General features: G+C 45.7%; 6 protein-coding genes across 12 annotated transcripts in view; 5 read left to right on the forward strand and 1 right to left on the reverse strand.

The window, feature by feature from the left end:
- Positions 1 to 6,122: 6,122 nt before the first annotated feature.
- Positions 6,123 to 20,275, forward strand: LOC115151600 (sterile alpha motif domain-containing protein 9). The gene is made up of 4 exons (XM_029695665.1): positions 6,123 to 6,192; positions 11,202 to 11,919; positions 12,170 to 12,443; positions 12,642 to 20,275. Exons 2-4 carry the CDS (start codon positions 11,218 to 11,220, stop codon positions 16,247 to 16,249), a joined length of 4,584 nt encoding a protein of 1,527 aa, XP_029551525.1. The 5' UTR covers positions 6,123 to 6,192; positions 11,202 to 11,217; the 3' UTR covers positions 16,250 to 20,275.
- A 1,056-nt stretch (positions 20,276 to 21,331) lies between these two features.
- LOC115151601 (zinc finger protein 287) lies at positions 21,332 to 24,355 on the reverse strand. Its single transcript, XM_029695666.1, has 4 exons — positions 23,894 to 24,355; positions 23,617 to 23,741; positions 22,789 to 22,891; positions 21,332 to 22,611 (listed from the first exon to the last, which is right to left on the reverse strand). The coding sequence occupies exons 1-4, from the start codon at positions 24,165 to 24,167 to the stop codon at positions 21,638 to 21,640; spliced, it is 1,476 nt and encodes a 491-aa protein (XP_029551526.1). The 5' UTR covers positions 24,168 to 24,355; the 3' UTR covers positions 21,332 to 21,637.
- A 2,185-nt stretch (positions 24,356 to 26,540) lies between these two features.
- Positions 26,541 to 49,167, forward strand: axdnd1 (axonemal dynein light chain domain containing 1). 2 transcript variants are annotated; one of them, XM_029695667.1, is made up of 25 exons: positions 26,541 to 27,073; positions 27,447 to 27,631; positions 27,844 to 27,947; positions 28,115 to 28,217; positions 28,503 to 28,588; positions 28,685 to 28,741; positions 29,080 to 29,188; positions 29,677 to 29,798; positions 30,481 to 30,621; positions 30,785 to 30,889; positions 31,211 to 31,331; positions 33,697 to 33,798; positions 33,998 to 34,164; positions 34,290 to 34,359; positions 40,816 to 41,050; positions 41,369 to 41,585; positions 41,728 to 41,821; positions 42,109 to 42,311; positions 44,045 to 44,135; positions 44,295 to 44,441; positions 46,300 to 46,395; positions 46,980 to 47,105; positions 47,222 to 47,313; positions 47,488 to 47,618; positions 48,661 to 49,167. In XM_029695667.1, exons 1-25 carry the CDS (start codon positions 26,962 to 26,964, stop codon positions 48,774 to 48,776), a joined length of 3,132 nt encoding a protein of 1,043 aa, XP_029551527.1. In that variant the 5' UTR covers positions 26,541 to 26,961; the 3' UTR covers positions 48,777 to 49,167. The 2 variants fall into 2 exon arrangements, with proteins under 2 accessions (XP_029551527.1, XP_029551528.1); XM_029695668.1 differs by lacking the exons at positions 47,488 to 47,618; positions 48,661 to 49,167 and having other exon boundaries at positions 46,980 to 47,055; positions 47,222 to 47,293.
- A 4,397-nt stretch (positions 49,168 to 53,564) lies between these two features.
- Positions 53,565 to 88,296, forward strand: tdrd5 (tudor domain containing 5). Of its 4 annotated transcripts, none has more exons than XM_029695669.1 (18): positions 53,565 to 53,611; positions 54,316 to 54,372; positions 54,768 to 55,005; positions 55,520 to 56,002; positions 56,135 to 56,343; positions 56,666 to 56,749; positions 56,994 to 57,050; positions 57,230 to 57,404; positions 57,737 to 57,906; positions 58,184 to 58,404; positions 58,684 to 58,893; positions 61,568 to 61,634; positions 62,179 to 62,379; positions 62,496 to 62,672; positions 73,859 to 73,960; positions 74,385 to 74,540; positions 85,356 to 85,560; positions 87,433 to 88,296. In XM_029695669.1, exons 3-18 carry the CDS (start codon positions 54,777 to 54,779, stop codon positions 87,567 to 87,569), a joined length of 2,883 nt encoding a protein of 960 aa, XP_029551529.1. In that variant the 5' UTR covers positions 53,565 to 53,611; positions 54,316 to 54,372; positions 54,768 to 54,776; the 3' UTR covers positions 87,570 to 88,296. The 4 variants fall into 4 exon arrangements, with proteins under 4 accessions (XP_029551529.1, XP_029551530.1, XP_029551533.1 ...); XM_029695670.1 differs by having other exon boundaries at positions 54,776 to 55,005; XM_029695673.1 differs by lacking the exons at positions 85,356 to 85,560; positions 87,433 to 88,296 and adding an exon at positions 75,105 to 75,239.
- Positions 88,297 to 102,204: 13,908 nt separating this feature from the next.
- On the forward strand, positions 102,205 to 129,597 carry LOC115151604 (protein FAM163A). The gene is made up of 3 exons (XM_029695674.1): positions 102,205 to 102,408; positions 128,763 to 128,877; positions 128,997 to 129,597. The coding sequence occupies exons 2-3, from the start codon at positions 128,785 to 128,787 to the stop codon at positions 129,390 to 129,392; spliced, it is 489 nt and encodes a 162-aa protein (XP_029551534.1). The 5' UTR covers positions 102,205 to 102,408; positions 128,763 to 128,784; the 3' UTR covers positions 129,393 to 129,597.
- A 3,166-nt stretch (positions 129,598 to 132,763) lies between these two features.
- LOC115151605 (rab GTPase-activating protein 1-like) overlaps positions 132,764 to 143,155 on the forward strand; it is a 146,543-nt gene continuing 136,151 nt past the window's right edge. For all 3 annotated transcript variants that reach the window (XM_029695676.1, XM_029695675.1, XM_029695677.1), the window contains exon 1: positions 132,764 to 132,870. The gene's annotated coding sequence lies outside the window, so the exon portion shown is untranslated. The remainder of the gene's footprint in view (positions 132,871 to 143,155) is intronic.

Below are 143,155 nucleotides of genomic sequence, written 5' to 3' on the forward strand. Positions count from 1 at the left end.
TACCAACAGTTATCAGCCAGACTAGCTAGCCCTATGATATGTTAATAGACATTTTGTAACTGTTCTTTGTCCAACAGGAGAAAATTGAGTTTCTGCAGTATTTTCTTAAGTATCCTCGCTCTCTTTCTGCCCAATTTTCTGTCTTCTCTTTCTTAACACTCTCAAAAAACTTTTATATTTTTAATCTCCTGTTTTCGGCACCATTAAAAACAGAGCCTGAGTACACGAAAAGCACTCTCCAAATGAAGTTATTACTATCAACAAATGCAGTACTTGCAATGATTGATATTTGTGGTTGTTATTATCTAATTTAGTGAATGTACTGATTGTAAATCACTCTGTATAAGAGTGTCAGCCAAATGACATAACGTTATCGATTATCGATATTGTTCCGGTTATTGCACTCTGGGTCTGCGTCAATCCGGGGGTATGGAGGCTCAGGGTTTTCAGAGTGGAGGGCTGGGGGGGCACAGCAGGTATGAGGGACACTGGGGGCACAGCAGGTATTAGGGATACTGGGGGCACAGCAGGTATGAGGGACACTGGGGGCACAGCAGGTATGAGGGACTGAGATTTACTGTCAGGGCCCAGGTCTGGCAGAATCTGTGCATAATATCTAGGTGCTGCTGTAGGCCCTCCTTGGTTGGTGACAGAAGCACCAGATCATCAGCAAACAGTAGACATTTGACTTCAGATTCTAGTAGGGTGAGGCCGGGTGCTGCAGACTTTTCTAGTGCCCGGGCCAATTTGTTGATATATATGTTGAAGAGGGTGGAGCTTAAGCTGCATCCCTGTCTCACCCCACGGCCCTGTGGGAAGAAATGTGTGTGTTTTTTGCCTATTTTAACCGCACACTTGTTTGTGTTCATGGTTTTTTGAAATCAACAAAGCATGAGAAGACTTTGTCTTTGTTTATTTGTTTGTCAATTAGGGTGTGCAGGGTGAATACGTGGTCTGTTGTACGGTAATTTGGTAAAAAGCCAATTTGACATTTGCTCAGTACATTGTTTTCACTGAGGAAATGTACGAGTCTGCTGTTAATGATAATGCAGAGGATTTTCCCAAGGTTGCTGTTGACGCATATCCCACGGTAGTTATTGGGGTTAAGTTTGTCTCCACTTTTGTGGATTGGGGTGATCAGTCCTTGGTTCCAAATATTGGGGAAGATGCCAGAGCTAAGGATGATGTTCAAGAGTTTTAGTATAGCCAATTGAAATTTGTTTTCCAATTTTCCCAGAAGTGGTTAGAGTTTATGGATTCTTCCATTACATTGAGCTGATTTCTGACGTGCTGTTCCTTCTTTTTCCGTAGTGTATTTCTGTATTGTTTTAGTGATTCACCATAGTGAAGACGTAGACTCAGGTTTTCCGGGTCTCTATGTTTTTGGTTGGACAGGTTTCTCAATTTCTTTCTTCGATTTTTGCATTCTTTATCAAACCATTTGTCATTGTTGTTCATTTTCTTCGGTTTTCTATTTGAGATTTTTAGATTTGATAGGGAAGCTGAGAGGTCAAATATACTGTTAACATTTTCTACTGCCAAGTTCACACCTTCACTATTACAGTGGAACGTTTTACCCAGGAAGTTGTCTAAAAGGGATTGAATTTGTTGTTGCCTAATTGTTTTTTGGTAGGTTTCCAAACTGCATTCCTTCCATCTATAGCATTTCTTAATGTTACTCAGTTCCTTTGGCTTTGATGCCTCATGATTGAGTATTGCTCTGTTCAAGTAGACTGTGATTTTGCTGTGGTCTGATAGGGGTGTCAGTGGGCTGACTGTGAACGCTCTGAGAGACTCTGGGTTGAGGTCAGTGATAAAGTAGTCTACAGTACTACTGCCAAGAGATGAGCTATAGGTGTACCTACCATAGGAGTCCCATCAAAGCCTACCATTGACTATGTATATACCCAGCGTGCGACAGAGCTGCAGGAGTTGTGACCCATTTTGTTGGTTATGTTGTCATAGTTGTGTCTAGGTGGGCATATGGGGGAGGGAATGCTGTAACCTCCAGGCAGGTGTTTGTCCCCCTGTGTGCTGAGTGTGTCAGGTTCTTGTCCATTTCTGGCATTTAGGTCGCCACAGACTAGTACATGTCCCTGGGCCCGGAAATGATTGATTTCCCCCTCCAGGATGGAGAAGCTGTCTTCATTAAAGTATGGGGATTCTAGTGGGGGGATATAGGTAGCACACAGGAGGACATTTTTCTCTGTTGAGATCATTTTCTTTTGAATTTCTAGCCAAATGTAAAATGTTCCTGTTTTGATAGTTAGGTCTGCTCTATACCAAATTAGCATACCCCCTGAGTCCCTTCCCTGTTTCACACCTGATAGTTTGGTGGATGGGACTACCAGTTCTCTGTAACCTAGAGGGCAAGCAGTGGGTCCGTCTCTCTCTCTCTGTCTTGCTCCGTGTCTGTGTCTCTCTCTCGCTCTCTCTCTGCCTCGCTCTGTGTCTATCTCTCTCTGTCTCTGTCTCTGTGTTTCTGTCTCTCTCTTTCTGTCTCTCGGTCTCTCTCTGTCTCTCTATCTGTGTCTCTCTCTGTGTCTCTCTGTCTCTCTCTCTGTCTCTCTCTGTCTCTCTGTGTCTCTCTCTCTGTCTCTCTTTCTCTCTGTCTCTCTCTGTGTGTGTCTCTCTCTCTCTCTGTCTGTCTTTCTCTCTGTGTCTCTCTCTGTGTCTCTTGCTCTCTGTGTCTCTTGCTCTCTGTGTGTCTCTCTCTCTCTGTGTCTCTCTCTCTGTCTCTCTCTGTATCTCTGTCTCTCTCTCTCTGTCTCTCTCTCTCTGTGTCTCTGTGTCTCTCTGTGTCTCTCTGTGTCTCTCTGTGTCTGTCTCTCTCTCGCTCTCTCTCTGTCTCTCTGTCTCTCTCTGTGCCTGTGTCTTCTCTGCCTCTCTCTCTGTGTGTGTGTGTGTGTGTGTGTGTGTGTGTGTGTGTGTGTGTGTGTGTGTGTGTGTGTGTGTGTGTGTGTGTGTGTGTGTGTGTCAAATATCATTGGCAGTAGCAGGCACTAGTACTAATAATTGCATTCACCCCTAGTCAGCTACACCAAAGCACTGTTAAGGAAACAAAATTGGCCGAGGGCTCATCAATTTGTCCTTTTGTTCTCCCCAGTCCCTGATTGATTTAATATTAGGAACCATCTTTGCTGTGAATGGTAGTTGTAAAGACTCAGGGTTTGGCTGGCAGGAGGGCAGACAGAGAGGGTGGAAAAGAGGACACAGATTCAATCATGTCATATCTTCATTATTTTTATTTTGACTTTTTCATATCACAGACACACCTCATCGCTAACATGGAAAAAGGATTGTGTGTATTTTAACAATGGACATCAGGGTTAACATTTCACATGTTCATACTGTCAGATTTAGTTGATAATAAAAATGAAGTGTTTGTCATAATGGTAAGATGAGGAGCCTGATACATGGTCAGTATGTTATCATAATGGTAAGATGAGCCTGATACATGGTCAGTATGTTGTCATAATGGTAAGATGAGGAGCCTGATACATGGTCAGTATGTTGTCATAATGGTTAGATGAGGAGCCTGATACATGGTCAGTACGTTATCATAATGGTAAGATAAGGAGCCTGATACATGGTCAGTATGTTATCATAATGGTAAGATGAGGAGCTTGATACATGGTCAGTATGTTATCATAATGGTAAGATAAGGAGCCTGATACATGGTCAGTATGTTATCATAATGGTAAGATGAGGAGCCTGATACATGGTCAGTATGTTATCATAATGGTAAGATAAGGAGCCTGATACATGGTCAGTATGTTATCATAATGGTAAGATGAGGAGCCTGATACATGGTCAGTATGTTGTCATAATGGTAAGATGAGGAGCCTGGTACATGGTCAGTATGTTATCATAATGGTAAGATGAGGAGCCTGATACATGGTCAGTATGTTATCATAATGGTAAGATGAGGAGCCTGATACATGGTCAGTATGTTATCATAATGGTAAGATAAGGAGCCTGATACATGGTCAGTACGTTATCATAATGGTAAGATGAGGAGCCTGATACATGGTCAGCATGTTATCATAATGGTAAGATAAGGAGCCTGATACTTGGTCAGTATGTTATCATAATGTAACGCCCTGGCCATAGAGAGGGTTTTTTGTTCTCTATTTTTGGTTAGGCCAGGGTGTGACATGGGTGGGCGTTCTAGGTTTATTTTTCTATGTTGGTGGTTTTCTTTGTTTCAGCCGTGTATGGCTCTCAATCAGGAACAGGTGTAGATCGTTGTTGCTGATTGGGAGTCATACATAGGCAGCCTGTTTTTCCTTTGGGGTTTGTGGGTGAATGTTTTCTGTTTAGAGTTTGTTCCTGACAGAACTGTTGCTGGTCGTTCTTTTGGTTTCTTTTTTGTATAGTGTTCATTCGGTCATTAAAACCTTTCAAGATGAACACATCCTCCGCTGCACCTTGGTCTCATTTCAACGACAGCCGTTACACATAATGGTAAGATAAGGAGCCTGATACATGGTCAGTATGTTATCATAATGATAAGATAAGGAGCCTGATACATGGTCAGTATATTATCATAATGGTAAGATAAGGAGCCTGATACATGGTCAGTATGTGACAGTTTCTGATTTGTTTCCAAGGTATTGTTTCAGCTTTGATTCTGTTGTAGAGAGGCTAAAGGGAAAACTGTAGGCATAACATTTAATAACTGCTGTCACGGTTGTCGTCGGTGAATGAGGACCAAAATGCAGCAGGTACGTGTATGCTCATTTCGACTTTTATTAACTACAAAAAATGAACACTCCAAAACAAACAAACCACGAAAACGAATGAACAACAAACAGTCTGGCAAAGCCTAGGGCTGAACACAGTACAATCACCCACAAATTCCAAACACAAACACACCCTACTATATGAGACTCTCAATCAAAGGCAGATAGACAACACCTGCCTTCAACTGAGAGTCCCAACCCCAATTAACCAAACATAGACATACATTCACTAGACTCCCCATAGAAATACCTAAACATAAACCAACACCTGGAATTACTAAAACAAACACCCTTTTAACAAAACACACCACCCTGAACCACATAAAACAAATACCCTCTGTCACGCCCTGACCAAACTACAAAACAATTAACCTTATATACTGGCCAGGACGTGACAACTGCCTTTTAAAACTACTGGACGACTGGGATGTTTCCATCTCTAGCCTGCGGTCATCTTTAAATGTCATTATTAAAAGTGAATGTAGGATATTGCATTTGTTTTTGGTCTTCTCTTCAATATAATACATTGTTGAAGACCTATTTTAAATACCCATTTACAGGTGGGTGCTAAAACATTGTTGGTAGATGAGGTTAGTTATCCAGGTCATGTCACATCCTGACCAGTAAAGGGGTCATTTTGTTATTGTAGTTGGTCAGGACGTGGCAGGGGTGTGTTTGTTTTGTTTTTTTGGGGGTTATGTTATATGTTAATATATTTCTATGTTTGTTCTAGTTCTTCTATTTCTATGTTTAGTTTATTGGGTTGACCTTCAATTGGAGGCAGCTGTTCCTCGTTGCCTCTAATTGAAGGTCCTATTTAGTAGGGGTGTTTTTCCATGGGTTTTGTGGGTAGTTGTTCCGTGTGTAGCCTTACAGGACTGTTTTTCGTCGTTGTTTTTGTGTAAGTGTTTTGTTTTTTTTCTTCTAATAAAAGAAGATGAGTATTTATATACCCGCTGCGTTTTGGTCCACCTTTTACGACGCATCTGACAGGTCAAGAGCTTTGAGATCTTGTGAAAATGACTATAATTCTAATGCATTATTATTATCTGTTTATTTGGCTGTTGCACCTTGGGGAGAATGCTTTAAGTAATCACAGCTATTTAAATTATTGCTTAACACAACGGAGGAATGTATGCTAGGGCATACTTGCCATGTACTGTGTGTGAAATAGGCCTACCTGTAAATCACTAGGATTAATACCAATGTACCACACCCTAGTTTGTGACCTGCTTTTCGTGTTGCCGTTGTTACGAGTTGACTCATCTCAAACGTCTGCTTCCTATGAGGATGATCTATGCCCAAGTATGGTAAACAATAATTTGATTGGTTCAGTGATCAAACTCTGATCTAGACACAACAAAACGCCTTGTTTTAAGGAAGTAGCCTACAGACAAGAAAAGTAGAGGGGCAATGATGTGATGGAATCTCTATGCAGCTGGAATGGGTAAGGCATATTAGTTGCTTGACTTGGACTAAAATAGGTGCTGTTACTCATTTTGGGTGCTTGTACTGTTTATATGTAAGTGCAGGAGCTCCACAGGAGCTCAAACAGTAGAAAATCTGAGGTGCCGGTCTTGTGCCAAAAATCCTAATATGTTAACATTGCCAAAGCAAGTGAGGTAGATAATATACAAAAGTGAAATAAACAATACAAATTAACAGTAAACATTACTCTCACAGAAGTTTCAAAAGAATGAAGACATTACAAATGTCATATGTATATATACAGTGTTGTAACGATGTACAAAAGGGAAAATAAATAATCATAAATATGGGTGGTATTTACAATGGTGTTTGTTCTTGTAAAGGGATTTGTTTGAATGTAATGATTAAATAATTCTACCCTGAAACTTAACTAATAGGGATATGGTCTATTTAGCATGTAGAATGAGTAACTAAAGGATTAAGCATAAGTCTAACAAGGTTGGACTGGGATAAGAGAGGAATGTGTGTTTAAGTAAACACCAATAACAGTTGACCTGACCTAGCTTGAACTCTGAGGGTTTATGATATGAGAGGGAGGACCCCTCAAGGTTTCCCTAATCTCAGAGGAATGAAACTGTCTGCTGGGTAATGATCTACAGTGTTAAGAGATCTGGGGCCTTAGTGTGTGTGTGTGTGTGTGTGTGGGTGTGTGTGTAAGTAAGGAGTGAACAATAAAAATGATGTCTCTGTACAATGGACTTCAGAACGTTCTCGTGAATAAACATTCTGCCTCTTGTAAGCTGGGACTCTGTCTGCGACTTACTTGCTCGTTGAGATTTCTGCTTTTCCCTCCGTTGTCAGTTTAGCCTACATTTCACTGATCTTAGTAGCAGAAATATATCTTTATTTGTGTCCTTCAAGGCAGCTGTCAGTGATCACGTTAGGTTTCGTTTCATTTTATTTTTTATGGCGGTTTGATCATGGGGGAGGCACTAGTAATGTCTGCAGTTTTCAGTTTGGCTATTTGTTTAAAGTGTATTCGTCTATAAATAAGCTAAGTTTGTTCTATAGAAAGTATTTGACTCTAGTGACAAAATTAAGGAAATTAGAAGAGGTGAGGATTTCGGCAGGGCCATTTTCTTGCCTCCGAAATCCCCCCCCCCCTTCTAATTTCCTTAAATTTGTGGCTAGTCAAATACTTTCTGCAGCACCCATCAGAGTCAAATATTTTCTATAGAACATACTTCATGTCAGGATCGGCAACCAAAATGAATAATGAATCTATGTGTTATATTAAACAGAGGGAGTAAAATGTAGGCAAGCAATAAACATTTCAGAACAACTACTAGTCCAATAAGACATAGGAGAGATGACGAATTTTGTCAAAGAGATTTATTTATAGACTAATACAGTTGAAACAAATAGAAAATCTGTAGACAGTAGGGGAGAGCGAGGTACGTTGTCAAACTGTTCATACCTACAACACTATCTCACTAGGCGCTATCTAAAAAATCATATAGCTACTTTGCATGACTACATATTCTATGGTCAACTTGGTCAAGGTCACTCTAATCTGAGGTGAGCACAAGTTTCTTATTTTTCCCTTCAAAAGTAAAAAATTGGCACTTGACATTTTATGCAATAAAACTTTGTTAGGTATGAATGTTTAAAATTATTATTTTACACTGATTGGAGGAGACAATGTGTATTTTGAGACTTTAGCTGCAGTACTATGTTGAGCTTGAGATTTAGTCAACATTAGCACGTCAGTTTGGGCAAGTCTTCACATGTGACAACTTGTCCCAGTATACATAGACACACAGAACAATAATGGTATTAAATATTACTGTAAATGGATTATTATATATACGTTTAGAGTAGCAGACATATCCCTGAACTACACAAGACAGGCTCTGACTCGGTATTGTCAAAAGGCTACCAGAGAAGAAGTTGAGCCAGACAGCCATGCTAACCACTGGTTGGCTATACAAAGCCACGGCAGGTTTTTTTCACCTGATTTGGAGATGCAGCTTGTTCAGTATATTACTAGGTCAGCTGACATATATTTACAGGCTTCTTAAAGCGGCCCCCAACGCTCTCGCTGAGAAAGCCAGAGGCAACTAGCCTTTTCTTCGACAGTGTAGCAGAAGTGCTACAGAGATATCAATTTGGACCAGGAGACACATGTAAAGTCGATGAAACTGGGGTGACCACTGTACATAAACCTGACAAGCATTTCGCTACACTCGCATTAACATCTGCTAACCATGTGTATGTGACACATAACATTTGATTTGATCTGACCAAGTGGTGAGCAGACGTGGATTCAAACAAGTACGGTCGGGCCAGCACAATTTCAGCCCTGCCAGGTCCCAGCACCAACCTGCCAGTCCCCAGAACCATTCCAGCCCTGCCTAGCACGAGCTCAGACACAGACCTGCCCAGTTCTTATGCTAGCACCAGCTTGCCATTGCTGACAGCGGACTACCAACTCCAGAGGACATCCGGCCATATCCAAAAGCTGGCCCCCGAAAACCAGCTTGCAAAGAAAGATTGCAAATTGCAAAACAGCAATTCTAACTGACACACCAGTGAAGCAGGCACTAGAAATGGAAAAGAATTAGACACAATCTAGCAAAAGGCTGTTTCCAAAGATAGGGAAGCAAGCCATTTTCAAACAGCCTTCCAAAGGAGACTTGGGTGACGTGTGTGAGATGCAACAAATGGGCCCATGATGCACCTCAGGCCAGGCAATTTATGTGTGCCAGAACTGTGACTCTGAAGATGAGTCAGATATGGATGGCAGGTTTATTTGAACAGTGAGAGACAGAATAACAACAAAGAAATCCAGAAAAACGCATGTCAAAAATGTTATAAATTGATTTGCGTTTTAATGAGGGAAATAAGTATTTGACCCCCTCTCAATCAGAAAGATTTCTGGCTCCCAGGTGTCTTTTATACAGGTAACGAGCTGAGATCAGGAGCACACTCTTAAAGGGAGTGTGTATATATATATATATATATATATATATATAAATCGTCCGATTAATCGGTAGCGGGGTTTTTGGTCCTCCAATACTCGGTATCGGCGGTGAAAAATCATAATCGGTCAACCTCTAGTACAGGCAGGCATAAGCGACTTATAATCTTATTAAATACTTTTTTCATTACATAGTTGAATGTGCTGACAACAAAATCACACAAAAATAATCAATGGAAATCCAATTTGTCAACCCATGGAGGTCTGGATTTGGAGTCACACTCAAAATTAAAGTGGAAAACCACACTACAGGCTGATCCAACTTTGATGTAATGTCCTTAAAACAAGTCAAAATGAGGCTCAGTAGTGTGTGTGGTCTCCACGTGCCTGTATGACCTCCCTACAACGCCTGGGCATGCTCCTGATGAGGTGGCGGATGGTCTCCTGAGGGATCTCCTCCCAGACCTGGACTAAAGCATCCGCCAACTCCTGGACAGTCTGTGGTGCAACGTGGCGTTGGTGGATGGAGCGAGACATGATGTCCCAGATGTGCTCAATTGGATTCAGGTCTGGGGAACGGGCGGGCCAGTCCATAGCATCAATGTCTTCCTCTTGCAGGAACTGCTGACACACTCCAGCCACATGAGGTCTAGCATTGTCTTGCATTAGGAGGAACCCAGGGCCAACCGCACCAGCATATGGTCTCACAAGTGGTCTGAGGATCTTATCTCGGTACCTAATGGCAGTCAGGCTACCTCTGGCGAGCACATGGAGGGCTGTGCGGCCCCCCAAAGAAATGCCACCCCACACCATGACTGACCCACCGCCAAACCGGTCATGCTGGAGGATGTTGCAGGCAGCAGAACGTTCTCCACAGCGTCTCCAGACTCTGTCACGTCTGTCACATGCTCAGTGTGAACCTGCTTTCATCTGTGAAGAGCACAGGGCGCCAGTGGCGAATTTGCCAATCTTGGTGTTCTCTAGCAAATGCCAAACGTCCTGCACGGTGTTGGGCTGTAAGCACAACCCCCACCTGCGGACGTTGGGCCCTCATACCACCCTCATGGAGTCTGTTTCTGACCGTTTGAGCAGACACATGCACATTTGTGGCCTGCTGGAGGTCATTTTGCAGGGCTCTGGCAGTGCTCCTCCTGCTCCTCCTTGCACAAAGGCGGAGGTAGCGGTCCTGCTGCTGGGTTGTTGCCCTCCTACGGCCTCCTCCACGTCTCCTGATGTACTGGCCTGTCTCCTGGTAGCGCCTCCATGCTCTGGACACTACGCTGACAGACACAGCAAACCTTCTTGCCACAGCTCGCATTGATGTGCCATCCTGGATGAGCTGCACTACCTGAGCCACATGTGTGGGTTGTAGACTCCGTCTCATGCTACCACTAGAGTGAAAGCACCGCCAGCATTCAAAAGTGACCAAAACATCAGCCAGGAAGCATAGGAACTGAGAAGTGGTCTGTGGTCTCCACCTGCAGAACCACTCCTTTATTGGGGGTGTCTTGCTTATTGCTTATAATTTCCACCTGTTGTCTATTCCATTTGCACAACAGCATGTGAAATGTATTGTCAATCAGTGTTGCTTCCTAAGTGGACAGTTTGATTTCACAGAAGTGTGATTGACTTGGAGTTACATTGTGTTGTTTAAGTGTTCCCTTTATTTTTTTGAGCAGTATATAACCTAACTCAGTAAAGTCATTGAAATTGTTGCATTTTATATTTTTGTTGAGTGTAGTTTCTCTACTGAAAAACTATCAAATGTACCTCTTATTATTGTCAGCCATCATTCACGTCCCCTTCCAGCTCTTTGGTCAAAAATCCAATTGAGAACGGTCAAGCCGTGATTGGTCCACAACCCTGACCAATTGCGTTTCAATGGGTATGAATAATTTCTGAAGGCACTATATATATTTTAAATATAGGCTACCTTAAATAACAAGGTTTTCATGAATTTGATTATATAATAAAGTATAGGCAAAAAAAATCCAAAGAAAGCTTACAGCTAAAACTCAACAATATGGTTTCTCTCTTCTCTATTTCAGTAATATTTGATTCACAATGAGCCATTCAATGGAGTCTGCAACTCAGATCAAAAAGTGGACAAAGGAAGAAGTTCATCAGTGGTTGACGACGCAGGTTAACATTCACCACATATATGCAAACAAGTTGCTAGAAGAGGAGGTATCAGGGGAAGACCTAGAATACTTCCAAAAGACGGATCTTCTGGATCTGAACATAAAACATGGTCCGGCTGTTAGAATTGTGTCTATGCTTGAGGATTTGAAGAGTGGATTACAGCATAAATCCCAATTTCCTGCATACATCAAGAAATGGACACAAGAACAAGTTTGTCAGTGGTTAAGGGAAGAGGCGAAGGTATACCACCAATATCTAGAGCGGATTGTGGAAGAGGAAGTGTCAGGCGATTGCCTGTTTTGCTTCAAAAAGAATGATCTTGTGGAACTAGGCATTAAACATGGTCCTGCTGTTAAAATAATTGGCATGCTAGAAAAGTTAAACAATGGACCAGAGCCTATATTACAACCCCCCACACACATCAACGTTGACCAAAGAAATCTACCAAAGAAAACTGAGAAGCAAGTAGAACTATGTCAAGCTCTACTAGTTCAGACCGTATCCCCCATGAAGAGAGAACCAAGCACAGAAGAGCTCAAAATAGTGGAACCATCAGGGAAAACGGTTACACGAAAAAAAGAACCAAAACCACAGGCCATGGTTGCAGAAATGTTACCGTCCAAGGTAAGGGTTGTGTAGCATCTTGTTTATTTAATGAGGTATGCTTCACACACACACACACACACACACACACACACACACACACACACACACACACACACACAACATACTGTAAGTCCTTGCTTAGTAAAGCAGGTTATATTTGCAAATTAAACACAACAATACAGGTGTGTGGCGGCAAACTATTACCATTTTGATTGACTTCTTGGCCCCAAAAAAACAATTTCAAACTAACCCTATTTCATTCTCACAGATCTCAAGCACGCCAAGTTCACTTACCTTGCTCCAGAATACCCTTGACGACTTACAGCAGGATGAGTTTAAACGCTTTAAGTCTTCTCTGAAAGACCTAAAACTGAACGGATATAGACCGATTGCACGGAGTCACTTGGAAGACAGCAAGACCCGCACAGACGTAGCAGACTCGATGACAAAGCACTATGAGGAAGAGGCATTAAATGTCACTCTTCAGATTCTAGGGAGAATTGGACACAATGAACTGGCTACCCGTCTGAAAAGGGATATGGGTAAGTGAAACAATATTGCATTCAGTCAAATGAGTCTTTCAATCTCAATCCCAGCCAATTAACATTGGACCTGTATTAATACATTATAACTGTTTTTAGGTTAAAAAGTCATAATTGTCAGTTTGTCACAAACAAGACCATCAGTAATATTTGTTAGGATCACCAGTAATTGATTTAGTTTTGAAATTATTTCTTCAGGTCCACAAATGATGACTGCACAGGACCCCAAAAAAGATTTGAGGAGAGAGACCAATCAGGGTGATAAATTGAAAAACTTGTTAACTTGTGGAGGAAATATGATGGACTACTATGATCGATTCGTTATTGTTGTGAACAAGTGTCACAGTGAGCAAATAGAACATCTACAGTTTCTGAGCAAGTTGAAATTGTTCTGTGTACTGGACTTTGATCCTGACTCTGCAGCTCCTGGTGGCGTATGCAGTTCATACAGAGAATCAAGAGTGGCAAATCTCCATCTCCCAGCCCAATTCCAAGGCGAACCAAATGTTGTGATAAAAAATCTCAACCTGTATAAGCAGACCAGCTGGGTGTTTTGTAATGGGAGGCATGACCTTGACAGGGAATCGGATAGACAGCTGGACTACAAAGACTGGTTCAGGGGAAAACGCAGAGAGATAGAGCATATGGTTTCATTCATTTGCAAACCTGAAGTTCTTCCAAATGGAAGAACTCTTGTCATATTTCTTCTACTGTCACCTGTAACTGATAGAGATCCTGTCTTTGATACTTTCCTGGCATTCTACTCACATGCTGAGGAAAGCATTGTGAGTATTTGTGAATCTAGGAGCACATTTGAGAAATGGAAAGACTTGATACAGGAGAAATGTGAGTCTGACATCACCAGGCAATCAATATTTGAATTAACACTCGGTGAAGTCAATGGTACTATAATGTCACTTGGGCCACACAATCAGCCATCAGGAAGACTCCTTCCATCTTCTGACTCCAGCACTGTTGTTCTCCAACAAAAGGATGAAGACCGCATGACAGCTCTAGACATTTTGTGTCAGAATGAATGTGAAAAAGTCTATGATGAAAATTGCAAAGAGTTTCAAGACTTCAAAATTAAAGTTGAAGAGGAATTCTACAGAGGGGGTAAAGTCAACTGGTGGAACTTCTATTTTTGTGAGAAACCCAAAGCAAAGCCTTTCATTAGAAGAGACAAATATGACAACCTGAAAAAGATTGTGAAATATCAAGAGCCCAAAGCCACATGTGTTTTGCTGAATTTGTTTCACCACCCAGGTTGCGGAGGCACCACCTTAGCCATGCATGTTATGTGGGATTTACGTAAAGAGTTCAGATGTGCTGTGTTGAAGGACAATACATTACCAAAAGCTGAAGTTGCTTTTCAAGTCAAAAACCTAATGAGGCTCGGGAGCCAGAAATCCACACCAGTTCTGCTGTTAGTAGACGACTCAAAGGAAACAGAGAACACACAAGCTCTCCAGAACTGCATTCGCCAAGCTTTTGAAGAGGAAAACACAAGCAGAACTGTAGAAGATTCATCAAACTCAAAAGTCATAATTGTGAGTTGTGTTCGTTGCCATAACCCTGAGGACCAGTTCAAACACTGCTCAACAAACCGACTGCAGATAACTGCTAAACTGACCAAAAAGGAACAAGATGATTTTGAGGAAAAACTGGTGGAACTTAAAGAAAGTCATGAAAAACCTGAAAACTTCTACAGTTTTATGATCATGAAGAGTAACTTTGACAAGAAGTACATAGCTGATGTTGTGAGCAACACTCTGAAGGACTTGGACATGAGCACAAAGAAAGCTCAACTCCTTGCCTTCTTAGCACTGTTGAACTCATATGATGCAGAATCAGACATATCTATGTCTCTCTGTGAGGAATTCTTGGGGTTGAAAAGTTTGCGAATGGCTTACTGGGGTGAAGATCGTGTACTTGACAGAATGGAGCCTTACTCCAATTTGCTAAAACAATTAAATGTTGAGGAACGTGGAGGATACAAAGCAATTCGAATCCTTCATCATGATATAGCCTCTGCATGTCTTGAAGAGTTGGACAGACGCTACAACATTAAACGGAGTGAAATAACCTTGGACATGCTGCACTGTGATATATTGTTCAAACCCTGTGTAGTAAAAGACACCCTCATGCTAACAATTCAACGTGTGCTAGTTGAAAGGCAGCGCAAAAAAGTTGGGGCGACTAATTTTTCTCCATTGATAGAAAAAATTCACAGTCAAGAGGGAGGACAAACCATCCGAGACATCTTTGTGAAAGCATCTTCCCGGTTTGTTACAAGGGCATCTATTCCTCAAGCTCTTGCAAGGTATCTCTACCTCTATGAGCAAGATTTTCCCCAAGCACTCATTTGGGCAGTAAAGGCCATGGGCGTCAAAGAAAACTCATACACAGCTGATACAGTTGGACAGGTTTACAAAAGTAATCTTAAACATAATATTCAGAGTGAAAAGCTAAAGACTCCACTCAAGCCAGAGGACTTTGAGACTAATCTAAAGATAGCACAAAAAGCCTCAAAGGCCTTTCAAATGGCTCAAAAGCTGGCCATGAAGAATGAAACGGAAGAGCAAACTGATGAAAATCTCACAAAAACACCCTACAACACCTCTGGTTATGTGGGAGAGATGGAAACTACACTGACAGTCTTTGAAATGATAAGCAACCTGCCATTCTTTGAAGGTACTGATAAAGTGAAAAGGATGTACATGCAGAGCTTTCTGAAAGGAACATTACCCATCAAACATGTGCCTAAAGAAGATAACGAAATCAACAGTAGATATGTTGATATTATCAAAGAACATACACAATTTCTCATTGCTTTGAAACCTAAGGTCAAGGAAGTTTTTGAATTCTTCAATGGTTACTTCACATACATAAAAGGCAACAATACAGGAGAGCTTGAATCATTGAATCAGAAGAAAATCTCAGATCATTTCACCAGATACATAACACTGGTCTGCTCTTCCCCAGCGGAAATATTTAAAGAACGAGCGGACAAACCTGAACTCAGATTAAACGTGGATATTGAAGAGCGTAGGATGTTTCTGGAGGAAAAGAATGCAGACACCTTTGCAGGGATACTTGCAAAGTTGCATCAAAAGATAGACAAGACTGCAGAGGAAGTGGAAAAAATCACAGAATGCTACACATTCCTGCGCCAGAATTCTGTGCAAAATAGAAAAGTTGAAACAAATTTCATCTTGGTAAATATAATTCTCCACACACTGAAGCCAAGATCTAAACACGTGAAGAGACACAATGAACTCAGTGATATTCTTATGAAAACATTGCAAGACATAGGAATGCAACATCCCTTCCCAGAGCCATACTATCTGGCTTTGTTGTTGCTTTGGCCAAGTTCAAATGCAGAAGACACCAATATAAGGGCATATGTGAACTCACTTGGGAAGTCATCCCACAGGCAAATGTCTTATTTGTTGAGAAAGAGCAGCACCATTGCTCACTTCTACTTGGGTCCAAATAAAGGATTACAAAGACTTGTAACTAAACCCAAACTTGATGAGTGTTTTGCACGCCTATCACGTGCTGATTTGGCCCAACTTTGGCGGAGTGGAGGCATTTTTAAGGAGAGGGAAATCGTTGACCGTCTCTATAGGGTCAATGGAACCGTTGAGCAATCAGAACTTTATGCCAATTATGGCAAACTCAAAATCCCAGTGCGGCCAGCCTATCTGGGTGGAATAAGAAGTGGTTACAGTACAGAAAAGGTGTCCTTCTTCTTAGGATTTGCCATAGATGGACCACTTGCATACGATATCAAGTATGAATAGGCTATGAGAAGCCCAAGTTATAAAAGCCTCAATGATGAACTGCATGCTTTGGTCCAAGAGTGTGGACAATGGGGGAAGTATAGATAAACCAGAACCTGACAATCGAAAACAAGACAACCATTTACAAAACACATGCTCTTAATGAAGGCATGGATAATCAAAGCTATGAAAGGAAACACAAATCTTCAGCCTAGTTTTTTTGACACACTGTCAAGAAACCCTCTGAAAGAAAACATATCAGACTCAGAAGATGTCCAAGCATATGGTGGAAAGCAGACCAGTGTCTACAGTCTACACACAGGCTGGATGACATCAGAGCGGTGACATGCAGCGACCGAGAGCCCCAAATGGTTATCAGCCACATCCGAAAGGCTGGCCTCAGAGAATGAAGTGGCTACTCTACTCGCTACAGGGATACCACACAGCGAGAGCACATCTATCGGAGCTGGATAGACTAGTGCTGTATCAAGACAGGATCGTCATTCCAGCTTCACAGGAAGAAGATGTTCTACAACAAATACACAAAGGTCACATGGGGCTGACAAAGTGCCAGAGAAAGACCCAAGATGTCAATGTGGTTGCCGGGCATCAGCGCCTACAAAGCAAGAAAAGTGACAATGCAAGTTCTGTACAGAGAATAAACCAACTCAAAAGACAGAACCACTTGTCACGACACCTTTATCTAAAGGATCTTTGGCAGAAGATCGCAGTTGACCTGTGTGAGCTTGAAGGCAACAAATACCTTGTAGCGGTGGACTACTTCTCCAGAGACAGACCATCTACCAACTACCACAAGCCTCAAAAGCATGGTTGTGAGATGGGGGATTCCTACAAAGCTCGTTAGCGACAACGCTACCCAGTTTGTCTGTACTGAGTTAGACAAGTTCAGAAAGAAGCATGGTTTCAGCCATATACCACCTCCAGCCTCTATTACCTGCAGGCAAATGACGCTGCAGAAAAAGCTGTTCAAACAGCTAAATGAATTCTCAAACAACCAGACCCACACATTGCTTTGATGTGCTACCGAGCCACACCTATCAGTGCAACAGGAGAAAACCAGAGCAACTCATGACAGGATGTCTGATCTGGATGACCATCCCCTCGCTGAAAAACTACAGCCAAAGCACATCAGCCACGAAAGTGTGAAAACCATAGAGACCAGAAAGTCAAACAAGCTTCTACAGCAGGAGGCATTCAGTGCGCCCCTTTTCTGAACTATACCCTTGACAGAGTGTAAGGGAACTAATCTTTGGGGCGGCAGGTAGCCTAGTGGTTAGAGAGTTGGGCCAGTAACTGAAAGGTTGCTAGATTGAATCCCCGAGCTGACAAGGTAAAAAAATCTGTCGTTCTGCCCCTGATCAAGGTAGTTAAACCACTGTTCCTAGGCTGTCATTGTAATTAACAATTTGTTCTTAACTGACTTGCCTTGTTAAATAAAGGTTAATTAAAAAAAATAAGAGTCAAGCTGGACGGAGAGAAGGGATGGAAAACGCCAGCAGTGGTCATTAGCAAATCTCCAGAGCCGAGATCCTATGTTGTTTAAACCGAACACGGCACCGTCGCTCATAGAAACAGGCGACACCTTCAGACTGTACCAGGGTCACCTACTCCAGGCAGACAGCACCAGAACAACAAAGGAGTCACCCAGTCTACCAGTGAGGACATCGAACAGGCCCTGCCTGTGAGCCAGCCATCTCCTACACCCTCACTCAGACCACCAACAAGCCAGTCACCCAGTCTACCAGTGAGGACATCGCACAGGCCCTGCCTGTGAACCAGCCATCTCCTACACCCTCACTCAGACCACCAACAAGCCAGTCACCCAGTCTACCAGTGAGGAGATCGCACAGGCCCTGCCTGTGAACCAGCCATCTCCTACACCCTCACTCAGACCACCAACAAGCCAGTCACCCAGTCTACCAGTGAGGACATCGCACAGGCCCTGCCTGTGAGCCAGCCATCTCCTACACCCTCACTCAGACCACCAACAAGCCAGTCACCCAGTCTACCAGTGAGGACATCACACAGGCCCTGCCTGTGAGCCAGCCATCTCCTACACCCTCACTCAGACCACCAACAAGCCAGTCACCCAGTCTACCAGTGAGGACATCGCACAGGCCCTGCCTGTGAACCAGCCATCTCCTACACCCTCACTCAGACCACCAACAAGCCAGTCACCCAGTCTACCAGTGAGGAGATCGCACAGGCCCTGCCTGTGAACCAGCCATCTCCTACACCCTCACTCTGACCACCAACAAGCCAGCCACCCAGTCTACCAGTGAGGACATCGCACAGGCCCTGCCTGTGAACCAGCCATCTCCTACACCCTCACTCAGACCACCAACAAGCCAGCCTCAGCACAACCGGTGAGAATGAGCTCCAAAGGTTGAGAGGTAAAACTACCCCTGAGGTTTAGAGACACTTGAGAAAATAACATTGAGACAAAATACTCTTTTAGTTCTGAAAAGAGCAAGAAAATACTTTGATTAAACAACTTAAAAGAATAGAGACAGCAGCTGTTGCAGGGCAGAATCATCCCTATGTTGCTGCGGACAAACGGCTGTCTACCGCAATGTCCTAGTTGACACAGTTATGACAATTGTTCATGTGAAGAGCAAAACAAAACAAGGGGGAAAAAATACATGCTACTCTGAAATACTAATTGTTTGTACTGAAACAGTCCACAATCGTGATTATTTGTACTAGCAAATGGAGAATGTTATTAACTTTTGATTTCTTTCAGAAACCGTAGTGATGCCTGATCTATCTGGGATATATTAGTTAGGCACAGCATCATTAACTGGGTGTTACTAACTAGCAGTGTATGCTAATATGACAAACCTAGCCATGAGTACTAGCAGATAGTAGCTCTGTGGACTGCATTTTAAGTTTCCTGCCTTATGAGTTATTACACCTAACTAAACTGGATTGCTGCCTGCATGGTCTCCATTAGGATACTTGTAGTATAGGCTACTTTTTTATGTTAAACAGCCACCAGATTACCATGAAGGAAGATGTTTTACTCTTCCAATCCTCTGGGTTATATTTGGTAGACACTGTGATTTAGTAATACTGTTCAATACTCCTCTCTTACTCATTGAGACAGGAATGAGAATGATGTGTTTTACTCAATGTGCATAGGTGCCAGCACCAAACAACAAGTTTTCTTACTGGGGAGAGTGACGACTAATGAGGTTACTGCCCGTGTTCGACCTCAGAACTGTATATACTTTGAGTCTCTAGTGTTTGGAGAAACATCCAGTGAGATTGGAAATGCTGATGCAATGAGAAGATTAAATGCTGATGCAATGAGGAGATTAAATAATATATATATATATATATATATATAGTCCTTTCAATCTGGATATTCAAGAATGTAAAATATCTGTGAAGTTAAAATTCTGCCATCCTAGGAGAAACTAGGGAAGTAACTGCTGGAATGACAAAAGACTGTCAAGACAAGACATTCTAAGTGTGCCTGGATAATTTCCAGAAATGCAGGAAAATACATGTGATGTCTAATAAGTAGATTTGAGAATGGAGAGTAATGAAGCATTGTGTGTGTGTATTGTGATTTTTGGCATATTAAGCCGAAAAAATGAATATGAAACGTTTTGTATCAAGGTGACACTTATCTTCATGTTGCAGCAGGACTGTGAATACAAAATCTATTGTAAATATCTCAATTTCACAGATATTGTACATGTTGTAAAATGGTGCTAATCAATGTAAATAACTGTAGGACCAATTCTACAATTATGTAATGAGCATATTGTATTATGAGAGAAACTCATATGAACAACAAGTACAGTGGTTCAGGTAGAGAGATATTCTGCAGATACAAAGGCCTGAAAATGTAAATATATTATACTGTATGTGTTATTCTTTAATATTGTTGAGTTACTTTCTTGTTTATTTTGATGGATTATAACAATTTCAATCTGAGTAAGTTATCCAATACATTCTCTATCTAAATGAAATAGCCCTGCTGATATTTCACATGCAATAAAACCCATAAAAGTCAAACGTTTGTCCCATTGACAATGCTTATTTTTAACTGTGCAAGCTCTGTATAATATTTAGAAATACTTAAGTATTGAGTACACATAAATGCAGAGGTATTTACAAATGATATATTGATAGTTCTATCACAGAGTCAGTCTGGCTGAAACCAGCTCTGAAGTCCAACTGACTTTTGTGTCCAATAGGAAAAACTACAGCATTTTAGATGATTGGCCACTCTTTAAGGGCCGCAAAATGACCAGCGACACTCCTCTGGGTGTAAACTCTGTGGTTTTGGAAACTAGAGTTGCTTCTGAGTAGAATGGACTCCCTTTTGCTGCGACACAACATACAAGCAATTATGTACTGTGCAATATGCATGTCCCACAATGAAAAATGCACTGGACATCGAGCAATACAAATGGGCTAAATAACAATGTGTTTAAAATGTGTTTTCTAAAGTTTATAATTATATGATTAATAATATTGTTATTACTATTAAGAGTAGCATTATGTTTTATTTGTATTACTGTTATTACCATAATCACGATCTAGTAATCACTACTTTTAATGCTGTTAACAATATTATCAATGCTATAATATGATTTGTGTTATAAAGGGGCAATCAGCAGTTGTTACATCCATTTTTGGACTTATAAAAAATATGTATTCATTGATTCTTGAAGAATTTAACTTATAAATGCTTCATGAGCTTTGTTCAACTGTCATACCCCATCAGAACCCAAAATATAAGCTTGTTTTACTCCAATGTTTGTAAACGTAGAAAATGTGAACAATATAGCCTCAAAACATGGTTCAAACTATAATTTTGATATCATGGATGGTCAGTCATCCATAGTTCTGTCTATGAATTTGAGAGTGGTTACATATGTATAACCTGAGTGCCGCATCCCTCAGGTTTTTACTGAATCAAGGACAGTCTGCTTTGTTATCGTTTCTACTGCTGATGGCCGCTTTTTCCTTTTTTTTAATATTGTTAAACAAAATTCTAAGTCTTACAAATTTCGACCATTTGTAAAAATATATATATTTTTAAATGTAAAAAAATTACCGTCTTCATTTGCAGGACTTTTATTTGCAGGGAAATTGCAGAGGTCACGGCCTTATTCTTCAAATTGTTTACTTCACAAAAACATACATTTTCAAGGGCAATTCTGAAAAAAGTTTATTGCACCTTTCATATATTGCTTGCAGCACTTTTAAAATATGAATATTAATGGAGGCACACATTAAAAATTATTTGTTTTATAATTCCATTCATTTTGTTACAAAACTAATCCTCAACTGTAAATGTCAAATAGCCCACAGACAAAACGAGTTCAGTCAAAAATGTTAAAATACAGAATTATTCATGACTAATCGTGTTCATGGTATACTCGGTGACATAACATCTCCAGCACTTGAGCAACCAGAATGGTTTCTCTCTAGGTGAATTCTAAGGTTGTCTTTTGCAGCAAACCTCTCCCCACACTGTATGCAGATGAAGGGTCTTTCTCCTGTGTGAACACTCTTGTGTCTGATCAGATTACTAGAGTCCGCAAACCGCTTTCCACACAGTGGGCAAACAAATGGTTTCTCTCCCGTGTGGACGTTCTGATGTTTCTTCAGATAACCAGCTTGGCCGAACCTCTTCCCACACTGAGAACAGCTGAAGGGTTTCTCTCCTGTGTGAACCCGCTGGTGAGACTGAAGATACTTTGGACAAGTGAAACTTTTTCTGCAGAAGCCACAAACAAACCGTTTTTCTCGCTTGCCAACCCTGTGCTGAATTGTATGTCCTGCCATGTAGCGTTGGACTATGCCCACCTTTGACCTTGCTGTGTTCTCTCTCATATTTTCTTGACTGTTAGAGAAAATATTTCCAAAGTTTTCACTAGCCTCGGAAGAGATGCTGTTTTGCGGATGCAAATCATTACTGCTGTCATTATCATAATAATTATCATTACTGCTAGATTGATATTTTTCTTCATAGGGTCCAGAATCAAGCATTGCAGCCTCTGGTTTCACATTGTGAGATTCAACAGCGAACAAAGTTTCCTCAGCCACGGAAGTCTGTCGTTGTTGCTTTGTGTGAGCTGTGACACGAGTGGGGCTCATTTCCGCAGCATAAGAGCAAGCTGGATCCTCAGAATCGGTTTCAGTGCTTCTTGGTGTCCACAAGCCTGAGTATCCCTGCCTCTGTACGTGGTGTGCAACGTTCATATGCTGAAGCTTCTGGAAAGTGCTCTCGCTTTCTTGGTCTGCGTTGATGTGAGAATCATAGTCCTCAAAGAGACTGTCGGTCTGAGTGTGCCCAATCACATCTCTTTTGTCTTCATCAGCACCTGATTCAACACTGCCTATAGAGAGGAAAAAAATTATTAAATATAACTGAACAGTGAATCGTAGTGTATAATTGCCTTTCCTTGAATTTTGGAGAAATCATTCTAAGATGGGGTTGGTATTTTCTAGCATAGATAATTCCATTCCATATGACTGGCATTTTACATTTTATTATAGGCTTCCATTCCACTTACTCTCCCCTTTTATCATTGGGTAATTCTGTAGGCTTATGGTGCCCTCCAGTCTTTCCTCTTTGATTTGGATGCACCCAGGCTTACGCATCTCCTTCACCATAGACTGTAAGGGAACCAGATTCATCCTTTCTTAAAAGTTTTCAATAATATGACGTCTCATAGATCATTATGTAACTATGGTCTGTATTGTTGTATGTATTGAATATACACTTTTTTATGACCAATGCCAGTAAAAACAAATGTCAATAACATATCAAGAAGATCATGTCACTCCAATTAAGTAAAGAAAGTAATAATGTAATAATCCATTGAGAAGAACTCCTAGACCTCCCATACTCAACTGGTGGACTGCGGACCGGACCCGTACCCAGAACGCGGTCAATTCGGACCGCGGGTTCCGCAAAAATTAAATACAAGGTTGGGGCTTCGACCCCTGGTATCATATAAACATACATAATAAATGGGAGAATGCGTAGAATTGCAGGAAATTCGCTTTAAAACAGTAACAAAAAAATCTCTGCCCCATGCAAAATGTGCAGAATTGTGTGAAATCTGCTTAAAAAAAAAATCTAAATTTTCTCTCCGCAAACAAGAGGGTGTGAACAGTTTGGGGTTACATGGGTTGCTAGGTGAGGATTTGTTACATTATCCAATCGGATCTTAACCAACTAGGAAATGTGTGTGACCGTACCTTCTCAAATAGTACTTGAGTATCCCTGTCCTAGACTATCATACCAGTACTGCATTTTCAACTAGGGTGCCTGAAACCGTAGTTAACATTCTCCTGTAAGAGATATTTGACATTTTGTCACATTATTAGTCATCTACCTTCATTACAGCACAAGACTGTTTTACAGAATCTTCATTTTCTTTGCTTGAATGCTCCTCATCGCTGCAAAGGTGGTTCAACTCTTTCCCCATGGGACTCTCGTTATATCGATTTTCACCAGTCTCTAAATACACAAAAATGAGTTATAAACGGACCTGGCACAACAGAAATGAGGAGAAAACACATGAAAACTATAGAATTGTCTACGGTGGCTAGTAAAATAGTGGTGGTATCAAAAACATTGGTTAAATCCCTGCAATTGTAAACAAAAGTTACCCAAGTTGAGGACTGGTCTCACTGGGAGGTTATTTCTGATGGAGCGCTCGTTAGCTAGGCCTACTGACTTCTTTCCATGTCCATGCGCATTACGCGTCTCCATTATCTGTAACCTCTCCCTCAAAACGTCATTTTCTTTTTGACTTCGAGATATTTCCAAGTGTAAAACGGCGTATCCATCGTCCACAAGTTCGCATATTTCTGACACGGCCGCGTTCATCAAGACCTCCATAATGGAGGTGAGCTGTGTGTGAAAAGGAACGGAAGACGACATTGTGTCCCACAAATGGACTAACAATCTTGTTATAGCAAGGTACCTCAAATTATTTTGTACCCTAATCTACACAGACACACGGCATTTGTCTATGAGTCAGTTGATGTTGTTAGAGGGTTAATAACGTTACAGTTGTAACAGAGACTCCAACCTACTGTAAACGAAGAAGCATTCCGGACTACAAGACTGCGTGAGAGTAATACGTCAATCACGTTTCCAAATTCTTAGCCAATGGAGTTGCTTGTTGGAAATCATTGCACACAATGCGCACGCGCCTGTCCAGCATGGACTACAGACATAAACCAGAGATGAAGGGGGTTATTCGAATCTTTACATAATCCATTTAGAAACCAATTAAAAATATAGTACATTTAGTCCCTACAATTGTCGGATATGTCTGAGTGTCATTAGAAATGTGAGAATAGAGGATATAGAGATATAGATAGAGGACACAGATACGAAGACAATTAATTAACGCCATTTATTTAACAAATCTTGGACACAAAAAAACGACACTGTTACAAAAAAGTATTTATTTTAAGTCAATAGAGAAACATTACAGTACTGTTCTATATATAATTATGTGGATGGACCTACACATAAACATAGCATTGGCCTACGTTTGAATCATTTTAACATGTTTTAAACTCAAAACCAAAGTACCCAATTTTCATATTTGAGTAAAAGTAAAGATACCTTAAAATAAAATGACTAAAGTAAAAGTAAAAGTCACCCAGTAAAATACTACTTGAGTAAAAGTCTAAAAGTATTTGGTTTTAAATGTACTTAAGCATCAAAAGTAAAAGTATAAATAATTTAAAATGTCTTATATTAAGCAAACCAGACAACACGATTTTCTTGTTTTTTAATTTTACGGATAGCCAGGGTCACAGTTCAGCACGCAGACTTAATTTACAAACGAAGCATTTGTGTTTAGTGAGTCTGCCAGATCAGAGGCAGTAGGGATGATCAGGGATGTTCGCTTGATAAGTGCGCGAATTGGACAATTTTCCTGTCCTGCTAAGCATTCAAAATGTAACGAGTACTTTTGGGTGTCAGGGAAAATGTAAGGAGTAACAAGTACATTATTTTCTTTAGGAATGTAGTGGAGTAAAAGTTGTCAAAAATATAAATAGTAAAGTGAAGTACAGATACCCCCAAAACTATTTAAGTAGTACTTAAAAGTATTTTTACTTAAGTACTTTACACCACTGCTCAAAACGTTACAAAATTTGCTTAAACCTAAGATCGATGTGGCTAAATGTGCAAAACAACACTAAAGTGATAACAAGCATTGGCCCTCCCCAGGAAACATTCCCATGCCTTGACACCTGATTAACTATTGTCTACTAACATTGATTTACTTGCTATTGTGATTAGTAGCATGTTTTTTTTTCATTCATAAATTGTTTGTATTTGATTATACAGCAAATAGTTAGAATAGTCAGCATTAGACAATAACAATGTCATTGTCAGCGCACGTCCAACACATTTGTACATAAACTGAGTGTAAAAACATTAAGAACACCTGCTCTTTCCATGACATAGACTGACCAGGTGAATGCAGGTGAAAGCTATGATCCCTTATTGATGTCACTTGTTTAATCCACTTCAATATAACGCGAATGTCTAGCTACCCAAAGGTTGCGAGTTCAAATTTTAGCTAATTAGCACCTTTTCAACTACTTAATTTTTTTTAGCTAACCTTTCCCCTAATCCTTTTAGCTAACCCTCTCATCGCCTAGCCCTAACATTAACTATTTTAGCTAACCCTTTCCCCAACCTTTTAACTTAACTCCTAAAAGTAATCATAACCTAAACCCCAGCTTAGCTAACGTTAACCAGCTAGAATTCGTAAGATATCATGTTTTGCAAATTCGTATCATATTTTACGTTTTGCAAATTCGTAACATTTAATACGATTTGTAGTTCGTAACATATCATAGTGTCTGATTTTACATATAATATAACACGAAATGCTCTGAGACCAATGCTTAAAAATAAAATAAAAATTGTCCGGGTGGCCATTTGATTAATTGTTCAGCAGTCTTATGGCTTGGGGGTAGAAGCTGTTGAGGAGCCTTTTGGACCTAGACTTGGTGCTCCGGTACCGCTTGACGTGCAGTAGCAGAGAGAACAGTCTATGACTTAGGTGACTGGAGTCTGTGACAATTATTTTGGCCTGTCATCTGACACCTCCTAGTATATAGGGCCTGAATGGCAGGAAGCTTGGCCCCAGTGATGTACTGGGCCATATGCATTACCCTCTGTAGAGCCTTACCGTCAGATGCCGAGCAGTTTCCATACCAGGCGGTGATACAACCGGTCAGGATGCTCTCGATGTATTTCATACCATTCCACTGATACAGCCAGTCCTCCCCAATTAAGGTGCCACCAACCTCCTGGGACTGGGTTTATGAAATGTTGAGTCCTCATGGGAACGAGGGATTTCCTCCCTCCGACACTCCTGGTCTCCAGACACCGCCATCTGCTGCAGTTGAGCGTCCATAGCAACAACTCCACGGGGGGGAAGTGACCGACAGGAGTTTTGAAATAATTACAGTGACACTAAAGTTCTTCAGTGAGGTTTTAGCAAGATACTTTGTTCACTTATGGACGCTAATATTTATAACAACGCTATGCAGAACAAAGTTGCTTAGAAGTGGCGAGTTATCGACTACATGCGAACATGCTAACGTTAATTGGGCAAATTTTTTTGGCGAACGTTAGTTAGCTCGCTATAATTAGTATTATTGTTTACATTTTGTAGCTAGCTAGCTAATGTTAGTTGAGGATGTCTGCATCCATAAAATCAAGCCCGTCACCTCCTGTCTTACCGAAACCAGAGGGCCGGAGGATAAAGTCAAGTCATTCTCTTGTATCACCTGTGGAAGATCATGACAGAGGTAAACTATGGACAGACGGGTGGTATGCGTGGTCTTCTATATTGCTTGTTAAGCTAGCTAGCTAGCTACTAGCTACACGGTCCGTGCTATCCGGAATCCTTCAGACGTCCCTGAAGTTGACATTTAAAATGGTTAAGGTTTAGGGTAGGGACGCCCCAAGGATCTCGGATAGCACTGACCCTAGTTACACATGGCTTGCAACAGCAGCGGTGGCATAACGTGCTCTCTCTCTATCATGTACCTATGAATTCCAATATTTCAGCTTTCAGACATTTTCCCTTACAATACAATACTTTGCAGAACACCTTTATAAATACGTTTGATTGATTGACTCAATTGAGCATTATTTTGAATGTCTGTGTACTGTCTTCAGCCCTTTCAGAACTCCCTGAGCTGAAAGAGAAACAGGTACCAGTGACAGATCGATCAAAGATGCAGCTTGTCCCAATGCAGAATGACTTGATCCCAGATGAGCTCCTGGCCACCCTCACCTCAACCGTCTGTCCCCATGATAGGTTGGGACCCCCAAAGCTAACCAAGACCCCCAAAGACTTCAAGGTATGGTTTATGTATGGTAACTCTGGTCCAGGGCTTTAGTGCGGTTTGGTCCAGCATAGATGACAAATGTCAGAGTCAAGTCTAACCAGATTCCTGCCACATTCTCTATGCGTGGTCCCAGGAAGTCACTACAGTGTCACTACATTGTTTGTAAGTAAATAGTTTTTTGTTTGTCTATGGTTGTTTATTGTTGGTTTAACTGCCTCCCTTAGGTCTATGGAATACGACACACGGACGCGATTTGGCATCACCCAGTCGGACGCAAGAAATACCAATACTTTCTCGACCAACCGACGTCATTGACAGGAGCGGGCAGGTTTAACCAATAAGAATCCATGTTGGGAATTTGCAATGCAAAAACCATGGGGGACGGGGAGGGGGGACATGAGCTGCCATATCAGTGTATCTACATGTTTATAGAGAAATACATGACTCATTTTCTGTCTGTGATTGTTTTGTGTTGTTTTCTGTGTGTTGGCTCAGGGACATCTCCTTTTTGTGTGATTCCATGGCCTCGCAGAGGGAGAGGATTCCCCTGCCACCCATGGCTGACAGGGGCACCACCCACACACAGGGCATTCAAAAGGCAAGCAGAGCCCGGACATACATATAAAAACACAAATGGGTGCTTACATTTTGCAATGTCCGGTGCCCCAGATTGGCGGAGGCTGCACATTTTAGACCATTACATTGGTCCTAAAGTGAAATCTCCACGCACCGGGGCACCAGGAGATGCAAACGAGTGCACCCAAATGCCATTGCCTTTAAATGTGTGGCCATGGTCAATGAATTGATCTGATTCCAGACACGGTCATTACCAGACACAGTCTGTTCTGTGTGGTTTAACAGGACCTTGTGTTGTTCTCCCCAGGACATGAGCCTTATGGAGAGCCTCATCCCAGAGGAATACCACATTGTGAAAAACAAAGGGGTTCAAGGGCTGGAGTGCTATGACGAGTGAGTGAGGAGGATTCTACTGTGTGTTGTATTTTCCCCCTCCGCTTAATGATAATGTCCTCATCTTCTGACTTCTATTCCTCTCTCCCGTTTTAGTAAATTCACAGTACTGTTGGAGGACGACGAAAGGATGCTCAAAGTCTTTCCATCAATGTGAGTGAAAAAGTGATCATGTCAACATGCAGTGTTCTGAATGACTATGGATCATTATGGGTGTAACAACATGTCAAACGTCACACACTGTAGCTCTCACGACCAGGGTTGGTGACCACTTATGTGTGTGTTTCTGTGCGTGTGTGTGTGTGTTTGTACGTGTGTGTGTTTGTACGTGTGTGTGTTTGTACGTGTGTGTTTGTGCGTGTGTTTGTGCGTGTGTGTGTTTATACGTGCATGTGTGTGTCTGTGCATGTCTTTGTGTGTGTCTGTGCGTGTGTTTGTGTGTGTGTTTGTACTTGTGTGGATACGTGTGTCTGTGTGTGTGCATGCCACAGGAGGCCCAGCGGGCGGCTGGAGGCAGTGCAGCTGATGAAGGTGATGGATGAGATGTTGGACAGAGCAGGGGTTAACCAGGAGTACAGAGCGCTGACTGGACTGTCACAGGTAAACCAGGACACAGAGTCAATCCCAAATAGCACCCTATTCCCTAGGTAGTGCACTACTTTTGACCAGGACATATTTGGGATGCAAACAGTATCATGTTTATTCTATAGCTTTCTGTCTTTGACATTTTATCACATTTGTTGTCATGTTTATGACAAGATTATGACACTGTAATGACGTTCAAATCAAGTGTGACCGAATTGGCATAGGTAACATATATGTACGTTTCCTGAAGTGACATAATGTAGGTAACTGGATTGGACAGGACATTACCTTTGACTTAATTCAACCATTTTAGCTAATTTTGTTCTCTGTGCCTTGTCCACTAAATATGTCTGATGATATTGTTTACGTTCCAAATGGCACCCTATTCCCTATAGTGTAATACTTTTGACCAGAGCCCTATGCGTCCCGGGTCAAAGTATTACCCGATGTAGTGAATAGTGTGCCATTTAATACACACATCATCTCTGTGACCCGCTTCCCAGATGCAAGGCCTTCTAGAGCTGGTGCGTGTGGAACAGAACATCTACAACATAGTGTTCCATGAGCTGATCAGACAGGTCAGTGTGGAGTGTGCTGAGAGAGGACAGCTCCTGGCTAAGCTCAGGTAAGTACAGGGGGGAGGAGACTCCATGAACTCCATGAACCTTTTTCTCTAGTGTGCCCTTATGAATGCTATCCAGGATCCAGTTCATACAATGAGTGTACAAAACATTAAGAACACCTGCTCTTTCCATGACATAGACTGACCAGGGGAATCCAGGTGAAAGCTATGATCCCTTATTGATGTCACTTCTTAAATCCACTTCAATCAGTGACGATGAAGCGGAGGAGACAGGTTAAAGAAGGATTTTGAAGCCTTGAGAAAATTGAGACATGGATTGTGTATGTGTGCCATTCAGAGGGTGAATGGGCAAGACAAAATATTTAAGTGCCTTTGAATTGAGTACGGTAGTAGGTGCCAGGTGCACCGGTTTGTGTCAAGAACTGCAACACTGCTGGGTTTTTCACAGTCAACAGTTTCCCGTGTGTATTAAAAATGGTCCACCACCCAAAGGACATCAAGCCAACTTGACAAAACTGTGGGAAGCATTGGAGTCAACATGGGCCAACATCCCTGTGGAACACTTTCAACACCTTGTAGAGTCTATGCCCTGACGAATTGAGGCTGTTCTGAGTGCCAAAAGGAAGGGAGGGGGTGCAACTCAATATTAGGAAGGTATTCCTAATGTTTGGTATACTCAGTGTAGGTCTAACTGTGTCCCTCCCTGTGTGCTCCTGTGGTCCAGACAGAGGTATGTGGCTCTGTTGGACCGTATCCCCAGGCAGCTGAAAGGTCTCCACACAGAGACACTGGCCCAGAGAGCTCTGGACCGCAGGCTCACAGAGGAGATCATCTGCTTCAGGAGCTCCATCTCTAAGCTCAACACGTGAGCCTGGGACTGTGTGTGTTGGGTGGAGGGGGGGTGGGGGTGTGTGTGTCTGCAATTACAGAATCTATATTGATGTATACAGTACATAATCTATACGATTTTTTTCCCTTAGCTATGTATATGATTTTTGTCTGTGTATTCTTGTGTGTGTGCACTTCAGAGAGCTGTGTAAGATGAGGGAGCATGACGAGTATGTGTCCAAGCAGGCTGAGAGAGCACAGGAGGAGCTGGCCAAGGCTCTGGAACAATCACAGAAGAACTCTGAGTAAGTGACTGATTGGCCATCATCATACCTGCTGCTGTGCATACTGTACACAGACGCTATTTACTAAGCTTAATGATTTTAGCTTTGCTTCTTGTCTTCTATCCCCTATCTGAATATGCTTTATGTCTCCTATCCTTCTACCCCCTATCTAAATTGTGCAAACTTTGCAAAGATGAAATCTCTGAAAATAATCTGGGATAATATGTACATAATATGTACACAAATGGCTAGATATGAAAAAGTAGGAACAACTCTTATCTACTGTACTGTAAATTGTACTTGGATGTATGACCTATGACCTCTATGTACCTGTGTCCTCAGTGTGGTGGGAGAGTACCATGGCCTGTATGAGATGCAGAGGAGGAGATTGGAGGGACAGGTGGCCAGACTGACGGACGAGAGGGACCTGTGGAGCAGAGTCACTTACAACCTGGCCCTCAAGGTCAGTCTCTGTCTGTCTGTCCGCCCGTCCGTTCCTCTGTCCTTCTCTCTTTATTCCTCTGTCTGTCTGTCTCTGTCAGTCTGTCCACCCGTCCATTCCTACCACCTACAACCTGTCACTCAAGGTCTGTCTGTCTGTCTGTCTGTCTGTCTGTCTGTCTGTCTGTCTGTCTGTCTGTCTGTCTGTCTGTCTTGTCTGTCGGCCTGCTGTCCTTCTGTCAGTATTTCTGTCTGTCTGTCTGTCTTTCCATCTATCTTGTCTGTCTGTCCGTCCGTCAGTCCTTGTCAGCCATCTTGTCGTAGCATTAGCAACATTAGGACATGTTGAAATACAATAGAATGCATAGCTAGGTTAGGGCATACAGTACCAGTCAAAAGTTTGGACACACCTACTCCTTTACTCGAATAATAGTGAAGACATCAAACCTATTAAATAACATATATGGAATCATGTAGTAACCAAAAAAGTGTTAAACAAATCAAAATATATTTTAGATTCATCAAAGTAGTCACCCTTTGCCTTGATGACAGCTTTGCACACTCTTGGCATTCTCTCAACCAGCTTCATGAGGAAGGCTTTTCCAACAGCCTTGAAGGAGTTCCTACATATGCTGAGCACTTATCGACTGCTTTTCCTTCACTATGCAGTCCAACTCATCCCCAACCATCTCCATTGGGTTGAGGTCGGGTGATTGTGGAGGCAAGGTCATCTGATGCAGCACCATCACTCTCCTTCTTGGTCAAATAGCCCTTACACAGCCTGGAGGTGTGTTTTGGGTCATTGTCCTGTTGAAAAAAAATGATAGTCCCACTAAGCGCAAACCAGATGGTATGGCGTATTGCTGCAGAATTCTGTGGTAGCCATGCTGGTTAAGTGTGCCTTGAATTCAAAATAAATCATTGACAGTGTCACCAGCAAAGCACCATCACACCTCCTCCTCCATGCTTCACGGTGGGAACCACACTTGCGGAGTTCATCCATTCACCTACTCTACGTCTCACAAAAACACGGCGGTTGGAACCAAAAATCTCACATTTGGACTGATCAGACCAAAGGACAGCTTTCCACCGGTCTAATGTCCATTGCTCGTGTTTCTTGGCCCAATCAAGTCTCTTCTTTTTATTTGTGTCCTTTAGTAGTGGTTTCTTTGCAGCAATTTGACCATGAAGGACCTGATTGACGCAATCTCTGAATAGTTGATGTTGAGATCTGTCTGTTACTTGAACTCTGTGAAGCATTTATATGGGCTGCAATCTGAGGTGCTCTAATGAACTTATCCACTGCAGCAGAGGTAACTCAGGGTCTTCCTTTCCTGTGGCGGTTGTCATGAGAGCCAGTTTCTTCATAGCGCTTGAAGAAACTTTCAAAGTTCTTGAAATTTTCCGCATTGACTGACCTTCGTGTCTTAAAGTAATGATGGACTGTCGTTTCTCTTTGCTTATTTGAACTGTTCTTGCCACAATATGTACTTGGTATTTTACCAAATATGTTCTATCTTCTGTATACCACCCCTACCTTGTCACAACACAACTGATTGGCTCAAACGCATTAGGGAGGAAATAAATTCCCCAAATTAACTTTTAAGAAGGCACACCTGTTAATTGAAATGCATTCCAGGTGACTACCTTCCCTGTGGCTCAGTTGGTAGAGCATGGTGTTTGCAACGCCAGCATGGTGTGTGCAACGCCAGGGTTGTGGGTTTGATTCCCACGGGGGGCCAGTACAATTTTTTTATTTTTTATTATGAAATGTATGCATTCACTACTGTAAGTCGCTCTGGATAAGAGCGTCTGCTAAATGACTAAAATGTAAAATGTACCTCATGCAGCTGGTTGAGAGAATGCCAAGATTGTGCAAAGCTGTCATCAAGGGAATTTAAAATCTAAAATATATTTTGATTTGTTTAACACTTTTTTTGGTTACTACATGATTCCATATGTGTTATTTCATAGTTTGATGTCTTCACTGTTATCTTGGCCAGGACGCTCTTGAAAAATAGATTTTAAATCTCAATGAGCCCTTCCTGGTTAAATAAAGGTTAAATAAAAATGTAGAAAATAGTCAAAATGAAGAAAAACCCTTGAATGAGTAGGTGTGTCCAAACTTTTGACTGGTACTGTAGATCTCAAAGTGAAGGGGAGGAGAGAAGGCGAGGAGAGAAGGGAGCAGAACCGCAGACTTCTCTCATCCTGAGCCTAGTGTTAACTGGGGTTTATTCTTTTGGCACCAAACAGAAGAAACAGGGAGGAGCTACCAGGACATTTTAGTTTTCCGTTACAAAATGTTTTGCTACGAAGTACCGTTATGAATACAACCCTATTTGCATATGTATCAGAGTTGTTGATATTGATTTGTTTCCTCCCAGGTGATCAAGTTGAACAACCTCCAGCTGGCCAGCAGGCTTCACGTCAGTGAGCAGACCTGGACCAAGACTGCCGAGCACTTTACACTGTTCCTGACCTCCAAGGTAAACTCCACACTGTCAAAGACCCTTCACCGGGATGGGAATTCCTGCTTTTCTGAAATCATCTATTATTAATATGGTATCCTATTTTTCTTTGTTGTCCTGGTCTCGTCCCTCATATACTGCCAAATTGACTGAATTGGAATAAAACAACTTCATACTGATGAAAATAATAATGAAACATAAACCTTGTATCTCGTAGGACACAGAAGACCTGAACCATATCATGCAGCTGACAGAGCAGTGGAAGGAGCAGCTGACGTCCTTCGTGCAGAGTCTGAGAGAGGCTGAGCACGGCCACTGTGATGGGATAAGTAGCATACAGGCCGACATCGTCAAATGGCACACCTTCGTTGGCGCCAACATCAGGTAGCGTAGACATGCCCACTGGCACCCACTCATAGAAATGACTGTCAGCCTGTCACGAGAGCAGTGGTCATTGTTTTGTCTTCATGTCATTGTGATGTTTGTTTGTTTGTTTGTTTGTTTTGTAGGAGACCGGATGCGAAATTTGAGAAAGTTTCAGAAGAACAGCTTTATTCAGATTTGAAACAGTGGTCCAATGTAAGAATGTTTCTTCTGTTCCTGTTTTAATGTTGAGGTTTTTAACGCTTTCATATGTGTATCGCTGGATATATTTTAGTACTAGACTGGAACAAAACCTTGCACACTCTGTGAGTCCTCAGGACCAGGATTGCAGAATACTGCTCCACTGTATGTCACTAGTGTAGCACCACTATAATACCCTTTTCACACTACTGAGTCAAACCGTGCTGAGCCAAGCTTAGCTGTACTGAGCTGGCCTGTTTATTTTATTGAACCTTTATTTAACTAGGCAAGTCAGTTCTTCTTAATCCAAGATGGCGTAGCAGTCAGACGTCTTTGTCCTCGTCTTTGTCGTGTCCCATGTATACAGTGAGGGGAAAAAAGTATTTGATCCCCTGCTGATTTTGTACGTTTGCCCACTGACAAAGAAATGATCAGTCTATAATTTTAATGGTAGGTTTATTTGAACAGTGAGAGACAGAATAACAACAAAAAAATCCAGAAAAACTAATGTAAAAAATGTTATAAATTGATTTGCATTTTAATGAGGGAAATAAGTATTTGACCCCCTCTCAATCAGAAAGATTTCTGGCTCCCAGGTGTCTTTTATTCAGGTAACGAGCTGAGATTAGGAGCACACTCTTAAAGGGAGAACCTTGTAGACCTACACAAGGCTGGAATGGGCTACAAGACCATCGCCAAGCAGCTTGGTGAGAAGGTGACAACAGTTGGTGCGATTATTTGCAAATGGAAGAAACACAAAAGAACTGTCAATATCCCTCGGCCTGGGGCTCCATGCAAGATCTCACCTTGTGGAGTTGCAATGATCATGAGAACGGTGAGGAATCAGCCCAGAACTACACGGAAGGATCTTGTCAATGATCTCAAGGCAGCTGGGACCATAGTCACCAAGAAAACAATTGGTAACACACTATGCCGGGAAGGACTGAAATCCTGCAGCGCCCACAAGGCCCTCCTGCTCAAGAAAGCACATATACATGCCCGTCTGAAGTTTGCCAATGAACATCTGAATGATTCAGAGGACAACTGGGTGAAAGTGTTGTGGTCAGATGAGACCAAAATGGAGCTCTTTGGCATCAATTCAACTCGCCGTGTTTGGAGGAGGAGGAATGCTGCCTATGACCCCAAGAACACCATCCCCACTGTCAAACATGGAGGTGGAAACATTATGCTTTGGGGGTGTTTTTCTGCTAAGGGGACAGGACAACTTCACCGCATCAAAGGGACGATGGACGGGGCCATGTACCGTCAAATCTTGGGTGAGAACCTCCTTCCCTCAGCCAGGGCATTGAAAATGGGTTGTGGATGGGTATTCCAGCATGACAATGACCCAAAACACACGGCCAAGGCAACAAAGGAGTGGCTCAAGAAGAAGCACATTAAGGTCCTGGAGTGGCCTAGCCAGTCTCCAGACCTTAATCCCATAGAAAATCTGTGGAGGGAGCTGAAGGTTCGAGTTGCCAAACGTCAGCCTCGAAACCTTAATGACTTGGAGAAGATCTTCAAAGAGGAGCGGGACAAATCCCTCCTGAGATGTGTGCAAACCTGGTGGCCAAATACAAGAAACCTCTGACCTTTTTACCCTCACTGTATATCTTTTATATATTTTTTCTTCGCATATTTTTCTAAACCTCAACTTCAAAATACTCTCCTGCAACCCGCCTCACCCAATGTAGTGTGGATCTGCTTTTTTCTAAAGTATTTTTCCTTACTTCTGAATCGGAACCCCCCAACAGAAGCTAGCCAGCTAATTAGCTAGTAGTCAGCTAACCACTGCTAGCGGTCATCAGCTAACCTTTAGCTCGGAAAACTATCCCCTGTTTGCACAACGCGATTCAAACCAGAGCATACCGGACCTATTTTTCTCTCCATATCCCCGGATTCCCTCCGCAAGCTCTGAACCTTTTCACCTGGATCATCGGAGCTAGCTAGCTGCAATCCAAGTGTCTACTCCTGGCTAATGTCTCTGTCCCGAAGCAAGCATCAATTAGCCTGGAGCTAGCCCATGCTAGGCCCATCTCCCGGCTAGCTGAAGAGGTCCATCAGCCACTCCTGGGCTACAATACCTATACCTGGACCCCTTTTACTGACGTTACGAAGCCCCGCCGATCCTTCACGACTGGACTACCGACGTAATCTGCCCGAGGGGGGGTTATTCAACTGGCCCCTCCGTTGCAACGTCCCCTGAATGCCCATCTGCTAGCCTGCTTGCTGCGGCCTGCTAGCTGTCTAGAGCATATCAGACTGTTAGCTGAATTTCTTGGGCCACTATACCTATTTTGCCAATTGGTCTGGACCCCTTTACCACACTGAACCCGACTAATCCATCACAACTGACGAAGAGGCTCCGCACGAGGAGGCTATAACAGACTTCCTCCGTTGCGACGTCCCTCTAAGGCCCTTCTGCTAGCTTGCTAGCCCTGGACCGCTAGCTGTCTGAATCGCAGTGTCTCCAGCCAGCCTCACTACTCACTGGACTCCTATGAACACTCGGCTATGCATGCCTCTCCTTAATGTCAGTATGCCTTGTCCATTGCTGTTCTGGTTAGTGATTATTGTCTTATTTCACTGTAGAGCCTCTAGCCCTGCTCAATATGCCTTAGCCAACCCTTTAGTTCCACCTCCCACACATGCAGTGACCTCCCCTGGTTTAAATGATGTTTCTAGTGACAATATCTCTCTCATCGTCACTCGATACATAAGTTTACCTCCACTGAATCCACATCCTACCATACCTTTGTCTGTACATTATGCCTTGAATCTATTCTATCACGCCCAGAAACCTGCCCCTTTTACTCTCTGTTCTGAACGTACTAGATGACCAGTTCTTATAGCCTTTAGCCGTACCCTTATTCTACTCCTCCTCTGTTCCTCTGGTGATGTAGAGGTTAATCCAGGCCCTGCAGTGCCTAGCTCCACTCCTATTCCCCAGGTGCTCTCATTTGTTGACTTCTGTAACCGTAAAAGCCTTGGTTTCATGCATGTTAACAGTAGAAGCCTCCTCCCTAAGTTTGTTTTATTCACTGCTTTAGCACACTCTGCCAACCCGGATGTCCTAGCCGTGTCTGAATCCTGGCTTAGGAAGACCACCAAAAACCCAGAAATTTCCATCCCTAACTATTAACATTTTCCGACAAGATAGAACTGCCAAAGGGGGCGGTGTTGCAATCTACTGCAGAGATAGCCTGCAGAGTTCTGTCTTACTATCCAGGTCTGTACCCAAACAATTCGAGCTTCTACTTTTAAAAATCCACCTTTCCAGAAAAAGTCTCTCACCGTTGCCGCTTGCTATAGACCAGCCTCTGCCCCGAGCTGTGCCCTGGAAACCATATGTGAATTGATTTCCCCCCATCTATCTTCAGAGCTTGTGCTGCTAGGTGACCTAAACTGGCACATGCTTAACACCCCGGCCATCCCACAATCTAAGCTTGATGCCCTCAATCTCACACAAATTGCCAATGAACCCACCAGGTACAACCCCAAATCCGTAAACACGGGCACCCTCATAGATATCATCCTAACCAACTTGCCCTCCAAATACACCTCTGCTGTTTTCAACCAAGATTTCAGTGATCATTGCCTGCATCCGTAATGGGTCTGCGGTCAAACGACCACCCCTCATCACTGTCAAACGCTCCATAAAACACTTCAGCGAGCAGGCCTTTCTAATCGACCTGGCCCGGGTATCCTAGAAGGATATTGACCTCATCCCGTCCGTAGAGGATGCCTGGTTATTCTTTAAAAGTGCCTTTCTCACCATATTAAACAAGCATGCCCCTTTCAAAAAATTTAGAACCCGGAACAGATATAGTCCTTGGTTCTCTCCAGACCTGACTGCCCTTGACCAGCACAAAAACATCCTGTGGCATTCTGCATTAGCATCGAATAGCCCCCGTGATATGCAACTTATCAGGGAAGTTAGGAACAAATATACACAGGCAGTTAGAAAAGCTAAGGCTAGCTTTTTCAAACAGAAATTTGCATCCTGTAGTACTAACTCAAAAAAGTTCTGGGACACTGTAAAGTCCATGGAGAATAAGAGCACCTCCTCCCAGCTGCCCGCTGCACTGAGGCTAGGAAACACTGTCACCACCGATCCACCACCAATCCACTATAATTGATCCACCACCAATCCACTATAATTGAGAATTTCAATAAGCATTTTTCTACGGCTGGTCATGCTTTCCACCTGGCTACCCCTACCCCGGTCAACAGCCCTGCTCACCCCCACAGCAACTTGCCCAAGCCTCCCCCATTTCTCCTTCACCCAAATCCAGATAGCTGATGTCCTGAAAGTGCTGCAAAGTCTGGACCGCTACAAATCAGCCGGGCTAGACAATCTGGACCCTCTCTTTCTAAAATTATCTGCCAAAATTGTTGCAACCGCTATTACTACCCTGTTCAACGTCTCTTTCGTATCGTCTGAGATTCCCAAAGATTGGAAAGCTGCCGCGGTCATCCCCCTCTTCAAGGGGGAGACCCTCTAGACCCAATCTGCTACAGACTTATATCTATCCTACCCTGCCTTTCTAAAGTCTTCGAAAGCCAAGTTAACAAACAGATTACCAACCATTTCGAATCCAACCGTACCTTCTCCGCTATGCAATCTGGTTTCAGAGCTGGTCATGGGTGCACCTCAGCCACGCTCAAGGTCCTAAACGATATCATAACCTCCATCGATAAGAGACATTACTGTGCAGCCGTATTCATCGACCTGGCCAAGGCTTTCGACTCTGTCAATCACCACATTCTTATTGGCAGACTCAACAGCCTTGGTTTCTCAAATGATTGCCTCGCCTGGTTTACTAACTACTTCTCTGATAGAGTTCAGTGTGTCAAATCGGAGGGCCTGTTGTCCGGACCTCTGGCAGTCTCTATGGGGGTGCCACAGGGTTCAATTCTCGGGCCGACTCTCTTCTCTGTATACATCAATGATGTCACTCTTGTGCTGGTGATTCTCTTATCTACCTCTACGCAGACGACACCATGCTGTATACTTCTGGCCCTTCTTTGGACACTGTGTTAACTAACCTCCAGACGAGCTTCAATGCCATACAACTCTCCTTCCGTGGCCTCCAACTGCTCTTAAATGCAAGTAAAACTAAATGCATGCTCTTCAACCGATCACTGCCCGCACCTGCCCGCCCGTCTGTCCAGCATCATTACTCTGGACGGTTCTGACTTAGAATATGTGGACAACTACAAATACCTAGGTGTCTGGTTAGACTGTAAACTCTCCTTCCAGAGTCACATTAAGCATCTCCAATCCAAAATTAAATCTAGAATCAGCTTCCTATTTCGCAACAAAGCATCCTTCACTCATGCTGCCAAACATACCCTCGTAAAACTGACCATCCTACCGATCCTCGACTTTGGCGATGTCATTTACAAAATAGCCTCCAACACTCTACTCAACAAATTGGATGCAGTCTATCACAGTGCCATCCGTTTTGTCACCAAAGTCCCATATACTACCCACCACTGCAACCTGTACGCTCTCGTTGGCTGGCCCTTGCTTCATACTCGTCACTCCAGTTCATCTGGCTCCAGGTCATCTATAAGTCTTTGCTAGGTAAATCCCCGCCTTATCTCAGCTCACTGGTCACCATAGCAGCACCCGCCCGTAGCACACGCTCCAGCAGGTATATCTCACTGGTCACCCCCAAATCCAATTCCTCCTTTCCTTCCAGTTCTCTGCTGCCAATGACTGGAACGAACTGCAAAAATCACTGAAGCTGGAGACTCATATCTCCTTCACTAGATTTAAGCACCAGCTGTCAGAGCAGCTCACAGATCACTGCACCTGTACATAGCCCATCTGTAAACAGCCCATCTATCTACCTCATCCCCATACTGTATTTATTTATTTATATATCGTGCTCCTTTGCACTCCAGTATCTCTACTTGCACATTCATCTTCTGCACATCTACCATTCCAGTGTTTAATTGCTATATTGTAATTACTTCGCCACCATGGCCTATTTATTGTCTTACCTCCCTTATCTTACCTCATTTGCACACGCTGTATATATACTTTTTTTCCTACTGTATTATTGACTGTATGTTTGTTTATTCCATGTGTAACTGTGTTGCTGTATGTGTCGAACTGCTTTGCTTTATCTTGGCCAGGTCGCAGTTGGAAATGAGAACTTGTTCTCAACTAGCCTACCTGGTTAAATAGAGTTGAAAAAAAAAAAAAGTTAAGAACAGATATTTACATTGACGGCCTACCCAGGCCAAACCCAGACCACGCTAGGCCAATTGTGCTCCGCCCTATGGGACTCCCAATCACGGCCGGTTGTGATACAGCCTGTAATTGAACCAGGGTCTATAGTGACGCCTCTAGCACTGAGATGCAGTGCCTTAGCCGCTGCGCCACTCGGGAGCTGCTGCTGTGAGTCAGGTATAACGGACAGTCCCACTGACATCTCCATCTTCTACCCCATCCTCCAGGCGTTGACCATTCAGTGTGAGCGCTACGGGGGCGAAGACCTCCTCTCCTGCCAGGAGACCCTCAACATGCTAGGCCAGCTGCAGGAGGCCTGGGAGGAGGTGGGCCTCCGGCTCTTCAGGAGACACCCGGCCCCAGACGGAGAGCCCCCCAGGGGCCAGGAGGCCATGAAGGAGCTGGGCCTGGCCGTGTCAGAGCTCCACAAGCAGCTGGGCACACGCATCAACGGCGAGAGTGGTGAGCTTAGAAATGGAATGACCCACCTTCACAGAAAAGTTTATTAGAATTGGGATGCATGTTCTATAGATTGTATTTCTATGGCGGTGAGAGAGTGTGAGAGACGGACGCAGTCTGGAGGGAATATACAGCAGAACCCAGGAAACCGGAGCACGAGGGTAGAATTCTGGAGAGCTACGTACTGGGTGTGCAGGGTTTTTTTCATCCCATCACAAACCCCCCCTGATTCAACAAATGTTGGCCCATACTGAAGAACCCTGATAATCCCATACATACCTGAATGTATCCCTTACCAACTGGTCTGTGTGGCCCTTTCAGGAATCCACAAGCAACTGATGTGCCTGGTCGGGGTGATGGAACTCTGGGCCACCCGACTGAAGGCCCTTGTTGGCCGCACCGAGAGGCTGCCCCACTGTGATTGGCTGAAGCTGGAGAAGGCCCTGTGTAGCTGGATGTTGCTGGCGGAGGAGTCCTTGAAGCACGTCCACAGCACCCAGCCTGAGAATGAGAGGGTCCAGCACAAACCACACGTCCAGTGAGTTCTCCTGGCCCCTCTTTGTATGCTATTTGTTTGTCCCAAATGACACAATATTCCCTGTATAGTACACTACTTTTGACCAGAGCCTGTTTGTTGCGATTTTTAACATTTTTTTTGTCAAACAATTTGTCTATTCCAGGATCGAGATCAATGATGTCTTCAACACTCTCCGGGAGTTCATCTTGACCCAAGCCAACTTCTTTGACTGTGAGAACCGAAGGCTATGTGAGGAGGTACTGGAGACGGGCATCGCTGTCCCTGGATAGCAATTCCTTTACCTGTTATTGGAATGTGTGTACGTTTGATTTTATGGAGGCATTCCAAATTGCACTCTATTCCCTTTATAGTGCACTGGTTTTGACCAGAGACCTTCTGGGAAGATATTGGATGCGTCCCAAATGACACCCTATTCCCTATATAGTGCACTACTGTTAGTGCATTATCAAGGGAATAGGGTCACTATAAAAGGAATCGAGTACCCCTCCAGCCCCTACGTATTGTCTCTGGCCTGTGTTTCCAGGTGAACTCCATCCACACGGCTCTGACTCGCTGGATGGTGGACATGCTCCTCCAGATGGTCCCAGACCACTGTGATGACCAGGAGCAAGACGCCCTGCCGGGACTGAACACCACCGCCATCATGGAGGTCTCCCTGGAGCAACTAGAGGAAGACGCCAAGAACCTCTCAGAAAAACTGGACTACTTCTCCAAATACATCACCAGGTAAATATCAAATCAAACTTTATTTGTCACATGCGCAAAATAAGTGTAGACCTTACTGTGAAATGCTTACTTACAAGCCCTTAACCAACAGCGGAGTTCAAGAAGAGTTAAGAAAATATTTACCAAATAAACTAAAGTAAAAAAATATAAATAATAATACATTTAAAAAGAATAATAATAATACAAAGTAACATAACAATAACGAGGCTATATACAGGGGGTACTGGTACCGAGTCAATGTGCGGGGGTACAGGTTAGTTGAGATAATTTGTACATGTAGGTAGGGGTAGTGACTATACATAGATAATAAACAGCAAGTCGCAGCTGTGTACAAACAAATGGAGGGGGTACCAGTGGCCATTTGTTTAATTGTTCAGCAGTCTAATGGCTTGGGGGTAGAAGCTGTTAAGGTGAATTTTGGTCCTAGACTTGGCGCTCCGGTACAGCTTGCCGTGTGGTAGCAGAGAAAACAGTCTAACTTGGGTGACTGGAGTCTTTGACAATTTTATGGGCTTTCCTCTGACACCGCCTATTATATAGGTCCTGGATGGCAGGGAGCTTGGCCCCAGTGATGTACTGGGCCATATGCACTACCATCTGTAGCACCTTACCGTCAGATGCCGAGCAGTTGCCATACGGTGATGCAACCGATCAGAATGCTCTCGGTGGTGCAGCTGTAGAACATTTTGAGGATCTGAGGACCCATGTCTTTTCAGTCTCCTGAGGGGGAAAAGGTTTTGTCGTGCCCTCTTCACCACTGTCTTGGTGTGTTTGGACCATGATAGTTCGTTGGTGATGTGGACACCAAGGAACTTGAAAATCTCGACCCGCTCCACAACAGCCCCGTTGATGTTTATGGGGGCCTGTTCGGCCTGCCTTTTCCTGTAGTCCACGATCAGCTCCTTTGTCTTGCTCACATTGAGGGAGAGGTTGTTGTCCTGGCACCACACTGCCAGTTCTCTGACCTCCTCCCTATAGGCTGTCTCATCGTTGTCGGTCACTGTTGTGTAGTCCGCATTCTTAATGATGGTCAGCAGCGTACCACCCTGCATCCCACTGCTGGCTTGCTTCTGAAGCTAAGCAGGGTTGGTCCTGGTCAGTCCCTGGATGGGAGATCAGATGCTGCTGGAAGTGGTGTTGGAGGGCCAGTAGGAGGCACTATTTCCTCTGGTCTAAAAAATATCCCAATGCCCCAGGGCTGTGATTGGGGACACTACCCTGTGTAGGGTGCTGTCTTTCGGATGGGTTGTTAAACAGGTGTCTTGACTCTCTGAGGTCATTAAAAATCCCATGTCACTTATCGCAAGAGTGTTAACCCCCGGTGTCCTGGCTAAATTCCCAATCTGGCCCTCATACCATCACGGCCACCTAATCATCCCCAGCTTACAATTGGCTCATTCATCCCCCTCCTCTCCCCTGAAACTATTCCCCAGGTCGTTGCTGTAAATGAGAATGTGTTCTCAGTCAACTTACCTGGTAAAATAATGGTTAAAAAAAAATGGTGTTGGAGTTATGTTTGGGCACGCAGTCGTGGGTGAACAGGGAGTACAGGAGGGGACTAAGTACACACCCCTGAGGGGCCCCAGTGTTGAGGATCAGCGTGGCAGATGTGTTGTTGCCTACCCTCACCACCTGAAGTTTGTAAACCTAGCGATGAGTGGATCATGGGGATTTCGGGTGTAAGAAGATTGTTCACACTAACTCAGAGCTTTTTTTTCTCTCTCTCTCTGCAGCTCTTGCCGGGCCATTGTGGAGGAGGAGATTCAGAGGAGCATGGCTCGGGATGACTCAGAGAATGAGCTTTCTGAGCTCAACAAACTGCAGGTACTCACTGACCCACACAAATGCTTGCTGTGTAGAGCCTGCTAACATTCTCAATGTTTTGCACTCAAGGATGGGAATGCTAAACTTTGTGTGTTTTTGCGTGTGTGTGCATGGATGTATGCATTTGTGTGTGTATGTGTGTGCGTTCACGCTGGTCAGAGGGAATGTGGCGAGTGGATGGAGTCCTGTCGGATCCTGCTGTCCGACAAGAAGGGCAGTCCCGTGGAGCTGCGCGTCACACTGAATTTGGTCCACCGTTCTTTGACGGAACTCCTTCCCTCTGCGATGCCCAGCATGGAATCTCTGGTGAGTCTGTCATAATCCTTCACTGTGATCCCTCCCTACCTTGCAGTTAGCCACCTGATGTGTGAACACCATCCCACTGGGCACTGACGTCAGTTTAACGTCTAGTTTTGATTTACATTTCATTGAGATGTCAACTAACGTAAATTCAAAGTGAATGGATTTTTTTGCCATATCATTGTAGGTATAAATATATAGATGTAGGTAAAAAAAGAATAACCCCAAATTCCTTCACGTTGATGACGTTTGATGATCCCTCAGTAGGAAAAATATAGCCTAAATTGTTGTTGTTGAAATGACGTAGAAACAACATTTATTCAACTAGCTTGATGGCTGGTGGGATGTCATTTTTAACATGTTTAAAAAATCAAGTGCTTTGTTTTTGATATAAACTCAGCAAAAAAGAAACGTCCTCTCACTGTCAACTGCATTTATTTTCAGCAAACTTAACATGTGTAAATATTTGTATGAACATAACAAGATTCAACAACTGAGACATAAACTGAACAAGTTCCAAAGACATGTGACTAACAGAAATGTAATAATGTGTCCCTGAACCAAGGGGGGGGGGTCAAAATCAAAAGTAACAGTCAGTATCTGGTGTGGCCACCAGCTGCATTAGGTACTGCAGTGCATCTCCTCCTCATGGACTGCACCAGATTTGCCAGTTCTTGCTGTGAGATGTTACCCCACTCTTCCACCAAGGCACCTGTAAGTTCCCAGACATTTCTGGGGAGAATGGCCCTAGCTCTTACCCTCCGATCCAACAGGTCCCAGACGTGCTCAATGGGATTGAGATCTGGGCTCTTTGCTGGCCATGGCAGAACACTGACATTCCTGTCTTGCAGGAAATCACGCGCAGAATGAGCAGTATGGCTGGTGGCATTGTCATGCTGGAGGGTCATGTCAGGAGGAGCCTGCAGGAAGGGTACCACATGAGGGAGGAGGATGTCTTCCCTGTAACGCACAGCGTTGAGATTGCCTGCAATGATGATGCTGTGACACACCGCCCCAGACCATGACGGACTCTCCACCTCCAAATCGATTCGACGATAAACGCAAATCCGACCATCACACCTGGTGAGACAAAACCGCGACTTGTCAGTAAAGAGCACTTTTTGCCAGTCCTGCCTGGTCCAGCGACGGTGGGTTTTTGCCCATAGGCGACGTTGTTTCTGGTGATGTCTGGTGAGGACCTGCCGTACAATAGGCCTACAAGCCCTCAGTCCAGCCTCTCTCAGCCTATTGCGGACAGTCTGAGCACTGATGGAGGGATTGTGCGTTCCTGGTGTAACTCGGGCAGTTGTTGTTGCCATCCTGTACCTGTCCCGCAGGTGTGATGTTCAGATGTACCGATCCTGTGCAGGTGTTGTTACATATGGTCTGCCACTGCGAGGATGATCAGTTGTCCGTCCTGTCTCCCTGTATCGCTGTCTTAGGCGTCTCACAGTACGGACATTGCAATTTAATGCCCTGGCCACATCTGCAGTCCTCATGCCTCCTTGCAGCATGCCTAAGGCACGTTTACGCAGATGAGCAGGGACCCTGGGCATCTTTCTTTGGGTGCTTTTCAGAGTCAGTAGAAAGGCCTCTTTAGTGTCCTAAGTTTTCATAACTGTGACCTTAATTGCCTACCGTCTGTAAGCTGTTAGTGTCTTAACGACCGTTCCACAGGTGCATGTTCATTAATTGTTTATGGTTCATTGAACAAGCATGAGAAACAGTGTTTAAACCCTTTATTTACAATGAAGATCTGTGAAGTTATTTTGATTTTTACGAATTATCTTTGAAAGACAGGGTCCTGAAAAAGGGACGTTTCTTTTATCGCTGAGTTTATAATTACGTCACCTACTTTCCTTAGATGAACCTACCTGCAGTTGTTCCAGTAGAGGCTTTAGATGAAGAAGAGGAGCCGAACAAGAAGAGTCCAATGGAATTCATTAAGGTCGTACACATGGTGAGCTAACACCTGCAGTAGCTACACCAAAAAATACTACTAAAACACATTTTGAAACAAAACTGATCATGTCCTATTCCAGTTCCTGAGAGGTGTTCAACAAGGAATCCTATTCCAAATCAATGAAATTACCTGACTCGGTACCGGTACCCCCTGTATATAGCCTCGTTATTGTTATTTTATTGTGTTACTTTTTATTTAATTGTTTTACTTTAGTTTATTTAGTAAATATTTTCTTAACTCTATTTCTTGAACTGCATTGTTGGTTAAGGGCTTGTAAGTAAACATTTCACGGTAAGGTCTACACCTGTTATATTTGTCTATGTGATAAATAACATTTGATTTGACTTGCAAGTGACTTGTTTTTCTACAGCTCCGGGGTGAGATCTAGAATGAGCTTCCCATCCCCCAATCCTAAACTTTACCATTAATGGGGAAATGATAAACGGACCCTAGTTCTATTAGCAACTTCACCCTTCACATATTTTCACTCACGATTTAATATTGTCCAGAGAGCCAGAGGTTAGATGTCTCATCGGCTGCAGTTTTGGAATTGTTCTGCAATACTTATTTTTGACCTGCAGGTGGAGGCAGAGTACCCAGAAGAGGCCATGGAGTGCTCACTGGCCGGCTCTATTATGAAGCTGATAGGCCATGATGGTAATATCATTGAGCGAACCCTGGGGGAGGATACTATTCTGCTGGATGGGGTCAGTACATGGTGCTGTGTGTTTTACCAGTATATCATTTCATTATGAAAACATTGTTGTAGAAAGGCAGACATTCAGATCCAATGTCCAAATCTTCTTTGTTTGGCCCTCGGCAGACTGAAGACATGGTTGCCCGTCCACACACACCTAACGGTCAGAGAGCCTTTGATGCCCTGGCCACAGTAGGGGTTCTGCAGCATGAGTTACTGTAAGTTATTTGTCATTCATGAGCGGCCACACTATCTAAAGTGCTTCACTTTATTTTTCTGTCCTACAAGGGCCATCTTGCCTGTGTGCTTTTTTGATTTTGTGTGCCTGTTTGTCTCTGTCTGTCTGTACCTGCCTGTCTGTACCTGTCTGTCTGTGCCTGTCTGTCTGTCAGTGGGGTTGAGGCTCGTGTCCAGCGAGCAGAGGAGCGGGCCCTAAAGGCAGAGGAGGCCCTCCAGGCTGCGCTGGAGAAGATTCAAGATCTGGAGAGACAGCTACAGGGCAGGCCCAGTCTGGAGGCCAAAGGTAGGTCAACACCGTAACACACCTCTGTGATAGGTCAACGCCATAACACACCTCTGTGATAGGTCACCACACTGCTGTGATAGGTCAACACACCTCTGTGATAGGTCAACACCGTAACACACCTCTGTGATAGGTCAACACCGTAACACACCTCTGTGATAGGTCAACAGCGTAACACACCTCTGTGATAGGTCAACACACCTCTGTGATAGGTCAACACACCTCTGTGATAGGTCAACACACCTCTGTGATAGGTCAATACCGTAACACACCTCTGTGATTGGTCAGTACCGTAACACACCTCTGTGATAGGTCAACGCACCTCTGTGATAGGTCAACACCATAACACACCTCTATGATAGGTCAACACCATAACACACCTCTGTGATAGGTCAACACCATAACACACCTCTGTGATAGGTCACCACACTGCTGTGATAGGTCAACACACCTCAGTGATAGGTCAACACACCTCTGTGATAGGTCAACACACCTCTGTGATAGGTCAACACACCTCTGTGATAGGTCAACACACCTCTGTGATAAGTCAAAACACTGCTGTGATAGGTCAACACACCTCTGTGATAGGTCAAAACACTGCTGTGATAGGTCAACACACCTCTGTGATAGGTCAACACTGTAACACACCTCTGTAATGGGTCAACACACCTCTGTGATAGGTCAACACCGTAACACACCTCTGTGATGGGTCAACACACCTCTGTGATAGGTCAACATCATAACACACCTCTGTGATAGGTCAACACACCTCTGTGATAGGTCAACACCATAACACACCTCTGTGATATGTCAACACACTGCTGTGATAGGTCAACAGCATAACACACCTCTGTGATAGGTCAACACACCTCTGTAATAGATCAACACCATAACACCTCTGTGATAGGTCAACACACTGCTGGGATAGGTCAACAGCGTAACGCACCTCAGTCATAGGTCATCACCGTAACACCCCTTCAGTGATAGGTCAAAACTGTTGGATTTGGGTTTTGGACACTCATCCATACAATTTGCATTGCAGTGAGCAAGCAGTCTGTGGCAGCATCTCCCAAGTCAAAGGTGTCCAGCCCTGAACCCAAACCAGTGAGTCAGAAGCCTGAGCCTAGCCCCAGACAAACCAAGCCCAAGAAACGCTGAATCCTGAAAACAGTACTGTAGCTTCAGATGTAATGTGAAACTCTGCTCCTCTGAGGACCCAACGACTTTGTATTTGACAAATGAATAAACGCAACGTGAAGTCTAAGTATTGTATGACTCGGCGTTCAACAGTGTTTAATCAGTTGCATTTTTTTGGGTTGTTCTGTAATTTGCATGCTATTTGTTAAGCAATCATGTCCTTACAACAAGGTTATGTGACATATGGTTCCCTCTATAGTCATGCTTATATGGTTCCTTTTCAATAATATTATCATTATCATTTATTTCTTATGGACTCTATTTACCCTCATATTACCCTGTCTGATTTAGCTGGTTTGCAGTGTGTCATCAGTATGTTGAATGAATCATACAATAAAACCATTTCTACTGATTTATATTTATTTACAGAGAACCCCCCCCCAAAACAGTTAGATTTTCACACTTCTTCAATCTGATATGAAGGGTGTATCTCAATAATCTTAAATGGTGTCCTCTCCTTGCTTCCTTCCCTTCATCAGCACTGATATGAAAGAACTGGAGTGGCAAAATCAGGTTCCCTGGGACCCACCACGCATCTCTTGCATCCGAATGAAGACGCTTCCCTTTGTCTCTGTCTACTTACTACATCATGGGCCATCTCTTTCTCTTTGGTCTCTCCTGTCAGAATGGGATTGGCTGGAGCTGGGGTGGTTAAGCATCAGGGGGCAGGTCAGAGGGAGTGGTGAGGGTGTGTAGCAGGAGGTGAACGGTGGCGGCGGGGGGAACCAGAGAGTGAGTCCAGGGAAGATTTCAGTCTCACAGGCTGCCTTCTCTCCCACTGCAACAATCACCTACAGGACAGGGAGGAGGGGAGGCTAGGGTTGGCAAGGCCTGCAAGTTGGCAATGCTTGCTGTTTGGCTTTTTATGTTTATCATTCCTCCATTCTGACATACGTTGATGCCTGGACACACACACCTCTTTCATTACGTACTTTTATTTGGGCTTGTCTCAGCCTCTACAGCTAGACTATGCTGCAGCTCAATGGGGAAACAAAGGTCCTCTCTGAAATGAACACTGTAGTGGTGGGGGGCTGGCCAGCACGTGACTAGAGTGTGAAGTAACACAAGCGTAGACCAAAATTGACCTTTCTCCTGGGAAACGGCACAGCGCCGGATAACAATAAAACCAAAACCTTGCTCTTCTTTGAGCCTTTCTACACGGGTCTTCCGGTCCCTCTCTGCTACCGGACAGCTAAGCTGTTTACCGGCGTATCCAACAAAAGAAAACAGAAATCCAACAGGCTTATCCTTACTGGGGTCAGGTCTAGGGCCAGATAACATCCAATAGCCACATGTAGATATAAAAGGCAGCATGATTCACTCTAGTGTTGAGAATATATACCACCACCTATTCACTCAGTCAAGTTCTTGGACACTCCATGTGATTCACACATCAGTGAGCCTGCTCACTACCAAATTCCATGATCAACCAAGGTCAATATCAAATGTCAATATCACACATAGGATTAAATACTATTTTAAATAATTTAAAATACATTATCTGTGCACGATTGAGCTTGCCTGGCTTTATGGACCAATTGGATAGTTCAAACTGTAAACCCCACCTATCTGGCACTCTAGGTAGGTTAGACTGAGCAAACAGTATTTGAACAATTTTAAATAGTATCTGATCTCAGGTCTGGATAATATACAGACCAGTAACAAAGAGTGAACTGTAGGTTAGGTACCAGGATCTCCTGGGCGATCCTCTTCCTGTCCAGAAGGATGTGGGTGAAGTTGTGGTGGGCTAGAATGGGGCGGCAGGTAGCCTAGCGGTTAAGAGTGTTAGGCCATTAACTGATAGGTCGCTGGTTTGAATTCCCCGAGCAGACTAGGTGATGGTGCCCTTGAGCAAAGGCACTTAAATGTAAACATCTCTGTCACGTGCAGCATGGCACTCACACTTGACAGGGCAGTCCAGCATAGAGCCATGTTCTCTATTCAGTAATTATAACATTCCATGCTCACCAGGTCCTTGGTTACCACCTGGAAAAGATTCATGCCCAGAGAAAATTATATTTGAATATTTGATGTAGTTTGTGTTTCTCTGTAGAGCTGTCAGAGGAATTACAGTACTGTGACCAATTAGATAACAATTGAGCATTTTTGGACGGATGTCCACTTTCTAAAAAACATAGAGGAGTGGGAGGTAGAAAAGTAGGCCTTGGTCCCAGAAGCAGTAGATAGAGATTGGAGAGGTACTGACATACTGTGTAGTGTACAGTATAATGAACATATGGACAATGGAGGTTGTTCACAAGACTTGTGCTGTGGTAAATCTTACCAGTTGCCTTTTCAAATCCATTTTAAACCCATTTGAGAAATTCAGAGAGATTTGTTTGATGCATGTCTCATCTAGCCTAAGACAATTCTTCCATGTTTGAAATAAATTTTGTCATTGCGTTTTCCTGTGTCACCATTTTACGAGTAACCCGCAAGGTGTGTCCCTAAGACAATCCAATTATTTGTAGAAACTATGAATGACTCGTTCAATGAGTCATCAAATAATATTATAATAACAAGTCCCCTGGGTCTCCCTCGCAGTAAGTGACCCTATCTGAAGATCACAGCTTTCTCATGCTCCCTCACAACCTGTCAATCAACACAGTGGCTAACTGTCAATCAATACTTTGCCGTATCGGAATGACACACAGAGAAAGACAGCCCACTGTGTTTGTCCATGAAATATACAAAGAACCAAACACCTTCTTACTCCAAAGTTTATATTATTCTTAAAATATACATGGGGTTCTGAATCCTTGTAAATGTAGTCATTCACAAAATATTACATTTCAATGATGTGTGCTTACATAATACAATAAGGAAATCTACCATTTGATGAGTGCTGTTCAACTCAATGTGGAAACTAGTCAAACCCAGAAATATTTGAAGCTGAACTATTGCCTGAAACATTTTTACACAGTCAACGTCAAGGTTTGTACTGTACATCCTGTGTGTAATACGTGTCGTCTGTCTACAGTAAGGGAAGGTGGAAAAAGCTTACCTTCACACAGAACCAGTTGCAGATGACATCATGAGTAGCGACTCACACACTCCAAGACTCCACGACTTCAAGCCTGGTGGAGACAAATAACAACATTCAAACTTACAGTACATTGACTTAATGCACAGTATATTCAGGCATACTGCACAGTACATTCAGATTTACTGCACAGTACATTGACTTACAGTACACTGCATTCAGACGTACTGTACAGTAACAGTAAACTAAGGTCCTTTCAAATAAATTATCATTTAAACGAAAAAAATACGGCCCGTATTCACAAAGTGTCTCAGAGTAGGAGTGCTCATTTAGGATCAGCTCCTCCCTCTTATTCATTATGATTTCTAAACTGATCCTAGTCAGCACTCCCACTCTGGCACACTTTGTGAATAAGGGCCCATTATATTTAAGCAATAAGGCCTGAATGGGTGTGGTTTATGGCCAATATACCACGGCTAATGGCTGTTCCTTTGTACGACGCAACGCGGAGTGCCTGGATACACCACAAACCCCCGAGGTGCCTAATTGTTATTATAAACTGGTTATCAACATAATTAGAGCAGTATAAATACATGTTTTGTCATACCTGTGGTATACGGTCTGATATACCATGGCTGTCAGCCAATCAGCATTCAGCACTTGAACCAACCAGTTTATAATGACATTTAAGATATTGATAATATGTCTGACCTTCCTCCTCCTGCCATTCACTCTCTATTAAGGCCATAAACTCTTTGTTCTCCTCTCCGCTCACGTTCTCTCTCACACAATGCACGTCCACAACAGTTGAGGTGGACTTGACTGGCCTGTCTTCTATCTCTTCCTCTCCCTTGGTCTCCTGGGTAATCCCTCTTTGGCACTACTTTCCTCATGTTCCTCAGGGAGCCTCACTGTTTTGCTGCCCCTGTGACGGCGGCCCCTGAAAGTCGGGGACCCAGAATGTTCTCTCTTCACCATCTTCCATGCTTGCGGCGAGGGGAAGCTGACTCCAGGTGCTTCGCCATCCCTCTTGGCATGTTTGTGGCTGGTGAGAAGCGTGCAACCCAATGCTTGTTGCTAGTTGGTTTGCTGTTTGAGTGGCTGTCTTGGTTTCAACGGCCCTTGCTTCCTCAGTTGCGATCACCTATAGGACAGGGAGGAGGCCTTTGTCAAGGGCTGCTAGTTTGAAATATAAGTTGTAATTTTTGTTTTGTTTACATGATCATACCCAGTCATGTGAGGAATATCATTGGAAAAAAGGGCTACTTTGCAGATCTTTGTGCTTGGGTCGGGGAGTCACTGTCTTGGAATGTGCAAACTCAGATGTTTGTCTTTTCCAAAAAGGTGTTGGTTTTTAGTACAGGAAAGACACACATCCTCCCAGACACAATTCTGTTAAACTGTAAATTAAGTATTTGACCTACATTTCCTCTGCTGTAATGAATTCTCATCAAGGCCCTCACCTAGGCCAAGAAATAAAGTATTTTAGTTGATTAGAAATGATTAGATTTGATTAACAAATTATTGAATTGTCTGTCATTCATATGTCTAATTATTGTTCATTAATATTAGGCTATTAATTATGGCTCCATTGTTTCACCTTTTGAAATAATTAAGTTTTAATATAATAATTGTATTGTATTCATAATTGTAGTAACTTTTGTAGATGTATGTAATAACTTTTGATAACGTTAAGCAACTTGCCATGGCAATAACAAGGTTAATCATGATTTTGGAAGCGATTTTGTCTGTATTTGCTCGCCATACTTGCACGCCTGATTTTCGCTGCCTGATTCCAGAAAATGTGTCTTAAGTGAGTAAACCATTCAATTTTCCTATATATTGCACAGCTTTGGAAGAAAACATGTGTTCTGAGACTACTAGATGTGAATAAACCAAATGCATTTTTTTGGCTAAATAAATCTTTAAGTAGTTATCTTGTAACTGTATGGCTCGTGACGTGCACTGATTTTGTCTCGCTAGTGTGGTGGAATGTATCTCTGGTCCAGCACGTTACTAACGCCCTGCACCAGAGCTAAGTGGAATGTATCTCTGGTCCAGCACGTTACTAACGCCCTGCACCAGAGCTAAGTGGAATGTATCTCTGGTCCAGCACGTTACTAACGCCCTGCACCAGAGCTAAGTGGAATGTATCTCTGGTCCAGCACGTTACTAACGCCCTGCACCAGAGCTAAGTGGAATGTATCTCTGGTCCAGCACGTTACTAACGCCCTGCACCAGAGCTAAGTGGAATGTATCTCTGGTCCAGCACGTTACTAACGCCCTGCACCAGAGCTAAGTGGAATGTATCTCTGGTCCAGCACGTTACTAACGCCCTGCACCAGAGCTAAGTGGAATGTATCTCTGGTCCAGCACGTTACTAACGCCCTGCACCAGAGCTAAGTGGAATGGGACACCGCTAACCACCTGTTTCAGCTGTGCTAATTGATGCTATTTGGACAGTGTTGGCTACATGCTGTTAACGAATTGAATCCATTCATTTATCTGCACCTGCAGACTTCAGACGAGTACCTTGGAATAAATTGACAGACTGATTGACTTCCTGTAGGAAAGGTTGGTCTTACATTTACATTTACGTCATTTAGCAGACGCTCTTATCCAGAGCGACTTACAAATTGGTGCATTCACCTTATGATATCCAGTGGAACAACCACTTTACAATAGTGCATCTAAATCTTTTGGGGGGTTCACGAGTTGCTAGTGTAAGTTAGCTCAAATATGGAAACTGAATGCTTGTTGAAATAGGCTAGCCAGTCTATCTTTTTTTTGTGAGCGACCTACAGTAGCTAACGTTAGTACTTTGATGAAATACTTTTCACATTGTGACAGCTTATAACCGTCGTTAGCCTAATTAGCTAGTTGGTCCAATGGGGTGTGGATTCTTTGCACATTTCAGTGTTTATTGTTCAGAAAATGCATTAGTTAGCTAAACTGTAGCCTCTGTCAAGTCTCACAGAATGACCCAGGAGCAGTTGCTCTCGAGCCTGAAGAAGGATGTGCGCTCCCTGCTCATCTCAGCCAAGCAGGGCCTGACCCCAGATCAGCTGAAGAGAGACTACATCAACATGCTGGGCCACCCCATGCCCCTGAGGATCCTTGGCTTCCGCAATGTACTGGACATGATCCGCGAGATGCCCGATGTGGTGTATGTTCTCTATCTGGGAGATGGCAGCATAGTGTTGAAGGGTAAGTACTGAGTACTAGTCCCACTGTTGATTTGCTGACTGTTGTGTCAAAGCAAGTTTGTTTTGTCGTTAACACGTGACATTATAGGCAGAACATGCTATCATTTTCATATTTGTTGAAGAGTTACATTTTGCCTCGTGCTTGAGTATAGTATGCACAGTATCATGAGAGGAAGAATATACCAGAACACAGATATCAATTAAACTCCAGCATACCAACCCATCTCTCCAGTGGCATACCGCAGTTTCACGGAGCTCCGCAAGGTCTGAGCAAGGCTTTTTGCAATGAGACTGAGCGAAAATATTTTACAGCAAATGTTCTGTAATTCTAAACATTTTTGCCATGGCTTATGACCTGTTCATATGCTGTCTGGGAAGGGGGGGTGACCTCCAGTGGGCCCCCAACACAACATTATTCACATTTTTTGGGGGGGGTCCCCAGAGCCTGTGGGCCCTCCTGCCTTGCGGGTGGGTGTCGTACTCCAATGCATCTTCTTTCTTTCCCCATTCTGCAGCGGTGGCTGATGACGCCACCAGAGGCATCGTGGAGTTGGTGGCTAAGCAGCGCAGTGCCAAGAAGGCCCCTGCTCAGCGTGGTGGTGTGGGCTTCTTCTCCCCACGCTACCAGCATCACAACCCCATGGTCCTGCCGCGGCGTGGCCACGCACCCCCGGCCCTGCCAGCTCAGCTCCGGGCCCAGCTCCACCAGCTGCTCTCCCATGGGGCCGTGGGTCTATCGGAGCTGGAGACAGCCTTCGCCCGCCGCTTTGGCTTCCCTTTACGTGTCAACAACTACGGCTTCTATTCCATCGCCGAGATGCTGGCAGCGGCCGCCGACCTGGTGGCAGTCACACAAAGCAGGATGGGCTCCCAGCTGTCCCTCAGGGGGGCAGTGGTGGCATCACGGATGAGGACCGGACCCATAAAGCCGTTATTCCCATTGAAGCAGACCATCCAAACTGTTCCTATCGTAAGGCAGATGACCCAGACAAACTCAGGTTGGTTGGTCCCACAGTGAAAGATATAACTCAATTTCAAGCAGATAATGTTGAATTTAATTGATTGCTGCTCATGTACAGTACACATTGCACACATTGAACAAAAAAAATATTTCAGTTTTATATATCCAGTCCCAGTAGAAAGACACACTACAGAGTCCAGTACTCCGAATCCAGTGTCCAGTACCCAGAATCTTGTGGTACCAGCGCCACTCCCTGAGGCTGCAGTCCTTAACAGCCCAGAGGCGGACCAGGGCTCTCTGCCAATGGATTACACAACACCACAGCCAGAACCTGAACCCACGCAGGATGGACAACTGTTTCAGAAGTGTGTCATCAAGGTGTGTATCCTGCTGTCTTTCCTGCTGTCTTTACCTCTGTGGTGTGTGTTCAGCCACGTAAAAATAGTTTCCCCCATGATCTTGTTTTTGATTGGGTGCAAAGCCTGCCAACGTAACATTCAGATGTGCCAACATCAGGCTTACAGCCACGTTACTGTGCTGTATCTTGGGTCTGTGCTTGTGAAGCTTTAGAGGGCGAAAGTCTTGATTTTTAGAGAAGGGAATCGAATGTGCTTCTGAATAGCAGTAGTGAAAAGTAGAACAAATGCCTTGTAGCCCCTCCCCCTTGTCATGTTTTGCTTGTGTTGATTGGCATCTGCAGCTGGAGGAGGAGCTTAGGCAGCGTATTCTGGAGAACGGGCATGCGGGCACAGTCAGTCCAGAACTAAAGGCCAAGCTTCGCCAGGTCAGTCCACTGGCTGCATCCCAATGAGCACCCTATTCCCTTTATAGTACACTACATTTGACCAGGGCACATATAGTTCACTACTATTGACCAGGGCCCATTTTTACCAGGGCTCATATAGTACACTACTATTGACCAGGGCACTATATAAGGAATAGGGTGCCATTTGGGACACATCCTGTCTCTACCCAAATACCAAATCCATCTAATGACAGTAGAGATTATAACACGACGAACCTTCCAGGTTGTAGCCCAAAACGGTGAGGGACTATCCGTCCACGATCTCCCTGCAGAATTCAAGGTAATTTATCATTTATACTGACAAATCAAATACATTCCCTTTGGAATGCCTACATACTAACCGATGCCTAATGAAGCCTAATCATTTGGAGTTTTTTAAATCCCAAAGTATTACTTCTTGTTAGTGTCTTGTATGTTGCGCTGACCTTTGTTGCCCTTATGACCCACGGTTGACCCCAGAGGGTGTTTGGGGAGGAGCTGCCGGTGGTCCAGAGTGGCTTCCTGAGTACCACGGAGATGGTGGGCGCCCTGAGCGACACGCTCTACCTGCGGCCCGTGGCGGGCGACGAGGGCAACCACTGGGTGGTCATGGACACCCAGAATGCCCCTGGACACACAACGCTTCAACAACCAGGTCTGCTACGCTCCTCTGGCTTTAACCTAGGATCAGATTACACCACTACCAATCCTCAAATGAACCATCAGGGGGGTAAACAAATATCTGACCTTAGATCAGTGGTTAGGGGAAATCTCTGGCACACACACACAACACCTATCTACTTTATTCCTAGCCATATGTTAGTTCAGGACAATCACATTTTGATTGATTACTAACTCATTGTTATAACCAAAAAGTATAACTTTTGTTGCCCATTTAAGATTCAACAAAACAGGTATTTTGGGTCTAAGTGTGTCATGACTGATCTCATTCAATATGTCACTTTGGTATTATTTGTGCTGTGGTAGGAACGGCGGAGCCCGACGGCCCCGATGAGGGTGTCAAGGCTCTGAACCCGTCAGGTACGGGCTACTACTTCAGCTGTGGGGAGTCTCCCTGGGAGGGAGAGGGAGGCGAGACCAAGCCCAACTTGGAGGAAGACATGGAGCTCCGCATCACCACCAAGACCTTCTACCAGGTGAGCTGGAGCCTGGGGAAAGGCATCTGCCATTGGCTTGAGACAAAGGGCAGCCAGCTCTGCTCCTGGAGGGACACAACGCTCAAAGTCCTGATCAAATACATGAAGTGTGTAAGTGCTGGGCACAAATGAAATCCTGCACCCATTGCTGCAGTTTTGCAGACAGGAAAATCTGTGTCACTATGGTCCATATCTGTGTAGAATGTGTTTATGTATACTTGTTCACATGCATAACAAGAGTGTACACACATATTCTGTTTATGGCTGCTTCCCTCAGATGGTGGATATGTACGGCTCGTTGCCGGTGCGTTGTCAGCGTGGGGCGGTGATTCCCCCGGACGCCATGCGGGGCCAGAGGCTGAGGGCCCCCACGTGCAGGGGCCCTCGGGAGCTGGTGGCCGTGCTGGTGGAGCATGTGGAGTCACCCTCGAACTTCTACATCCGCTTTGATGAGAGCCAGGAGGCCCGCGCCCTGGAGAACATGATGATTGAGATGAGGTGAACAACAGCCCTCTGCTGGAGGGATAGGGACGAGAGGCTTCCCTGCCTCAGTGGCTGGGATTTGACATGTAGTCCAATGGGCTTATTTGGTATGAATGTGCAGTAACTGTTCATATCTAGTAGTCGTCCACCCCGTTACCCTCAACTATGTAGTGTGTTTTTAGGTCAATGCACATGAAGGAGAAGAGACTAGGGGTGGATGCAACTGAATGCTATGTTTTGGTGCTCTCTCTTCCTCCCACTATCCCACCTTCTCTTTTCCCTCCCTCCCTCCAGGAGCTGCTACACCTGTCCCGAGGTGTCGGAGCGTTACCGTCTGCCGGGGCGCTACGTGCGTACGGGCCAGGTGTGCTGCGTGGCGCCCCAGAGCATCTGGTTCTACCGTGTGGTGGTTCACCGTGTCCTCAACGACACCCATGCAGAGGTCTACTACGTGGACTTTGGAGACCTCACCACTGTCCAGAGGAGCAGCCTCAACTTCCTCAAGTAGGACCCCGACTGTGACCAAATGACACCATATTTCCTATATACAGGGTTTGTAAGGTCATGAAAATCCTGGAAAAGTCATACAATTTTAAAATGATGTTTTCCAGGCCTGGAAAAGTTTTGGGAATTGATCAAATCTGAAACGATTTTGAAAAGTAATGGTAATTAATTGTCTGTTAATGTAATTTATTTAGGCACGTTATCATATCAGCCAGGATCTTTAGTGCGTTTGTGTTAGAGAGACAGTCGGACATTGCAGTAGCAGGTAGGCCTAGCCTTAAAAATCTGATGGAGAACAGACTTATAACTAGGTAGCCAATTCAAAACATATCTTGTACCCGCTAGGTAACTGTTAACCTATTATTAGCGTGTATTCATTTTTTCGTCATGTCCCAAAAAAAAATCCAACGACAATTGCGAATAAGGACATAGAAAGTTAATTAACCTTTTCTAATGATTTAAATGATTATTTTTGACGAAACAAACAATTCACGCCGTTGTATTAGTTGGGATTCGGTTAAATTGCGGTGAATCGAATCATGCGAATCAAAATAATAATTTGTGAATCGCAAACAGTAATTTTATGAAAACATTTGTAGCCTTTCTTTTGAATTATGTGGCTTCAAAACTAGTTTTGTAGATACTTCCAGTTGATTTGGACATCCAATGTAGGGAACATTGCAACTCAATAGATGCTTGTCAGCCTGCAAAGTAAACATTTCTGAGGTAGCTAAGATGCATAGCGAAGTTACATTTCCTGTCGTCCATTTTTGGTCTGGTTGAATATAAAGATTTGTAGCCTACCATAGCCATTTGATCTTTGATATATTGAATCTGCGAATTATTTCAAAAGGCATAATACGTATTTCATTGTAATGTTGCAATGTTATACATGAAGAGTGGTCAACCATCCTCCAGGAGAGCTAATGGTGTCCAGGCTTTTATTCCAGTCACCCTCTAACAAACCACATTTTTATAAAATTAGTAGCTCAACTGGACCTTGATAAACTGTGTTTGAGCAGGGCTTGATCAAAAGCCTGCACACCCAGTAGCTCTCCAGACTGAGGGTTGACCACATGTTTCATACAGTTGTCAAACAGGTATTCTACTTGGGGGGGGTTAAGGGCCTTGCACAACGACAGAAGATGGTACATGGGATCAGAGAGCAGCCTCCCAGTGTTGAGACGACATTACACTTCATTTTTTATATATACACCACCGTTCAAATGTTTGGGGTCACTTAGAAATGTCTTTGTTTTTGAAAGAAAAGCAAGGTTTTATTTTGTAGTTTTTTTTGTCCATTAAAATAACATCAAATTACAGCGGCCCATTATCAGCAACCGTCACTACTGTGTTCAAATGGCTGAGTATCTGGAGCATCAGCATTTGTGGGTTCAATTATAGGCTCAAAATGGTCAGAAACAAATACCTGCCTAGAAGGCCAGCATCCCGGAGTCGCCTCTTCACTGTTGATGTTGAGACTGATGTTTTGCAGGTACTATTTAATGAAGCTGCCAGTTGAGGACTTGTGAGGCGTCTGTTTCTCAAACTATACACTCTAATGCGTTTGTCCTCTTGCTCAGTTGTGCACCAGGGCCTCCCACTCCTCTTTCTATTCTGGTTAGAGCCAGTTTGTGCTGTTCTGTGAAGGGAGTAGTACCCAGCGTTGTACAAGATCTTCAGTTTCTTGGCAATTTCTCGCATGGAATAGCCTTAATTTCTCAGAACAAGAATAGACTGACGAGTTTCAGAAGAAAGGTCTTTGTTTCTAGCCATTTTGAGCCTGTAATCAAACCGACAAATACTGATGCTCCTTTATCTGAAGCTTCTTTAATCAGCACAACAGTTTTCAGCTTTGCTAACATAATTGCAAAAGGGTTTTCTAATGATCAATTAGCGTTTTAAAATGATAAACTTGGATTAGCTAACACAATGTGCCATTGGAACACAGGAGTGATGGTTGCTGATAATGGGCCTCTGTACGCCTATGTAGATATTCCATTAAAAAACAAAATCAGCCATTTCCAGCTACAATAGCCATTTACAACATTAACAATGTCTACACTGTATTTCTGATCAATTTTATGTTATTTTAATGGACAAAACGTGATTTTCTTTCAAAAACAAGGACATTTCTAAGTGACCCCAAACTTTTGAATGGTGGTGGACAAAGAAGCGGTGCCAATTGTTGGTCATGGAAATTTGGTGAAAAGTCATGAAATTCCATCTGTCAAAATGTGTATGGACCCTGTATATCGTGCACTACTATTGACCAGCCATTTGGGACGAATCCCCTGTCCACAACCAACCCTTTTCCCCTTGCCCGTGGCATAGATCTGAAAGGACTGGATAGGTAGTGTACTTAAAAGGGAATAGTGTGTAATTTGGGACGTTACCTGTGGTCATGTCCAGAACCCTAGACCTCTACTCCCTAGGCACTTGTCTAGATCTGAGAGGACTGGATAGGTAGTGCACTGAAAAGGGAATAGGGTGTCATTTGGGATGAAGACAATGTTTTCCTTTCTTTTGCCAACTAATCATTAGCTGTAGAATTGAGAAGGAAAGGTATTGGAAGTGACTGTTTGTATCCCTAGTATCTGATGTCACCATGTGTTGATCGATGTGTTGCTCTGTGCAAGGTGGTAACAGAAAGAGTTTTGTCTATCCCCCTCAGGTCTTGTTACTCAGAGCTCCCAGCACAAGCAGTCCCGTCATCGCTGGCTGGAATCAAGCCTTTCGGTGTAAGACCTTCTACGCTACTGTTTACACAATCTACCTTCCGTGGACCCAGATTCATGAATTAATAAAGTGTCTTGAGTATGATTACTGATCTAGGATCAGATCCCCCACCCCGCTGTCCATATAATATCAAACAAATCCTATATCAGTACTACTTCTCTGAGACGCTTAATACATATAGTCTCTGGTCTGAGAAGAACTGAAACCTGCCCTCTCAATACATACAGTCTCTGGTCTGAGAAGAACTGAAACCTGCCCTCTCAATACATACAGTCTCTGGTCTGAGAAGAACTGAAACCTGCCCTCTCAATACATACAGTCTCTGGTCTGAGAAGAACTGAAACCTGTCCTCTCAATACATACAGTCTCTGGTCTGAGAAGAACTGAAACCTGTCCTCTCAATACATACAGTCTCTGGTCTGAGAAGAACTGAAACCTGCCCTCTCAATACATACAGTCTCTGGTCTGAGAAGAACTGAAACCTGCCCTCTCAATACATACAGTCTCTGGTCTGAACTGAAACCCACCGTATTTTTCTCCTCCCAGGGCAGCTGGAGTGCCAACGCCAAGACCTCCTTCCAGAAGCTATGTTGTGACCGTACCCTGGTGGCAGCCCTGCATGGCTACCACGCCGACTTCCTGCAGCTCTTTCTGTGCGACACGCACACCGAGGAGGACGTGTACATCCACAGCGCCCTGCAGGCCCAGGGCCATGGGCTCTGCTGCGCCCCCGCCGTCAGCGCAGCGGTCAGTCAAGTGCTGAACATACAAACCTATCAAATGTCAAGGCATTTCCCATTTAGTTATTCAATGATCCAATGCAATCTCCCATAACCTTCTCCTCATCCCATCTGTCCTCTCAGTTGTGTAACCAGTTCAACCCAGTGAGCCTCTATCTGGGCGAAGGCGTGTTTGGCGTGGGAATGGAAATGGAGGACGAGGACCCCACCCTGGAGCCTTGCCACGAAGCCACCACCATCACTTCCCAGCACAACACCACCCAACCCCTGCCCAAGAGCTCCCCTTGCCCCACTCACACGGTACAGAATATCCTCTGACATGCACGCATATTCACGCACACACACACAGAGACGACACCCTGTCTCTCTCTCTCTATAGCATTCTCTCCTCCACTAACACTGTCCACATAACAGCCCTTATCAGAGTACAGAAGGCCTGGCAGAGCAGTCCCAGCGTGAGTAGTAGCAGTCCCAGCGTGAGTAGTAGCAGTCCCAGCGTGAGTAGTAGCAGTCCCAGCGTGAGTAGTAGCAGTCCCAGCGTGAGTAGTAGCAGTCCCAGCGTGAGTAGTAGCAGTCCCAGCGTGAGTAGTAGCAGTCCCAGCGTGAGTAGTAGCAGTCCCAGCGTGAGTAGTAGCAGTCCCAGCGTGAGTAGTAGCAGTCCCAGCGTGAGTAGTAGCAGTCCCAGCGTGAGTAGTAGTAGTAGCAGTCCCAGCGTGAGTAGTAGTAGTAGTAGCCCCAGCGTGAGTAGTAGTAGTAGTAGCAGCAGCCCCAGTGTTAGTAGCAGTAGTAGTAGTAGTAGTAGCAGCCCCAGCGTTAGTAGCAGTAGTAGTAGTAGTAGTAGCAGCCCCAGCGGTAGTAGTAGTAGTAGTAGCAGCCCCAGCGTTAGTAGTAGTAGCAGCCCCAGCGTTAGTAGTAGTAGCAGCCCCAGCGTTAGTAGTAGTAGCAGCCCCAGCGTTAGTAGTAGTAGCAGCCCCAGCGTTAGTAGTAGTAGTAGTAGCCCCAGCGTTAGTAGTAGTAGTAGTAGCAGCCCCAGCGTGAGTAGTAGTAGTAGTAGCAGCAGCCCCAGTGTTAGTAGCAGTAGTAGTAGTAGTAGTAGCAGCCCCAGCGTTAGTAGCAGTAGTAGTAGTAGTAGTAGCAGCCCCAGCGGTAGTAGTAGTAGTAGTAGTAGCAGCCCCAGCGTTAGTAGTAGTAGCAGCCCCAGCGTTAGTAGTAGTAGCAGCCCCAGCGTTAGTAGTAGTAGCAGCCCCAGCGTTAGTAGTAGTAGCAGCCCCAGCGTTAGTAGTAGTAGTAGTAGCCCCAGCGTTAGTAGTAGTAGTAGTAGCAGCCCCAGTGTTAGTAGTAGTAGTAGTAGCCCCAGCAGTAGTAGTAGTAGTAGTAGCAGCCCCAGCGTTAGTAGTAGTAGTAGTAGTAGTAGCAGCCCCAGTGTTAGTAGCAGCCCCAGCGTTAGCAGCAGTAGTAGCAGCCCCAGCGTTAGTAGTAGTAGTAGCCCCAGCGTTAGTAGTAGTAGTAGTAGTAGTAGTAGTAGTGGTAGTAGTAGCAGCCCCAGTGTTAGTAGTAGTAGTAGTAGTAGCCCCAGCGTTAGTAGTAGTAGTAGCCCCAGCGTTAGTAGTAGTAGTAGTAGTAGCCCCAGCGTTAGTAGTAGTAGTAGTAGTAGTAGCCCCAGCGTTAGTAGTAGTAGTAGTAGTAGCCCCAGCGTTAGTAGTAGTAGTAGTAGTAGTAGCCCCAGCGTTAGTAGTAGTAGTAGTAGCCCCAGCGTTAGTAGTAGTAGTAGTAGTAGTAGCCCCAGCGTTAGTAGTAGTAGTAGTAGTAGTAGCCCCAGCGTTAGTAGTAGTAGTAGTAGTAGCAGCCCCAGCGTTAGTAGTAGTAGTAGTAGTAGTAGCAGCCCCAGCGTTAGTAGTAGTAGCAGCCCCAGCGTTAGTAGTAGTAGTAGTAGCAGCCCCAGCGTTAGTAGTAGTAGCAGCCCCAGCGTTAGTAGTAGTAGCAGCCCCAGCGTTAGTAGTAGTAGCAGCCCCAGCGTTAGTAGTAGTAGCAGCCCCAGCGTTAGTAGTAGTAGCAGCCCCAGCGTTAGTAGTAGTAGCAGCCCCAGCGTTAGTAGTAGTAGTAGTAGTAGCAGCCCCAGCGTTAGTAGTAGTAGCAGCCCCAGCGTTAGTAGTAGTAGCAGCCCCAGCGTTAGTAGTAGTAGCAGCCCCAGCGTTAGTAGTAGTAGCAGCCCCAGCGTTAGTAGTAGTAGTAGCAGCAGCCCCAGCGTTAGTAGTAGTAGTAGCAGCAGCCCCAGCGTTAGTAGTAGCAGCAGTAGTAGCAGCCCCAGTGTTAGTAGTAGTAGTAGTAGTAGTAGTAGTAGCAGCTCCAGCGTTAGTAGCAGCAGTAGTAGCAGCCCCAGCGTTAGTAGTAGTAGTAGTAGCAGCGTTAGTAGCAGCAGTAGTAGCAGCCCCAGCGTTAGTAGTAGTAGTAGCAGCGTTAGTAGCAGCAGTAGTAGCAGCCCCAGCGTTAGTAGTAGCAGTAGCAGCGTTAGTAGCAGCGTTAGTAGCAGCGTTAGTAGCAGCGGCCCCAGCGTTAGTAGCGGCCCCAGCGTTAGTAGCGGCCCCAGCGTTAGTAGCGGCCCCAGCAGCATTAGTAGCGGCAGTAGCAGCGTTAGTAGCGGCCCCAGCGTTAGTAGCGGCCCCAGCGTTAGTAGCGGCCCCAGCGTTAGTAGCAGCAGTAGCAGCGTTAGTAGCGGCCCCAGCGTTAGTAGCAGCAGTAGTAGTAGTAGTAGCAGCGTTAGTAGCAGCGTTGGTAGCGGCCCCAGTGTTAGTAGCGTTAGTAGCAGCAGTAGCAGCGTTAGTAGCGGCCCCAGCGTTAGTAGCAGCAGTAGCAGCGTTAGTAGCAGCAGTAGCAGCGTTAGTAGCGGCCCCAGTGTTAGTAGCAGCAGTAGCAGCGTTAGTAGCAGCAGTAGCAGCGTTAGTAGCAGCAGTAGCAGCGTTAGTAGCGGCCCCAGTGTTAGTAGCAGCAGTAGCAGCGTTAGTAGCGGCCCCAGCGTTAGTAGCGGCCCCAGCGTTAGTAGCGGCCCCAGCGTTAGTAGTAGTAGTAGTAGTAGCAGCGTTAGTAGCAGCCCCAGTGTTAGTAGCAGCAGTAGTAGTAGTAGTAGCAGCGTTAGTAGCAGCGTTAGTAGCGGCCCCAGTGTTAGTAGCGTTAGTAGCAGCAGTAGCAGCGTTTGTAGCGGCCCCAGCGTTAGTAGCGGCCCCAGCGTTAGTAGCGGCCCCAGCGTTAGTAGCGGCCCCTGCGTTAGTAGCGGCCCCTGCGTTAGTAGCGGCCCCTGCGTTAGTAGCGGCCCCTGCGTTAGTAGCGGCCCCAGCGGTAGTAGCGGCCCCAGCGTTAGTAGCAGCAGTAGCAGCGTTAGTAGCGGCCCCAGTGTTAGTAGCAGCAGTAGTAGTAGTAGTAGTAGCAGCGTTAGTAGCAGCGTTAGTAGCGGCCCCAGTGTTAGTAGTAGTAGTAGTAGTAGCAGCGTTAGTAGCAGCGTTAGTAGCGGCCCCAGTGTTAGTAGCGTTAGTAGCAGCAGTAGCAGCGTTAGTAGCGGCCCCAGTGTTAGTAGCGTTAGTAGCAGCAGTAGCAGCGTTAGTAGCGGCCCCAGCGTTAGTAGCGGCCCCAGCGTTAGTAGCAGCAGTAGCAGCGTTAGTAGCAGCAGTAGCAGCGTTAGTAGCGGCCCCAGTGTTAGTAGCAGCAGTAGCAGCGTTAGTAGCAGCAGTAGCAGCGTTAGTAGCAGCAGTAGCAGCGTTAGTAGCGGCCCCAGTGTTAGTAGCAGCAGTAGCAGCGTTAGTAGCGGCCCCAGCGTTAGTAGCGGCCCCAGCGTTAGTAGCGGCCCCAGCGTTAGTAGTAGTAGTAGTAGTAGCAGCGTTAGTAGCAGCCCCAGTGTTAGTAGCAGCAGTAGTAGTAGTAGTAGTAGCAGCGTTAGTAGCAGCGTTAGTAGCGGCCCCAGTGTTAGTAGCGTTAGTAGCAGCAGTAGCAGCGTTAGTAGCGGCCCCAGCGTTAGTAGCGGCCCCAGCGTTAGTAGCGGCCCCAGCGTTAGTAGCGGCCCCAGCGTTAGTAGCGGCCCCTGCGTTAGTAGCGGCCCCTGCGTTAGTAGCGGCCCCTGCGTTAGTAGCGGCCCCAGCGGTAGTAGCGGCCCCAGCGTTAGTAGCAGCAGTAGCAGCGTTAGTAGCGGCCCCAGTGTTAGTAGCAGCAGTAGTAGTAGTAGTAGTAGCAGCGTTAGTAGCAGCGTTAGTAGCGGCCCCAGTGTTAGTAGTAGTAGTAGTAGTAGTAGTAGCAGCGTTAGTAGCAGCGTTAGTAGCGGCCCCAGTGTTAGTAGCGTTAGTAGCAGCAGTAGCAGCGTTAGTAGCGGCCCCAGTGTTAGTAGCGTTAGTAGCAGCAGTAGCAGCGTTAGTAGCGGCCCCTGCGTTAGTAGCGGCCCCAGCGTTAGTAGTAGTAGTAGTAGTAGTAGTAGCAGCGTTAGTAGCAGCCCCAGTGTTAGTAGCAGCAGTAGTAGTAGTAGTAGTAGCAGCGTTAGTAGCAGCGTTAGTAGCGGCCCCAGTGTTAGTAGCGTTAGTAGCAGCAGTAGCAGCGTTAGTAGCGGCCCCAGCGTTAGTAGCAGCCCCAGTGTTAGTAGCGTTAGTAGCAGCAGTAGCAGCGTTAGTAGCGGCCCCTGCGTTAGTAGCGGCCCCTGCGTTAGTAGCGGCCCCTGCGTTAGTAGCGGCCCCAGCGTTAGTAGCGGCCCCAGCGGTAGTAGCGGCCCCAGCGTTAGTAGCAGCAGTAGCAGCGTTAGTAGCGGCCCCAGTGTTAGTAGCAGCAGTAGTAGTAGTAGTAGTAGCAGCGTTAGTAGCAGCGTTAGTAGCGGCCCCAGTGTTAGTAGTAGTAGTAGTAGTAGTAGCAGCGTTAGTAGCAGCGTTAGTAGCGGCCCCAGTGTTAGTAGCAGCAGTAGCAGCGTTAGTAGCGGCCCCAGTGTTAGTAGCGTTAGTAGCAGCAGTAGCAGCGTTAGTAGCGGCCCCAGTGTTAGTAGCGTTAGTAGCAGCAGTAGCAGCGTTAGTAGCGGCCCCAGTGTTAGTAGCGTTAGTAGCAGCAGTAGCAGCGTTAGTAGCGGCCCCTGCGTTAGTAGCGGCCCCAGCGTTAGTAGCGGCCCCAGCGTTAGTAGTAGTAGTAGTAGTAGTAGTAGTAGTAGCAGCCCCAGTGTTAGTAGCAGCAGTAGTAGTAGTAGTAGTAGTAGCAGCGTTAGTAGCAGCGTTAGTAGCGGCCCCAGTGTTAGTAGCGTTAGTAGCAGCAGTAGCAGCGTTAGTAGCGGCCCCAGCGTTAGTAGCGGCCCCAGCGGTAGTAGCGGCCCCAGCGGTAGTAGCGGCCCCAGCGTTAGTAGCGGCCCCAGCGTTAGTAGCGGCCCCAGCGTTAGTAGCGGCCCCTGCGTTAGTAGCGGCCCCAGCGTTAGTAGCGGCCCCAGCGTTAGTAGCGGCCCCAGCGTTAGTAGCGGCCCCTGCGTTAGTAGCGGCCCCTGCGTTAGTAGCGGCCCCTGCGTTAGTAGCGGCCCCAGCGTTAGTAGCGGCTCCAGCGGTAGTAGCGGCCCCAGCGTTAGTAGTAGTAGTAGTAGCAGCGTTAGTAGCAGCCCCAGTGTTAGTAGCAGCAGTAGTAGTAGTAGTAGTAGTAGCAGCGTTAGTAGCAGCGTTAGTAGCGGCCCCAGTGTTAGTAGTAGTAGTAGTAGCAGCGTTAGTAGCAGCGTTAGTAGCGGCCCCAGTGTTAGTAGCGTTAGTAGCAGCAGTAGCAGCGTTAGTAGCGGCCCCTGCGTTAGTAGCGGCCCCTGCGTTAGTAGCGGCCCCTGCGTTAGTAGCGGCCCCAGCGTTAGTAGCGGCCCCTGCGTTAGTAGCGGCCCCTGCGTTAGTAGCAGCAGTAGTAGTAGTAGTAGCAGCGTTAGTAGCAGCGTTAGTAGCGGCCCCAGTGTTAGTAGCGGCCCCAGCGTTAGTAGCGGCCCCTGCGTTAGTAGCGGCCCCTGCGTTAGTAGCGGCCCCTGCGTTAGTAGCGGCCCCAGCGTTAGTAGCAGCAGTAGTAGTAGTAGTAGTAGTAGTAGTAGCGTTAGTAGCAGCAGTAGCAGCGTTAGTAGCGGCCCCAGCGTTAGTAGCGGCCCCAGCGGTAGTAGCGGCCCCAGCGTTAGTAGCAGCAGTAGCAGCGTTAGTAGCGGCCCCAGTGTTAGTAGCAGCAGTAGTAGTAGTAGGAGTAGCAGCGTTAGTAGCAGCGTTAGTAGCGGCCCCAGTGTTAGTAGTAGTAGTAGTAGTAGTAGTAGTAGCAGCGTTAGTAGCAGCGTTAGTAGCGGCCCCAGTGTTAGTAGCGTTAGTAGCAGCAGTAGCAGCGTTAGTAGCGGCCCCAGTGTTAGTAGCGTTAGTAGCAGCAGTAGCAGCGTTAGTAGCGGCCCCAGCGTTAGTAGCGGCCCCAGCGTTAGTAGTAGTAGTAGTAGTAGTAGCAGCGTTAGTAGCAGCCCCAGTGTTAGTAGCAGCAGTAGTAGTAGTAGTAGTAGTAGCAGCGTTAGTAGCAGCGTTAGTAGCAGCGTTAGTAGCGGCCCCAGCGTTAGTAGCAGCAGTAGCAGCGTTAGTAGCGGCCCCAGCGTTAGTAGCGGCCCCAGCGGTAGTAGCGGCCCCAGCGTTAGTAGCGGCCCCAGCGGTAGTAGCAGCAGTAGCAGCGTTAGTAGCAGCAGTAGCAGTGTTAGTAGCGGCCCCAGCGTTAGTAGTAGTAGTAGTAGCAGCGTTAGTAGCAGCCCCAGTGTTAGTAGCAGCAGTAGTAGTAGTAGTAGTAGTAGCAGCGTTAGTAGCAGCGTTAGTAGCGGCCCCAGTGTTAGTAGTAGTAGTAGTAGTAGTAGCAGCGTTAGTAGCAGCGTTAGTAGCGGCCCCAGTGTTAGTAGCGTTAGTAGCAGCAGTAGCAGCGTTAGTAGCGGCCCCAGTGTTAGTAGCGTTAGTAGCAGCAGTAGCAGCGTTAGTAGCGGCCCCTGCGTTAGTAGCGGCCCCAGCGTTAGTAGCGGCCCCAGCGTTAGTAGTAGTAGTAGTAGTAGCGGCCCCAGTGTTAGTAGCAGCAGTAGTAGTAGTAGTAGCAGCGTTAGTAGCAGCGTTAGTAGCGGCCCCAGTGTTAGTAGCGTTAGTAGCAGCAGTAGCAGCGTTAGTAGCGGCCCCTGCGTTAGTAGCGGCCCCTGCGTTAGTAGCGGCCCCAGCGTTAGTAGTAGCGGCCCCAGCGTTAGTAGGAGCGGCCCCAGCGTTAGTAGTTAGTAGCGGCGGCCCCAGCGTTAGTAGTTAGTAGCGGCGGCCCCAGCGATAGTAGGAGCGGCCCCAGCGTTAGTAGTTAGTAGCGGCGGCCCCAGCGTTTAGTAGCGGCGGCCCCATCGTTAGTAGGAGCCCCAGCGTTAGTAGTTAGTAGCGGCGGCCCCAGCGTTAGTAGTTAGTAGGAGCGGCCCCAGCGTTAGTAGTTAGTAGGGGCGGCCCCAGCGTTAGTAGGGGCGGCCCCAGCGTTAGTAGGGGCGGCCCCAGCGTTAGTAGTTAGTAGGGGCGGCCCCAGCGTTAGTAGTTAGTAGGGGCGGCCCCAGCGTTAGTAGTTAGTAGGGGCGGCCCCAGCGTTTGTAGCGGCGGCCCCAGCGTTAGTAGTTAGTAGCGGCGGCCCCAGCGTTAGTAGTTAGTAGCGGCGGCCCCAGCGTTAGTAGTTAGTAGCGGCGGCCCCAGCGTTAGTAGTTAGTAGCGGCGGCCCCAGCGTTAGTAGTTAGTAGCGGCGGCCCCAGCGTTAGTAGTTAGTAGCGGCGGCCCCAGCGTTAGTAGTTAGTAGCGGCGGCCCCAGCGTTAGTAGTGGCGGCCCCATCGTTAGTAGCGGCGGCCCCAGCGTTAGTAGCGGCGGCCCCATCGTTAGTAGCGGCGGCCCCAGCGTTAGTAGTGGCGGCCCCAGCGTTAGGGAGAGGGGGGGAGAGAGAGAGAACCAAGGAGGCCCTTGAATCAGTTATAGAACCCATTGCCCTTTATGGTTGTCACCAACCAAGAATTCACAAAATGGGACAAATACCAAATTGAGATTCTGCAAAAATATCCTCAGTGTATAACATAAAACACCAAATAATGCATGCAGAGCAGAATTAGGCCGATACCCGCTAATTATCAAAATCCAGAAAAGAGCCGTTAAATTCTACAACCACCTAAAAGGAAGCGATTCCCAAACCTTCCATAAGAAAGGCATCACCTACAGAGAAATGAACCTGGAGAAGAGTCCCCTAAGCAAGCTGGTCCTGGGGCTCTGTTCACAAACAGACCCCACAGAGTCATCACCTACAGAGAAATGAACCTGGAGAAGAGTCCCCTAAGCAAGCTGGTCCTGGGGCTCTGTTCACAAACAGACCCCACAGAGCCCCAGGACAGAAACACAATTGGACCCAACCAAATCATGAGAAAACAAAAAGATAATTACTTTACACATTGGAAAGAATTAACAAAAAAACAGAGCAAACTAGAATGCTATTTGGCCCTAAACAGAGAGTACACAGTGGCAGAATACCTGACCACTGTGGCTGACCCAAACTTAAGGAAAGCTTTGACTATGTACAGACTCAGTGAGCATAGCCTTGCTATTGAGAAAGGCCACCGTAGGCAGACCTGGCTCTGAAGAGAAGACAGGCTGTGTGCACACTGCCCACAAAATGAGGTGGAAACTGAGCTGCACTTCCTAACCTCCTGCCAAATGTATGACCATATTGGAGACACATATTTCCCTCAGATTACACAGACCCACAACGAATTAGAAACAAATCCAATTTTGATAAACTCCCATATCTATTGGTTGAAATACCACAGTGTGCCATCACAGCAACAGATTTGTGACTTGTTGCCACAAGAAAAGGTCAACCAGTGAAGAACAAACACCATTGTAAATACAACCCATATTTGTTTATTTATTTTCCTGTTTGTACTTTAACCATTTGCACATCGTTACAACACTGTATATATACATATGACTTTTCAAATGTCTTTATTCTTTTGGAACTTCTGTGAGTGTGATGTTTACTGTTCATTTTTGTTTATTTCACTTCTGTTTATTATCTATTTCACTTGCTTTGGCAATGTAAACATATGTTTCCCATGCCAATAAAGCCCTTAAACTGAATTGAGAGGGGGAAGCAGGGAGAGGGAGGGAGGGAGGGAGGAAAGGAGGGAGGGGGGGCAGGGAAGGAGGGAGGGGGGGCAGGGAAGGAGGGAGGGGGGGCAGGGAAGGAAGGAGGGAGGGAGGGGGGCAGGGAAGGAGGGGGAGAAGCAGTTAAAGTCGTTCTGCTGAAACGGGAAAGAGATTAATTACAGTGTTCAGTCAGGACTGTGTTATGTGGGGATGCAAGAGGGAGCGAGAGTATCATCCACCCGTTATGGACACTACTGTGGAGGTCTGAGACCTTGGCTAGAGGCTTCTTAATTAACAGCCTTGTGCTGTGTGGAGGTCAGAGGCCTGACTGGTCTGAGGCCTGGCTGGTTAACACCCATGCACTGTGTGGAGGTATGAGGCCTGGCTTGTTAACACCCATGCACTGTGTGGAGGTCTGAGACCTGGAGGTCTGAGACCTGGAGGTCTGAGACCTGGAGGTCTGAGACCTGGAGCTCTGAGACCTGGAGGTATGAGACCTGGAGGTATGAGACCTGGAGGTATGAGACCTGGAGGTATGAGACCTGGAGGTCTGAGACCTGACTGGTTAACACCCATGCACTGTGTGGAGGTCTGAGACCTGACTGGTTAACACCCATGCACTGTGTGGAGGTCTGAGGCCTGACTGGTTAACACCCATGCACTGTGTGGAGGTCTGAGACCTGACTGGTTAACACCCATGCACTGTGTGGAGGTCTGAGACCTGACTGGTTAACACCCATGCACTGTGTGGAGGTCTGAGGCCTGACTGGTCTGAGACCTGGTGGAGGTCTGAGACCTGACTGGTTAACACCCATGCACTGTGTGGAGGTCTGAGACCTGACTGGTTAACACCCATGCACTGTGTGGAGGTCTGAGACCTGACTGGTTTACTCCCATGCACTGTGTGGAGGTCTGAGACCTGACTGGTTAACACCCATGCACTGTGTGGAGGTCTGAGGCCTGGTGGAGGTCTGAGGCCTGGTGGAGGTCTGAGGCCTGGTGGAGGTCTGAGACCTGGTGGAGGTCTGAGACCTGGTGGAGGTCTGAGACCTGGTGGAGGTCTGAGACCTGGTGGAGGTCTGAGACCTGGTGGAGGTCTGAGACCTGGTGGAGGTCTGAGACCTGGTGGAGGTCTGGCTGGAGTCTGGTAGACAGCCATGGATTTTGTCACACATTACTGTTTTCCATTCAAGTCATAGGGAGGCATTTTCAGCTTCAGACCTGTTCGATTTTTCGCATTGATGGAGATCGTCTTGTCCTGGTACATTTAGAAGAGTTGATAGTGTTGAGTCCACAGCCTCACGACATGCAAGGAGAGAATGATTCAACAATGTGGTAGAAGTAAGCAACCCTTTTTAAATACTATATAATGAATGCATCCTTCCTCCTTTCCTTGAACAGATCACTGATCTGACACAACAGGGTTCAGAAAAAGCCTTTTAATAGAACCCTTGTTTACACTCAGTTTACCAAACATTAGGAACACCTTCCTAATATTGAGTTACACCCCCCTTTTGCCCTCAGAACAGCCTCAGTTCGTCAGGGCATGGACTCTACAAGGTGTCAAAAGCATTCCACAGGGATGCTGTTCCTTGTGGACTACAATGTTTCCCACAGTTGTGTCAAGTTGGCTTGATGTCCTTTGGGTGATGGACCATTCTTGATGCACACGGGAAACTGTTGACTGTGAAAAACCCAGCAGCGTTGCAGTTCTTGACACAAACCGGTGCACCTGGCACCTACTACCGTACTCCGTTCAAAGGCACTTAAATATTTTGTCTTGCCCATTCACCAGCTTTATGGCACACATTCTCAATTGTCTCAAGGCTTAGAAATCCTTCTTTAACTTGTCTCCTCCCCTTCATCTACACTGATTGAAGTGGATTTAACAAGTGACATCAATAAGGGATCATAGCTTTCACCTGGATTCACCTAGTCAGTCTGTCGTTGAAAGAGCAGGTATTCTTAATGTTTTGTGCACTGTCTCTCTCTATATCCCATCGTGTTATCTCTCTCTGTATATATCCCAATGTTATATCTCTCTCTCTATTTCCCACTGTGTTTTATATCTCTCTCTCTATATTCCACTGCGTTATATCTCTCTCTGAATATATCCCATTGTGATATCTCTCTCTGTATATATCCCACTGTGTTATCTCTCTCTCTCTATTTCCCACTGTGTTATATATATCCCATTGTGTTATATCTCTTTGTGATATATATCCCATTGTGTTATATCTCTCTCTGTATATATCCCATTGTGTTATATCTCTCTTTGTATATATCCCATTGTGTTATATTAGTGACTTCTTCAAGGATAGGAGGGAAGAAGGATGCATTGTTAAGTAATGGATGTGTGTTTTTAGACCCCTAACCTCGTGGGCGGGAACAAAACCAACAAAGAAGTTCTGCCTGACCTCCCGGCACTGGAGTTCATCGAGGTCACAGAGGTCAACTCCACAGCCCAGGTATGACCTTTGACCCCACAATTATCAGAACATAATTCTAGCATAGCCGAAAGAGGAAGCGAGACACCCCACTCGCTGTTTTTTTCCTTCTGTTTTTTCCTGGTTCAATGAACTAAGTAGACCAGACCCAGCTGCTATCTCATTGATGACTATTGGAGACCCACCCAGTTAAGTAGACCAGAACTGACCATTTCTTTCTCAATGTAAATGGCCTGAGTGAACTATCTTTGGTTCTAGAACATGGTGACGTTATAAGACCTTGTTATAATGTGTGTAATTAGACTGGTCCTATATGTGTGCTGTCTCTCCAACTCCTATGGTCAATCATGATGAGACCGCTCAAACAGACCTGGAACGAGGCTAATGTACAATGGAACTGGGATTACAAAAGGAATGATCTAAAGTTGTGTGTTTGTTTCTCCAGGGGGGCCTGAATGCCAACCCGTTTGCAGCTCTGCAGACTAAGGACCCGCTGCTGCTGTGCTGTAGTGACTGGGACCAGGGCTGGACACCCAACGCCCCTGCCCCAGAGGTGATACAGCCCAAGGCAGACCTGGGTAACCATGGAGACACAGCTAAGGTAAGGACAGAGGTCAGACTTTTGGCCTTAGAAAATACTGCATACTTTTTTGGGGGTTGTCAGAGTGAAAAGAGCAGTCCCAACCAGACTGTATTATATTCTACCTGAGGTCCAGTTGTTTGCCTCGTTATCTGGCAACCTGCCTAACACCACTAAGCAGCTGGTAAGAACTAATTTAATTGGAAAGCAATTGCAGTCTGCAGTCTGACCTCCTGTTGTGGTGTTTGTTAGGCATTAGACCTCTGCCCCTGCACATCCTCCCTGGACGCACTGCTGCTTAATTATTTGTTAATTGGAAGAAAATGAGAACAATTCCTCTCCCCAATGTTCTCATTTCTGAATTCATTAACCAAAATAAAAAGCCTGTTTGTGCCAAATTCCTGCATGAGGAACAAAATAAAACACAAATTAAGAACTTTGAGATAGTGCCAGGCGATATCGAGTTTTTTCGATATATTCAAGTTTGTTTCAGCGCGATGTGGAAAATGCCTGTATCGCAAGAATGGAGGATCTGTTATGTTGTAACTTTTTACAAATGCAGCATCTCACTGTCTCTTCTGTCAGCCCAACACGTGCACAGAGGTTATCCACCAATCACAACCCTAAACAGCCTTTCACAAATTGTAATCACGCCGGAGGAGTGTAGCAGCGGTAAGAGTTCCACCAACATGGAGAGTGAGGAAGCCAGCGCAGCCTCTCGTGAGGATGAAATCATCCCCAAAAAGGGTAACAATGTTTTTCAGTAATATGGAAGTGGTTTGGGTTTAAGAGGTCTGATGTTCAGCAAACAAATGTCCTGTGTAAAATGTGTGGAAAGACAATTGCTTTGAAAAGCAGCAGCACAACCAACCTCCATCACCTGTAACTGAAACACGAGATGGAATGGGAGGAAAGCGTGAGTCTACACAATGCCGATTCCAGTCGCCCAATTCCCAAAACGTCTGCTAAAAGACAAACTACCATACTTTTCAAACGTAATCCCTTATGACAAGAAAAGTTTGAGGTGGAAGTTGATAATGGATGCAGTGACCTATTACATAGTGAAGGATATGGTTCCGATCTTTACAGTAGAAAAGCCAGGCTTTAAAAAGCTGCTAGGTACAGTTGACCACAAATATCAGCTGCTAAGCCGCAAGTATTTCACGGAAGAGGCCCTGCCGTGATTATACACTGCTACCCGCGAAAGAGTGGCAGAGAAGCTGGCTAGTGTCTTATTTTTCCACCGCAGCCGATCTATGGTCGAGCAGAACGTTAGAGCCATACCTAAGTTTGACAGTCCACTACATAAATCAAGACTGGAAATTGCTAAATGTCTGCCTCCAGATGTCGTACTTCCCTGATGATCATACAGGTGAAGTAATAGCCCAGGGTCTCAGACTCTCTGGCATGGTGGATGATGATCATACAGGTGAAGTAATAGCCCAGGGTCTCAGAGACTCTCTGGCATCGTGGAAGATGATCATACAGGTGAAGTAATAGCCCAGGGTCTCAGAGACTCTCTGGCATCGTGGAAGATGATCATACAGGTGAAGTAATAGCCCAGGGTCTCAGACTCTCTGGCATCGTGGAAGATGATCATACAGGTGAAGTAATAGCCCAGGGTCTCAGAGACTCTCTGGCATCGTGGAAGATGATCGTACAGGTGAAGTAATAGCCCAGGGTCTCAGAGACTCTCTGGCATGGTGGAAGGATCATACAGGTGAAGTAATAGCCCAGTGTCTCAGAGACTCTCTGGCATCGTGGAAGATGATCATACAGGTGAAGTAATAGCCCAGGGTCTCAGACTCTCTGGCATCGTGGAAGATGATCGTACAGGTGAAGTAATAGCCCAGGGTCTCAGAGACTCTCTGGCATCGTGGAAGATGATCATACAGGTGAAGTAATAGCCCAGGGTCTCAGACTCTCTGGCATCGTGGAAGATGATCGTACAGGTGAAGTAATAGCCCAGGGTCTCAGAGACTCTCTGGCATTGTGGAAGGATCATACAGGTGAAGTAATAGCCCAGGGTCTCAGAGACTCTCTGGCATCGTGGAAGATGATCATACAGGTGAAGTAATAGCCCAGGGTCTCAGAGACTCTCTGGCATCGTGGAAGATGAGTGAAGACTGACAGGTGTGCATGACAACTGACAGCAGGAGCAACATGATAAAAGCATTGTGCTTGAACAACTGGACCCGCCTGCAGTGCTTTGGGCACAGGCTTCACCTCGCCATCGGTAAGTGTGATGTTGGATAATTAAAGTGCATTCTAAAAAGTGATGTTCGGGCCAGCTGTAGGCTAATGTGTTAGTAGTTGTCATTCTGCCAATCCAATAGCAAATAACCACAGGCTGTTTTAATTATAACAACAAATGAACTAAATTCATCCATTTCCAATCAAAATGATTAGATATATGACATATTGAAATAGCTAGTGGTCAAACATTCCTAAACAATAGAATAGACGTGTGGGTGTGTTTATTTGTGGTGTTCATTTGTTTTGCACGAATAGGCAATGAGGCCTCGTATTTTTTTAAATAAAGAAAATTCAGTTAAGAATTGTCTTGGCCTTTTTTAATTTGTTTAGAGAGAAACAGGAAATGGAGATGTATATCATCCAAACCTCTGACGAAAAGTGATATTACTTTTAGCCTGTATCCCCCCCGGCTCTAGCCTGTATCCCCCCCGGCTCTGGCCTGTATTTCCCCCCCCCCCCCCCCCGGGCTCTGGCCTGTATTACCCCCCCCCGGGCTCTGGCCTGTCTCCCCCCGGGCTCTGGCCTGTCTCTCCCCCGGGCTCTGGCCTGTCTCCCCCCCGGGCTCTGGCCTGTATCCCCCCCCCCCCCCCCCCGGCTCTGGCCTGTATTTCCCCCCCCCCCCCCGGCTCTTGCCTGTATTCCCCCCCCCCCCCCGGCTCTTGCCTGTATCCCCCCCCCCCGGCTCTTGCCTGTATCCCCCCCCCCCGGCTCTTGCCTGTATCCCCCCCCCCCGGCTCTTGCCTGTATCCCCCCCCCCCGGCTCTGGCCTGTATCCCCCCCCCCCCCCGGCTCTGGCCTGTCCCCCCCCCCGGCTCTGGCCTGTCTTCCCCCCCGCTCTGGCCTGTATCCCCCCCCGGCTCTGGCCGGAATTCCCCCCCCCCCCCCCCCCGGCTCTGGCCTGTATCACCCCCTGGGCTCTGGCCTGTCTTCCCCCCCCCCGGCTCTAGCCTGTATCCCCCCCCGGTGTTCATTTGTTTTGCACGAATAGGCAATGAGGCCTCGTATTTTTTTAAATAAAGAAAATTCAGTTAAGAATTGTCTTGGCCTTTTTTAATTTGTTTAGAGAGAAACAGGAAATGGAGATGTATATCATCCAAACCTCTGACGAAAAGTGATATTACTTTTAGCCTGTATCCCCCCGGCTCTAGCCTGTATCCCCCCCGGGCTCTGGCCTGTATCTCCCCCCCCCGGGCTCTGGCCTGTATCCCCCCCCCCGGGCTCTGGCCTGTATCCCCCCCCCCCCGGCTCTTGCCTGTATCCCCCCCGGCTCTTGCCTGTATTCTCCCCCCTCCCCCCGGCTCTTGCCTGTATTCTCCCCCTCCCCCCGGCTCTGGCCTGTATTACCCCCCCCCCCCCCGGCTCTTGCCTGTATTCTCCCCCTCCCCCCGGCTCTGGCCTGTATTACCTTACCCCCCCCCCCCCCGGCTCTGGCCTGTATTACCCCCCCCCCCCCCCCCCGGCTCTGGCCTGTATTACCCCCCCCCCCGGCTCTGGCCTGTATCTCCCCCCCCGGCTCTGGCCTGTATTACCCCCCCCCCCCCCCCCGGCTCTGGCCTGTATTACCCCCCCCCCCCCCGGCTCTGGCCTGTATCTCTCCCCCGGGCTCTGGCCTGTATCTCCCTCCCCCCCCCCGGTTCTGGCCTGTGTCTCCCCCCCCCCCGGGCTCTGGCCTGTCTTCCTCCCCGCCGGGCTCTAGCCTGTCTCCCCCCCTGGCTCTAGCCTGTCTCCCCCCTGGCTCTAGCCTGTCTCCCCCCCTGGCTCTAGCCTGTCTCCCCCCCTGGCTCTAGCCTGTCTCCCCCCCCTGGCTCTAGCCTGTCTCCCCCCCCTGGCTCTAGCCTGTCTCCCCCCCCTGGCTCTAGCCTGTCTCCCCCCCCTGGCTCTAGCCTGTCTCCCCCCCCTGGCTCTAGCCTGTCTCCCCCCCCTGGCTCTAGCCTGTCTCCCCCCCCTGGCTCTAGCCTGTCTCCCCCCCCTGGCTCTAGCCTGTCTCCCCCCCCCTGGCTCTAGCCTGTCTCCCCCCCCCTGGCTCTAGCCTGTCTCCCCCCCCTGGCTCTAGCCTGTCTCCCCCCCCTGGCTCTAGCCTGTCTCCCCCCCTGGCTCTAGCCTGTCTCCCCCCCCTGGCTCTAGCCTGTCTCCCCCCCCTGGCTCTAGCCTGTCTCCCCCCCCTGGCTCTAGCCTGTCTCCCCCCCCTGGCTCTAGCCTGTCTCCCCCCCCTGGCTCTAGCCTGTCTCCCCCCCCTGGCTCTAGCCTGTCTCCCCCCCCTGGCTCTAGCCTGTCTCCCCCCCCTGGCTCTAGCCTGTCTCCCCCCCCTGGCTCTAGCCTGTCTCCCCCCCCTGGCTCTAGCCTGTCTCCCCCCTCTCCTTCTCCCCCCCTGGCTCTAGCCTGTCTCCCCCCCCTGGCTCTAGCCTGTCTCCCCCCCCTGGCTCTAGCCTGTCTCCCCCCCCTGGCTCTAGCCTGTCTCCCCCCCTGGCTCTAGCCTGTCTCCCCCCCCTGGCTCTAGCCTGTCTCCCCCCCTGGCTCTAGCCTGTCTCCCCCCCCTGGCTCTAGCCTGTCTCCCCCCCTGGCTCTAGCCTGTCTCCCCCCCCTGGCTCTAGCCTGTCTCCCCCCCCTGGCTCTAGCCTGTCTCCCCCCCTGGCTCTAGCCTGTCTCCCCCCCCTGGCTCTGGCCTGTCTCCCCCCCCCCCCCCCGGGCTCTGGCCTGTATCCCCCCCCCCCGGGCTCTGGCCTGTATCCCCCCCCCGGGCTCTGGCCTGTATCCCCCCCGGCTCTTGCCTGTATTCTCCCCCCTCCCCCCGGCTCTGGCCTGTATTCACCCCCCCCCCCCCGGCTCTGGCCTATATCTCCCCCCCCGGGCTCTGGCCTGTATCTCCCTCCCCGGGCTCTGGCCTGTATTACCCCCCCGCTCTGGCCTGTATTACCCCCCCCCCCCCCCCCCGGCTCTGGCCTGTATCTCTCCCCCGGGCTCTGGCCTGTATCTCCCCCCCCCCCCCCCGGTTCTGGCCTGTGCCCCCCCCCCCCCCCGGGCTCTGGCCTGTCTTCCTCCCCGCCTCTAGCCTGTCTCCCCCCCTGGCTCTAGCCTGTCTCCCCCCCCTGGCTCTAGCCTGTCTCCCCCCCCTGGCTCTAGCCTGTCTCCCCCCCCTGCTCTAGCCTGTCTCCCCCCCCCTGGCTCTAGCCTGTCTCCCCCCCCTGGCTCTAGCCTCTCTCCCCCCCCTGGCTCTAGCCTGTCCCCCCCCCTGGCTCTAGCCTGTCCCCCCCCCCTGGCTCTAGCCTGTCTCCCCCCCCCTGGCTCTAGCCTGTCTCCCCCCCCTGGCTCTAGCCTGTCTCCCCCCCCTGGCTCTAGCCTGTCTCCCCCCCCTGGCTCTAGCCTGTCTCCCCCCCCTGGCTCTAGCCTGTCTCCCCCCCCTGGCTCTAGCCTGTCTCCCCCCCCTGGCTCTAGCCTGTCTCCCCCCCCTGGCTCTAGCCTGTCTCCCCCCCCTGGCTCTAGCCTGTCTCCCCCCCCTGGCTCTAGCCTGTCTCCCCCCCTGGCTCTAGCCTGTCTCCCCCCCTGGCTCTGGCCCGTCTCCCCCCCTGGCTCTGGCCCGTCTCCCCCCCCTGGCTCTGGCCCGTCTCCCCCCCCTGGCTCTGGCCCGTCTCCCCCCCCTGGCTCTGGCCCGTCTCCCCCCCCTGGCTCTGGCCCGTCTCCCCCCCCTGGCTCTGGCCCGTCTCCCCCCCGCCCCCTGGCCCGTCTCCCCCCCGCCCCCGGGCCCGTCTCCCCCCCGCCCCCGGGCCCGTCTCCCCCCCGCCCCCGGGCCCGTCTCCCCCCCGCCCCCGGGCCCGTCTCCCCCCCGCCCCCGGGGCCCGTCTCCCCCCCGCCCCCGGGCCCGTCTCCCCCCCCCCCCCGCCCCCGGGCCCGTCTCCCCCCCGCCCCCGGGGCCCGTCTCCCCTCCCCCCGCCCCCGGGCCCGTCTCCCCTCCCCCCGCCCCCGGGCCCGTCTCCCTCCCCCCGCCCCCGGGCCCGTCTCCCCTCCCCCCGCCCCCGGGCTCTGGCCTGTCTCCCCTCCCCCCGCCCCCGGGCTCTGGCCTGTCTCCCCTCCCCCCGCCCCCGGGCTCTGGCCTGTCTCCCCTCCCCCCGCCCCCGGGCTCTGGCCTGTCCTCCCCTCCCCCCGCCCCCGGGCTCTGGCCTGTCCTCCCCTCCCCCCGCCCCCGGGCTCTGGCCTGTCTCCCCTCCCCCCGCCCCCGGGCTCTGGCCTGTCTCCCCTCCCCCCGCCCCCGGGCTCTGGCCTGTCTCCCCTCCCCCCCGCCCCCGGGCTCTGGCCTGTCTCCCCTCCCCCCCGCCCCCGGGCTCTGGCCTGTCTCCCCTCCCCCCCCCCCGCCCCCGGGCTCTGGCCTTTATCCCCTCCCCCCGCCCCCGGGCTCTGGCCTGTCTCCCCTCCCCCCGCCCCCGGGCTCTGGCCTGTCTCCCCCCCGGGCTCTGGCCTGTCTCCCCCCCGGGCTCTGGCCTGTCTCCCCCCCGGGCTCTGGCCTGTCTCCCCCCCGGGCTCTGGCCTGTCTCCCCCCCGGGCTCTGGCCTGTCTCCCCTCCCCCCACCCCCCCCCGGGCTCTGGCCTGTCTTCCCTCCCCCCACCCCCCCCGGGCTCTGGCCTGTCTTCCCTCCCCCCACCCCCCCCCGGGCTCTGGCCTGTCTTCCCTCCCCCTACCCCCCCCGGGCTCTGGCCTGTCTTCCCTCCCCCCCCCCCCCCCGGGCTCTGGCCTGTCTTCCCTCCGGGCTCTGGCCTGTCTCCCCCCCGGGCTCTGGCCTGTCTTCCCTCCCCCCACCCCCCCCCGGGCTCTGGCCTGTCTTCCCTCCGGGCTCTGGCCTGTCTCCCCCCCGGGCTCTGGCCTGTCTCCCCCCCGGGCTCTGGCCTGTCTTCCCTCCCCCCCGGGCTCTGGCCTGTCTTCCCTCCCCCCCGGGCTCTGGCCTGTCTTCCCTCCCCCCCGGGCTCTGGCCTGTCTTCCCTCCCCCCCGGGCTCTGGCCTGTCTTCCCTCCCCCCCGGGCTCTGGCCTGTCTTCCCTCCCCCCCGGGCTCTGGCCTGTATTTCCCCCCCCCCCCCCCCCCGGTCTCTGGCCTGTCTCCCCCCCGGGCTCTGGCCTGTCCCCCCCCTGGCTCTGGCCTGTTCCCCCCCGGGCTCTGGCCTGTCCCCCCCCCGGGCTCTGGCCTGTCTCCCCCCCGGGCTCTGGCCTGTCCCCCCCCCGGGCTCTGGCCTGTCCCCCCCCCGGGCTCTGGCCTGTCTCCCCCCCCGGGCTCTGGCCTGTCTCCCCCCCCGGGCTCTGGCCTGTCTCCCCCCCCGGGCTCTGGCCTGTCTCCCCCCCCGGGCTCTGGCCTGTCTCCCCCCCGGGCTCTGGCCTGTCTACCCCCCGGGCTCTGGCCTGTCTCCCCTCCCCCCACCCCCCCCGGGCTCTGGACTGTATTCCCTCCCCCCCGGGCTCTGGCCTGTCTTCCCCTCCCCCCCGGGCTCTGGCCTGTATTCCCTCCCCCCCGGCTCTGGCCTGTCTTCCCTCCCCCCCGGGCTCTGGCCTGTCTTCCCCCCCCCCCCGGGCTCTGGCCTGTCTTCCCTCCCCCCCGGGCTCTGGGCCTGTCTTCCCTCCCCCCGGGCTCTGGCCTGTCTTCCCTCCCCCCCGGGCTCTGGCCTGTCTTCCCTCCCCCCCGGGCTCTGGCCTGTCTTCCCCCCCCCCCGGGCTCTGGGCCTGTCTTCCCCCCCCCCCGGGCTCTGGCCTGTCTTCCCTCCCCCCCGGGCTCTGGCCTGTCTTCCCTCCCCCCCGGGCTCTGGCCTGTCTTCCCTCCCCCCCGGGCTCTGGCCTGTCTTCCCTCCCCCCCGGGCTCTGGCCTGTCTTCCCTCCCCCCGGGCTCTGGCCTGTCTTCCCTCCCCCCCGGGCTCTGGCCTGTCTTCCCTCCCCCCCCGGGCTCTGGCCTGTCTTCCCTCCCCCCCGGGCTCTGGCCTGTCTTCCCTCCCCCCCGGGCTCTGGCCTGTCTTCCCTCCCCCCCCGGGCTCTGGCCTGTCTTCCCTCCCCCCCGGGCTCTGGCCTGTCTTCCCTCCCCCCCGGGCTCTGGCCTGTCGTCCCTCCCCCCCGGGCTCTGGCCTGTCTTCCCTCCCCCCCGGGCTCTGGCCTGTCTTCCCTCCCCCCCGGGCTCTGGCCTGTCTTCCCTCCCCCCCGGGCTCTGGCCTGTCTTCCCTCCCCCCCGGGCTCTGGCCTGTCTTCCCTCCCCCCCGGCTCTGGCCTGTCTTCCCTCCCCCCGGGCTCTGGCCTGTCTTCCCTCCCCCCCGGGCTCTGGCCTGTCTTCCCCCCCCCCCGGCTCTGGCCTGTCTTCCCTCCCCCCCGGGCTCTGGCCTGTCTTCCCTCCCCCCCCGGGCTCTGGCCTGTCTTCCCTCCCCCCCGGGCTCTGGCCTGTCTTCCCTCCCCCCCGGGCTCTGGCCTGTCTTCCCTCCCCCCCGGGCTCTGGCCTGTCTTCCCTCCCCCCGGGCTCTGGCCTGTCTTCCCTCCCCCCCGGGCTCTGGCCTGTCTTCCCTCCCCCCCGGGCTCTGGCCTGTCTTCCCTCCCCCCCGGGCTCTGGCCTGTCTTCCCTCCCCCCCGGGCTCTGGCCTGTCTTCCCTCCCCCCCGGGCTCTGGCCTGTCTTCCCTCCCCCCCGGGCTCTGGCCTGTCTTCCCTCCCCCCGGGCTCTGGCCTGTCTTCCCTCCCCCCCGGGCTCTGGCCTGTCTTCCCCCCCCCCCCCGGGCTCTGGCCTGTCTTCCCACCCCCCCCGGGCTCTGGCCTGTCTTCCCCCCCCCCGGGCTCTGGCCTGTCTCCCCCCCCTGGCTCTGGCCTGTCTCCCCCCCTGGCTCTGGCCTGTCTCCCCCCCCCCCTGGCTCTGGCCTGTCTCCCCTCCCCCCCTGGCTCTGGCCTGTCTCCCCTCCCCCCCTGGCTCTGGCCTGTCTCCCCTCCCCCCCTGGCTCTGGCCTGTCTCTCCCTCCCCCCCTGGCTCTGGCCTGTCTCCCCTCCCCCCCGGGCTCTGGCCTGTCTCCCCTCCCCCCCGGGCTCTGGCCTGTCTCCCCTCCCCCCCGGGCTCTGGCCTGTCTCCCCTCCCCCCCGGGCTCTGGCCTGTCTCCCCCCCCCCCCCCGGGCTCTGGCCTGTCTCCCCCCCCCCCGGGCTCTGGCCTGTCTCCCCTCCCCCCCGGGCTCTGGCCTGTCTCCCCCCCGGGCTCTGGCCTGTCTCCCCCCCGGGCTCTGGCCTGTCTCCCCCCCCGGGCTCTGGCCCGTCTCCCCCCCCGGGCTCTGGCCTGTCTCCCCCCCCGGGCTCTGGCCTGTCTCCCCCCCGGGCTCTGGCCTGTCTCCCCCCCGGGCTCTGGCCTGTCTCCCCCCCGGGCTCTGGCCTGTCTCCCCCCCGGGCTCTGGCCTGTCTCCCCCCCGGGCTCTGGCCTGTCTCCCCCCCCGGGCTCTGGCCTGTCTCCCCCCCGGGCTCTGGCCTGTCTCCCCCCCGTGCTCTGGCCTGTCTCCCCCCCGGCTCTGGCCTGTCCTCCCCCCCTGCTCTGGCTGTCTCCCCTCCCCCCACCCCCCCCGGGCTACTGGCCTGTATTCCTCCCCCCCACACCCCCACGGCTCTGGCCTGTCTTTCCCTCCGGGCTCTGCCTGTCTCCCCCCCTGGCTTCTGCCTGTCTCCCAACCTGGCTCTGGCCTGTCTCCCCCCTGGCTCTGGCCTGTCTCCCCCGCCCTGGATCTGTCCTGTCTCCCCCCCCTGCTCTTGGCCTGTCTCCCCCCCCTGGCTCTGGCCTGTCTCCTTCCCCCCCCCTGGCTCTGGCCTGTCTCCCCCCCCCCCCTGGCTCTGGCCTGTACTCCCCTCCCCCCCTGCTCTGGCCTTCATCCTCTCCCCCCAGCCCCCGGGCTATGGCATGTCTCCCTCCCCCCGGTCTCTGGCCTGTCTCCCCCCGCCCCCGGGCTCTGGCCTGTCTCCCCCCCCCCCGGGCTCTGGCCTGTCTCCCCCCCGCCCCCGGGCTCTGGCCTGTCTCCCCCCCGGGCTCTGGCCTGTCTCCCCCCCGCCCCCGGGCTCTGGCCTGTCTCCCCCCCCCGCCCCCGGGCTCTGGCCTGTCTCCCCCCCGCCCCCGGGCTCTGGCCTGTCTCCCCCCCGCCCCCGGGCTCTGGCCTGTCTCCCCCCCGCCCCCGGGCTCTGGCCTGTCTCCCCCCCGCCCCCGGGCTCTGGCCTGTCTCCCCCCCGCCCCCGGGCTCGTCTCCCCTCCCCCCCGGGCTCTCGTCTCCCCCCCTGGCTCTGGCCTGTCTCGTCTCCCCCCCTGGCTCTGGCCTGTCTCGTCTCCCCCCCTGGCTCTGGCCTGACTTCCCTCCCCCCCTGGCTCTGGCCTGTCTCCCCCGGGCTCTGGCCTGTATCACACGGCTCTACTTTGAGATGGGTTTTATTTCCATTGAATGGGTTTTGTTTTCACATTCTTCGAAATGACGTGTTATTAATGCTGAATGCTGTGTGAGTACATTGCTGGTGCCCTAAATATGCATTGGTTTTAGCTGGTTGGGTTTTTATGATTTGGTGCTTTCTGAAGTCCCAGTCAATGCATGATCTTCCTTACCCTTTCTGTCTCCCAGGTGTTTCAGCCCCCCCCTCCTTCGCCTAGTGCCGGTGAGCTGAAGCAGCCATGCTATGTAAATGCAGGGGCGGTGCCCCCGGTGTCCCTCATACCCGCTGTGCCCCCGGTGTCCCTCATACCTGCTGTGCCCCCCCAGCCCTCCACTCTGAGAACCCTGAGCCTCCATACCCCCGGATTAACGCTGACCCAGAGTGCCCCATACGGTACGGTAAACAAATACACACACGGTAAACAAACCATTACACACACGGTAAACAAACCATTACACACACGGTAAACAAACCATTACACACATACACGGTAAACAAACCATTACCCACACAGGGGTTAGCCTGAGCACTAATGATGCTAGAGAAACAATGAAATTCCCCACTAGTGAATGGCCCTGTACAGAGAAACTGACACTGATCCTATTAGACCTGTTACCATAGCTATTTGACCAAATTGTGTTACCTAATTGCATAAGCCTTGATATTGATACACTGTTACAGTGCAGTGGTTTTGGTTAAGCTGTGAACAAAAGACCCGAACAGGCCATGGAAATACAGCAAGCAGGCTGAGCTTTACACTTCATCTAATGTTGTTCGGCAGCAGTGTTGCAGCTAAATGAATCAAATGAAATTGTATTTGTCACATGCGCCAAATACAACAGCAACCTTACAGTGAAATGCTTACTAACAAGCCCTTAACCAACAATACAGTTTTAATAAAAATACCACAATAAAAAAAAGATAAGAGTAACAAATAATTAAAGAGCAGCAGTAAAATAACAATGTGGAGGCTATATACAGGGGGTACCGGTACAGAGTCAATGTGGAGACTATATACAGGGGGTACCGGTACAGAGTCAATGTGGAGACTATATACAGGGGGTACCGGTACAGAGTCAATGTGGAGGCGATATACAGGGGGTAACGGTACAGAGTCAATGTGGAGGCTATGTACAGGTACAGAGTCAATGTGGAGGCTATATACAGGGGGTACAGGTACAGAGTCAATGTGGAGGCTATATACAGGGGGTACAGGTACAGAGTCAATGTGGAGGCTATATACAGGGGGTACAGGTACAGAGTCAATGTGGAGGCTATATACAGGGGGTATCGGTACAGAGTCAATGTGGAGGCTATATACAGGGGGTACCGGTACAGAGTCAATGTGGAGGCTATATACAGGGAGTTACGGTACAGAGTCAATGTGGAGGCGATATACAGGGTGTTACGGTACAGAGTCAATGTGGAGGCGATATACAGGGGGTACTGGTACAGAGTCAATGTGGAGGCTATATACAGGGGGTACCGGTACAGAGTCAATGTGGAGGCTATATACAGGTACAGAGTCAATGTGGAGGCTATATACAGGGTGTACCGGTACAATGTGGAGGCTATATACAGGGTGTTACGGTACAGAGTCAATGTGGAGGCGATATACAGGGGGTACCGGTACAGAGTCAATGTGGAGGCTATATACAGGGTGTTACGGTACAGAGTCAATGTAGAGACTATATACAGGGGGTACCGGTACAGAGTCAATGTGGAGACTATATACAGGGTGTTACGGTACAGAGTCAATGTGGAGACTATATACAGGGGGTACCGGTACAGAGTCAATGTGGAGGCTATATACAAGGTGTTACGGTACAGAGTCACTGTGGAGGCTATATACAGGGGGTACCGGTACAGAGTCAATGTGGAGGCTATATACAGGGGGTACCGGTACAGAGTCAATGTGGAGGCGATATACAGGGGGTTACGGTACAGAGTCAATGTGGAGGCTATATACAGGGTGTTACAGTACAGAGTCAATGTGGAGGCTATATACAGGGTGTTACGGTACAGAGTCAATGTGGAGGCTATATACAGGGTGTTACGGTACAGAGTCAATGTGGAGGCTATATACAGGGTGTTACGGTACAGAGTCAATGTGCGGGTGCACCGGAAAAGTCGTTCATACGAAAATTGTGCATTGACGTCTGTTGGAGACTAATGCAAAGATGCTCTTTTTATCTTAAGTTAGGATTCTGACTCTACTGCCATGGAAGATGTCTACATTAATGAGGTATTTCCTGTGTTGTCTAGGTACATCCATGTTCCCTCTATTTCGGAAAGGGGACATGCTGCGTGTCACCTCGCCCTTTGCCCTGGGCCCGGCCGCCCGTCTGGCTACCGGCACTGGTTCCCACCTCCTCAACTGGTACCCTCACAAAATGGCCTGAACACACACACACACACACTTCCTCAATGCACAGCTGGTCAAACCAGCATGATCCTACTTTGTGCAGACATGATCCTTACCTGTTAGACTGTTAGCTACCTACAGTCAGTCCATGACCCTTACCTGTTAGACTGTTAGCTACCTACAGTCAGTCCATGACCCTTACCTGTTAGACTGTTAGCTACCTACAGTCAGTCCATGACCCTTACCTGTTAGACTGTTAGCTACCTACAGTCAGTCCATGATCCTTACCTGTTAGACTGTTAGCTACCTACAGTCAGTCCATGATCCTTACCTGTTAGACTGTTAGCTACCAACAGTCAGTCCATGATCCTTACCTGTTAGACTGTTAGCTACCTACAGTCAGTCCATGATCCTTACCTGTTAGACTGTTAGCTACCTACAGTCAGTCCATGATCCTTACCTGTTAGACTGTTAGCTACCTACAGTCAGTCCATGATCCTTACCTGTTAGACTGTTAGCTACCAACAGTCAGTCCATGATCCTTACCTGTTAGACTGTTAGCTACCTACAGTCAGTCCATGATCCTTACCTGTTAGACTGTTAGCTACCTACAGTCAGTCCTCTTTTTTTGGTTTGATATTGATGTCATGTAAAGTTCTCCCATGTTTTCTCTAACACTACAAGGAATGTGTGCAGAGTCGATCGCTCCTTCTTCGAAATAGAAAATAATCGGAAAGCTTGTTTTGTAGAACTTTGAGTTGGGTTTTTCCCGGTTAAGTTTTATTTTCTGCCTTTAGCTTTGATCCGTTTTATGTATTTCATATTGTAATGACCAGGTTAGTTTTCTCCTTTTCTACCTGTTGTCTGTTTAACTGCTCAGCAGGTTCGTTTTCTTAGAGGACAGGGGACTTTTCAAATGACACTGTTATGAAACAGAAAGAAATGTCATTTTATTTTTTGAAAATAAACCAAATTGAAAACTTGTGTACCCGTGGAGATCTTGAATTTGATTTCATGTTCACACAGAATAGGAACAGTACAGTGACAATGGCCAAAGTAGAACAAAAAGGTCAAATAAAGTAAAGAATGATAATGCAAATGCTTAAAATCTTGTCCCATCAGATACGCCCACACATCGGGGTCAAGTGGCACACAAATGACAGAAAAGCTTTTGAAATGGAGGAGGTACTGTGGACAGCACTACACAAACCTGTAGCAAAAGATCGGTCTTTTTTGTTTACCATTTTAAAACTTGTTCATTTGTTTGTGCCAAATGAACGGTGACCCCAGGTAGTTATGAGTGTGAAGAGGTGGTCAGCATCTAAGAAAAGAGAGGAGAAAGCAGCCTGTCATCCTCCATCGCTCCGCACCCCTCGCTCTCCTGCCCTCCGGCCGGCCAGGGCTGCCCCGCACCCCTCGCTCTCCTGCCCTCCGGCCGGCCAGGGCTGCCCCGCACCCCTCGCTCTCCTGCCCTCCGGCCTGCCAGGGCTGCCCCGCACCCCTCGCTCTCCTGCCCTCCGGCCGGCCAGGGCTGCCCCTCGCTCTCCTGCCCTCCGGCCTGCCAGGGCTGCCCCCACCCATCACCTCCCTGTGCATCCATCACATCTGATGAAACCTAACCCTCCCACCCCAACCACCAATCCACTGATTCATCCCTTTACTCATTTGCTCCTGTCTTTTTATTCATGCTCTCTGCTTTTTCTGCAGCACGTCACTTCAAATAAGACGTTACATCAGGCCTACAGCGTGTTGAGGTGTACTCAGAGAGAGGATGAATAATCATGGGACATGATGATGGAAAAACAATAAATAAAATAACTCGTCTGCATCAGGCCATGAGTGATCTGAGTTGACGACTTGTTTCCCAATGACTAAACTACTCTCTGCCTCATCAGGAAACACCACCCACTCACCCCTGTGTACTGCTGTATCTAAAAATGTTCCCCCTGTCAAAACGATCACTGTCTGAGGACACAGGACGTTGTCTTCTATTGAGGTGCTGTCAGTGACACGACAAGACCTCCGTCCTTCATTTTGGATCCAGGTGACATGGCGAGCCAGGGGTCCGGATGCGCCTGAACGTGCCTGTGTTGTGTCCTTGGATCCTCACTGGCCCCTGTGCACTGAACTCTGCCAATTAGCCTATTAAATGGTTCCTTAATGAGCCCTGCCCCAGCAGTATTGGAGGAGGCCTGGACATTTAGAAGGCCATAACAGGGAGAATGTATGCTGCCTTCAGGGTAATGCCTCATTGCAGCTCAAAGGGGGGCGGGCAGCACAGAAACTAGAATTAGCAACGGAAAGCATAAGTTATGGTACTGTATAGCAGTGGCTTAAACCTCTGTGGACTAGTCCCTGGCCTGAGATGGTGAGCTGACACCAATTTAGTCAGTTATTAATTGTTAACTTCAATGCAAGTCTTCCTCCAAGGAGGGAGGGCCATATCTTGCTGGTTAAGAAACCATTTAATATCTGCTTTATACTCGGATTTGCGATCTAACTTCACAGGTTGATTAAAAAGAACCTAGAATATACAGTACCTTCAGAAAGTATTCACACCCCTTGACTTACTCCACATTTTGTTACAGCCTGAATTCAAAATTGATTAAATATATAATTTTTCTCACCCATGACTACATGGAACTATTTTCCACATCAAGTAACTGATGCAAGCAGTAAAATTAAATTTGTAAAAAAGAATGAAAAGATAAAACACCTTATGGAACAGCAGGGACTGTGAAGCAACACAAACATAGACACATGCATACACACACAAGATAACATGCGCACTAAACATGGATTTTGTGTTGTAGATATGTGGTAGTGGAGTAGGGGCCTGAGGGCACACACTTAGTGTGTTGTGAAATCTGTTATGAATTTATTGTAATGTTTTTAAAATTGTACAACTGCCTTAATTTTGCTTTACCCCAGAAAGAGGCTAATGGGGATCCATAATATACACAATGCTCCATTATGACAAAGTGATAAAATATTTGTATACATTTTTGCAAATGTTTTGAAAATGATATACAGAAATATCTAATTTACAAACAGTACCAGTCAAATGTTTGGACACCTACTCATTCAAGAGTTTTACTTTATTTTGAATATTTTCTATGTAGAATTATAGTGAAGACATCAAAACTATGAAATAACACATGGAATCATGTAGTGACCAAAAAACTGTTAAACAAATCAAAATATATTTTAGATAATGGCTGCTTTTCCTTCACTCTGCGGTCCAACTCATCCCAAACCATCTCAATTGGGTTGAGGTCAGGTGATTGTGGAGGCCAGGTAATCTGATGCAGCACTCCATCACTCTCCTTCTTGGTCAAATAGCCCTTACACAGCCTGGAGGTGTGTTGAGTCATTGTCCTGTTGAAAAACAAATGATAGTCCCACTAAGCACAAACCAGATGGGATGGCATATCGCTGCAGAATGCTGTGGAAGCCATGCTGGTTCAGTGTGTCTTGAATTCTAAATAAATCACTGACTGTGTCACCAGCAAAGCACCATCACACCACCTCCTCCATGCTTCACAGTGGGAACTACACATGCGGAGATCATCAGTTCACCTACACTGCGTCTCACAAAGACACGGCGGTTGGATAAAAAATCTCACATTTGGACTCGTCAGACCAAAGGACAGATTTCCACCTGTCAAATTTCCATTGCTCGTGTTTCTTGGCCCAAGCAAGTCTCCTTCTTATTGGTGTCCTTTAGTAGTGGTTTCTTTGCAGCAAATCGACTGAAGGTCTGATTCACGCAGTCTCCTCTGAACAGTTGATGTTGAGATGTGTCTTACTTGAACTGTGTGAAGCATTTATTTGGGCTGCAATTTCTGAGGCTGTTAACTCTAATGGGAGGTAACTCTGGGTCTTCCTTTCCTGTGACGGTCCTCATGAGAGCCAGTTTCATCATAGCGCTTGATGGTTTTTGCAACTGCACTTGAAGAAACGTTCAAAGTTATTGAATTTTCTGTATTGACTAACCTTCATGTCTTAAAGTAATGATGGACTGTCATTTATCTTTGCTTATTTGAGCTGTTCTTGCTATAATATGGACTTGGTCTTTTACCAAGTAGGGCTATGTTCTGTATACCACCCCTAACTTGTCACAACACAGCTGATTGGCTCAAACGCATTAAGAAGGAAAAAAATTCCACAAATTAACTTTTAAGAAGGCACACCTGTTAATTGAAATGTTGTCCAGTTGACTACCTCATGAAGCTGGCTGACAGAGCGCCAAGAGTGTGCAAAGCTGTCATCAAGGCAAAGGGTGGCTACTTTGAAAAATCTGAAATATAAAATATATTTTGATTTGTTTAACACTTTTGTGGTTACCATATGATTCCATATGTGTAATTTCATAGTTTTGATGTCTTCACTATTATTCTACCATGTAGAAAATAGTAAAACTAAATAAAAACCTTTGGAATGAGTAGGCGTGTCCAAACTATTGACTGGTACTGTATGTGTTCACACCCCTGACTTACAGCTGCTAGTCTTTCTGGGTAAGTCTCCAAGAGCTTTCCACACCTGGATTGTGCAACATTTCCCATTATTCTTTTCAAAATGGTTCAAGCTCTGTCAAATCGGTTGTTGTTCATTGGTAGAGAACGATTTTCAAGTCTTGCCATAGATTTTAAGTCAACTTTAACTTGGCCACAGAAACATTCACAGTCTTCTTGGTAAGCAACTCCTGTGTAGATTTGAACTGGGTTTGGGAAACCTTAGGATAGACCATCTAAAGCAGGGCTCTCCAACCCTGTTCCTGGAAAGCTACCCTCCTGTAGGTTTACTCCAGGGCACTCCAACCCTGTTGAAATGAAAACCTACAGGAGGGTTGCTGTCCAGGAACAGGGTTGGAGAGCCCTGGTGTAAACCTGCAGGAGGGTAGCTCTTGAGGAACAGGGTTGGAGGGCCCTGGTGTAAATCTACAGAAGGGTAGTTCTTCAGGAACAGGGTTGGAGGTCTCTGGTGTAAACCTTCAGGAGGGTAGTTCTTCAGGAACAGGGTTGGAGGTCTCTGGTGTAAACCTTCAGGAGGGTAGTTCTTCAGGAACAGGGTTGGAGGTCTCTGGTGTAAACCTACAGGAGGGTAGTTCTTCAGGAACAGGGTTGGAGGTCTCTGGTGTAAACCTTCAGGAGGGTAGTTCTTCAGGAACAGGGTTGGAGGTCTCTGGTGTAAACCTACAGGAGGGTAGTTCTTCAGGAACAGGGTTGGAGGGCTCTGGTGTAAACCTTCAGGAGGGTAGTTCTTCAGGAACAGGGTTGGAGGTCTCTGGTGTAAACCTACAGGAGGGTAGTTCTTCAGGAACAGGGTTAGAGGTCTCTGATCTAGAGTATGTGTTACTAAGTCCAAACCTTTGAACTATGATCTAGTCGCCAATGCCACCCCCTCTTGTTCACAATGTTACTCCAAGAAACCTAGCTTGGCAATATAGACCGATAGTCAAACATACGCTACGCAATTGCACACACACACCCATAGTGAGTCATTAGCTGTGTTTGTGCTCCCCTCCCCCTCTTCTCCTATGCACTGCTTCTGTCTCTGCTGCTGAATTCTGATGGCTTCAGTCCAACACCGCCAGTACCAATAATAAACTCCATATTCAAGAGGAGCCTCTGAGCAGAGTATGTGTGTGTGTGTAAAATGAGGCGCATTCTTATTTTTATCCTCCTTTGAAAGTCTTATCTCCTATATATTACATTTTAGGAACAAATTAAGTGGAAGCAAATTGAGAAGCTTATCATTTCCATAATGCCCCCCCCCTCCCCCCCGGGCATCTTTGGGTGCGCAGACCAACTAACACTGGTTAACCATTTGGTTGATAATCCAAGTTCCATAGACATTACAGTGATAGCTAAGTCTTTCACACACACTTTTTCAAGCTGGTAACAACTATGTCAAAGGGGGAACGCCATTGTATACAAGTGCTGGAACGGGCAAATCCACCTATATAGCCATCACTCAATAACTGACCAATGGAGGCTTGGTGGTTAATGAGGATCATTCATGTAGGCTGGTTGGTCAGAGGATGGGAATGGGGCTGGCCGGCGAGTGAGGCAGGCACGTCCAGTGCTCTCTCTGGGAGAATCTATGGCTGTGTGAATGAATGCAGGCCTTGAAGGGTCCCTGGGGGCACAGTACTTCAGCTCGGCTCAATGGAGCAGTGTGACCACATGGATGGAGTGTAGTTGGCTGTCTGGGTAATATTGGCTGCTGGGAATGTTTTGGTCAGGGCACTGATCAAAGGTCAAATAGGGGGTGATTATATTTGTCATGTTTCACGGCATGTACGAGTGTGAGGTGTGAAATGGAAAGGTGTTTTTTGCTTATCCCAACTCCCCCTGAGACACCGTCGGAGAGAGGAGTCACGGCCAGAGATCAGCCATTAGTGACAGCGACCCTGAAGCATTTAGGGTTAAGTGCCTCGCTCAAGGGCAGATCGACTGATTTTTTTTACACTTTGTCGGCTCTGGGATTTGAATTAGTAACTTCCTGCCTCTCTTCTCATAGGAGGCTGGCTACCTGTTGAAAACAAAGTGGAGGAGATCAGTTACAACCCTATGGGTTAACCCCTGAGGGGATGTTAGATTCAGTGTGTGTGTGTTTAATTCCAATCCACATTCTTCCAAAAATGTGTACTACTGTCAATAAGTCAGTAAGTACCCAAAAACATTCTCAACAATGTCTCTTAACCACACAGTTACTGATGGCATCCACTGTTAATTCAATAAGACAGCCACACTCTGCAGTAGTCCAACAGTTTACTGTAGTCAAATGCAGCTCCTGTGTGCTGTTCTAGTCTATTGGCGTTGAGGCAGAGTTAATATGTGATGGCACTAGTGAGATGACAGTTCCATTACAGGTTATTTATGAGGGCCAAGTATAATAGATATGCAGATACCACAGCATAGCGCTGTCAGCAGTTGCAGAAGCATCGTCTCGACTGGGAGTGTGTGAGGGGTGTGTGAGGGCTGTGTGAGGGGTGTGGGGCTTCAAAGCTGCCACGCTGAATGTAATAGCAAGTAGGGACTTGAGAGGAAATGTGCCGCACTGGCGGGTGAATTTAAGTTCTTCTGTTTTACACTTGTGTACAGATGTTAACCTACTCTAGTCATTCCATAGAAAGAAGGCCTTTTAGCGGAATTGTTAATAGCAGTGGAAACTAACGTTAATTGCAACGAGAGAAGTGTACTCTGATTTGTTTCTTCCGTCAGTCAGCATCACACAAATGTTTTGTGATCTAGAATAGATCATTTACACTTTGACTATCCATGTAGTCTATCAGCTGCAGTATGCCTTACTGCTTGTCTTATCATGAGCTGTCTGTTGTATGTGTACAGGGAGTTTTATGCCATTGAAATACTTGGGTCCAAACAGTGTAAAAATGCTTTCAGTGTAAACTTAAGTGACTTAAAACCAGACATAAAGTACACTATATATACAAAAGTATGTGGACACGCCTTTAAATTTGTGGATTTGGCTATTTCAGCCACACCCATTGCTGACAGGTGTATAAAATAGAGCACACAGCCATGCAATCTCCATAGACACAAATTGGTAGTCGAATGGCCTTACTGAAGAGCTCTGTGACTTAAAATGCCGCATCGTCATAGGATGGCACCTTTTCAACAAGTCAGTTTTAGAGCTGCCCCGGTCAACTGTAAGTGCTGTTATTGTGAAGTGGAAACGTCTAGGAGCAACAACTGCTCAGTCACAGAACGGGACCACAGAGTGCTGAAGCGTGTAGCGCATGGCCGAGCAGCCGCACACAAGCCTAAGATCACCATGCACAATGCCAAGTGTTGGCTGGAGTGGTGTAAAGCTCACCGCCATTGGACTATGGAGCAGTGGAAACACGTTCTCTGGAGTGATGAATCATGCTTCAGCATCTAGCAAACCGACGGACGAATCTGGGTTTGGTGGATACCAGAAGAACGCTACCTGCCCCAATGCATAATGCCAACTGTAAAGTTTGGTGGAGGAGGAATAATGGTCTGGGGCTGTTTTTCATGGTTTGGGCTAGGCCCCTTAATTCCAGTGAAGGGAAATCTAAGCATACAGCATACATTGACATTCTAGACGATTCTGTGCTTCCAACTATGTGGCAACAGTTTGGGGAAGGCCCTTTCCTGTTTCAGCATGACAATGCCCTCGTGCACAAAGCAAGGTCCATACAGAAACAGGTTTGTCGAGATCGATGTGGAAGAACTTGACTGGCCTGTGCAGAGCCCTGACCTCAACCCCATCGAACACCTTTGGGATGAATTGGAACGCCGACTGCGAGCCAGGCCTAATCCTTCAACATCTGTGCCCGACCTTACTAATGCTCTTGTGGCTGAATGGAAGCCGTTTCCCGCAGCAATACTCCAACATCTAGTGGAAAGCCTTCCCAGAAGAATGGAGGCTGTTATAGCAGCAAAGAGGGGACCAACGCCATATTAATGTCCATGATTTTGGAATGAAATGAACGACGAGCAGGTGTCCACATACCTTTGGTCATGTAGTGCATGTAGAAAAGATAATGGACCTATATGGACCTAAAGATAATGCACAGAATTGCAGGAAATTAGCTTGAAAACGGAAACAATTTCTTTCAGCTCCGTAGAGAAATGTTGAGATTGGAGGAAATAGGCATTCAAAGATCTCTTTATACCACCAAGATGGGGGCTTGTTGTCTCTAAAATTCAGCGGCACCGACGGGCAGACAGTGCCCATTGCCACACTTCCTGAAACGCCCACCACCTAAGCCTCTTTTGTTATCCATAAAAAAGCCTGATATAGTGGAGCTGCAGTGCCGGTGACTGAGGACTAGCATAGTGGAGACAAGTACACCTACTTTTGACCAGAGCCCATCGGGAAATAGGGGGCTGTTTGGGACACAGCTAGTGGGTCACATGATGGATGGATACACTTACAGAGAGAGCCGGCACAATGCTTAGTCATGATCAATCATCTCCCGCACTCCTCCGCTGTCCCAGAGGTCATTTGGTCCTCTAACACTGTCTGCATGTTAAATATGCAGCACCTTTCCTCTCCGTACAGTCAGTGACTGAGGAATAATAATGGATGATGCATTATTCATATTGTCAGTTACACCCCAACAATCCCTCATTAAATATCCCTCAGTCAGGATAGGTCTGTAATTTGTATTGGAGATTTTGTGCCATTTTGTTGCAAAGATGAACTCACTCTCTCACTCACTCTCTCTCTCTCTCTCTCCAGCTTACTCTTTTACTCGCCCTCTTTCAAACACCAAAAAGATAGATATTTGTCAGCCAGCCAGGAATGACAAAGTGACACCCTTTCACCTAGTGAAAAGCAGCTGTCCAGTGGTCTACTGTATGAGCTGTATGACACAGTGATTGATGCTGTTAAACTGAGGGAAGCATTATGCCCCTCCCTTTGACAGAGAGAGCTCAGCCCAGCACAGTAGCAGGAGGGGCACGCAGGCCAGATAAGCATCACGTAAGAGCACCCTGCAGCCCGGGAAATGATATTAGCTCTGATCTGACAGCCACAGACCTCATGCTCACCAGGAAGCCGCTGGTCGTCATGGATACGGGATGGCTCCCCCGGCCCATGTTGTCATTGGTTTCTTCGAGGTGGACTTGCTTATTGGCTATTAATGAGGAACAAACAACTACTGTAGCCTGTTGACATTTGCAATAATTGTCCCCCACTAAAAGGCCAAAAGCAAGGGGAGATGCTGTATTCTGTTAGTTGTTAGTAGTAGATCTAAGTTTGTTTATTATAGGGTTAGGAACTCAAGGTTAAACTGATTCCTCAAATATCCAATAAGCAATTGTGGTAGTCCCGTGTGGCTCAGTTGGTAGAGCATGGTGTTTGCAACGCCAGGGTTGTGGGTTCGATTCCCACGGGGGACCACTACGGAAGGAAGAAAATGTATGCATTCACTACTGTAAGTCGCTCTGGATAAGAGCGTCTGCTAAATGACTAAAATGTAAATGTAAAAAATGTTAGGTGGAGATCAATGTTACAAGAGTTGTCCTTTAGTGAATGATAATTTTACCCTCCTCAATTTTTACCCCTCCATTTCATTGAATCACTAACTGCTGGAGAGTCTGGATAGAACTTACACTAACCGCCTACTAGTGTGTAATTATTAGTGTAATGGGTTGTCATTATGCAAGGTTGATTGAAACAAATGATTAGCCTTTACAGTTGGTTGGGCCTTATTGTTGTCAATGGGCAAAATCGCCACTATTAATAACCATTAGACAGATGCACTACTTTCGACCAGGGCTGATAGGGGGAAGGTAGTGTACTATGTAGGGAATAGGGTGCCATTTGGGATGCAGGCTCTGTGTTCCTGAAAGGTCACTCCTCTCAGAATGTCTGGGTGGGACGGACTGACCCAGCATTTTAAACACAGATCTTGTTTCACACTTGGTTCTAGAATCTCCACTGATCAAAACACTCTGTCACAATGCTTCAACAGAATACTCCCCCCCACAACGTCCCTTCCTTCCCACGGTATTTCTGTCAAAATGGCCTAATCTTTCATTCTCCTCTCTTCTCATGTGTCACTTTTTCTTCCCTCACCTCCAAAAAGGCGGCACACGTGATCAAAATAAATAAAAAAGTGATACATTATTTTTGAGTAATCGGATACTATATCAGATCACACTGTTTGAAGAGGCTCTATAGATGTTATCAAACTATTAACTGCAACTCTGCTGAACACCTATAGACCCTTTGTAAGGGGACTCTCCAAATAAAGTGTTTCATGTATACCGACCTCTTTCAATATGGGCATTACACTGCACATTTTTTGGCCTATTATGGTTTAGATTAGGAGAATGTAGCCTGTAAGCCTAAGTGATAAACTCCTGGATGGATCCATTCCCAACCTAATCAGGACCTTATCCCATCTCTAGGGCCGTGTTCAGCGGTCTGTAAGATGTTGTTATTATAATGGGAATGAAAAGACATTGAACTGGAAATAGTGTTCTTCAGACAGTGGGGGAGTTGGACTCTTGATTTGACATGTTTGGCCATTAGGTTTCCCATCAACTCAATGTAAAGGTAGTTGTGGCTATCATATGCCTATTATACTTCTGTATCATGCAGTAGTCATGTGCAATTAAAAACAGTATATACAGTGCATTCGGAAAGTATTCAGACCCCTTGACTTTTTCCACATTTTGTTACATTACAGCCGTATTCTAAAATGGATGAAACTGTTATTTTCCCCTCATCAATCTACACACAATACTTCATAATGACAAAGCAAAAACAGGTTTTTATAAATGTTTGCAAATATTTATACTACCGTTCAAAAGTTTGTGGTCATTTAGAAATGTCCTTGTTTTTTAAATAAAAACACTTTTTTTGTCCATTAAAATAACATCTTATTGATCAGAAATACAATGTAGACATTGTTAATGTTGTAAATGACTATTGTAGCTAGAAACGGCAGATTTTGGGGGGAATATCTACATAGGTATACAGAGGCCCATTATCAACAACCATCACTCCTGTGTTCCAATGGCACGTTGTGTTAGCTAATCCAAGTTTATCATTTTAAAAGTCTAATTGATCATTCGAAAACCCTTTTGCAATTGTTAGCACAGCTCAAAACTGTTGTTCTGATTAAGAAGCAATAAAACTGACCATTAGACTGGCTGAGTATCTGGCGCATCAGCATTTGTTGGTTCGATTACAGGCTCAAAATGTCCAGAAACAATATACTTTCTTCTGAAACCCATCAGTCTATTCTTGTTCTGAGAAATGAAGGCTATTCCATGTGAGAAATTGCCAAGAAACTGAAGATCTCATACAACGCTGTGTACTACTCCCTTCACAGAACAGCGCAAACTGGCTCTAACCAGAATAGAAAGAGGAGTGGGAGGCCCCGGTGCACAACTGAGCAAGAGGACAAGTACATTTGAGTGTCTAGTTTGAGAAACAGACGCCTCACAAGTCCTCAACTGGCAGCTTCATTAAATAGCACCTACAAAATACCAGTCTCAACATCAACATCATTTACAACATTAACAAAGTCTACATTGTATTTCTGATCAATATGATGATATTTTCATGGACAAAAAAATTGCTTTTCTTTCAAAAACAAGGACATTTCTAAGTGACTCCAAACCTTCGAACGGTAGTGTATTTAAAAAAAAATACTATCACATTTACATAAGTATTCAGACTCTTTACTCAGTACTTTGTTGAAGCACCTTTGGCAGTGATTACAGCCTTATTGGGTATGACTCTACAAGCTTGGCACACCTGTATTTGGGGAGTTTCTCCCATTCTTCTCTGCAGATCCTCTCAAGCTCTGTCAGGTTGGATGGGGAGCGTTGCTGCACAGCTTTTTCAGGTCTCTCCAGAGATGTTCGATCGGGTTTAAGTCCGGGCTCTGGCTGGGCCACTCAAGGACATTCCGAGATTTGTCCCACTCCTGTGTTGTCTTGGCTGTGTGCTTAGGGTCGTTGTCCTGTTGGAAGGTGAACCTTCGCAGCAGTCTGAGGTCCTGAGCGCTCTGGAGCAGGTTTTCATCAAGGATCTCTCTGTTCATCTTTCCCTTGATCCTGACAAGTCTCCCAGTCCCTGCCACTGAAAAACATCCCCACAGCATGATGCTGCAACCACCATGCTTCACCGTAGCGTTGGTGCCAGGTTTCCTCCAGACGTGACACTTGGCATTCAGGCCAAAGAGTTCAATCTTGGATTCATCAGACCAGAGACTTGTTTCTCATGATCTGAGAGTCTTTAGGTACCTTTTGGCAAACTTTAGGTACCTTTTTGCTAACTTTTACTGAGGAGTGGCTTCCGTCTGGCCACTCCTCCATAAAGGCCTGATTGGTGTAGTGCTACAGAGATGGTTGTCCTTATGGAAGGTTCTCCCATCTCCACAGAGGAACTCTAGAGCTCTGTCAGAGTGACCACCTCCCTGACCAAGGCCCTTCTCCCAGATTGCTCAGTTTGGCCGGACGGCCAGCTCTAGGAAGAGTCTTGGTGGTTCCAAACTTCTTCCATTTAAGAATGATGGAGGCCACTGTGTCCTTGGGGGCCTTTAATGCTGCAGAAATGTTTTGGTACCCTTCCCCAGATCTGTGCCTCGACCCAATCCTATCTCAGAGCTCTATGGATAATTCCTTTGACCTCATGGCTTGGTTTTTGCTCTGACATACACTGTCAACTGTGGGACCTTGTATAGAAAGGTGTGTGCCTTTCCAAATCATGTCCAATCAATTGAATTTACCACAGGTTGACTCTAATCAAGTTGTACAAACATCTCAAGGATGATCAGTGGAAACAGGATGCACCTGAGCTCAATTTCTAGTCTCATAGCAAAGGGTCTGAATACTTATGTAAATAAGTTATTTCTGTATTTGACCATGCTGGTCATTTATGAACATTTGAACATCTTGGCCATGTTCTGTTATAATCTCCACCCGGCATAGCCAGAAGAGGACTGGCCACTCCTCATAGCCTGGTTCCTCTCTAGGTTTCTTCCTAGGTTTCGGCCTTTCTAGGGAGTTTTTCCTAGCCACCGTGCTTCTTCACCTGCATTGCTTGCTGTTTGGGGTTTTAGGCTGGGTTTCTGTACAGCACTTTGAGATATCAGCTGATGTAAGAAGGGCTATATAAATACATTTGATTTGATTTATTTTTATTTTGAATAAATGTCAAAAAAATTACAAAACCTGTTTGCTTTGTCATGATGTGGGTATTGTGTGTAGATTGCTGAGGGGGAAAAATGATGTCATACATTTTAGAATAAGGCTGTAACGTAACAAAGTTTGGAAAACGTCTAGGGATCTGAATACTTTCCGATGACACTGTACCGAGGCCTATGTGCTTTGGCTGCATGTTGCTTTCACTTATTACTGTCCAAGGCACCGTTCAATGGTGGGTTGTTCAGGACCTTGGACAGCTTCCCCGCAGTCTCTTAACCACACCACATTCTCCGGTTTCAAGTAAAGGGCTGATAGCTCTGTCAATGTTTGCGGTGGCTTTATTTTTGACTGAGTATATCAGGCTAATTCGTGCAGGTGATTGACGGCAAATCATTCAAGATAATTCTCTCTTTTTGTAATTAACATTACCGGAATTTCTCAAATACATTGCAATAACGGCATTTATGCGTTAAAGTGCAATTGTCTTTCAATGCGTAACTGCATTTTGTCTCCAATGGCACCAATACTAGCAGATGTGGTACTATTTCCAGGGACATAATTTCAGCAGAACCTCATGACCACCAGAGTGGCGCCTCACATTTGCCCCGTGCAATTTGTTACGAGTCCTGTTATTTGCACCTCTAGCTAGGGTCGTTGAAGTGGCCTTGCGCATGCAATCTCTCTCACCAACCTAGCCATTCACTCACCCACTCTTAACTTGTTGGATTGGATATCTGCATTTCCACCTTCTGGATTACTGAGTTTCTTTGCGCAGAGAATGAGGTTTCCATGAATTAAATTAGCTTTAAGGGCGTGACATTGTTAGTTCCATCATTCTTTCCAAACAATAATTTGATGCGTATCGATTATTTGCTTTTCACAAGTTCGCGTGTGGGTATTTCTTCCATATATTTTTCGTGAGTAAACTAAATTATCGTGACGGTACCTATTTTTCACCGGATGATAGTGGTTATTCCTATACTCTGACCTCTATTGAACAGAGCCTACTATCCATCACCAAGACTGTTGCGTTCTTCCAGAGACACCACACCGTGCAGGCTGACAGTCCGCCGCAATCCGTAGCCTATCAAGTGCCCTCTTTTATTTTCGGCAATGCAATAATGTTTTGGGGTGCCTTTAACCGTGGTAAAACTGAAGAGCAATAACCCAAGTTGAGGAAACGAACAATGTAACACCCACAGTGCCCGACAGGTAAGTATAACCTTCGTTTTGTGATGTGGGCTCAATTATCGGACGACGCAAAATAGCCTACAACATTTTGACATATTCTATTCGTTCTGGAAAACCTTAAACATTCACATACTTGGTCAAATAAATCCAGACGTTCCATTCAGTTATGAGCGTATTGTTTATGGACAGATCTGTGGTAGCGTTTGTTTATTGTCTCTAGAATATAACAAAAATGATTCATGCAGCGATGTGGAGAAATGTGACTTTATAGTGTGCCACCTGGCAGGATCAAACATTATAGGCTAATGTGGCTCTCGAGTCTATTTCTGCACGTATTTGAACGTGAAATGTGCCTGTCATGGGTATCAGTAGTGGTCGATGGACCCGAGGCGATTAAAACCCACTAATTGTAGAATGTAGCTGAGAACAATATGAAACTCAAGGTGTAGGCTGCCATTTCAACCTATACCTCACATTCGACTTAAGTATTACTGTGAACTATGTTATGCTTAAATAACAGCTCTGACATGTATTCTTTCCCCCCAAAAAATCCCAAACATTGTTTTGTACTTCGGGGACACAGTGCTGCTTGCATGACTGTCATATTGAAGAGGATATCAGTTACACACACACACACACACACACACACACACACACACACACACACACACACACACACAGCCGAAATGAAGTGGTTATGCTGCAGGTCTGGATGTTGAGCCCACTGACCCATGCACACAGAGAGAGGAAAAAGACAACTCGATAAGGTCGCCTGTCCTCTCTCTGACTCTATCTCGCCATCTCCTCCTTATTCTTTCACCTTCAGCAGAGGCAATGCTGCAATGGACTGATTTCCCATGGGACTCTGCAGTGTTGTCCATATGTGGCTAACAGGATATGAGATCAGAAGATCACAGCTACAACATAGAGAGGATATGCCATGTCATACTGTAGGCTACTTACAGTGCAATCCCAGAGGCTTCTGTTGACGGAGCTGATAGGCCATGTCTTGAGGTTTATTTTCATTTTTTTAACCATCTTTTACGGCACAATGCATCACTGAGCTTTTTCACTAGGTACCAACCAGTGTTTAGAAGTGCAGGCAATAACTTGATGATACAGTATTTATCCATGTAGAAACTCTGACATTAGAAATGTGGTGAGGCAGTGAGTAATTAGATCTTAATTACGATCATTTTTTGAAATTGAGAATAAGGTTATTGTACTAAATAAAATCACTGCACTACTCTCCTCTCCACCTTCATTACATAAGCATTCCTTGTTCTAAAAGTTCAATATCTCTCATGTTGAAATATCTCTGGCATTTTAACTTCTGAGATCCAAGTGATGATTAAGAATACTTATACAACTGGTTGTTATGATCCTGGATGCTGATTGGACGAGCAGCGTTCCAAGCCGTGCTCTATTGGCCGTCACAGACACACCTATGCCTGCTAACAGTTCCATCTGAAAAGTATTACTGCGCCTCCATGAGAATATCATGTTCATATAGCTGTCCGAATCATCTCCTGCATTTATCTCAATTTGCCTATTATTTCCCCTTGCTTCCAGTCTAGTATTTAGTTTGGTACAGCATGGGGTTAATATAAGCCTCGCTGTTTGCCTGTCCGACCTCGGAAAACAATGTTTCACTTTTGAATTTCGAGTTCTTTAGCACACCCAGGAGAAACGTCCGCTATCGCGTCGGACCGAACAACACCATTTACCTGTGACTGTATTCACGATACAGTACTTCCTCTTGTGCCTTATTGCTTACATTCAGCACTTTAAGTGAGGTGAGAGTGCAGTCGGGTTAAAACGTCTCATTTACCAGAGGATGATAGTCAAATATCTCAGGAGAAGACTTCATTGACCACTAAAGTAGCTACTGTAGCTGAACTAATAGCACTGATATGCATCCCCTTCATACATGAAACCAAACGGTAGAACATACTCTATTAGTTGCTCCTCTGGTTTGTAAATGTTATGAACTATTTTCAGCTATATTTTCCCCAAGAAAAGTTACAGAATATATACTTGATGATATTCCCTTCAGGATTGGTATCTCCCATAGCCCGCCCTAGAGAAGGAAGCACTCTCTCGCCTTTCCTTTTGGTCAACTTTTCGAACCACCTGACGTTGCCATAGATGTATTCCCTTGGAGAACAGGCGGAGATGAATGCTTTTCAAGGGAGATTGAATACCTTGGCAAAACTACTCCGTGATAAAAAAAAAACATCATTGCTGGATTGATATTTCAAATATTGAAAAGCCAAGGTTTTATAATTGCAGGATCTGTAACGGTTGTCGTCAGATTTAGACCAAAATGCAGCAGGGAAATGTGCACTCATCTTCTTTATTATATTCAGACAAGAAGGAGAACCAAAAGAAACCACACCGACTACTCACATGCTGGTAAGGCACAAGGCTATACACAGAACAATCTCCCACAAAGTACTCAACAAACACATACCTATATATATAGGACTCTCAATCAGAGGCAACTAGAAAACACCTGCCTCCAATTGAGAGTCCAACCCCAATTAACAAAACATAGAAATACAAAAGACTAGACAGAACATAGAAATACACTAACATAGAACAGTGCCCAAAACCCCCCGGAATACATAAATCAAATACCCTACTAAACAAACCACCACCCCAAACCACATAAAACAAATACCCTCTGCCACGTCCTGACCAAACTACAATAACAAATAACCCCTACTACTGGTCAGGACGTGACAGGATCCTGGTGTTTCCAAGTGCAAAGTTAGAGATGGATCTATCAAAAGATGAATGTCATTAACTAACAATGAGTGAGAGACCTCCCGGGCTGAGTAGGAGCATTCAAAGCCCAAAGACCATGATGAAACCACAGGGTTTCTTCATCAGTTTTAATGTAATTGGACAAAGAGTAACAATCCACTGTATTAGCTGGACGGCTGCTTGAAGGCCAGAGGCGAACGAAAAGAGAGTATAATTGGAGATCAGTTCTGCTCTGTCTATCCAAACATCCAAACATTGACACGACATGCAAAGCGCACTTAAGATTTGCACCCGTCTCTATAAGATGTAAAGCATATAGAATATTTAACGATCAATCAAACATGGATGTTGTAGTTCTTCCGCATTCGGGGTAAGGATGTAGATTTTATCCGTGTGAAACGACTTTGTGGGTTTTTCTTTTTATGTTTGCACAGCAGCTTTTCGGGTTGGTGAAAGCACCATGCTGCTCTGCCGAGTGCTCAGGGAGATCTGCAGTATGAGTAGAGCAGCAGAGCATTGAAACACTGCCAAGGTGAATGAAGACTGTCAGGCCAGAGTTGGAGGCAGAGCTGGGGGCAGATCCCTGGCACAGCACCTCACCAGGACCTGCCTCGCTCTTGGAACACTACTACTGTACTTGGGAATTGTTATTTTCTGCTAAAATCCCTCTTGCAGGGTGTTTTTCTAGGGTGACTCATCAGCTACACTCTCTGGTGTTGTTGCTGTTGTTACTCCAGAACAAGGAAATCTTCTCAGAAACACAGTTCAGTTGTCCTTAGCTGATGTCAAACGTGCAACCCGCTGCTTTCCTCATAGCTGGTGTGTTCTGAGAATTTGACTGCAGAATAGCTGCCATGTGTTCACCCAGGTAGGTGCTTGGCTATACATTGGTAGGAGAAGAGTAGGGGTGAGTTACCCTAGTGTTGTTAAAAGTGATTTGAGAAAGCCTGGTAAAGAGCTGTGTCAATGCAATCCCCCGAATGATCCATCTGTACCAACTGTCCAGGCATTTAGTATGGTTGTAATGTACTAACTTTGATTTAACCTTTATTTTAACAGGGAGTCATACTGAGACCAAGGTCTCTTTCACAGATGAGCCCTGCATTTACATCAATATACACTATACACATCAGCATACAATATACACATCAGTATACACTATACACATCAGTATACACTATACACATCAATATACACTATACACATCAGTATACACTATACACATCAGTATACACTATACACATCAGTATACACATCAATATACACTATACACATCAGTATACACTATACACATCAGTATACACTATACACATCAGTATACACTATATACATCAGTATACACTATACACATCAGCATACAATATACACATCAGTATACACTATACACATCAGTATACACTATACACATCAATATACACTATACACATCAATATACACTATACACATCAGTATACACTATACACATCAGTATACACTATACACATCAGTATACACTATATACATCAGTATACACTATACACATCAGCATACAATATACACATCAGTATACACTATACACATCAATATACACTATACACATCAATATACACTATACACATCAATATACACTATACACATCAGTATACACTATACACATCAGTATACACTATATACATCAGTATACACTATACACATCAGTATACACTATACACATCAGTATACACTATATACATCAATATACACTATACACATCAGTATACACTATACACATCAGTATACACTATATACATCAGTATACACTATACACATCAGTATACACTATACACATCAGTATACACTATACACATCAGTATACACTATACACATCAGTATACACATCAATATACACTATACACATCAATATACACTATACACATCAATATACACTATATACATCAGTATACACTATACACATCAATATACACTATACACATCAGTATACACTATACACATCAATATATACTATACACATCAATATACACTATACACATCAGTATACACTATACACATCAGTATACACGTCAATACATGAAAAGCAAAACACAGTCATAGAAATCAAACACATTCTTCAGTAAAAAGGTACTAAACCAGCCTTTTGAAATGCCCTACAGCAGGGCTTCCCAAACTCGGTCCTGGCCCCAAATTCACGATGAATAATATCTGTTCATTTTAGCAAAACCAGCAACATGCTAGCTAAGTCGTAGTTCACTCGTACTGCTGTTTACACAGTCAAGCTTCAAGTGCATGCCGATTTAGCTAGGCGCTGATTTAGCTAACTAAAGTACTTTGTGTGGAGAACATTTCTGCCAGCCAGGGTGTGCCCTATAAGCATTCCCATCTCATGGAGGCTCTTTGAGTTAAACCCTTGAACCAGTTTTCCTCTGGGGGCTCTTTGAGTTAAACCCTCTAACCAGTTCTCCTCTGGGGGCTCTTTGAGTTAAACCCTCTAACCAGTTCTCCTCTGGGGGCTCTTTGAGTTAAACCCGCAGACCAGTTTTCCTCTGGGGGCTCTTTGAGTTAAACCTTCTAACCAGTTCTCCTCTGGGGGCTCTTTGAGTTAAACCCTCTAACCAGTTCTCCTCTGGGGGCTCTTTGAGTTAAACCCGCAGACCAGTTCTCCTCTGGGGGCTCTTTGAGTTAAACCCTCTAACCAGTTCTCCTCTGGGGGCTCTTTGAGTTAAACCCGCAGACCAGTTTTCCTCTGGGGGCTCTTTGAGTTAAACCCTCTAACCAGTTCTCCTCTGGGGGCTCTTTGAGTTAAACCCTCTAACCAGTTCTCCTCTGGGGGCTCTTTGAGTTAAACCCGCAGACCAGTTCTTCTCTGGGGGCTCTTTGAGTTAAGCCCGCAGACCAGTTCTCCTCTGGGGGCTCTTTGAGTTAAACCCTTGAACCAGTTCTTCTCTGGGGGCTCTTTGAGTTAAACCTGCAGACCAGTTCTCCCCTGGGGGCTCTTTGAATAACCAAATGTGAATGAGGATGCTCTCAGGCGTGTGCTGAATAAGGTCTGAGCGCTGCTGTACTGCCTAGGCTGGGCTAGGCCAAACACCCGAAGCTGTCTGCTCGGCCAGTCGGCTGTCCTTGGGGTGAGACAGACAGACGGACGGACGGACGGACGGACGGACAGACAGACAGACAGACAGACATTACCATAACATTACCATAACATGGTCTGAGAATACCAACAGAATATTTCCATTGACTATTACAGTGACAATAGAATCCATTTGAATACCAGTAGACCCCCAGAAAACATGTAACGGCATAGTATGACCTGAATATCTGATGGTCTCTACATTGACATTGACTTAAGAGTTTTGAAGAATGTTAAAAGAAGAGGTAGAGTCTTGAAGAGAGTGTTGAAGAGGTAGAGTCTTGAAGACTGTGTTGAAGAGGAAGAATCTTGGAGAGTGTTGAAGAGGTAGAGTCTTGAAGAGAGTGTTGAAGAGGTAGAGTCTTGAAGAGAGTGTTGGAGCGGTAGAGTCTTGAAGAGAGTGTTGAAGAGGTAGAGTCTTGAAGAGAGTGTTGGAGCGGTAGAGTCTTGAAGAGAGTGTTGAAGAGGTAGAGTCTTGAAGAGAGTGTTGAAGAGGTAGGATCTTGAAGAGAGTGTTGAAGAGGAAGTCTTGAAAAGTGTGTTGAAGCGGTAGAGTCTTGAAGAGAGTGTTGAAGAGGATGTCTTGAAGAGTGTGTTGAAGAGGTAGAGTTTGAAGAGAGTGTTGGAGCGGTAGAGTCTTGAAGAGAGTGTTGAAGAGGTAGAGTCTTGAAGAGAGTGTTGAAGAGGTAGAGTCTTGAAGAGAGTGTTGGAGCGGTAGAGTCTTGAAGAGAGTGTTGAAGAGGTAGAGTCTTGAAGAGAGTGTTGAAGAGGTAGGATCTTGAAGAGAGTGTTGAAGAGGAAGTCTTGAAAAGTGTGTTGAAGCGGTAGAGTCTTGAAGAGAGTGTTGAAGAGGATGTCTTGAAGAATGTGTTGAAGAGGTAGAGTTTGAAGAGAGTGTTGGAGCGGTAGAGTCTTGAAGAGAGTGTTGAAGAGGTAGAGTCTTGAAGAGAGTGTTGAAGAGGAAGTGAGTAGTGTGTGTGTGAGGATGTGGAGCTAAACGGAACAGAGAGCATAGACCAAAACATTCTGAGTGACCCCACACTACAGTTTTCCTTCTATCTGCAATCGATTGAATCCAATCCAGAGTCTGTGAAGAGCTGAGCAGAGCAGGAGTGTACAGAGCTGGAACAGATATGACCAGAAATCTGTACAGATTATGGGGGGGCAAAGAGTAGAACTCAGGAGGAGCAGGCTAGCATACAGCAGGCAGGGGTCAAGATTAGAGCCCAACTAAACTGAATGAAGTGTAGTAGAGTATAGAATAGCTTTACAGCGAGGTGTAGAGCGTTCATTCATCTGTCTGGAGTGCCCTGTCGGCACATACAGCCTCAGCTGGAGATGGAAATGGTCGGGGAGCGGGATGGAGATGGAGACGGACGCTCTCTCTTTCTCCACACACACTGAGGAACCCTGGGATGGTGGAGGACCATATATAATACATCTCAGTAATCTATAAAGGAAAGTCATCATTGATCCAATGCTTTTATCAAGGGTGGAGGGAAAATAGTGAATTCCATGCTGCACCTAAATGACCAGGAGAAAATCAAGTAATTGAAGCAAAATGTTACATTTTGGCCAATGGCTATCCATAACTGTCTGTCCTTTGCCCCTCTACCTTTCTTTGTGGTTAGCTGTCCATAGCCAAATATTGCTTGGCTCTGTTAATGTATCAGATGGGGTTTTGCAAGTCCTGTCTTTAAACAGAAATAACCAGAAGCAACCTATACAGCTTCCAGGGCTGCTGCCTGTGTACTGGTGGTAAAATGGAATCCCTGGTTTACTGTAGATGGCTCCCCTTCAGGCAAATACATATTTGATTGAGTTGTCAACAAACATTAAACCAAACCTTATCTGGGTTAAAATGAGAAAGATGACGATTTTGTTCAAAAAGTAAGTTGTTATAACAAGGAAACAATGTTCTTCTGCCAGGTAGGCTCATTATAAGACAACATAAAATATGAGTCTGCTCTTCCACATGCAATAGAATCAACCCTTCTTAATTTAGTCTGAGGCTCTCTCCCTCTCTGTTCTCTATCCAGCCAAACATACTGTAACACAAACAAGTTAGAGCCTACTGTAGCTCTGGATAACAGAATGACACAAATTACATTAACTCTCTGACCATGAATCCCATTTGAGTTGTGCTTTTTGTGCAAGATAGCAAGCCCAGGCATCCCATACAGTGGCAAGGCTTCCACAATATAATGTGTTCCCTGATAGCAAGCCCAGGCATCCCATACAGTGGCAAGGCTTCCACAATATAATGTGTTCCCTGATAGCAAGCCCAGGCACCCCATACAGCGGCAAGGCTTCCACAATATAATGTGTTCCCTGATAGCAAGCCCAGGCATCCCATACAGTGGCAAGGCTTCCACAATATAATGTGCTCCCTGATAGCAAGCCCAGGCACCCCATACAGCGGTAAGGCTTGGAGGCTTCCACAATATAATGTGCTCCCTGATAGCAAGCCCAGGCACCCCATACAGCGGCAAGGCTTGGAGGCTTCCACAATATAATGGGCTCCCTGATAGCAAGCCCAGGCATCCCATACAGTGGCAAGGCTTCCACAATATAATGTGTTCCCTGATAGCAAGCCCAGGCACCCCATACAGTGGCAAGGCTTGGAGGCTTCCACAATATAATGTGCTCCCTGTGCCCACTTTGAGATTTAGGGGGATGCCACATGGGTAAGTGGATTTTAGTTTGGCTCTGAAAAATGAAGCTGTTAGTAACATGCTCCAGTCAGCTGTTTGAAGTAAAATTGGAACAACCAAGGTCTATAGGAAGATGTGATCTCTGTTGATTAGAATGGATTTGTAATTAAGACATTATAACCCAGAGATGGAGGCCAAGGTTTCTTTGATTGTGTCATCCCACTAATGGTTGAACATCGATTGAAGAATAGTATGCAGAGAATTAAGTAGTTCCATGGTTATTACAGTTCTAAAGGTTTTACATTCATTCTACGTTTTAGTAGCGTCAGCTGCTTTGGATTGGATGACTGGTACATTCTTAGAAAAAAGTATTCCAAAAGGGTTCTGTGGCTGTCCCCATTGGAGAACACTTTTTGATTCCAGGTAGAACTCTTTTTGATTACATGTAGGTTCTAGAGAGAGCGAGAGAGACAGACAGACGGACACAGGGTTGTTGTGTGTCTGTGTGTGTGTGTCTGTGTGTGTGTGTGTGTGTGTGTGTGTCTGTGTGAGGGAGAGAGAGAGAGAGAGAGAGAGAGAGAGAGAGCGAGAGAGAGAGAGAGAGAGAGCACTACAGCATAATTGAGTATCAGCTCACAGATGCCCTTCTCCCTAGAGGCCTGAAGGAAGGTAGGGCTCCAATCACTGGTGTGGCAGTCAGGCACATGTAATTCCTAGGAGATGAATGCTGTACCCTCCTCGTCACTCTGTCACCACACACCATACTGATGACATAGTGGCGGCCAGATTACAGCACAGATGTGCTCAGTGCTTGTGGCTTAGCTACACTGTTCTTACCCGGGGTATCATTTGAATTTCCATGCATTTGGACGATAAAGTATTGTACGTACCGCATAGATGGCTAGAGAAAACACTGGTTGGCTGGGCAGTTTAGTTTAGGACTGTCTCGATCAATCATCTGTAAAAATGCCCAAGGTTCTCTTCTTCTCATACTCTCATGTAGAGAAGGATAGACATGCCTTATGGATATATGGATATGTGCTCAAGCAGCAGAGGCAGAGAGGGGTAGTTCCTGCCGCAGAATGACAAAATCGCCCTCTAGTGACCTCATGGGTGGAATGTTATTAACATTCAAATCAAATCAAATTTATTTATATAGCCCTTCGTATATCAGCTGAAATCTCCAAGTGCTGTACAGAAACCCAGCCTAAAACCCCAAACAGCAAGCAATGCATGTGAAAGAAGCACGGTGGCTAGGAAAAACTCCCTAGGAAAAACTCCCTAGAAAGGCCAAAAACCTAGGAAGAAACCTAGAGAGGAACCAGGCTATGAGGGGTGGCCAGTCCTCTTCTGGCTGTGCCGGGTGGATATTATAACAGAACATGGTCAAGATGTTAAAATGTTCATAAATGACCAGCATGGTCAAATAATAATAATCAGAGTAGTTGTCGAGGGTGCAACAAGCACGTCCGGTGAACAGGTCAGGGTTCCGTAGCCGCAGGCAGAACAGTTGAAACTGGAGCAGCAGCATGGCCAGGTGGACTGGGGATAGCAAGGAGTCATCATGCCAGGTAGTCCCGAGGCATGGTCCTAGGGCTCAGGTCCTCCGAGAGAAAGAAAGAAACAGAGAATTAGAGAGAGCATATTTAAATTCACACAGGACACCGGATAAGACAAGAGAATACTCCAGATGTAACAGACTGACCCTAGCCCCCCGACACATAAACTACTGCAGCATAAATACTGGAGGCTGAGACAGGAGGGATCAGAAGACACTGTGGCCCCATCCGATGATACCCCGGACAGGGCCAAACAGGCAGGATATAACCCCACCCACTTTGCCAAAGCACAGCCCCCACACCACTAGAGGGATGTCTACAACCACCAACTTACCGTCCGAAGACAAGGCCGAGTATAGCCCACAAAGACATTCTCATGATTGTATAATTAATAAAGATAATTTTTTTTAAACCTCAGAAAATCTGATGTTTCTATGTCAAACAGTTTTGTTATATTTCAGTGATGTACACTGAACAAAAATATAAACTCAACATGTGAGGTGTTGGTCACATGTTTCATGAGCTGAAATAAAAGATTGCAGAAATTTTCCATACGCACAAAAAGCTTATTTCTCTCAAATGTTGTGCACATATTTGTTTACATCCCTGTTAGTGAGCATTTCTCCTTGACCAAGATAATCCATCCACCTGACGGGTGTGGCATATGAAGAAGCTGATTAAACAGCATGATCATTACACAGGTGGACCTTGTGCTGGGGACAGTAAAAGGCCACTCTAAAATGTGCAGTTTTGTTACACATTACAATGCCACGGATGTCTCAAGTTTTGAGGGAGCGTACAATTGGCATGCTGACAGCAGGAATGTCCACCAGAGCTGTTGCCAGAGAATTGAATGTTCCTTTCTTTACCATAAGCCGCCTCCAATGTTGTTTTAGAGAATTTGGCAGTATATCCAACTGGCCTCACAACCCCAGGCCACGTGTATGGCATTGTGTGGGCGAGTGGTTTGCTGATGTGAACATGGTGAACAGAGTGCCTCATGGTGGCGGTGGGGCTATGGTATGGGTAGACATAAGCTACGGACAACAAACACAATTTCATTTTGTCGATGGCAATTTGAATGCACAGAGATACCTTGACAAGATCCTGAGGCCCATTGTTGTGCCATTCATCCGCCGCCATCACCTCATGTTTCATCATGACAACATGATCCATGTCGCAAGGATCTGTATACAATTCCTGGAAGCTGAAAATGTCCCAGTTCTTCCAGGGCCTGCATACTCACCAGACATGTCATCCATTGAGCATGTTTGGGATGCTCTGGATTGAAGTGTACAACAGCGCGTTCCAGTTCCCCGACAATATCCAGCAACTTCGCAGAGCCATTGAAGAGGAGTGGGACAACATTCCACAGGCCACAATCAACAGCCTGATCAACTCTATGCGATGGAGGTGTGTCACACTGCATGAGGCAAATGGTGGTCACACCAGATCCATGCTCTTTCCTTTTTTACATTTTTGACCAACAGATGCATATCAGATTAGGGCCTAATGAATTTATTTCAATTGACGGATTTCTTTCTAACTGTAACTCAGTAAAATCTTTGAAATTGTTGCATGTTGTGTTTATATTTTTCTTTCAGTGTATATAAAGTGTAATATTGGAATGCAAACTCAAAATGGAATACATTTCAACTCTATATCTGACATGGTACCATGTGTGTGAGGTGCATACTGTTGTTTGAAAGTAGATGTGTTTAAGACTACCAAGAAGCACTCTGTGTGACCCTGATGTAGCCCACTGAGGTGAAAGGTTATCCACAGGTTAAAGTTAGAACTTTGACCCCTACTCATCGAAACTTTCTGAAAACATCCTACCTCTACTTTTAGACCATAGTGTTAATGACTAAATCATTGGTAGGAGCCTGCTTGGTGAAGTGATACACCTCCAGCTTGCAATGGTTGAAAATACTCTCATATTGCAAGCTGTTGGCTTTGGACACTCATAATATGTGATAATATATGCCAAGACGGCAACGTTGAATTCCACCTTCAGAAGACGTGACGCTGTGTGAGGGGCTGCTGATGACATCCTAGTGAAAAAGGATTTAGTCTATGCCGGTACCCAGTGTATCCGACACATGGGCTCTGCATATGGTAATGTGATTGCATGTGTAATTGCATGTCCATGACCACGGCACTGTTTGGGGATAATGCTCAGTGACAGTGTAACATCGCTAGGCCTATGTGGATGTGATGTCATGTGTGAATGTGATCTGGAAGTGGTGCTTGGAATACATACCCCTGTCTTGTGACAGGTTTGTGTGTTATGAATGTGATTATCATTTATAAAATATAGCGCCTTTCACTAGGTCTTCAAGAGCTCTTATCGTTTTATAGGGGAAACTCACTCCATCCACCATCAATGTGTAGGCCTAATACTTTGGCATGAATTGCTGAATGTAAAAAGATGGCTTACTGTGCATCCAAAATGGCACCCTATTCCCTACATAGTGCACTATATAGGAAATAGGGTACAATTTGGGTAACGTCAGTGTCTTATCCAATTAAATGATTCCCTCTCTCTCCTCACTCTCTTCTCTCTCTCTAATCCTTTAATTAATTAACAATGGCATAAAATAAACTGGATCAACTGAAGTGGATAGTTGGCTTGGGAGAGGACAGTTAGTCTCTACTAAATTGCAGTTGTCTCTATTAGTCTGTACTGCAGATGTTCTCTATTAGTCTCTACTGCAGATGTTCTCTATTAGTCTCTACTGCAGATGTTCTCTATTAGTCTGTACTGCAGATGGTCTCTATTCGTCTCTACTGCAGATGTTCTCTATTAGTATCTACTGCAGATGTTCTCTATTAGTCTGTACTGCAGATGTTCTCTATTAGTCTGTACTGCAGATGTTCTCTATTAGTCTCTACTGCAGATGGTCTCTATTAGTCTCTACTGCAGATGGTCTCTATTAGTCTCTACTGCAGATGGTCTCTATTCGTCTCTACTGCAGATGGTCTCTATTAGTCTGTACTGCAGATGTTCTCTATTAGTCTCTACTGCAGATGGTCTCTATTAGTCTCTACTGCAGATGATCTCTATTCGTCTGTACTGCAGATGGCCTCTATTAGTCTCTACTGCAGATGGTCTCTATTCATCTCTACTGCAGATGGTCTCTATTCATCTCTACTGCAGATGGTCTCTATTAGTCTGTACTGCAGATGGTCTCTATTAGTCTCTACTGCAGATGTTCTCTATTAGTCTCTACTGCAGATGGTCTCTATTAGTCTGTACTGCAGATGTTCTCTATTAGTCTACTGCAGATGGTCTTTATTAGTCTCTACTGCAGATGGTCTCTATTAGTCTATACGGCAGATGGTCTTTATTAGTCTACTGCAGATGGTCTATATTAGTCTCTACTGCAGACGGTCTCTATTAGTCTCTACTGCAGATGGTCTCTATTAGTCTACTGCAGATGGTCTCTATTAGTCTACTGCAGATGGTCTCTATTAGTCTACTGCAGATGGTCACTATTAGTCTATACTGCAGTTCTATTGCTGTTCCTGTTAATTATAGAATTACATATATACCTTATTTATAGGATCATTGTGGTGTCAACAGTCTAAAGCACTGAATGTCATGTGAACGACAGTGAAGAACTGGAGGAAAAAGGAGACAGCAAGGGAGTGAGAAGGGCTGGATGAAGAAACAACAGGTTAATAGGATGAGAGATGCAGTGAGAAGGGCTGGATGTAGAAACAACAGGTTAATAGGATGAGAGATGCAGTGAGAAGGGCTGGATGTAGAAACAACAGGTTCATGGGATGAGAGATGCAGTGAGAAGGGCTGGATGTAGAAACAACAGGTTAATAGGATGAGAGATGCAGTGAGATGGGCTGGATGAAGAAACAACAGGTTAATAGGATGAGAGATGCAGTGAGAAGGGCTGGATGTAGAAACAACAGGTTAATAGGATGAGAGATGCAGTGAGAAGGGCTGGATGTAGAAACAACAGGTTAATAGGATGAGAGATGCAGTGAGATGGGCTGGATGAAGAAACAACAGGTTAATAGGATGAGAGATGCAGTGAGAAGGGCTGGATGTAGAAACAACAGGTTAATAGGATGAGAGATGCAGTGAGAAGGGCTGGATGTAGAAACAACAGGTTAATAGGATGAGAGATGCAGTGAGAAGGGCTGGATGTAGAAACAACAGGTTAATAGGATGAGAGATGCAGTGAGAAGGGCTGGATGTAGAAACAACAGGTTAATAGGATGAGAGATGCAGTGAGAAGGGCTGGATGTAGAAACAACAGGTTAATAGGATGAGAGATGCAGTGAGATGGGCTGGATGTAGAAACAACAGGTTAATAGGATGAGAGATGCAGTGAGAAGGGCTGGATGTAGAAACAACAGGTTAATAGGATGAGAGATGCAGTGAGAAGGGCTGGATGTAGAAACAACAGGTTAATAGGATGAGAGATGCAGTGAGAAGGGCTGGATGTAGAAACAACAGGTTAATAGGATGAGAGATGGAGGTGAAGAGGTTGATGAGACGCTAGATTAGAGGAGTGTGTGTGTGTGTGAACCTTTGTGCATGAGCATGTGTGAGTCAATAATGTGTGTTAGTGTGTGTGTGTGTGTGTGTGTGTATGAAAGGCTGTTTTAGGAAGCTAGGCTTGGTCAGGGTCGAGGAAACATCTCCCCAGTGTCATGGCAACAAAAATGTGTGCGCGTCAGCTCATCGATCGGCACACTCATAATGGTGATAGAGGGAGAATGATGAAGAGCTGTGTTGACAGGGACCAACCTACAGTCACACACACATATACACGCGCACACACACACACACACACACTGTCTTGTACAGCTAACCTTGTGGGGACACAATTCAGTCCCATTTAAAATCCTATTTTCCCTAACCCCTAACCCTAAACCTAACCCTAACCCTAACTGGTACTCTTACCCTAACCCTAACCTTAACCCTAACCCTAACCTTAACGTAACCCTATCTCCTAACCCTAACCCTAAAACTAACCCTAGCTCCTAATCCTAACCCTAAACCTAATTCTAACCCTCACACTATTTCTAACCTTAACCCTAAACCCCCTAGAAATAGCATTTGACCTTGTGGGGACCAACAAAATGTCCCCAGTTGGTCAAATGTTTGTTTGTTTACTTCTGGTCCCCACACACTGCATCCTCCAGAACCGAATTTCAGAGCCCTTTTCATCTTAGATTGTTGACATAAAATGGCATGAGCATTCTTCGATCTTACGTAATTCTGCAAATCTGAGGATATTTGGAACTGCTTACGTAAAGTCCTTACAATGGGCCCTTCCAGAAAAGTGTCCCCAAATGTACTTGGTCCATTGACAGAGACAGTGCGACTTGGTGCGACAGCCTGTTCGTGTATTGCAGTCTTATCAGTGTTTGGGCTCTTCAGGCTGTGTTAGCCGGTTTGAAGGCTGCAATGGGCCATGGTATTGTTTCTCTAATCTGGGCCCAGCGGTGGTGTGTGCGAGTGGCTCATCCAGCTCTCTCTCTCTCTCCCTCCCTCTTTCTGTATTATGTGTGTGTTTGTGAGAGAGAGAGAGAGAGAGAGAAATTGAGACAATGTTTATGTGTGTGTGTGTGCACGTTCACATGTGTAGAATCTCTAACAGGAGCCCATGTCCCATGAAATACATGGTGAAATAGCCAGGATTAGATCTCTGCAAATATTGAAATGACATAACAAATGAAAGGGATTGTTCCATACTGATGGAATGGTTCCATACTGATGGAATGGTTCCATACTGATGGAATGGTTCCATACTGATGGAATGGTTCCATACTGATAGGATGGTTCCATACTGATGGAATGGTTCCATACTGATGGAATGGTTACATACTGATGGAATGGTTCCATACTGACGGAATGGTTCCATACTGATGGAATGGTTCCATACTGATGGAATGGTTCCATACTGATGGAATGGTTCCATACTGATGGAATGGTTCCATACTGATGGAATTGTTACATACTGATGGAATGGTTCCATACTGATGGAATGGTTCCATACTGATGGGGATGGTTCCATACTGTTGGGATGGTTCCATACTGATGCAATGGTTCCATACTGATAGGATGGTTCCATACTGATGGAATTGTTACATACTGATGGAATGGTTACATACTGATGGAATGGTTCCATACTGATGGATGGTTCCATACTGATGGGATGGTTCCATACTGATGCAATGGTTCCATACTGATAGGATGGTTCCATACTGATGGAATGGTTACATACTGATGGAATGGTTACATACTGATGGAATGGTTCCATACTGATGGAATGGTTCCATACTGATAGGATGGTTCCATACTGATGGAATGGTTCCATACTGATGGGATGGTTCCATACTGATGGGATGGTTCCATACTGATGGAATGGTTCCATACTGATGGAATGGTTCCATACTGACGGAATGGTTCCATACTGACGGGATGGTTCCATACTGATGGAATGGTTCCATACTGATGGAATGGTTCCATACTGATGGGGATGGTTCCATACAGACGGGATGGTTCCATACTGATGGAATGGTTCCATACTGATGGGATGGTTCCATACTGATGGGGATGGTTCCATACTGATGGGATGGTTCCATACTGATGGAATGGTTCCATACTGATGGAATGGTTCCATACTGATGGGGATGGTTCCATACTGACGGGATGGTTCCATACTGATGGGATGGTTCCATACTGATGGATGGTTCCATACTGATGGGATGGTTCCATACTGATGGAATGGTTACATACTGATGGAATGGTTCCATACTGATGGATGGTTCCATACTGATGGGATGGTTCCATACTGACGGGATGGTTCCATACTGACGGGATGGTTCCATACTGATGGAATGGTTCCATACTGACGGGATGGTTCCATACTGACGGGATGGTTCCATACTGATGGGATGGTTACATACTGACGGGATGGTTCCATACTGATGGAATGGTTCCATACTGACGGGATGGTTCCATACTGACGGGATGGTTCCATACTGATGGGATGGTTACATACTGACGGGATGGTTCCATACTGATGGAATGGTTCCATACTGACGGGATGGTTCCATACTGACGGGATGGTTCCATACTGATGGGACGGTAAATTGCTTAGTGCTGGGAGATGGTCTGGTGTGTTCTGTGTGTGTCTCCATACCTGTCTCCTTCATCCACACATATTGCGGTTGTGTAGCAATAACCTTGGCCCGTATTCATAAAGAGTCTCAGAGTAGAAGTGCTGATCTAGGAACAGGTTGATCCTGTCTATTCATTATAATCTAAAAATAAAACTGATTCTAGTTAAGCACTACTACTCTGTGACGCTTTCTGAATACAGGCTCTGGTGTTACAGTCAAAAAACTATGTTTCAATAGTACTTAGACGAGGAAATTAGATTATCACTACACTCTTAGAAAAAAGGTTTCTGCAGCTGTCCCCTTCGGAGAACCCTTTTTGGTTTCATGTAGAACCCTTTGTAGTTCCAGGTAGAACTCTTTTGGGTTCTATGTAGAGCTCTCCGTGGAAAGGGTTCTACATTGAACCAAAAAGGGTTCTACGTGGAACCAGAAGTGTTCTACATGGAACCAAAGCAGAACCAATTTTGGTATAGCACTTTTTTTTCTAAGTGTGTACCACTGATTTCAAAGGAACTTACGAAGTAATATGACAGCATGCATGAAAGCTAACTAAAAGCAGAGTGATTATCTTGATTTAATCAAGTTATTATGTGGAGGAGGCTTTTTGAAAAGATTGCCAACATCAATTTTTACTTCAATTGGCCAACTATTAGACAGGCATAGTTGTGTGCCAAAAAAAGATGTTACATCACGGTCTGAGCAAGTCATTGCCCACAGCTGGAAAGATGCAGGTGGACAAAAACAGACATCACTGGTCACTTCCTGTCCGTGCTTCTGACAGGAAGCGGTGGTGCCCTGTGGAGCCTAGGACCCCTGCTGTGGTGGCGCAGCGTCCACCTGCTGCCGTCTGATTATATCTCATTAGACTGACTCCACTAATCCAATCTGCCCTGCTGCTCAAACTAAATTCTGTCTGGTTGACTGGGGGCCCACACTTCCTCTATCAGCGCACATGTCACACATGCACGCACACACACACACACACACACACACACACACACACACACACACACACACACACACACACACATACACACACACACACACACACACACACACACACACACACACACACACACACACACACACACACACACACACACACGTGCACACATACACATTCACACACACATATACACACATATACACACACACACACACACACACTTTCACACTCACCACATATGCTGCTGCTGCAGTCTATTATCTGTCCTGTTGTCTGGTCACTTTACCACTACCTATATGTATATAGCTACCTAAATTACCCCGCACATCGAGTCGGTACTGGTACTCCCTGAATACAGTGCCTTCGGAAAGTATTCAGACCCCTTGATTTTTTCCACATTTTGTTACGTTACAGCCTTATTCTAAAATGTATTAAACATTTTTTTCCCAGCAATCTACATACAATACCCCATAATGACAAAGCAATTATTTACATAAGTATTCAGACCCTTTGCTATGAGACTCAAAATTGAGGTCAGGTGCATCCTGTTTCCATTGATCATTCTTGAGATGTTTCTACAACTTGATTGGAGTCCACCTGTGGTAAATGCAATTGATTTGACATGATTTGGAAAGGCACACACCTGAGCTAAAACCAAGCCATGAGGTCAAAGGAATTATCGGTAGAGCTCTGAGATAGGATTGTGTCGAGGCACAGATTGTCACGTCATAAAGATGGGACCAAGACGCAGCGGGAATGTGTATGCTCATCTTCTGATTTATAAAAGAAAACGAAACAAAACACTTGAACAAAAAAAAACTACGACGAGAAACAGTCCTGTGAGGCACACAGCTACACACAGATGGAACAACTACCCACAAAAACCCATGAAAAAACACCCCTACTAAATAGGACCTTCAATTAGAGGCAACGAGAAACAGCTGCCTCCAATTGAAGGTCAAACCAATAAACTAAGCATAGAAATAGATAAACTAGACACATACATAGAAATAGACTAACATAGAACATTGCCCAACAAACACTGAAACACATTAAACAAACACCCCCTGCCACGTCCTGACCAAACTACAATAACAAATAACCTCTTTACTGGTCAGGACGTGACACAGATCTGGGGAAGGGTACAAAAAAAAAGTTTGCTGCATTGAAGGTCCCCAAGAACACAGTGCCCTCCATCTGTCACGTCCTGTCCAGTAAAAGGGGTTATTTGTTATTGTAGTTTGGTCAGGACGTGGCAGGGGTGTGTTTGTTTAGTGTGTTTCGGGGTTTTTGGTTTATGTTTTATGTTTTCTATTTCTATGTGGGTTTTCTAGTTTGTCTATTTCTATGTTAGTTTTCAGTGTTCATTTCTTTAATAAATCAAGAAGATGTTTCACATACCCGCTGCAGTTTGGTCCGATCATTACGACGCTTATGACACCATCATTCTTAAATGGAAGAAGTTTGGAACCACCAAGACTCTTCCTATAGCTGAACAATAGTAGAAGAAAGGTCTTGGTCAGGGAGGTGACCAAGAACCCGATGGTCACTCTGACAGAGCTCCAGAGTTCCTCTGTGGAGATGGGAGAACCTTCCAGAAAGACAACAACCTCTGCAGCACTCTACCAATCAAGCCTTTATGGTAGGAAGCCACTCCTCAGTAAAAGGCATATGACAGCCCGCTTGGAGTTTGCCAAAAGGCAACTAAAGACTCTTAGACCATGAGAAACAAGAATCTCTGGTCTGATCAATCCAAGATATAACTCTTTGGCCTGAATGCCAACCGTCACGTCTGGAGGAAACCTATCACCATGCCTACGGTTAAGCATAGTGGTGGCAGCATTATGCTGTGGGGATGTTTTTCAGCAGCAGGGACTGGAAGACTATTCAGGATCGAGGCAAAGATGAACGGAGCAAATTACAGAGAGATATTTGGTGAAAATCTGCTCCAGACCGCTCAGGACCTCAGACTGGGGTGAAGGTTCACCTTCCAACAGGACAACAACCCTAAGCACACAGCCAAGACAACACAGGAGTGGCTTTGGGACAAGTCTCTGAATGTCCTTAAGTGGCCCAGCCAGAGCTTGGACTTGAACCTGATCGAACATCTCTGGAGAGACCTGAAAATTGCTGTGCAGCAACGCTCCCCATCCAAGCTGACAGAGCTTGAGAGGATCTGCAAAGAAGAATGGGAGAAACTCCCCAAATACAGGTGTGCCAAGCTTGGAGCATCATACCCAAGAAGACTCAATGCTGTCATCGCTGGCAAAGGTGCTTCAACAAAGTACTGAGTAAAGAGTCTGAACACTGTATCGCCATGTTATTTTTTACTTGTTATTGTTATTCGTTAGTCAGTGTGTATTTACTCCACTGTGTATTTACTCCACTGTGTATTTATTCCACTGTGTATTTATTCCACTGTGTATTTACTCCACTGTGTATTTACTCCACTGTGTATTTACTCCACTGTGTATTTACTCCACTGTGTATTTACTCCACTGTGTATTTATTCCACTGTGTATGTATTCCACTGTGTATTTATTCCACTGTGTATTTATTCCACTGTGTATTTATTCCACTGTGTATTTACTCCACTGTGTATTTACTCCTCATGTCACTATTTCTATTTGTTGGTAAAGGACCTGTAAATAAGCATTTCACTGTTAGTCTACACCTGTTGTCTACAAAGCATGTGACAAATAAAATTTGGTTTAGTTAAATTGTTTTTGTGTGTCTGTGTGTCTTGGTCTTTGACTGACTATGTGTCTGCATGCCTGGCTGAGCACTTGGTTTTGAGTGTGTGTCAGCTTGCAGTGTCAGTCAGAGTGTGTGTCAACTTGCAGTGTGTCAGTCAGAGTGTGTGCCAGTTTGCAGTGTGATCTATGTTAGCCCATGTGGCGGACAGTCTATATACGGCTATGGTGTGTGAATGTGTGTGTGTCAACAATGGACAGCCAAGATGGTGTGTACACATGTTTCTATGCACAGTATTTTAGCCTATACCTAACTATACACTATAGTTGGCATCTGCCTGTCTGTCTGTCAGTATGACCGAAGAGTTCAATCTGACATCACCTGGATAGGTTGATCCCTTGATTCCTAGGCATATCTCAGCTCCTTATCCCTCTGATTAAAAGTCAGTGCTGTGAAACACACCACTGATAGCAGAGAGACTGACCACTAAATCACTTTTAAAGACCATCTATTTGTTTTAGTATTCTAAGACAGTCCATGATTCTGTAGTACAGGGGTTCCCAACCTTTTATCCCCAGGGACCCTTTTTTCACTTTAGATTTATTTTACAATTATAATTGCTTATTGAGATTATTAAATACAACACCAGCTTGATTTTGTTTCATTTGAGGGACCTACAAATGTTTGTTTTGAAGCTCATTTTTTGCAATTCTAAGTAGTGTTATTCCGCTACCAAATATGTTTTATTACGATAATGTATATTAACCAGTGGCAAATTTAGCTTGTAAATCTTGGTAGGGCAAACTCAAAAAAAAAGGTTGATGCATGCTAGCAAAGCCACTACACAACACAACACTAAACAATACATTAATTGGACTATAACGGTGACAAACGGTGCCCACAAACTGTTAGAGCCTAGACAACGCTGTCCCAACACCTTACCACTGTTACAGCTGGCTACCAGCGTAGCCTTGTCTGGCAGCGAAACAGTTCATTCAGCCTAATTTACTGCCTTTTAAAAAAACATAGCTGATATGGGTGACTTGCTTAAACAAATGTGGTTTCTACTGACAATTGAGATGTTCAAACTATGGCATTAGGGGACCACGAGCGGATAAGAGGCAATACGTAATTTAGGTTAAGACAATGAGCGAGCTAGGACGGACGTAGTCGATATAACTATTTGTTCAGCACTTTTGAAATGTACAGCGACAGAACATGGGCCGTTCTTACAGTATTCTCCCTGTACACCAAGTCAGAACTGTAGGATAAATAAAGGGTTCATATAAGCGGACATGGAAAGCTCTTACAATATTCGATGATGACATTTCTCTAAAACAGGCTATAGGCTACATGTGCACCACCAAGTCAGAACAATAGTTTAAGTTATGAGGGGAAAAGGGACCAAATTACTAGGGTGAGGCACATGGGCTACTAACAGCTTACTACACAACATACACTTAGTATTACTTTCTTAGCTACAGTATACATATCTCCCTGTCATATTACATAATTCATGCAGCAGCATACAAGACATTCTTGGACTCACCTTGTTGTGCTGTGTTCACTTGAACAGGAAGGTGGCGCAGCGGTCCTTCGTGGGAAAGTTTTGTCATCAAACTTTGTCATCAAAGTCTGGCATTCTCTGGATTTATGGTGCTTTCAAGACAACTAGGAACTTGGAAAAAAAACAAGGTCAAATCATGACGTTGGTGATCTTCACTGTCGGAGCTCTAGAAAGAGGCCTGAGTTCCCGACTTGGAATTCCGAGTTGGATGACCATTCAAAACGTATTTTTTTTTCATAGTTCCCAGTTGTCTTGAACTCACTGAAGTCTGAGATTTCCCAGTTCCGAGTTTCCAGTTGTTTTGAAAGCGACAGAAGTCATGGTGGATTGATTGACAGCATGGCCAATGTTGAGTATTTATCCTTTTAAGCTTGGAAAAGAGACCCTTAAACCCACACTTGGTAACACACATCTACTCCACTGAATAGCAGGCTAGGGATTGCTTTGCAATGTTTGCACTTAGCCACTGATTCCTTCCAAACCATGGCACTTAGCCACTGATTCCTTCCACTCATTGTTGAATTTGCGATTTCCAACTTGTTGTGTAATGTTTATGTCCAATGTCTGTTGAGCACCGATACATTTTATCTATAATTTCTCTTCATTATTTCTCTTCATATGACAAGGATTTAAAAGGATTTGCCAGTAGATTGTCTATTTGATTCATGATGATGACTGCTAGCTAAGATTTTGGAAGTAGGATGTTGATCAGTCCAATCAAAGCTACTGTACATATAACGTGATTTGACATAATTTTATCTGTGGCCAATGACCTTGAGCCTTCTTGATGGGTACTTCCAATGTAACTCTATGGCAGCACCCAAGGGGCTTGAATTTTCGAGCTCTCCCCATAGATTTTGCAGTGACGTAGTGTCCCCATGAGTGACAGAACACTGAGCCAATCACGGCGCAACTAGAGAACATTACTAGAGAACATTACCAACCCCTACGCTCCGTATTTTCCGCTGGCTGCCCCACCAAAACAGAAAGCATTGAACTAGGCTGAAACACCTGCAATTTGGAGCTGCCTAACCCAAGAAAGCAAAAAAGAGACCATGTTTGTATGCGGCTTTATTATTATTCTAATTTTTTTTTTACATTGTTTGCAAATTGATATGTGACATGTATTAATGCCAAAGTAACATGCAAAACAGACATGTTAGCTAAACAGGTGGGGCTCAATGACAAGTCGCCACTGAAATGAAACCTCAATTTATTTATACATTTTCTATTTTACAGAAAGTGATAAGATCAGTTGATAGCGACAGGGTCACACATTATACAACTTATACAATTTATTTGCCTCCTCTACTTTAAAAGGTCATAGGTCAGCTTCTGAATGTCGTAGAGACAAACCAAAGATATTCTGGCATTTTACAGCTTGTTTCTAGCCTACACGTTGTTTTAGATCGGTATAAACGATTGCAAATAAAATAAAAAAAAAATAAAAAAAATCTGATCAAGGAAGGTCCCACGCTGTAAACCACTGCTATAATACACACTGCATGGCTTCTGAGACGTTGACCTGATGTCTGAAAGTCTACCTTGGTGTGTTTCTCTCTCTGTGTGTGTGTGTGTCTGTGTCTGTGTGTGTGTGTGTGTGTGTGTGTGTGTGTGTGTGTGTGTGTGTGTGTGTGTGTGTGTGTGTGTGTGTGTGTGTGTGTGTGTGTGTGTGTGTGTGTGTGTGTGTGTCTGTGTGTGTGTGTGTGTGTGTGTGTGTGTGTGTGTGTGTGTGTGTGAAAGAGAGAGAGTAGATTTGTAGATTTGTTTAAGACTACCAAGAAACACCCTGTTTGACCCTGATTTAGCCCACTGCAGTAAAATATATGAATAACTCCCTTAATAAATCCCTTAATAACTAATAACTATTTGATGAAGAGGTTCTTGTTCACCACCATATTGTGATATAAATAGAATGTATTGTTTGGACTTGACTTGATGTAGCCCAGGTTACAGTATAGTGGTGGATGAATAATGACAGCATATGGCACAGCTACAGTGAGAGCTCATTTGAATGGTAATTGGCTGAATTTGTCCAGATAATTCCAGTCTGGATACATCTAAGGAACATACAGTAGAGCAATGTACTTGGTCTGAATCATCTTCAGGGTACACGTGCATGCACTTGCACTTTCAAAGAGTGTAGTGACGTCTGTACAACGTCATCCTGGATGTGAACTATTGTTTTTGTTTTCCAGACATGACCAGCACACTGATGTCTTTTTTCCTCTCTGACCAGTTTGTAAATTTGCAGCCCCATCTTGTGGCAAGGATTTGTACTTCAAGATAACTAATATTTCTTTTTTCTTTTAAAATTTTCTTCAAGATAACTTATAAGGAAGTGTAGCCAGGAAACAGTAACATGGAGATTTAAATAAAAAATATATGATTATATTATTAGATGATATATGAAAGATAGTTTTTCCTAGCCATAGTGCTTCTACATCATTTCCTAGCAATAGTACTTCTACATCTTTTCCTAGACATAGTACTTCTACATCTACATTGCTTGCTGTTTGGGGTTTTAGGCTGGGTTTCTTTATAAATAAATTTGATTGATTGATTGATGATATGAAATGATATTGGATTCTTTATTTCTTGCTGTGTTAAACAGGGCTTAGTTTGGTTTGGTCTCGAGACGACGACACTGTGTATCTGTCCATCTGTCCATCATCATCTCCTCCCACCCTGGGGTTTCCTCTCCTGCCCTGGGGTTTCCTCTCCCGCCCTGGGGTTTCCTCTCCCGCCCTGGGGTTTCCTCTCCCGCCCTGGGGTTTCCTCTCCCGCCCTGGGGTTCTTCTCCCGCCCTGGGGTTTCCTCTCCTGCCCTGGGGTTTCCTCTTCCGCCCTGGTGTTTCCTCTCCTGCCCTGGGGTTACCTCTCCTGCCCTGGGGTTTCCTCTTCCGCCCTGGGATTTCCTCTTCCACCCTGGGGTTTCCTCTCCTGCCCTGGGGTTTCCTCTCCTGCCCTGGGGTTTCCTCTCCTGCCCTGGGTTTTCTTCTCCTGCCCTGGGGTTTCCTCTTCCGCCCTGGGGTTTCCTCTCCTGCCCTGGGGTTACCTCTCCTGCCCTGGGGTTTCCTCTTCCGCCCTGGGATTTCCTCTTCCACCCTGGGGTTTCCTCTCCTGCCCTGGGGTTTCCTCTCCTGCCCTGGGGTTTCCTCTCCTGCCCTGGGGTTTCCTCTCCTACCCTCAAAACAATCTTCTGATGTGAGTACAGAACACAGGGGCCGATCTGTCATCGAGTCTTAGCCCCCCCCCCCCCCCTCATTCTCTTATCAAATGAGATGCCATTGAGAATACAAATGTCCTGGCCCAATAAAAACCGAACAAGTAATAAAATGAAATAGTAGTAAGAGAGGAGGACAGCTCCACTGTTACAGAAGGCTACTGTACATTACAATTTAAGAGCAGGCATATTGCAGTATACTAATCATTGACATTGTCTGAGATCATTATACTGCCCATGATCTTCTCTCTTACAGGTTTTATTGCACACTTTGCTGAACGTGAGTTTCACTTTCTTCCCTAGAACAGGGTTTTTCAATTCTGGTCCTGGGGACCCAAATTTGTTTTTGCCCTAGCACTCACACACCTGATTCAAATCAAAGGCTTGATGAGGAGATGATTAGTTGAATGAAGTGTGCTAGGGCAAAAACAAAAATGCGCCCCCCAGGACCAGGATAGAGAAACACTGCCATAGAACAATATATTCATGTTTTATGGTATTCAGTTCGTCTGGATCGTCTGGGTCATGTTCTGAATGAAATGGGAAGGTACTATCTGAACATGTACCATTAAAACCCACATTCTCGTTTTTCGTTACAAAACATTTTGCTACATTGTGTCCTACTGAACATGACACAGATTTCTGTTGGTCCAGTGGCCATCTGTGATGATTATGCCACTTCCTGTGCTTTCAGAGTTTGATGGAGAGCTGGTCGGATGACAGCTGGAACTGTTGTCATAACCGGAGGAATTCTCGCCACGGTGATACTCTTGTGTATCATAGCAGTGCTCTGTTACTGTAGACTCCAGGTAGGTGTGTGTGTGAGAGAGAGATATTAAGCCTCAGAATTACTACAGTCTCTGTTCACTTATTTACTGTCCCAACATCCCTCTCGCCGTCTCCCTCCCTCTCCCCCTCTGCCTTTCAGTATTACTGCTGTAAGAAGAATGGGTCAGAAGGGGACACCAGCTCCGTCACGCAGCCCCACTTTGCCTGCAACGCATGCAGTGCTCCCGGGGTGGACGGGACGGCCGTCACTCCCCTCTCCCTCTCCCCGGAACTCCCTGCCTCCCACGCCACGGGCCCCCCCCGTAACTACTGCCCCACCTGTTCGCCCTACGAATCACCCTTCTATATCCGAACCACCGATGAGATGCACAACGGCGGCGAGCGCATCACCTACATGCCCACGCACTATGAGAACCCAGCGCTGGCTCTCGCCCTGCCCTCCCTGCATGGCTCCCTGCTGAGTACCAGCCAGCATCGCAGCAACCCAGCACCGGACTTCTACACCAACACTCGTGCTATAAGTACAGACGTGTGACCCACTTCCGATGTCCTGTTGGCTCAGTTGGTTGGAGCGTGGTGTTTTCTACTGCAGGGTTGTGAGCTCAATCCCTGCATAGGCCACGCACTGTACACAGAATATTTGTTCATTATTGCTTTGGATAAAAGAGACTGGTAAATGACTATGTTTTTATGAGGGTAGTCTCTGGTAGCCACTGTGTCTCTCTGCTGACAACTAAAAAGAAGAGGATGAAAAAGGAGCATTGAGAGACAATCCGGAGCGTTGACTTTTTGACCTGGTCATGCACTTCCTTGTTCTTTCTCCCTACACTGTGTCAGCTAGCTTCCAGCTGGATTTGAGTACACTCAAACAGTATTGTTTTTAAAACAGAGGTAGCTATCATGTTTGTTGCTGTTTAATTAAAAACTAGACTCCTGTAATACAGCGGCAGGGAGCATCCCTTAGTGTTCAATAGACCAAGACCTGGCGAGGTAGTGTGTGGGATTCTAATCTTCACTGTTCGAGGGCTATCTATATCGTGGTTTTACCTGGACCTACTCTTGTCATTTCCCTGTATCTGCCAAAAGAGATTCTGTTTGATTCTGAACTACAAATAAAAGCAAATGGCATTTTCAAGTGAAGGTAATCAGAAGAAAATGAACGTAGCAAAGAGACCCTAACTCCTTCAGAGCTTTCTCTATGCAAGTTCTATGCACGCAAAACCCGAATTGGTTGGAGAGAAAAGTTTAACAATGCAGTTGTCCACCTTGTATGTTTTTTTTCCCTCCAAATGTTTGTCATATGTAACTGGAACTATTGAAAGACTGTTGTCTATTGTTTTCTGTTATTGAAAGAGGTATGTAGCCTACCATGGCTACTTTTGAGACAATGGAATTTGATCACATAATATAAAAACTAGAATATTACAGTTTAAAGATAGTTTTCAAGTCAGGACAGGGGCATTTTGTAAGTGGGTGATGCAGTATTGCAGTTAGCAATGATTTGTCTGTCTTTGCACCTGTGTCATTGAGTGGACTACCATTCTTTGTGCAGAACACTGAAGCTACAGTACAGTTCAAATTGTATTTCTCTTTATTGACAATGATGCAAAACGTTGGAAATGTATATATTACCCAAATGCATTGAAAGCATTTCTATTTGTTTGTCTCTTTGATTAACTGGCTGATGACTTTTTGGATTCGGTCATGATGCATTTTGAATTGGGACGTGTAAGTCTGGTATGATTTAGATGTAGTTTGTGCCATTTGGTGTCCGCACTCTTCTGATCATCTAACTGTTGATTCTGTGAACTGTACACATCCATGTATTTACACATTTGAGTGTTTATTTCAACTTATGAAGAACTTGAATACAATATTTATGTAATTGGTAACAAAATACATAATTATTAACCTTGTGGTATGGCACTCATTTTTAACCAATTATTAGACAACAATGCTTGCCATGTATGATATTATTTTGCCCTGGTTTATTTTTATGTTTTAGTGTGAAACAGCAAAAAATGACAGACATGTATGATAGGGGTGATACTAATTTTACTATAGGTTTCTAAAAGCACCCCCATCAGCTACTTCTGTATAGAGCTGAAAAGCCCTATACCCTATCATACCTGTGACAACAGCAATGCTCATATGGATACAACGATACCAACATAAACATACATTTGTCTATTAAGTCCTTACACTTTTTATTAGATGTTATAGTTTTTTGCACCAGTGCAAGTCTTGTACTTGTATTTTTGTCCAACATTAAATAAAGGAATGCATATATTGGAAAAATTGCTGTAAGATGTAGATTGAAGCAGGAAGCTGTTATAAAATGATTGTCCATGAAAAAGCAGTTGTGTGTTAGGGCGTTGTTTTTAAAAGGAGTGAAAAGTGTGTCTGTTCAAAAGCTTCTAGAAATCTGTCAATTTAAATCCAAACAAAGACAAAACATTTCAATTGAGAATATCTACCAAATTACATGCCCCATAAGGATACATTTTCATATTTAATTCCTGTTGGTTTAGGTTATTCATAGAAGAACTAACAGATTTTTTTTTAAATACTATGCTAAAACAAAAGGGTGAAATATTAAAAGAGAAACAAACAAACAAAAAATATTTCACATTGTTACCTTTTGACAATTAAAGATTTATAACTGCTTGAAATATATTTGTTGTCTATATTGTACACACACACACACACACACACACACACACACACACACACACACACACACACAGCTCAAAGTAGCTGAAAACAAGCCCATAGGCAACTTCCAATTTAGTGGATGTAACAGCATTGATTTAAATATACATTAGACATGACAAATAGGGGGCGTTGTTTCGAAGTCACCGTGCCTCCATGTTGGCACTCCCCCACCGTTATAAAACATATTTTGGAAGCTAGAGAAATGAATTTATGAATGTCTACATTTGATATTGCCACGTTTATTCTATTACAGACACCTTAATTTATACTTTTCAATTATATTATGTGAGCTAAATATACAAATAAAACAAGAAAAATTGAGATTACGAATGTTACTGTCCCCACTACAGCAACACAATACTTAAATACATGCAATTTTGTCCTTTAAATATTTAATTGAAATACTGTAGAATTGGCCGACGTCGCTACAAAACCTTTCAATGTCCAGTACATAGCATCATCAATCCAGGGTTTACAACATTGAATTAAGCCAAAGATTATGGATATACTGACAAGATACTTGTCTCTCCGCCCTTGTAATTGCCCACAAAGCGGCACAGCCGGCTGTCTAGCTCCCGCCAATCATTTCTTTGTATTGGTGGATACGTCCAATAATTTTTTACATTGGTGGATTCATCGAATAATTGTTTTACTTTTTTGAATATTCGATAAGGGTTGTTGACGTCAAAACCGTCTGTATTCAATGGGTAGATGCTATGCTACTAGCCTCATTACATAATAATACAGCGAATCTCAAGACAACTCCGATACAAAGTTTATCCCCTCAAAGTTAAGGAATGTCACGTGTTCTACGGGGATGTCAGGTGTCCTACTTATAACAGTAATATACTTATAATGCTATTTTATGTTTCTTCAGAAAAAAAGTACATATAGTGATGTCTTATGTTTGTATCGTATTGTAATTTGAAATGTTAAAATAAACAAATATATATGAAAAGAATATGTCAAAAAAATCGTAACAACCTAAGCATACGGGACTTCTATTCAAACAAATAAACCTCACGTAGGAAATAAGCCATGCAACTTCTTCGGGACCAAATTCGACACTCTCATTGACCTCCATAGAAAATAGACTTGCTTGGTGGGTGATAAATCGCCACCTGCTGGAGAGAGACATCTATTTCGTCGAGTTGGACCTCTCTCTTTACCTCTTCCTCTCTGATTGAACCAGGGTGACTGCGCCGTGAACGCGCACGGAGCAGTGGGGCTCGCGGAGGAGCTGCTGCAACTTGACAGTTAACGTTTGCTATTTATCCGGAGGTGTTTACTCTAAACAAGTAAGTTGTTAGCTATTTACCTTCTGAAGACATTCAGCTTCGACAATTGCGTGTGACGAAAAGGACAATTTGATATTATTTCTTACATTTTTAGGTTATTATGCGACTTTGTTCTGACATTTTTTTGTTGTTGCGTGAACTTGCACCACTTTCTCTCTGGTGTGGGTGAACTGTTTTGATTCATAGCTAACAGGTTAGCTAGTGTTAGCCACACTAGCATGGCTAGCACAGATGGCCTTTTAGGCACTTCCTGTTGCCCAGTATGTGTGCTGTGACATTTCTGGTTTTACAGTCCCGTTTATGATAGTTTAACGGTGTTAAATAATTGTAATTTTCGGCCAAATACATCATTTTGACGTTAACCTCGCTCGCTAGCTTGCTACGTTAGCTTACCATTTTGTCACATTCTTCTCTACTATGAAGTACCTGCCAGCTTTGAGAGGCTCGCTAGCTAATTAACGTTATTTTCCTTCCTTTGTAGTTGGTAGAGTACGTTACCTTTTTTCGTAACTTAACTAGATAGCTCTATTTTAGATCCGTTGAGTAAACTCAGCTGCTATAACTAACTAGTTAACTATTAACGACAAAGAATACATTTCGTATGTTGTAACAGTAGTTAGCTTGTGCAGCTAACGTTAGTTACATAGTTTATGTAAACACTGTTTGTGAGGGGATTGTAGAGGTGGAGAAAGAGCAGAACCTGACCAGCACAGAACCATTGATTGATTGATTAACTTAACTAGCTAGCTAACCAGTAACTTGCTTTTCAGCTACTTCACATCAGTTGGACCTTATTATCCATTCATGTGACACTGGTGAGGCTTGCAGTTACTATATCAGTGATTCGAGGTCTGATAGTATCGGCTCATATCATAAGTTAGTGTGAAATTGATCCTGGACTATTAGGGATAGTGTGAAATGAACAAACTGGACACCGAATGTTGAAAGCTTGTATGCTAAAAAGTTTGGATTGTGGCCGCACCTATCTATAATTAGTTTTAATAGAATTCACTTGCAGGATCCATTTCTATACATTGATGGTATCTGGCTCGATTGTCTAAATGCACTATAACCTGCAAAAAAAGGTCTGTAGTTTAGGAATGTAATTTTAAGTTGACATTTGAGAACACAATGTCAATGGAGTTGAACAGATGCGACTGTGGGCGGACTGAACCTCTGACTATATTGAGTCGCTGTCAGTTGATACTTGTAAAAATGTAAGTTCTTAAACCCTGGCTGTGTACCTATGTTTGTCCTCTAGCTGCGTGCCTTTCTTTGTTTGCTGAAATCCTTACTTTTAAATAAAACTTTAGTCAAATAAAACCAACGACTGTTTCCTCGTATCGACTGACAGCGACTTGATGTAGTCGGAGGTACGCTCATCCCACGGTACTAGCAACCCAAATCCATAGAGATGTACATATCGTGTAGTTGAGAAACCCAACTTACCTCAGCACCCTGACTCGGGTAGTGCAAACAACCTTATTTCACAAGCTGGTGAAGTTTTACAATGACCTTTTACCAGAGGAACAGATAGTGTAGTGGAGTTGTTTACTGTAGTGAACACTGTGATCACACCGGTAGTCATTGTGCAAAATGGTACGCAGCATCATCTGGATATGTGTGCAACAAAAGTATAACATTCACTTTCTGCTACCATTTCTGTCAAGACATCTACGGATACAGTTGTATGCATACGTTAGATAAAGCCAACTTATGCACCATACAGAACGCACTGCAACTGCCTCTGCAACGCAATGCTGCGAGGTAAACGCAGCGTTCCATTGGAAATGAATGTACTTCTGGTGTACCAAAACGCAACGACAGTGTGATCGAGGCGTAATGGATCCACACTGATTCAGAGCGGTTGGGTTAAATGTGGAAGACTCGTTTCGGGTTGAACGCATTCAGTTGTGAAACAGACTAGGTCTCCCCTTTCCCTAATAAAGCACCTGATGTTTGCATTTGGGACTGGGCGGCATATTTGACTTTTTTACTAGTATTAATGCACAGGCTGGTTTGGGTTTTACATTACCTTCTAGGCTTCTACACCAATATTTCAATGTTTGTTAAATGTGATACGCCACTCCTCTGCATGTAACGTCCGTAAAAAAATATATATATATGTTTACTCTGTTTTGCTATTTGAGTCGTCTCTCTCCCCCTTCTTGCGTTCGTTCCGCTTCCCTCACCCGCTGTCACTCAAGGAGAGCAGTTGTTGATTGATCAGTCACAAGCATTTGCCGTTGACTCTGTCTACATGGTCAGATGCAAATAAATGTTTGACAACCTTGTTGCGATGAGTGCAGGAAATGGATGAAAATGCTGAATTATTTTTTAGTGGAAATTGGATTGGAGAAAGACCCATTGAAATCAATTAGAATGTATGTGTTGCCACCCTGAGGTCATGCACTACTTATAAAGCAAATTTACAACTGTTTTATACAAAAACATCAAGTACTGTGAAAAATGTGGTGATATATCGCCCAGCCCTATTTGCATTTTAAGTCCACATTTGGTGTGTGTGTGTGTGTGTGTGTGTGTGTGTGTGTGTGACACACATACACATTGAGAGAGACATACAGACATACAACTCAAAGTTTTGTCTTGAATAACCTAACTTGGGTAAAGGAATACTGTATATGGTATGGAGTCACGAACAGACAGACTGAACACTGTTGTGCAAACCAGCTGAACAGACTAATTAGTTGGGGCGTCTCAACATGATGTAACCTTGCCTAAAACTTAAGCAAAATATGGCACCCTAGTATTATGCTGTTTATGAGTGGCGCAATTGTCTAAGGCACTGCATCTCAGCGCTAGAGGTGTCACTACAGACCCTGGTTTGATCCCGGGCTGTATCACAACTGGCCATGATCTGGCGGTGCACAAATGGCCCAGTGTCATCCAGGTTAGGGGAGGGTTTGACCAGGGTAGGCTGTCATTTATTGTTAAATAAGAATTTGTTCTTAACTGACTTGCCTAGTTAAATAAACAAACGATTACATGGGCTTCTAGCCTAGTAGAAGTAGTGTTCGGTATTCATTGGAAGAACAATACTTTCAGAATTGCTTAGAGAAGAAAGCTACATGCAGGGCCCAAATGTTTTTCTACCCTTTGTCTTTCATTCTGTGGTGAGAAACTGAGAAACCAATGTGTGCTAGATTAGAGCAGTGTTTCCCAACTCCAGTCCTCCAGAACCCCCAATGGTACATGTTGTGGCCTCGGACAAGCACACCTGATTCTATTAGTCAACTAATCATTGAGTTGAATCAGGTGAGTTTGTCCGGCCACAACATGTACTGGAGGACCGGATTTGGGGAAACACTGGACTAGAGGATGCGCACTTAGTCAAAGCCTGTGTCAAGCCATGCATCAGTGACGGGCCTGTGTGTACCCTACCACACTGAGACTTATTTCCCAGAGGCAGAACATTTGCTGTAACCTAGCAGCTAGCCTATGATGTCATAGCCCTTGGCTGTAGACAGCCGTTCGCCCATCAACTGGAAGGAGGCAAGGAAATGTGAAGTTGTTGCCCCACCTAATATGATTCAGACTTGCCTTGAGTGACCTCAACGGGTCAGCTCAGTCGTTTTTGATGGACGCTTCAATGTGTGCAGGTTTTACTATTGTGTTTGGCTAGACTATAGTTTATTGTAGTATTAAGTACAGGGTGGACTGTTTATTTTTTTCTGATGAATAGCCTAGTTTGTTGTGCGTGTAATTGGCCTAGGATGTGATAACTGGTTTTAAGGGTCGGGTTCAGAGCGTTTGTCTTATTTGGGCAGTACAAGTTGCCAGTTTCTCCTGTAAGGCAGACAGTAAAAGGTAGCTTCTGCACACGCCCAGTTAGGTCAGTTAAATTGCATCAGTATTGTCGTGTGTTGTAAGGTCTGTTGACGTGCTCATTGCCGTCACCACACCCTAGCTTAAATATAGCCCTTGCTGCAGTGAGAAATTCTAGATTTGTTGTGCAATATTTAGCCCATGGCAGGGGTCCGAAATTGCATTCAACTGTGGCCTGAAATATATTGATCAACGTTTCTTCTGTGGTCGAATCAACATTATATCAGCTTCTTTTCAATGCAACAAACTTTCAATTACCCGCAAGTGAATGCGCGTTTCAGATCATTTCAGAGCTGCGCATGTGTGAATTTGTTGATATTCTTTGCTAGTTATTAGTCCAGTTATAGATGAGCATAGGGCAGCAAAGGGGATTTACTGCTTCCTACAAGAGCACAAAACGTGTAAGCTACATTTTCATTTTTGTCTTTGAAAAGCCAGTCAGGTAAAAAGCTTATGTCTTAATTAAAGGGACAGTGTTGTATTTTGAGACAGGCTTGAATATGTAAATAGGTCAATAGGCAGAGGGGTAGCCTACTAAACCGAGCAAAAAAAGAAATGTCCCTTTTTCAGGACCTTGTCTTTGAAAGATAATTTGTAAAAATCAAAATAACTTCACAGATCTTCATTGTAAAGGGTTTAAACACTGCTTTCCATTCTTGTTCAATGAACCATAAACAATTAATGAACATGCACCTGTGGAACGGTCATTAAGACACTAACAACTTAGACGGTAGGCAATTAGGTCACAGTTATAAAAACTTATGACACTAAAGAGGCCTTTCTAATGACTCTTAAAAACAGCAAAAGAAAGATGCCCAGGGTCCCTGCTCATCTGCGTGAACGTGCCTTGGGAATGCAGCAAGGAGGCATGAGGACTGCGGATGTGGCCAGGCCAATAAATTGCAATATCCGTACTGTGAGACGCCTAAGACAGCTCTACAGGGAGACAGAATGGACAGCTGATCGTCCTCGCAGTGGCAGACCACGTGTAATAATACCTGCACAGGATCGGTACATCCGAACATCACACCTGCGGGACAGGTACAGGATGGCAACAACAACTGCCCGAGTTACACCAGGAACGCACAATACCTCCATCAGTGCTCAGAATGTCCGCAATAGGCTGAGAGAGGCTGGACTGAGGGCTTGTAGGCCTGTTGTACGGCAGGTCTATCACCAGACATCACCGGCAACAACGTCAGCTATGGGCACAAACCCACCGTCGCTGGACCAGACAGGCCTGGCAAAAAGTGCTCTTTACTGTCGAGTCATGGTTTTGTCTCACCAGGTCAGATTCGCGTTTATTGTTGAAGGAATGAGTGTTACACCGAGGCCTGTACTCTGGAGCGGGAACGATTTGGAGGTGGAGGATCCGTCATGGTCTGGGGCGGTGTGTCACAGCATCATCGGACTGAGCTTGTTGTCATTGCAGGCAATCTCAACGCTGTGCATTACAGGGAAGACATCCTCCTCCCTCATGTGGTACCCTTCCTGCAGGCTCATCCTGACATGACCCTCCAGCATGACAATGCCACCAGCCATACTGCTCGTTCTGTGCGTGATTTCCTGCAAGACAGGAATGTCAGTGTCCTGCCATGGCCAGTGAAGAGCCCGGATCTCAATCCCATTGAGCACATCTGGGACCTGTTGGATCGGAGGGTGAGGGCTAGGGCCTTCCCCCCCCAGAAATGTCCGGGAACTTGCAGGTGCCTTGGTGGAAGAGTGGGGTAACATCTCACAGCAAGAACTGGCAAATCTGGTGCAGTCCATGAGGAGGAGATGCACTGCAGTACTTAATGCAGCTGGTTGCCACACCAGATACTGACTGTTACTTTTGATTTTGACCCCCCCTCCACATGTCTGTGGAACTTGTTTAGTTTGTCTCAGTTGTTGAATCTTATGTTCATACAAATATTTACACATGTTCAGTTTGCTGAAAATAAACGCAGTTGAGAGTGAGGATGTTTCTTTTTTTGCTGAATTCGTATGGTAATAATACATTTTATTTAGTAAAGTGGTTTCTTGCATCATACAATGCAATTTAGTCACCTATTTGTTTGTAACACAATGGGACCAAGTAAAAACAAATTCATGTCAACTTCTTCATAATGTAAAAACTTTAAGTCTCATGCAATGTAGGCCTGCATTGAACACCACATATGTGACCGACCTCCTTGATTCGTTCTTATGTAGCAAAATTTGAAAGTGTTTTTTACATTGGATTAAAGCAGAGACACAGAGCTACTAATTGATATATCATATACTGCATTTGAGGAACAATGGGGGAAAGTTGATAAACTTGTAACCTCACTTTTGAGAAAATAGCCTATGAATGTTTTGGTACCTACTGGAGAGCTCTTTGTCTACACCCATTCAGAATCTTTCACACCCTCGAGTTTTAGCTCCACCCATCTTTAAGGGTTGATCCGAGCGTTCTGTCCTAACAGCAGTCAAGTACCCAAGCTAACTGGCTAACAGTTGTCGCAGTGAAATTCTATTAAAATGGACACTTGCATAGTGGAGTCTTTTGCTAAGACTTCTAGCTAGGTAAACAATGAACCATAATCCCAACTCATGACGTTACTACCCTGCATGAATCTGCAGGTAGTTAACCAACCAGGTTCAATGTTAGCTGGCTAACATTAGGGTATAACTAGCCAAGCAAATGGATCTGAGATACGAATAATAAGATCATACACGTAACATTAGCTAGCGAGCCAGCCAGCCAGCTAACGTTAGCTAACAGTACACTTTAACTTGAAATGAAAATGACTTTGTCAAAATTAGAAACGTGTAATATCTGAACATGTAGCTAGCTAGACTATTTTACCTGTATACATCGTGGTTGGATGCTTCTCCCTATCACGGATGCCATAGTTGCCCTTAGTTTGATGATGTAATCCGGAGAGGTATTTTCTCCATCTCCTTAGCTATCATACTCTAATTCCACTGATTTCAAAACTCAGTCCTCCAGAAAGTGGAGAGCAACACTTATGCAGTTTTACTATGCAATATATATTTTTTTTAATGCAGCGTTATACTGACTAGCTCAAGTAAACAAAGGGTGCTATATGGCAGACCAATCCAAACTCCTCTCTCGGCATGTCCAGCCCACTCATTATCTCAGCCAATCATGGCTAGCGGGAATGTTGCTTTTTTTCTGTGGTTAAACGTTGTAATTTAACAATTTTATTTGTATTTACAGATGGCAGTCAAGTTTGTTATTAAGGCACATGAAAGTTCACCTGTTCCAGAAGGCATTGATTAGATGCACTATTGTAAAGTGGTTGTTCTACTGGATATTATAGGTGAATGCACCAATTTGTAAGTCGCTCTGGATAAGAGCGTCTGCTAAATGACTTAAATGTAAATGTAAATTTCTGACAAAAAAATCAATTTTGATATAAAACACAGAATACGTTCAAATAGCTCTCGTGTGAAGTAGTGACCCGCGACATACGCCTAGTTTCCTTAAACGGGTCACTATATCATAGCTTTTGATTTCTATTTCCACATGAAAATGTTATGGGATTTGCTCCATTGGTTTTGTTGGTAGGCCTACATTATGCTCAAATAGCCACAATAGCCTACTGGCTACTGTCAAACTGTAAGGGTACAGCCTCAGTCTTCTTTGGAAGTTGCGCCTGAAGTTGCACAAAATGTTCACAATGTTAAAGTTTCTGCTCCCAAGGCTAAAATTTAGCTCAGTGCACCAAAAATTAGAGGGGACATAGTTATAAATAATTTGTACACTGCAAATTGATTGCAAGAATTCCGAACGGATAGTATTTGACAAACTGATTTATTTAAATCCTTGATTACTTTGGGATACGATCACGTATTTGGGAAACCTGGCCTAGGCCTGTAGCATACCAGTAGGCTACATTTTACCCTCTAGATAGCATATCACTACTGTGCAGTGATGATTGTGTTGGTAAATATGTGTGAAAAAGTTGCGTTAGTTCAGATAACCGCACACGGACGAACAAGAGGAAGAACAGGAAATGTTTAACTAGGCCTATCTAGGAGGGCACGTTCTGAAGGCACCTTTTCTATTCATATACTGTCCATCATATAGTATTTTTATTGTTCTATTCATTTTGTATTGTTAGGTATTACTGCACTTTTGGTGCTAGAAACACAAGCATGTTGCTGCACCTGCGATAACATCTGCAAAATATTTGTACGTGACCAATACAATGATTTTATTTGAAGATGTATGCTCTGTAACTGGAGAGCTGGTAAAGACTTTTAATTTGCTCAAAGAGCTTAGAATCAAAGCTAGGTCAGAGCTGTGATTATGATGATGTAACAAAGAACCCCAGCCCGAAGATCACTCGCTTGTATGGCTACCACTCGGATATTTTAAAGAACACGCTGAAACAAATCCCAATAAAAAGACTGCGTGATGTTGGTCAAAGATATTTATGGAAAAGTTTTCTGTAGCCAACTTCCACCTCTCGCCACAATGTCCCCCTTTTCCTTACCACATGGGTACCCAGCAACCCTCTGTAATGATCTCCCTGAATGATTTGCGACATCTCCTCTGCTAACCCTAATGGTGATGAGCCCCCTTCTCTCTGACCACGGTCCCACTGACAGGGCCTCAATTTATGATGGCCATTGTTTTCCAGGTTGGTTTTCCTTCTGTTTTTTTTTTCCTGTGGGGAGGGGAGACCCTATTTTTAATCCTCCCGGGCCCTAAAGCACCAGACCACAGGATTCCAGCTGGGAGCGTCTCCACCCAGACCCCACAGGCGCGACCCCAAACCCCAGGAAGATGACACTTCCAAGCCTACCTCACCACCTCCTTGACCTTAACACCACCCCTTAACACGAGTCTTACATTTTACATGGGGTATAATGATAGTTGAAACTTGTGAAACTGTCATTCAATGGAGGATGGCGAAACTGTGCTCTTTAGTTTTTGTTTTGAGACGCACAAATCTTGAGGCTTTCTGGGTCATCAGTGATGCATATCTTGTCTTTGAGTTTTGTCCTACTGTGGAAGAAAATGATGAATTGTCCTCAGACTTCCAGACAGTTTGCTACAGCAGGAAAATAATCCTGCTCCAACAGGAAATAATAACTTATGGACATTTTTGTAGTTTATACTTTTACATTTATTTATTTAAATTTTTTTTAAGGAAAAATCTGGTTTTAAATTTGATCATACATCTGGTAGCGTCATACCCAGGAAGACTCGTGGTGCTTCAACAAAGTACTGAGTAAAGGGTCTGAATACTTGTAAATGTGACATTGCAGTTTTAACAAATGTGTTAAAATAGATTGAGGCAAAAAAAATAATTTCATGAATTTTAGAATAAGGCTGTAACATTACAAAATACGGAAAAGTCAAGCAGTCTGAATATTTTCTGAATTCATTGTACTAGAGGTCGACCGATTAATCGGAATGGCCGATTTTCACGTTTTCATAACAATATTTTTAGCCACCTATTTGCTGTTTTTTAAAATTAAATAATTATTTTATTAAAAAAATATATTATTTTGTAGTTATTTTTATTTTATTTTAAATTTGTTTTATTTTTGAATTTTAAAAATCTTTTTTAATTAAAAAAAAAGTTCATTTTTATAAATATTTTTTAGATTTTCAAAATTATTATATTTTTTTAACGCTTTTTATTTAACTTGGCAAGTCAGATTAAGAACACATTCTTATTTTCAATTACGGCCTCGGAACGGGGGTTAACTGCCTTGTTCAGGGGGGATTCGGGGATTTGTTTTTGCAACCTTCTGGTTACTAGTCCAATGCTCTAACCACCTGCCTTACATTGCACTCCACGAGGAGCCTGCGTAGCAGGCTGACTACCTGTTACGCGAGGGCAGCAAGAAGCCAAGGTAAGTTGCTAGCTAGCATTAAACTTATCTTCTAAAAAACTATCAATCTTAACATAATCACTAGTTAACTACACATGGTTGATGATATTACTAGTTTATCTAATGTGTCCTGCGTTGCATATAATCGATGCGGTGCCTGATAATTTCTCATCGAATCACAGCCTACTTCGACAAACGGGTGATGATTTAACAAGCGCATTTGCGAAAAAAAAGCACTGTCGTTGCACCAATGTACCTAACCATAAACATCAATGCCTTTCTTTAAAAATCAAAACCTGCATATTTAGTTAATATTACCTGCTAACATGAATTTCTTATAACTAGGGGAGTTGTCACTTCTCTAGCGTTCCGTGCAAGCAGTCAGGGTACATACAGCAGTTTGGGCCGCCTGGCTCATTGCGAACTGTGAAGTCCATTTATCCCTAACAAAGGCCGTAATTAATTTGCCAGAATTGTACATAATTATGACATAACATTGAAGGTTGTGCAATGTAACAGGAATATTTACACTTAGGGATGCCACCCGTTAGATAAGATACAGAATGGTTCCGTATTTCACTGAAATAATAAACGTTTCGTT

This window comes from Salmo trutta, chromosome 17, assembly GCF_901001165.1.
Source record: "Salmo trutta chromosome 17, fSalTru1.1, whole genome shotgun sequence".
In the NCBI taxonomy this organism is placed as follows: Eukaryota; Metazoa; Chordata; class Actinopteri; order Salmoniformes; family Salmonidae; genus Salmo; species Salmo trutta.

Bases quoted from the DNA above. Each gene is read 5' to 3' on its own strand.
- LOC115151600 (XM_029695665.1), top strand. From the start codon at position 11,218: ATGAGCCATTCAATGGAGTCTGCAACTCAGATCAAAAAGTGGACAAAG. The intron at 11,920-12,169 runs GTAAGGGTTGTG...TCATTCTCACAG, and splicing joins CAGAAATGTTACCGTCCAAG to ATCTCAAGCACGCCAAGTTC. The intron at 12,444-12,641 runs GTAAGTGAAACA...TTATTTCTTCAG, and splicing joins CCGTCTGAAAAGGGATATGG to GTCCACAAATGATGACTGCA.
- LOC115151601 (XM_029695666.1), bottom strand. From the start codon at position 24,167: ATGTCGTCTTCCGTTCCTTTTCACACACAGCTCACCTCCATTATGGAG. The intron at 23,742-23,893 runs GTAACTTTTGTT...TTGTGTATTTAG, and splicing joins GAGACCAGTCCTCAACTTGG to AGACTGGTGAAAATCGATAT. The intron at 22,892-23,616 runs GTAGATGACTAA...GTTCCCTTACAG, and splicing joins AGTCTTGTGCTGTAATGAAG to TCTATGGTGAAGGAGATGCG.
- axdnd1 (XM_029695667.1), top strand. From the start codon at position 26,962: ATGTCTGCATCCATAAAATCAAGCCCGTCACCTCCTGTCTTACCGAAA. The intron at 44,442-46,299 runs GTGAGTCTGTCA...TACTTTCCTTAG, and splicing joins TGCCCAGCATGGAATCTCTG to ATGAACCTACCTGCAGTTGT. The intron at 47,314-47,487 runs GTAAGTTATTTG...TCTGTCTGTCAG, and splicing joins GTTCTGCAGCATGAGTTACT to TGGGGTTGAGGCTCGTGTCC.
- tdrd5 (XM_029695669.1), top strand. From the start codon at position 54,777: ATGACCCAGGAGCAGTTGCTCTCGAGCCTGAAGAAGGATGTGCGCTCC. The intron at 58,405-58,683 runs GTGAACAACAGC...CCCTCCCTCCAG, and splicing joins AACATGATGATTGAGATGAG to GAGCTGCTACACCTGTCCCG. The intron at 62,673-73,858 runs GTACAGAATATC...GTGTGTTTTTAG, and splicing joins CCCCTTGCCCCACTCACACG to ACCCCTAACCTCGTGGGCGG.
- LOC115151604 (XM_029695674.1), top strand. From the start codon at position 128,785: ATGACAGCTGGAACTGTTGTCATAACCGGAGGAATTCTCGCCACGGTG. The intron at 128,878-128,996 runs GTAGGTGTGTGT...TCTGCCTTTCAG, and splicing joins TCTGTTACTGTAGACTCCAG to TATTACTGCTGTAAGAAGAA.